The 141086-nt window shown below is 57.7% G+C and overlaps 4 protein-coding genes across 9 annotated transcripts; 1 reads left to right on the forward strand and 3 right to left on the reverse strand.

Moving 5' to 3' along the window:
* Positions 1–339: 339 nt before the first annotated feature.
* On the reverse strand, positions 340–74997 carry ASMTL (acetylserotonin O-methyltransferase like). Of its 4 annotated transcripts, XM_023248899.2 has the most exons (14): positions 24842–25039; positions 23494–23669; positions 23172–23303; positions 21717–21764; positions 21512–21576; positions 20685–20746; positions 19774–19882; positions 18659–19034; positions 13846–14008; positions 9322–9497; positions 6289–6406; positions 5305–5448; positions 4335–4457; positions 340–624 (listed from the first exon to the last, which is right to left on the reverse strand). In XM_023248899.2, exons 3-14 carry the CDS (start codon positions 23178–23180, stop codon positions 398–400), a joined length of 1620 nt encoding a protein of 539 aa, XP_023104667.2. In that variant the 5' UTR covers positions 23181–23303; positions 23494–23669; positions 24842–25039; the 3' UTR covers positions 340–397. The 4 variants fall into 4 exon arrangements, with proteins under 4 accessions (XP_023104667.2, XP_044906247.1, XP_023104665.2 ...); XM_045050312.1 differs by lacking the exons at positions 23494–23669; positions 24842–25039 and adding an exon at positions 74868–74997; XM_023248897.2 differs by lacking the exon at positions 23494–23669 and having other exon boundaries at positions 24842–25034.
* P2RY8 (P2Y receptor family member 8) lies at positions 32409–74999 on the reverse strand. 2 transcript variants are annotated; one of them, XM_023249097.2, is made up of 2 exons: positions 74868–74999; positions 32409–34703 (listed from the first exon to the last, which is right to left on the reverse strand). In XM_023249097.2, the coding sequence occupies exon 2, from the start codon at positions 34681–34683 to the stop codon at positions 33610–33612; it is 1074 nt and encodes a 357-aa protein (XP_023104865.2). In that variant the 5' UTR covers positions 34684–34703; positions 74868–74999; the 3' UTR covers positions 32409–33609. The 2 variants fall into 2 exon arrangements, with proteins under 2 accessions (XP_023104865.2, XP_023104864.2); XM_023249096.2 differs by lacking the exon at positions 74868–74999 and adding an exon at positions 50964–51517.
* A 19080-nt stretch (positions 75000–94079) lies between these two features.
* Positions 94080–97044, reverse strand: LOC123383478 (basic proline-rich protein-like). Its single transcript, XM_045051085.1, has 4 exons — positions 96942–97044; positions 96345–96557; positions 95013–96226; positions 94080–94856 (listed from the first exon to the last, which is right to left on the reverse strand). The coding sequence occupies exons 1-4, from the start codon at positions 97042–97044 to the stop codon at positions 94080–94082; spliced, it is 2307 nt and encodes a 768-aa protein (XP_044907020.1).
* Positions 94205–107652, forward strand: AKAP17A (A-kinase anchoring protein 17A). Of its 2 annotated transcripts, none has more exons than XM_045050818.1 (5): positions 94205–94362; positions 97626–98403; positions 99192–99340; positions 103374–103614; positions 105774–107652. In XM_045050818.1, the coding sequence occupies exons 2-5, from the start codon at positions 97642–97644 to the stop codon at positions 106728–106730; spliced, it is 2109 nt and encodes a 702-aa protein (XP_044906753.1). In that variant the 5' UTR covers positions 94205–94362; positions 97626–97641; the 3' UTR covers positions 106731–107652. The 2 variants fall into 2 exon arrangements, with proteins under 2 accessions (XP_044906753.1, XP_023104696.2); XM_023248928.2 differs by having other exon boundaries at positions 94209–94362; positions 97443–98403.
* Positions 107653–141086: the final 33434 nt, after the last annotated feature.

Raw genomic sequence — 141086 nt, forward strand, 5'->3', positions numbered from 1 at the left:
CACCCAGGGTCGACCTGCTGTAAGTCACGCGCAGAAACACATGTAGAACAGGCATGAACGAGGAACACGCACAGTCCCGGAGCGGGAGCCGGAGGGGCCCTTCCACCGCGCCCCTGGGGGACTCCAGGCCTTTCCAGAGGCCAGGAAGTGGGGGGGGTGGGAGGGAGTCTCCAGCCAAGTGGCCGGGGCCTCAGATGAGCGCCTGAGGGCACGGCCCTCCTGCCCACGCGACCGGGACCCACAAAGGAGCTCAGAGCAAGTATGTTTTGCTGGTTTAATCCGTCTGGTTACACAAGCCGAGCCGAGTAACTGTTGCACCCGACGCCCAACTTCCAGCCCCCTCCCCCCACCCCCACCCCCCATCAGCCTCCCGGGAGAGCGTCACGCGCTGGCAGCCTCAGGGCGCCGACGACGACGCTCTGGTGCCCAGAACCACGTCCAGCCTGTCCCCCGCCTGCGCCACCTGCACGTCCCGGAACCCATGCTGCCCCAGCAGGCTGCGATACTCGGCCAGGCTGCGCTCCCTGCCCTGGGCCCGCACCAGCGCGTTCAAGGCCGCCGGCAGGCTGGCCCGGGCCGCTCGCCGTTCGTCCAGGGCTGTTTCTACCACCAGGAGGCCACCGCCTGCGGACAACAGAGCCAGAGGGAGTCATGGGCAAGATTCAGCGCACGGCCAGTCAGCGACGATGGGCGCTCGGAACTACTTTGGGGGAGGCCGAGGGCAGCGGAGGCCAAGGACGGCGCGCGCCAGGCCGCGGGGAGGGCGAGGCGAGCGCGCGCGCGCGCCAGGCCCGTGGGGAGGCCGAGGCCGGCGCGCACCCGTGGAACCAGAGAAGGGCAGAGAGAGACAGAGACACGGAGGGAGAGCGGGGAACACAGGCAGACGGACAGGGGAGCAGCCGGCAGTCTCAGGGCCCAGCCTGGGGGTGTGGGGGAGGGTGCCCGTGCACAGGGACACGGATTCAGTGCGTGGGGGTAACAAGTCCGGGGCTGGGGGTGCAGCACGCCGGATCCCATCAGGCAGCGCGCATTCACTCTGGGAATGCCCCAAGCAGGCTGCCTGGCTCCGGGAACTCTGGGTGATGGGTGCACGAGAGCGGGAGCTTCAAGCACAAAGTGGCTGCGTGTGCACGTCCGTGTACGCACGCGTCTGTCTGGGCGTCTACTTGTTTTCAAAAGCGTTCATGACGGAGAAACCAGGCCAAGCAAACAGCACTCTCGATCAAAAGAGGCCGGGAGGAAACTAGTGTATGTTTGCTCCTTTTCTGTGTGTGTGTGTGTGTGTGTGTGTGTGTGTGTGTGTGTGTTTAATTTTAAGAAGTTTATTTATTTTAGGGGGACGGGCAGAGGCGGAGGGAGACGAGGAATCCCAAGCAGGCCCCCCAGAGTCAGCAGACCCCACCCGGGGCTCGATCTCATGAACCTGAGCCGAAACCAGGAGTCGGACGCTAAGCTGCCTGAGCCACCAGAGGCCCCTGCCGATTTTGTCAAAGGGGGATCCGCAGAAAAGGGACAGAGGAGACAGGGACACAGCAGTGACACAAGTGGCTGGCTTCCGCTGCGTCTCCTGCTGTTGGTTGTACGCACTTGACGGACGTGGGATCCGGGCCTTTGCTCCCTCCCTATTGTAACATTCTGGGTTTTTCAAAGTAACATATGCATGCGGTTCAATGGCCCGGCTCCGAAAGACTGAATGTTCACACTGGGCGCTTGGAGGGGCGCCTGGGTGGCTCCGTGTAGCGTCTGACTTGGGCTCAGGTCATGATCTTACCGTCTGTGAGTTCGAGCCCCGCGTCGGGCTCTGTGCTGACGGCTCGGAGCCTGGAGCCTGCTTCGGATTGTGTCTCCCTCTCTCTCTGCCCCTAACCCACTCACATTGTGTTTCTGTGCCTCTCAAAATTAGATACACATTAAAAACACACACACAAAACCAGGCACTGTGAGCTCTTTCCTGCAGCCCCTATGTTTCAAAGACCTGAATATTCACAGAGCGGCTCCAGCCAGCAGGGGAGAGGGTCGGTGAACCCCTGCACCCTCCCCCCCGCCAACCCTGCACAGAATAAACACGGGCAGCTCAACTGCCTCCAGGCTGTCTCCTGAGGGAGGTGACGATTCAGGGCTAGTTCCCCAACCCCACCTCCTCTCCAGCGGATGATACAGTGTTGCTGCTTTGTGAGCGCTTATTCCGGGTGGGCTCTGTTCCAGGCCTTGGGAATGCAGCGGGGACTAAACAGGCACAGACGTGCCCTCCAGGGACACATCCTCCTGCTCAGCAGCCTGACTGTCCGTGTGACCTGTAAAAATCTGCCTCTCCATGCCAGTGAGCCTGTCCTGAGGCTGCGGTAACAAATGACCACAGACCATTTACTCTCAGCCATGCAAGTCACAACTCTGAGACCCAGGAGGGACAGGACCACTTAGATCCAGGCAGGGCAGGGCCACTGAGACCCCGGGGGGGCAGGACCACGGAGATCCAGGCAGGGCTGTGCTCCCTCCTGAGGCTCCAAGGGAGGGTCCTTCCAGCCTCTTCCAGCTTGTGGGGCTCCAGGCGCCCCTGGGCTCTTGGCCGCGTCCCTCCTGTCTCTGCCCCCGCCTTCACGTGGCTTCTCCTCTGTGTCTGTGTCTCCCCTTCCGTCTCTTACAAGGCCACCTGTGATTGGATTCAGGGCCACCCTCCTCCAGGAAGGGCTCATCTGAGATCCTTCACTTACTCCCATCTGCAGACGCCCTATTTCCGAATGACTTCCTGTTCGCGTGTTCCCGGTGGATGTGAATTCGGGGTGGGAAGGGACTCCGATCCTGCTGCTACAGGGACCGACCAGGATGCCTTAGCTCTGTTGTCTTCTTTGGCACAGACATTTCCTCATTTCATAAGAAGTTGGTTCATTTTCTCTGCAGCTCTCCTAATACGTTCCCAAACGCTTGGGTAGATTTGCCAACACGTTGCGATACTGTTTCCAAACCCTGGGACGCGTGACATAACTCATCTGGGCCCCCGTCTCTCAGTGTCCGGCCCCCCGGGGCCTGTCCCCACCCCTCCCCCGTCCCCGCCTGGGCCGCCACCTGGGGCCCCCACCTTGTCCCGCGCCCGAGCAGCTCTGGTGACCGATTCCGGGCCGTCTGTCTCTCCTTCCCCCCAGATCGTCTCCAGGAGCCTCCTCGGAATGGCAGGGGTGGGCGTCAGGCACATCGAGTCCACAAACGTCTGTGGGACTTTTCTGCGTCCACACGTGTGACCCAGGAATGTGGGCGTCTGTGCAAATAGGTTTCCGGCGAACTTATCACACAGCCATGCTGCTCTTGAGGGACCCTGGGTGCTTCCGGTGCCAGTTCCTGGTGTGTGACTGCATTTCCACACATGCTCGTCCCTGGGTCCCCAGCATCCTGAAACACCGGCTTGTGCCCCATACGGGATGGGTGGTTTCCCAACTTCCTGCTCACGGGGCCTGGTGCTGAGCCAGGAGCCACAGATAAGCAGAGACGGGCTTCCGGGTCTGCAGGGCATCAGCGCCCTCCAGGGGAGGGGCTGGGTACGGGGGCAGTGGGGCCATGGCTCATGTTACCACTCGTTGGGGCGGGGCCACAGGGCCCAGATCATCGTTGAGCATCATTCTGCGTGGTCCTGTGAAGGTGCCTTTTGGATGAGATTATCATCTAAATGTGTGACCTGGGGCAAAACAGCTGGCCCTCTGTGGCGTGGGTGGGCCTCGTCTAATCAGTTGAAGGCCTCAAGAGAAAACACACCGCCGTCCCACCCCCGGAGGATGGTATTCTGCCTCCAGCCAGTGTTGGGACTAGTCCCACGTCTCCGGCTGCCTGCAGATTTGGGGAGTCCCAACCTACACGATTGCACTTGACCCTTGCTTCGCTCTTTGTGCAAAATACGAGACCAAAAATGACGGTTGTTTCCGGCAAACTGGAAAGTGAACTGCTGTTTCGTGTTCCCTAACCGCACGGGGAGGTAACAGAAGTGTCTCGCACGTCACCAGGCGCTCGGGGCACGGGGATACGAGCTGCGCTTTGCGCCACTGGGACCTCGGAGGCCTGGGAAGGGGCCCCCGGGCCGGGGTTGGATATGCCCTGCTCCAGGCCCCCTGGGACACAGGCTGGGGCATCCGGCAAACCGGACACAGATGCCGGCACTTCCTGGGGCCAGGACGGGGAGACTCGGGTGAGACGGTCCCAAAGCTGCGGCCGCCCTCCTGGCGCCTCCTGCACGTCCGCAGGGGCCGGCAGAGCGCGCGCGGGGGCGCAGGGGGCGCCTGGCTGTCGGTAAAACCCTCCCTTTCCCTCTCTGCAAGCAGAGGGAGGCCGCGCAGCGGCAGGGGTCTCACCTGGCTTGCAGCTGCGGGACACCCGGCTCAGTAACTCGTGCACTCTGTCGTCCGCCCAGTCGTGGAGAATTCTGGAAAGGACGTACAGCTGTGCGTCCGGGAGGTCGTCCTTGAAAAAGTCACCTGGTTGGAACAGCAGACGTCGGGAGTCAGGACACCAGGGCTGGCGCTCCACGGCGCGGACACGGGGCCGCGCCGCTCTCCGCCCGCTCCGAGAAATGCCGTGTCCCCAACCCCAACACGTTCCAGTCCTAACCCCGGGTCCCATGGCGCGTCGGCCCCCGGGCCGGGCCACTGCGGTCGCGAGTGCCGGGTCGACTCGCGCCCTCACAGCTGCCCCTGGAAGTTCTCCACCGCGTCTGACTCCAGGCTTTCCCGCGCCAGCTCTCGGGTAACGTCCCTTCGTGCCCTTGGTTGGTTGTGGAACCTGTGGACGCCCACCTGCGCCCTCGCACGCCCCCGCCTGTGCCCTCGCACCCCCCTCCTGCCCCCTTGCACCCCCCCCACTTGTGCCCTCACGCCCCGCCCTGCCCCCTTGCACGCCCCCCCCCCCCATCGTGCCCCCTCGGACACCCCCGCCTGTGCCCTCACGACCCTCGCACTCCCTGCCTGCCCCCTTGCGCCCTCACGCCCCCCGCGCCTGACCCCTCACACCACCCCCTCCTGCCCCCTTGCACACACCCCCCTTGCGCCCCCCCGCCTGCGCCCTCGCATGCCCCCGCCTGTGCCCTCGCGCCCCCCCACCTGTGCCCTCGCGTCCCCCCGCCTAAACCCTCGCGCCCCCACCTGGACCTGCGCCCTGCATGCTGCCTGCCCCATTGCACGTCCCCCAACTTGCGCCCTCGCGCCCCCCCCACCTGCACCCTGACTGCTTCCACACACACACACACACACACACACACACACACACACACACACAGATATCACACGGCCCAACGCCGACCCAGAGCGCAGAGAAAGCAGCGTTTACCTGGCACAAAGTGGAGGCGCTCTGGCTGCCATCCCTCGGGGTGAAAACTCGACACGTGCTCGATGACCTCCGGGAGGTCAAACACGGTCACCTTCAGACGCGGGTACTCCCGGGCCAGCTCTCGGGCCAGCGCACCTGTGCAGCCTGCAGGGATGCAAACACACACACACACACACACACACACACACACACACACACACAGGGTCACCTGACCCGCCCAGCGCACCACACCCCTGGCGGGTCTCCAAGATGGCCGCTTGGCAAAACCAGAATGAGGTCTGAGAACACGGCTGGAGGCCCGGTCTGCGAAAGGAAGCCAGCGGCGGGCAGAGATCTCTGATGTCTCACGCAGATCTTGGGACCTTGCTGGCCCAGCGCATATCAGTGGGGGCGGGGTGGGGGGGAGGCACAGACGCACAGAGGGAGCATCAGAGCCCAGCTGGGAAGGGAGGAAGCCACACTCTTATCATCTCCTTTCCGCTGCCGGAATGTGGACGACATGGCTGGCGCCACAGCAGCTACTCTGGGCCACCAGGAGGACCGGTGTGCAGGTGGCAGGGAAATGAAAGCCAGCAGCTCAGGGCTCCCCCTGGGACCCCTAATCCCACTGTACCCCTTGGGCAGGCATCAGCTCACGTCTGCTGCCCTGGGGTAAGGAGCGAGTTGGAATAGGGTGGCAGGTATATGGCATAATTAGACCCGACAAGACGGGGTCAGATGGCTCTGTGATCCTCTCCCCCAAATCGGTAGCCAGCAGAAAGGGCCCCATAACCTCTAGGACCCACCCCTAAGGCCTCCTTGGACTTGGGGATGTCCATCCAAGTCCCGGCACCCGCCACAGCCAAATTCCTGGCCTTATGCTTGTAAAGCCGTAAACCCGCTTTGGACGTCTTCTCAGCAGATGAGGTGGCCACGACCTAACGCAAGAAATGCACTGAGCCCTGCGCACCCGTTGCCTGGCGGGGGGCGGGGCGTGGTACTCACCTCCCAGGTCACAGGCAGAGGTGAATCGGGACAGGTCGAAGGCCGTGGCCACCTGGCGAGCTGTCAGCTGGGTGAGGCCGTGCATGGCTCGCATGAAACGCAGCCTCCGGTCCCTGCTCTGAAACAGAACAGGGTTTGAGGAGACCCACACCGGGGCCCAGGGGAGCCTGCGCACTGGCTGTGGTCCCACCCGGGGGTTCTGAGGGTAGGGAGCTCCACAGGAAAGGGCGTGGAGGGGGGGGGGGATAGGGCCTGCAGGGCTGCAGGGGAGGGGGGAGGACGTCAGAGCCTGCAGGGCAGGGGGTTGTGGGGGCAGGGCCTGCAGGGGAGGGGGTCGGGGGTCAGAGCCTGCAGGGGGAGGGGGCAGGGCCTACAGGGGAGGGGGGAGAGGGTCAGAGCCTGTCGGGCAGGGAGTTGGGGGTGCAGGGCCTGTGGGGGAGAAGTGGGATCAGAGCCTGCGAGGCAGGGGGTTCAGGCAGGGGGCCTGCATGAGAAGGGGTTTAGGGGTCAGAGCCTGTGGGGGAGGGGGTTGGGGGGGCAGGGCCTGCAGGGAGGACATGGTGGGGAGGGCCTGCAAGGGAGGGGGTCAGAGCCTGTGGGGGGGGGGGAGGGGGGCAGGGCCTGCAGGGGAGGGGGAGAGGGTCAGAGCCTGTCGGGCAGAGGGTTGGGGGTGCAGGGCCTGTGGGGGAGAGGGGGGATCAGAGCCTGCAAGGGAGAGGGTTCAGGCGGCAGGGCCTGCGAGAGAGGGGGTTTAGGGGTCAGAGCCTGCGATGGAGGGGATTCGGGGGTCAGAGCCTGCAGAGGAGGTGGGTCTGGGGGGCCAGAGCCGGAGGGGGAGGGGGTTCAGGGTATAGGGCCTGGCTGTTGGGTGGGGGGGTTGGGGCACAAGGCCTGTGTGGGAGGGGCTTGGGGGGGGCAGGGCCTGCAGGGGAGGGGGTCAGACCCTGCGGGGGGGGGGGGGGGGGGGCCAGAGCCTGCGGGGGAGGGAGCGGGAGGGGGGCAGGGCCTGCAGGGGAGAGTCAGAGCCTGCAAGGGAGGGGGTTCAGGCGACAGGGCCTGCGGAAGAGGGGGTTTAGGGGTCAGAGCCTGCGATGGAGGGGATTCAGGGGTCAGAGCCTGCGGAGGAGGTGGGTCTGGGGGGGGTCAGAGCCGGGCGGGGAGGGGGTTCCGGGTATAAGGCCCGGCTGTTGGGTGGGGGGGTTGGGGCACAAGGCCTGTGTGGGAGGGGCTTGGGGGGGTAGGGCCTTCGGGGGACGGGGGTTCTGAACCTGGCTGGCAGGGGTCCGGGGTGCAGAGCTGGGCGGGGAGGGCGTTCAGGATGGAGGGCCCAGCTAGGAGGGGGTTTGGGGGACAGAGTCCGGCGGGGAAGGGGTTTGATGGGGGGGGGGGTGCAGGGCCTGGCAGGTAGGGGGTTGCGGGCGAAGCCAGAGGGGAGTGATGGGGAGGGGATCTCATAGGGCAGAGCTGACCCAGGAAGGGGCCTGGGGGGATGGGCGGGGCGGGGCGGGGTGGGGAGGGGGGGGCAGGGCCTGGCGTGGAGGGTGTTTGGTGGGGGGTTGCAGGGCGGGGCGGGGCTGGGCTGCGGGCGGGGGGGGGGGGGGGGGGATCTTGTGGGGCAGAAGGAATCAGAGTGGGGCGGAGCCCGGTGGGCAGAGCTGAGCAGGGGGTGCAGGGGAGGGGCGGGGCCGAGCTGAGTTGGGGGGGGGGGGGTCTGGGGTGGCAGGGCTGAGTATAGCCCAGAGAAGGGGTTGGTCCTTCAAGATGTCAGCTGCCCTGGGATGTGCGGGACCTAACAGACGCCTGCATCTCCACATCTGAAGCCAGTGAGTGGGGACCGTCACCCCGGAGGCCCCCACCAGCCCCGCGCAAGGTCTGGATGGACACAAAGCAGGAGAAGGGAAGGGGTCGGGTCCCCCGCCGGCCCCTGCAGCCGTCACCGCACTCGCTGGTGACAGGCTGATTGTTTACAGAGACCCTGGCCCCGCTCCAGCCCCCCCGTGGGGCCCCGTGGGGCTTCTCTGTCCCTCCCGCCGGTCTCTGTCTGTCTCCATGAGCGCGGGTCTCTCTGGGTCTCCGTCTTTGCGTGTCTCAGTCTTCGTCAGAGACACAACGTTTGTGTCCTCCCCCCCAGTGGCCCCAGTTTAGTATGTGAAACCCCAACCCCCAAGGGGATGGTCTCGGGGGGGGGCGGGTCACCGGGTCATGACGGTGGACCCCCGTGGGGATTCGTGTCCTTCTAGACTAGGCTGCAGAGACCCCCGGCCCCTCCCACCCCGAGACGACAGCCGGACGGGAGGCGGGAAGCAGGGGTGTCCGGACCCCGAATCTGCAGGTGCCTTGACTTGCATGGATTTCACCTCGGGAACCGCGAGAAGTAACTGCGCGCTGTGTGTAGGCCTCCAGCCTTATGAGCCCAACCGACGGGGACAGCCCGTCTGGGTCCCTGTCGCCTGGCCCTGATGCAGGCCCCGTGCTCTGGCGGACCCGCTCCTGCATCGTGCGGGGAGCGCGACCCGGAGCCCTGCCTGCGCTCTGCCCTCAGCAGAGGCTGCCAGGGAGGCAGGGGGCGGATGGCCGCGCCCACCCCAAAGCACCCACCGGGTCCTGCCCTGCAGACACAGCACAGCTTTAACGTCAACTCCCAAAGGTTCCCCAAAGGGCAAGGGGAACGAGGGAGGGGCAGCAGGAAGCCTCTGCAGACCGAGCTCGCGCGACAGGGTCGGTGCGATGTAACCCCACGCGGGGGTAAACGCGGTGCCTTCATTCCGTGCCACGTGCTGGGCCCTTCCTGCGCGAATCCCCTCGGCACCCCGCAGGCCCACGGCACCTGGCCGGCCCCGCCCCCGCCAGGCCTCCCACCCACGCCGGCTGCCCGTGCCCCCCACCCCCCGTGATCCTGATGTCGCGAGGGTCAACGGTCAGCGGTTTTGCAACACGGCCCGGTCAACCCGCCGGCCAGAGCGCGGATCCGTGCCCGTGGGTGCTTCTGTGGGGCACGCGGGGTCTGCACACAAGCGTCCTGACGTTCGCTACCTGAGACGGGTCCTCCTCCGGCCTCCCCGCAGCCGCTTGGGGTCCCTGTCGTACCGCAGACTCCAGGTCTGTGAACACGGTCCACGCGTGCTCATCATGGTACGCGACGAAGCCGTGGAGAGAACACGCGCCCTCCGACGCCAGGTGCCGGCTTGCCAGCCGCGTGTTACCGTAACCTGACACGAGAGGGGCGTCATGCGGGCTCCAGCGGGGCGCCCCGGCGCACCTCACGTGTGGGCAGCCACGGCCTGGCGTCCTGGGGGCTGGCGCCAACCTCACCCACCTGACCGGGGCACGAAGCACGCTCAGGGGGCGGCCCCGCGGGGACACAGCCCAGACCCGGTGCCGATACCGACTCACGGGTAAACCAAAGAGACGGGGTTTCGAAGGTGTGGTTTGATGTCTAGAAGCAGCTGACTTGAAGTGAGGGAGGTGACCTTCAGCAATGTGGTGGGCCCCATCTAATCAGTGGACGGTGTTAAAAGCAGTGATGAGATTTTGCCGAGAAGAAGCAATTCTGCCTCAAGACTTGAGGGCCAGCACGTACTGACTTCCTAGCCGGCCGGCCGGCCTGCCCTACACATTTCAGGTGCCACAGCCCCGCTACTGAATGACCCACTGCCCTGCGATACACCGCCACCTATAGATCACCTGGGTTCTAGTTCTCTGGAGAGCCGGCACTGGTGGGGGGCCCCTCCTCTCTCACCTGAGCCATCTGTCTGCAGGATGTGGCCCCCCATCCTGCATCTAGAGAACAGAGGCTGGGGGTGCAGGCAGGTGATGGTGGGTGAGACCCCTATCTGTGAACGGAAGGCCCCAGGGATCCTCCCAGATAACGGCACATCCCACCCTTTAACACTTAAACGTTCTTAGTTCTTCGCCTTTGGAAGAGGACACACGTCCCACGCGCACACGGGAGAACTGTTCCCCGGGTTCTCCCGCAGAACCGTGCGAGGCGTGGGCCAAAATGTGGGAGAAGCTCCTAAGTGATTAAAAGTCTGGACGCTGGAGCTTTCCGGACGCCCGGTCATCACAGACGAGAAGATCATTACAGTGGTCTGGCTGGGGGAGAGTTCGGTTTCCCAGGCTCCAAATCTTAACCACGGATTTCTACGCCTTCGGTACAGAGGGCAGCTTCTGGGGCCTGGGCCAGCACCCCACTTTCCTCCTGGTCACAGAAGCAGAGCGGCCTCTCCTGCCCTGGGGTCCTTGACCCCCTGCCACTCCCAAGCTGCTCAGGGACCACCCATAGGACCCTCTGCTCTGAGACCAAGTGCCACAACGCTGTTTCAGGAAACACATTGTCATCCATCCATCATCCGTCCATCTATCTACTTACCCACCCATCCATCCATCCATCCATCCACCTACCTGCCCATCCATCCATCCATCCATCCACCTACCTGCCCATCCATCCATCCATCCATCCATCCATCCATCCATCCATCTATCCATCCACCTACCTACCCATCTATCCATCCACCTATCCATCCATCCATCCAACCATCCACCCACCTACACACCATCCATCTATCCACCCACCCACCTTTTCATTCATCCTTCACCCATCAATCTTTCCATCCACCCTTCCATCCATCCACCTACCTACATACCACCCATCCATCCACATACCTGCCTATCCATCCATCATCCATCCATCCATCCATCCATCCATCCACCTACCTGCCCATCCATCCATCCATCCATCCATCCATCCATCCATCCATCCGTCCATCTATCCATCCACCTATCCATCCACCTATCCATCCATCCATCCATCCATCCATCCATCCATCCATCCATCCATCTGTCCATCTATCCATCCACCTACCTACCCATCTATCCATCCACCTATCCATCCATCCATCCATCCATCCATCCATCCAACCATCCACCCACCTAGACACCATCCATCTATCCACCCACCCACCTTTTCATTCATCCTTCACCCATCAATCTTTCCATCCATCCTTCCATCCATCCACCTACCTACATACCACCCATCCATCCACATACCTGCCTATCCATCCATCAACCATCCATCCATCCATCCATCCATCCATCCATCCATCCACCTACCTGCCCATCCATCCATCCATCCATCCATCCATCCATCCATCCGTCCATCTATCCATCCACCTACCTACCCATCTATCCATCCACCTATCCATCCATCCATCCAACCATCCACCCACCTACACACCATCCATCTATCCACCCACCCACTTTTTCATTCATCCTTCACCCATCAATCTTTCCATCCATCCTTCCATCCATCCACCTACCTACATACCACCCATCCATCCACATACCTGCCTATCCATCCATCATCCATCCATCCATCCATCCATCCATCCACCTACCTGCCCATCCATCCATCCATCCATCCATCCATCCATCCGTCCATCTATCCATCCACCTACCTACCCATCTATCCATCCACCTATCCATCCATCCATCCATCCATCCATCCATCCATCCATCCAACCATCCACCCACCTACACACCATCCATCTATCCACCCACCCACCTTTTCATTCATCCTTCACCCATCAATCTTTCCATCCATCCTTCCATCCATCCACCTACCTACCTATCTGTCCATCCATCCATCCATCGATCCATCCACCCACCCACTTACCCACCTTTTCATTCATCCAACCTTCCACCCATCAATCTTTCCATCCATCCATGCATCCACCCACCCACCCATCCATCCATCCACCCACCCACCCATCCATCCATCCACCCACCTACCCACCTTTTCATTCATCCATCCTTCACCCATCAATCTTTCCATCCATCCTTCCATCCATCCACCTACCTACCATCCATCTATCCATGCATCCACGCACCTACCCATCCATCTACCCATCCATCCATCTATCCATGCACCCACCCACCTACCCACCTTTTCATTCATCCAACCTTCCACCCATCAATCTTTCCATCCTTCCATCCATCCACCTTTTCATTCATCTATGCTTCCATCCATCAATCTTTCCATCTACCCACCTACATACCCATCCATACACCCAACACCCACCATCCATCCATCCACCCACCCACCTTTTCATTCATCCATCCTTCACCCATCAATCTTTCCATCCATCCTTCCATCCATCTACCTACCTACCATCCATCCATCCATCCACCCACCCACCTACCCACCTTTTCATTCATCCAACCTTCCACCCATCCATCTACCCATCTACCCATCCATCCATCCATCATCCATCCATCCATCCATCCATCTTTTCATCTATGCTTCCATCCATCAATCTTTCCATCTACCCACCTACATACCCATCCATCCACCCAACACCCACCATCCATCTGTGCATCCATCCATCCCTTCCTTCCATCCTTTATATCCTTTCATCCATCTACTCACTTATGTATCCATCCATTTTTCCTTTTTTCCTTCCATCCATCCATGCATCCGTCTGTCGATGCAAATCTCCTATCATCTGTCTACCTAGCTATTTATCACATCTATTACCAATCTGTATCTATGTACCCACATATTTGTCTAAACAAGTAAAAACAAACATGTATCCATGCTGTACACACATATAATCCACTGGCTCTGCTTCTCTGGTGAACCCTGACTGATACAGCTTCTTTGAGACTAGAGCCCAAGAAAATGTCACTCTCCCATGGGCACCTGGGTGGGTCAGTGGCTTAAGCGTCTGACTTCAGCTCAGTCACGATCTCATGATCTCTTGGTCCGTGGGTTCGAGCCCCGCATCAGACTCTGTGCTGACAGCTCAGAGTCTGGAGCCTGCTTCCGATTGTGTGTCCCCCTCTGTCTCTGTCCCTCCCCTGCTCTCACTCTCTCTCTTCCCAAAAATAAACACTAAAAAAAAAAAAAAAAAAAAAAAAAAAAAAAAAAAAAAAAAAAAGAGGGATGCCTGGGTGGCTCAGTCAGTTAAGTGTCCGACTTGGGCTCAGGTCATGATCTCCTAGTTCATGAGTTTAACCCCTGCATCAGGCTCTGTGCTGACAGCTCGGAGCCTGGAGCCTGCTTCGGATTCTGTGTCTCCCTCTCTCTGCCCCTCCCTTGCTCTCACTCTGTCTCTCTGTGTCTCAAAAATAAATAAACATTAAAAACCGCAAACAAGAGCCCGACTCTTGATTTCAGCTTAGGTCGTGATCCCACGGTTCATGAGATCGAACCCTGTGTCGGCTCTGTGCGCACAGTGCGGAACCTGTTTGGGATTCTGTCGCTCCCTCTGTCTCTGTCCCTCCCCTGCTTGTGCGCTCTCTCTCTCTCTCTCTCTCTGTCAAATAAATACAGATTTGTTTTAAAAACCACTCTTCTGAAAGACACATAGCCACACACACAGTTGTGTGTTTCCTTTCCCTCATCCTGTACTCCTTACCGTCGGTGAAAAGCCATGATCTGAGGGCAGAAGGATAGATGGTCGGGCCTTCCCTGCCATGGCCCAGAAGCCACCTTCACTGGATGACTTCCTTCCAGCTGCAAAGATTCTCATCAGGACACCTCGCACGTCCCCTTACCTGTGTCTGTCTTCTCCAGTAATCCCAGGGCCACGCAGACATCCAGGAGCCGTCCAGTTCCACACACAGAGGCGTTAATTTTGCGTGCAACATCCACCGCCTTCAGGGGGCCTTCCTCTTTCAGTACATCAAACACCTTCAGTTTGCAAGCCGTGAACAGAGCCTGTCCGTTAAAAACAAGAACAGCGAGACTTACGACGTGACTTGTGCAGTGCCTTTCGCTCCCACAGACCCAAAAGTTGGAAGCCACAGCTATGAAAACTATTTAACTTGTGCGTGGAAGCTTCTTCTCCAGAGAACACTGCCTGCAGGCTCCAGCGGGTACAGGGCTCGCACAAGACAAAAGCACATCAGTGAATATCAAGGAGAAAAACTGTCCCATGGGAGAAAATCCAATGTGTTCGTATCTGGGGCTGAACTGTGTTCCCCCCAAGATCGAGCGGTTGAAGCCCTAAGTCCCAGGACCTCAGGATGTGGCTGGATTTGGAGACAAACATGCCTGTCCTCAGGAGCAGAGGGTCTATGCAGCTCAGGACCCATGCTCACGCGGGTAATGCAAAAACCTTCTTCGCGTGCGGGGCGTGTCTGCTCTTCCAAAGGCCTCAGAACTAAGAACATTTAAGTGTGAAACCAAAGCCACTGCTGTTCTTTGTCTCGATCAGGCGTGTGGGGCCTTCTGTGGACAGACAGGGGTCTCACCCACCATCACCTGTACCCCCACCCGGTCACGCAGAAACCTTGTTTGACAAGTGACGCCATTGCATGAAGGGCCCGACGATGCTGGCTTGTTTCTAGAACTCTCACGATGCACTGGCAACGTGACATGTGCTCCCTGAGTCCCTACGGCCCCGTGGCTGGGTCAGCTGACCGCCGGGAGACCTTTCTGCGAGAGCAATGGAACAGGTACGCGGAAGGAAACACGGGTAGGTGGGTAGACGGACAAAGGGGTGGATGTTAGATCAGGCAGACAGGTGGACAGTTTGAAGGCAGCTACACAGGTGGACAGGTAATCGGTGAGGGACGCTGCGAGGCTACGTGCGGAGGTAGGTGGCCGGGTGGACAGACCACAGAGGGACACAGGTAGGTGCCGGGACCTCGGCACAGCTGCACCACGTGGGGACACCGTGCGCATGCTTATTCCCGGGGGACTTAGGTATTTTGGGCACAGCACAGCAGAACCACCTCTCCCTCCTGACCCCAGAACTTCTCTCCTGGCGAGGCCGTCACAGGCGCGTGGCCGGGGCTGGAGCGGGAAGGGGCGGTCCCCAGTCCCACACCCACACCCCCACCTCTCCTCCAGCCGCTGACGTGGAGCCCCGCCCAGCCCATGCAGGGCTGTCGCTTGGAAGCCGCTAGAAGGGCCGGCCACGTGGGGCAGCGAGGTGGGGGCGGAGACGAGAGGACACAGCCGGGCGGGTGTGCGCGGGCGCCCACGGGAGTGCAGGGACGGCCGTGGCCAGCCCCGTCCTCGGCAGATACGGTGCAGGGTGGCCGGGCAGGCTACTGCCCCCTGCGCTGGCCCGGCGGGCACGGGCAGCCGGCTGTTTCTCGGGCGGCGTGTGACCACGCACGCAGGAAGGAAACAGAGGCCACGGCTAAGGGCACCTGCTGGCCGTGGGCACCTAGCCGGCCCGCGGGTTCCCACCCTGTCTGGGACACTCTCCGGCTGGGCCAGCTGCCTCGGATCCCAAGGCCAGAGCGGGAGGAACCCACAGATCCCTCCGGGCAGGGGGTGACCTCCCACCCGGCCTGGGGGGTGGCCCAGCACCTGGGCTCGTCTCCCGGGCCGGGAGAGGTCGGTCAGGGGTGCACCGCCGGCCCCACGTGGGGTCCTGTGAAGCTCACCTTCAAACACCCCAGACACCGCGTCCCAGAGGGACACAGGCCTTCGCCCTCACAGCCCCCGAGCACAAGTCCCACATTCCAGGCAGGACTAGCAGACCAGCAGGTCAGGTCACACGCTCGCAGACCCAGAAGTCACCAGCTCTGTGTCAAGCCATTGACTGAAGACCGAAAACCAGCTGGGGACACTGCAATGGGCTGAAGAGGGGCCCCAAAACACATGCTGAAGCCTGAACCCTAGAACCTGGGAACGGGACCGAATTTGGATACAAGGTCTCTGGCACCGTGAGTAAGAATGTGAAGAATGTGAGATGAGCCCATCCTGGATCAGGGTGGCCCTAGGACAACGGCAGGTGTCCTTGGAAGAGACAGAAGAGGACACACAGACCAACAGGAGACGCCACGGGAAGGCGGAGACGATAAGGACGGGACCACCAGTCCAGGAACATCAGGAGCCCAGAAGCTGCAGTAGTCAGGAAGGACCGTCCCCTGGAGCCTCTGGAGGCAGCACAGCCCCGCCTGGATCCCAGTGGCCCTGCCCCCCCTGGATCCCAGTGGCCCTGCCCCCCCGGATCTCAGGGGCCCTGCCCTGCCTGGATCTCAGTGGCCCTGCCCTGCCTGGATCTCAGTGCTCCTGCCCCTCCTGGATCTCAGTGGCCCTGACCCTCCTGGATCTCAGTGGCCCTGCCCCTCCTGGATCTCAATGCTCCTGCCCTGCCTGGATCCCAGTGGCCCTGCCCCTCCTGGATGTCAGTGGCCCTGCCCTGCCTGGATGTCAGTGGCCCTGCCCTGCCCTGCCTGGATCTCAGCGGCCCTGCCCCGCCTGGATCTCAGCGGCCCTGCCCCTCCTGGATCTCAGTGGCCCTGCCCTGCCTGGATCTGAGGGGTCCTGCCCCTCCTGGATCTCAGTGGTCCTGCCCCTCCTGGATCTCAGTGGCCCTGCCCTGCCTGGATCTCAGCGGCCCTGCCCTGCCTGGACCTCAGTGGCCCTGCCCTGCCTGGATCCCAGTGGCCCTGCCCTGCCTGGATCCCAGTGGCCCTGCCCCTCCTGGATCCCAGTGGCCCTGCCCCTCCTGGATCCCAGTGGCCCTGACCCTCCTGGATCTCAGTGGCCCTGCCCCTCCTGGATCTCAGTGGTCCTGCCCCTCCTGGATCTCAGTGGCCCTGCCCTGCCTGGATCTCAGTGGCCCTGCTCCTCCTGGATCTCAGTGGCCCTGCCCTGCCTGGGTCCCAGCGGCCCTGCCCTGCCTGGGTCCCAACGGCCCTGCCCTGCCTGGATCTCAGTGGCCCTGCCCTGCCTGGATCTCAGTGGTCCCGCCTTGCCTGGATCTCAGTGGTCCTGGATCTCAGTGGTCCTGCCCCTCCTGAATCTCAGTGGCCCTGCCCTGCCTGGATCTCAGTGGCCCTGCCCACTTGGATCTCAGTGGCCCTGCCCCTCCTGGATCTCAGGGGCCCTGCCCCTCCTGGATCTCAGTGGCCCGGCCCTGCCTAGACTCAGTGGCCCTGCCCCTCCTGGATCTCAGTGCTCCTGCCCTGCCTGGATCTCAGGGGTCCTGACCCTCTTGGATCTCAGTGGCCCTACCCTGCCTGGATCTCAGGGGTCCTGCCCTGCCTGGATCTCAGTGGCCCTGACCCTCCTGGATCTCGGTGGCCCTGCCCTGCCTGGATCTCAGTGGCCCTGACCCTCCTGGATCTCAGTGGCCCTGCCCCTCCTGGTCTCAGGGGTCCTGCACTGCCTGGGTCTCAGCAGCCCTGCCCTGCCTGGATCTCAGTGGCCCTGCTCTGCCTGGATCTCAGGGGTCCTGCCTCGCCTGGATCTCAGGGGTCCTGCCCTGCCTGGATCTCAGTGGCCCTGCCCCTCCTGGATCTCAGCGGCCCTGCCCTGCCTGGATCTCAGCGGCCCTGCCCTGCCTGGATCTCAGCGGCCCTGCCCTGCCTGGATCTCAGTGGCCCTGCCCTGCCTGGATCTCAGTGGTCCTGCCCCTCCTGGTCTCATGGGTCCTGCACTGCCTGGGTCTCAGCGGCCCTGCCCTGCCTGGATCTCAGTGGCCCTGCTCTGCCTGGATCTCAGCGGCCCTGCCCCCCCTGGATCTCAGAGGTCTTGCCCCCCCTGGATCTCAGCAGCCCTACCCTTCCTGGATCTCAGCGGTCCTATCCCCTCCTGGATCTGAGTGGCCCTGCCCTGCCTGGATCTCAGTGGTCCTGCCCTGCCTGGATCTCAGGGGTCCTGCCCTGCCTGGATCTCAGTGTCCCTGCCTTGCCTGGATCTCAGTGGCCCTGCCCTGCCTGGATCTCAGTGGTCCTGCCCCTCCTGGTCTCATGGGTCCTGCACTGCCTGGGTCTCAGCGGCCCTGCCCTGCCTGGATCTCAGTGGCCCTGCTCTGCCTGGATCTCAGCGGCCCTGCCCCCCCTGGATCTCAGAGGTCTTGCCCCCCCTGGATCTCAGCAGCCCTACCCTTCCTGGATCTCAGCGGTCCTATCCCCTCCTGGATCTGAGTGGCCCTGCCCTGCCTGGATCTCAGGGGTCCTGCCCTGCCTGGATCTCAGGGGTCCTGCCCTGCCTGGATCTCAGCGGCCCTGCCCCTCCTGGATCTCAGCGGCCCTGCCCTTCCTGGATCTCAGCGGCCCTGCCCTGCCTGGATCTCACTGGTCCTGCCCTTTGTGGATCTCACTGATCCTGCCCTGCCTGGATCTCAGGGGTCCTGCCCTGCCTGGATCTCAGTGGTCCTGCCCTGCCTGGATCTCAGTGGCCCTTACCTGCCTGGATCTCAGTGGCCCTGCCCTGCCTCCATCTCAGCGCCCCTGTCCTGCCAGGATCTCAGTGGTCCTGCCCTGCCTGGATCTCAGCGGTCCTGCCCCTCCTGGATCTCAGACTGGTGTCTCCAGAGCTGGGAGAGGACACACCCAGGGGTTTTAAGCAGTCAGGGTGGCGTCCTTCAGCACTGCCTGCCCAGGACACTCAGACCAGTACCTTGGATGCTTTAAAGCCGTCTATGAGGTCTAGAAGGTCCGACGGGAAGGGGGGCGGGTTCTCCACCAGCCCATTCGTGTCTGGGCCCTGGGGGCCAGCAGGAGCCTGTCCACTGTGACCGTCAACCCCTGCCCTGCTGGGGCCGCAGCCCTCGTCACCCTGAGCAGCGTCGCTCGCGATCTCGAAGGTGTCCACAGCAGGGATAGACTCGTGCTTGACCCGCTGCACGTCCTCGCGGCGGGGCGGGCAATACAGCTCCACCAGCTTCTTGCAGAAGTGGTTCAGCGGGAAGCCCACGACATTGAGGAAGTCCCCACGGACGCACTCCACCAGCATGCCGCCCAGGGCCTGGATCCCGTAGCCGCCGGCCTTGTCCCTGCGCGGGGAGGAAGGAGGCAGACCGGGGCGGGAGGGAGACACGGAGAAGTCGGAATGCGAGGGCTGCTCGGTAGTCCCGGGGGGGGGGAGCGCAGGGAGTACCCCGACCCCGGCCGTGCTCTTGTCCACATCTGCACAGCTGGCCCAGGAGCCTCTGTGGACCCCTCCTTGGTGACAGAGGACGGGCCTTCAAAGACCCTTTCCTGGACCCCGACTTGGCACATCGTGGTGTCCATCCGACCCTCCCTCCTCTGCCTCCCGGGCCCCAGGCTCCCAAAAGGACACAAGGTTTTGGTTCTGGGCGCCCCCAGCGATGAGACCGCCCCCCCCCCCCCACCTGCATGCATGCACCTGTCCCTGGCCCGGCCCCGTTCCGGGGTGACGGGGGAGCAGAAGGGGGAGCAGGAGTGTTAACACGTGTGGCCTCCCAGTCCCGTGACAGCAGCACAGGGTGAAGGGCCTGACTGTTTCTCCCACTTTGAGTTGTTTCCTCATCCACTGTCCTGGAACCGGGCAGGTCACCTCCTCAGCCAGCCCTGCTCGCACTCCTGGGCCCAGCCCCCACGGTAAATTAGGACGATAAGTGCACCACCGTGGACTGGATGTCTGTGTCCCCCCAGAATTCGTAGGGTGGGCTCTAACCCCCAAGGGGACGGTGTTAGGAGCTGGGGCCTCCGGGAGGGGCTGCAGCCGCCGTGCCGAGATCAGCATCCCGGTGAGACCCCGTGTGCACTCACATGGGCTCCCCGCTGTCGATGTACTCCCACAGAAGGTCCTCGGACAGCTCCGAGAACTTCACCATGGTCTCCTCGTGGAACTCGCACACGTCCATGTCCAGCTGGCCATCTGCAACACAGAAGGGTGGGGCAGGTCAGGGCACGGGGCGGGCACACGGCCGGGCGCCCGCGGGAAATCCGCCACGGGCCTGGGGATAGACAACTCGGGCAGGAACAGCTAGTGGAGAGGCGGGAACGGTGAACAGCGGGGAAAAGAAAGCTACAAGATCAGGGGAGGAGACCCAGGCCGGTGGGGGGCTCAGGTGTCCCTGTAGGGAACTGAACTTCGGGGTGGCCTCCGGACCTCGGTGGGAGGTGAGAAACGCGCCAGGCACAGCCCAGCGGGCACCTTCTGCCAAGTGGGTTACACAGCGAGTCCTCAGCATTTTGGTGCTTAAAACAGATTTGTTCTGATGTTTATTTATTTGCGAGAGAGAGGCAGAACACGAGCAGGTGGAGGGGCAGAGAGAGGGAGACCTAGAATCCGAAGCGGGATCCAGGCCCTGAGCCGTCCGCACAGAGCCCGACGTGGGGCTGGAACGCATAGACCGCGAGATCATGACCTGAGCCGGAGTCGGACGCTGAACCGACTGAGCCCCCCAGGCGCCCCCGTGTTCCTAGGATTTCAGGTTGAACAGCCAAGCCCCTGCCCCTTCTGGACTAAAGGCGGCACCTGTGCGGGTCGTGCTGGTCGGGGCACCCCGCCTCTCACAGGTGCTCAGCGGGAAGCGAACCGAGGCCTGAGGCAGCCCAGACTTTGGCAGGCAGGAGGCGGGGGAGGGCCCTCACGGCGGGACACAGAGGGCCCCCCGGGGCGGCAGGACGCCCGGCTCCTCCCGCGGCGGCCCCGGGCCTGGGGAGGCAGCAGGTACCTTCGCTGCAGCAGTGGATGATGGCGACGCCCGTGAACACGCTGTGCTCCTTCCCGTTCAACCTGCAACGGACGACGCACATGCAGTGTGTCCACGGGGAGCGTGTGGGACAGCATGTTCCCTGCCACCCGCTCTTCGGAGGGTCTGTGCGCGTCCCTGCGGCACGGGGATGCCAGCCCACGGACACGGCAGGGCCCAGGCGCGGAGACACCCTCAGACGCGTGGCGGGCGGTGCTCGGCACGGAGGGACGCTGCCTGCCGGCCCGCTGTGCGCCTGCGCGCCCGCCCGCCTTCCTGTCTGCGCGCCTCCCGGCCTGCGCGCCTGCGCACCTTCCCGCCTCTCCGCCTGTGCGCCTGCGCGCCTGTCTCCCTGCGCGCCTGTCCACCTGCCTCGACTATCAACCAGCCTGCCTGCCCGCCTGCCAGTCTGTGCGCCTCCCTGCCTGTGCCCCTGCCCACCTGCGCACCTGCGCGGACTATCAACCTGCCCGCCTGTCCCCCTGCGCGCCTGTCCACCTACCGTCTGCCCCGAGACCCTGTCCCCCTAGGGGGCGTGAGCACAGCGTTAAATGCGAGGCTGCGTCTTCTGATCTCACCCAAAAGAGTGGCCGGGAAGGCCCAGGACGGACCCCACTCAGGGCGCGACCCAGGTACCTGGTTGGGACGTAACCCTGCCCCAGGCGGAGAAGGCAGACCCCACCCTGGACCCTAACCCTCCCCTGGGACCCACAACAGAAGAGCTGACCCCACCCCACCCCAGGCCCTGACCCCGCCCCAGGCTGTATCTGAGGCAAGGCTGCTTCCGAGGAGGACAGTCCGGTACCCACCTGGAGAGCATCCTGTACGCGTCTTGCTTGTCCGCTGGCTTCTCCAGAATCAGCCCCCCGATCGTCTGCAAGAGAACCAGGGTGGGGGGCGCTCACTGTCCCCAAGCCGGATCTGTGGAAGCCGCGATGTCCACACCTTGATTTCAGTCACCGAGGGCACACAAACCAAACTGGAGGCCAGAAAAGGGCCCCGAGGGGGACTCACCACGATGGTGTCCGCTCCGATGACGACGTCGGGGGCCCGGAGGTCTTTCTGGAAGAAATGCAAACTCAGCTTCGGAAATCACCCCCGTGTGTGTCTTAGGCAAATGCGCTGGCGGTGAGACGGGTGGTACTTCGGAAAGGAAGATGTGGGTGTCCTCGGTGTCCCCAGCAAGGACACGAGGGTGACCCCAGGAGGCCTGCCCTGCAGGGCTCAGGACGTGTGGGGGCTGTAGCCTGGAGGTGCTCTGTGGTCACGTGATGGGGACAGCACCTGCCGGCTCCCTCCCGGACACCTGAGGGACAGCACTGGAAACCTCAGTGTCCAGTCCCATGGGCTCCGCCTCCCTCAGAGCAAGGGACCATTGCAGGAGAGGTGGGTTAGGGCCCCAGTCCTCCCCAAGCTATGCTGAATTAAAGACAAAGCTGGTTTTGGGGCACCTGGGTGGCTCAGTCAGTTAAGTATCCGACTTCGGCTGAGGTCATGATCTCACAGTACGTGAGTTCAAGCCCCGCATCAGGCTCTGTGCTGACAGCTCAGAGCCTGGAGCCTCGTTCAGATCCTCTGTCTCCCTCTCTCTCTGTCCCTTACCGCTCGTGCTCTCTCTCAAAAATAAATAAACAATAAAAAAATTTAAAAAAAAAAAGGACAAAAACTGGTTTTTCGAACTGCTCAATGTGATTTGAGAAAAAAAGTTCTCCGGACAATAAAATAAATCCAAGTGGAAAATTCAGGCTTGGGGCTGAACGCACGCATCTGAACTCTGTATAGAACGTTGAACTTAGGTTAAACTTAACATATTAATCTTTCCACTGCTGAAAACCAATCGGCCAATACTGCTTTATTTATACCAATGGTTGTTATACGGCACTGGGCACAAAGCACTTCCTATAGGACATTAGTTGCAACAGTATATTATTTTAAAACCAAGCAATGGATAATGTACATTAGTTCTGTATCATAAGTGATACTGTTGCAAAATAGGAGTTAATGATGCTATTATTTTAATTACAACAGTATCTGCATATAACGTAGAATCTACGCTCCATAGACAAGCTCTGTTAAATAGTGTGTCATAAATGATGCTGTTACGTTCATTACAATAGCATATTACACAGTAAGACACAGAAACAGACAAAGTGTGTTCATTCTTTGTTGTAAATGATATCACCACACTAATTGAAATTCTGGGCTACATGCTAGCATATGATAATAAGCAACCTGTATTGATTCTTTACCGTCAGTGACGCTCCTCTGTTAACGACAATTATGGAGGCTCATAGCAAGGACACGGCCACAGTGATTGTAACAGCATGCGACACAGTAACCCCGAGCCATGGGTAGGCTGTGGGGGTTGCATACGGTAGATGGCACTGATCCGTGACATGTACGTTTAAAGCTGGAAAGTCCCGTCCTCCCAAGAGAACAGGGAAGAAAGCAGAAACAGGGGCTCCTTGCCTGGTGCATCCTGGAGGCCACCTCCAAGGCCTTCTGCTTCGCTGTTTCGATGGCGTAAGCATAAGGGGTGGGGAAGGCGGCTTTATCGAGCTTCTCTTTGAACCTGGACGGAACCACCTCGAACCTGAGACCCTGGAACAGGAGGAAGAGGGGGTCTGGAGGGTTTGCGGGAAGAGGGAAGGCCTCTGAGCAGAATGAGCTGGTTTCCCAGGAAACATGGCCTTCCCCCATGTGCCCTGTGTCTCCCTCACACCTCGTCACTGACCGCTGATGCGCAGCCAAGGCCTGGAGCGGAGGCTGGCGGGGGCCCCGGCGGACCGACCTGAAGGCACAGGTACCCGCGGCGGCCACACAGAGCCCGGCAGGAGAGTTGGGTGGGGTCTCCGGCTCTGAGGGGTCAAAGGGCTCCCAGAGTGTCACGGGGCCAGGACATCACGCCCACGGGTGCACGAACAGCTGAAACCATACCGCCCGCGCACAGGGCCACAAAGGGCGGACCTGTGAGGGAAGACGGCTGCTTTACCGTTGTCCCCAAACCCGTGTGCACGGGCAAGGCAGGCCCCAGTGGGGAGCCACTTGGGTAGAGAGTGACTCCCCCCAGAGTCGTGTGGGGACAGGAATGTGGGCCTGGAACACAGAGGGTGTTTCCAACCCCACAGGCACCTTCCTGCACAGCTCCAGAGTGGCTCTCCTCATCCTGACCCTAACTCTCTAAAGGCCCCCCTTGCAGCTGACTTCCTACACCCCCATGTCCCCTGGACCGCCCTGTGAGGCTTCCTTTGGTCTGTACCCCCCACAACCCTCCTCGGGAGGTACAGTGAGCACCCCTCACTCTGTACCTTCCCCGACCCAGGCCTCTGTCTGCCTCTGGGCTGTGTGCCTGCCCCTATCTCCGTACCCCCTTGGCCAGCACGCCACTAGGCCACTAGACCTGGCCTGAAGACTCTGGTCCCAGATCACACAGACCCCCACTATCCTGAGTCACTAGGACCCTGAGTCATTATGCCGTGGCCCAAAGACCTCCAGTCTGCAGACCCCAGCTCCCAGCCCAGAGTCACTGGTCACTGCACCCCTGTCACCAGGACCTCTGTCACTAGGGCTCCAGAGTCACCAGGCCCCTCACTACCTGGCCCTTGGTCACCAGGCCCTGGTCACCAGACACCCCCGGGGTCACCAAACCACACCCTCAGGTCATCAGGTCCCTGGTCACCAGACCACCTGGCACCAGGCCCTCGGTCACCAGACTCCTGGGAAAACCAGGTCCCCAGCGCCAGGCCCCTCCCTGCCATGACCGCCCCCATCCCAGACCCTGAGGTCACTAGGTCCCTGGTCACACAGGTCCCCAGCACCAGCACCAGAAGCCCCGGTCACCAGACCCCCCCCCCCCCGGTCCCGGCACCCCAGGTCACCAGAACCCCGGCCCCAGGCCCCTATCAGGCCCCCCCAATACCCAGCCCCCATTGCCAGGCCCCGTTACCAGTACCCCAGGCACCAGGCCTCCAGGTCTCTAGACCTCCGGCCGCAGGCCCACCTGCCCCAGGTCTCCCGGCCGCATGCCCTAGGTCACTAGGTCCCCGGCCCCAGGCCTCCGCTCCAGGCCTCCCCGCCCCAGGAGACCCGGTCACCTGCCCGGCGCAGACCCCAGCCACAGGCCCGGCGCGGCCGCTCACCGCTTGGCTGAGGATCTCCCGGCGGCGCGGGGAGGCGCTGGCCAACACCACGCGCTTGTGCAGCAGCTTCCCGATCACCGGGCTCAGAACCATGGTACCGCGAACCCCGCCACCCCCGCGCACGGCCCCAGGCCGCGAGCACAGATCCGGATCCGGATGCCCAAGCCGCACGCTCCGGGACTAATGGAACCCCGCCCCCCAAGGCCCCGCCCAGTCCCGCCAGATCCCCGCCCCTTCACCCAGATCCCACCCTATCCGACCAGGCCCACCGGAGCCCCGCCCCGTCCGCCCAGGCCCTCCGGAGCCCCGCCCCACCCCCCAGATCCCGCCCCGTCCGCCCAGGCCCTCCGGAGCCCTGCCCCACACCCCAGATCCCGCCCCATCCGCCCAGATCCCGCCCCATCCGCCTAGGCCCGCCGGAGCCACGCCCCGCCCCCCAGATCCCGCCCCATCCGCCCAGTCCCGCCGGAGCCACGCCCCCCCACCCAGATCCCGCCCCGTCCGCCTAGGCCCGCCGGAGCCGCCCCCCCCAGATCCCGCCCCATCCGCCAGGCCTGCCGGAGCCACGCCCCTCCACCCAGATCCCACCCCGTCCGCCCAGGCCCGCCAGAGCCCGCTCTTTCCACCCAGATCCCGCCGCATCCGCCCAGACCCGCCGGAGCCCCGCCCCGCCCCCCAGATCCCGCCCCATCCGCCCAGACCCGCCGGAGCCCCGCCCCACCCCCAGATCCCTCCCCTTCCGCCCAGGCATGCCGGAACCCCGCCCCTCCCTCCCAAGTCCAGTCCCCTGGCGGCGTGTGCCCTGCGCGCCAACACACGCAAGCAGGTGCGCCCGCGGGGATGTGGTTGCGGGCGGGCTCCGGGAGCGCGAAGTCGCGGGGCCCCTGTGGAGCCGGGGATTTGGGGGCCGGGGAGGCGGAGATGGGGGTCCCTGAGGAGGTGATGGAGGGGCGCGGAGATGGGGGGGTCTCCCTCGAGTGCCCCTGGGGCGCGGAAACGGGGGCTTCCTGGGAAGTGGCCGAGGGGCGCGGAGTCGGGGTCCTGGGAGGCGGTGGAGGGGCGCGGAGAGGGGGTCCCGGGAGGCGGTGGAGGGGCAGAGATAAAGGTTCTCCTGGAGGGGGGCAGAATAGCCCTCGGTTGAGAACCACTGCCGCCTACAGATACACAGGTAAGCAGACAGACAGACAGACAGACAGACACGGTCTCTCCTGAGGTGAGGCTTCCCAGCCGCAGCACTACTGACTTCTGGGGCTGGGTGATTCGTTGCACGATCCTCAGAAGCATCCCCAGTTTCCGCCACTAGATGGCGGGATCTTCCTCCCGAGTTGTGACAACCCAAATTCTCCCCTGAACGTGGCCGGGGTTTCCCCGGGCACCGAATAGCCCCTTGGTTGAGAATCCTGACCACAGCGAAGATCGATAGATGACCGATCGATAGGTAGATAGAGTCCCTCTTGTGAGGTCCGGGGTTCTCAGCCTCAGCACTACTGACACGTGGGGCTGGGTGACCCTGTGGGGTGGGGCGTTCTGTGCGCGGTAGGGTGTGGAGCAGCGTGTCTGGTCTCCACCCCGCACACGCCAGGAGTGCCCCCCTCACTGTCGTGACCTCCAGAAGTGTCCCCAGACGAATATACCCAGGTGCATCTAAGCCAATACCCCCTGTCCCGTCGTCCCTGACCCCCTGTGCCTGTCCATCCCAGGCCCACCCCGGACCCTTCCACGGAGCCTCTCTTGGTTAAGGTCACCAGAGGACTGGCCCCCACCAGCCAGCCCCTCGATGGCCATTCTGATTGCCTGCTAGCCTCGCCCGGGACAGCCGACCCCGAACATCCCAAGCACTTTTTAAAAATTTTTTAATGTTGATTTATTTATTTTTAGGAGAGAGAGAGGGAGACAGAATCCCAAGCAGGCTCCGTGCGGTGAGCACAGAGCCCGATGTGGGGCTTGAACCGACGAGCCGTGAGATCATGACCTGAGCCAAAGCCGGGAGTTGGATGCTTAGCCGACTGAGCCGCCCAGGCGCCCGGTCACGTTCTTTGGAAGTCAGCTCCTGATAGGTTCACCTTTCTGTTCCGCTCAACACGCCGTCATTTCTACGCACAAGTGCCAGCAAAGGCACACGTGCACGGAAGTGTGCGCTGCTGGGTGGGCCCGGCCACACGTGACGTCAGGGGGTGGGCCGTGGGTTGTAGGCAGCAGTGGGCAGGCCCGGCTGGTCTCCCGCGGGTGCGGGATCGGGCTCCGGGGGCAGGTTCACTTGCAAACTCAGGGTCTCCCACGCACCAGCGCTGGGACCCGGGGCCAGTCCCTCCACCTCTCTGGACCTCAGTGTCGTCCTCTGCAAAATGGGTGCAGCACCTACCTTGTTGTAGTCAGATGAGGGACTCATGCAGGGGACAGACGGGGGATGCCCTGGTGTGGGGTTTATCCTATGACCGTTCCTGGCTGTTTGGGCCTTATCTGTGAGCCCCAGAAACTAGCATGCTCATTACACGGCCTACCGTCATCAGGGGCCCCTCTCCCTGTGTTTTCACTGGTGTTTACGCCCACACTGGCGGTATGGTCAGGGCACTAAACAGCCCCACCTTTAGTGAGGACGCCTGGGTGGCTCAGTCGGTTAAGCATCTGACCCTTGATCTCAGCTCAGGTCATGAGCTCGCGGCTGTGGGTTCGAGCCCTGTGTCCGGGCTCTGGGCTGACAGCATGGAACCTGCTTCGGATTCTCTCTCTCTCTCTCTCTCTCTCTCTCTCTCTCTCTCTCCTCCGCTCACTCTCTGTGTCTCTCAAAAATAAATAAACTTAAAAAAAAATGAATCTCACTGGCTTTACGGAATCACACGGATTTCCAAAGACAGCTCAGACATGAAAAGAGAAAAAACCAATAATAATAAAATAAAAGCCGAGGTCAAACGTTCAAGCTTTGCAGCGAACAGCCAGTCTGAACCTTTCTTGGGGCTTGAGGTCAAAATCTGCCACAACTCACGTGATGGGCACGGGGTGGTCACCCTGTCCGTGGAACGAGGAGGGAAGAGTAGTGATAGTCCCCCGCGCGTGAGCCCCCCAAGAACACTGTGGTGAGAAAGTCAGCACTGCAGCCCCCCACGTGCCCTGTGACCCCACTGATGTGGCGATAGCCGAAAAACAAGTCCACGGAGGCAGAAAGCGTATCCAGCTGGCCGTAGGGATGGACGGGGAACAAAGGGCATCGGGCGTCTGGGGCCGTGCAAACGTCCTGTGGCTGCGCTGCCGTGTTTGGGGACACCTTTAGTGCATGCATACTAAACACCGGGCGAATTCCGTGGCCTCAATGATGCCTTGATACATGCTTAAACATAGTGCAGGTGGTACATGTTATGTTGCCTGTTTCATTTTATCGCAATTTAAAAAATCGGAAGGAAAAGAAAAACAAAAAGAGAGCCGGGGTGGGAACGTTTGTCTCTTCCATAGCATGCAATTCCAGTGGACATGGTTTCCAGGGTTCAGTGATATACTGGGCAGAAATCAAGGTCTTTGTGTGACATTTGCCAATATACCTCATTTTTTGTACAGATATTTTTAAATGTGCTCAAAGGAAAGAGAATTCTAGAATGGGGCCCCATATTCTGTTCACCCAGCTTCAACCATTGTGAGCGACCAGCATTTTCCTGTTTTTCTTCGAGGCCCCCAAATTTGTATGATGCCCATGTGCACACATGTGCGTTATGTGTGTGTGCACGTGTGTGCATGCACGCATGTGTGTGTACATGGGTGGGTGCCTGCACACGTGTGTACATGTTCGTGCATGTGTGCGTCTATGTGTACATGTATGTGCATGTATGCGTGCATACATGGGTGGGTGTCTGTACACGTGTGTGCATGTATGTGCGTGTGTGCATGTGCGCGTGCGTGCATTATGTGAGCATACATGGGTGGGTGCCTGCACGCGTGTGTACATGTGCGTGCATGTGTATGCCTGCACATGCATGTGCGTGTATGTACGTGTGTGGGTGCATGTGCATGGGTGGGTGTCTGCACGTGTGTGTGCATGTGTATGTATACATGTATGTGTGTACGTGTGCACATATGGGTACATTGCGTGCGTGCATGTACATGTGCGTGTGTGCACATGTGGGTACATGTGCGTGCGTGTACGTGTGTGCATGTGGGTAAGTGTGCGTGCGTGTGTGCACATGGGTAACTGCATACATGTGTGCATGCACGTGTGCGTGTGTGCATGTGGGTACGTGTGCGTGTGTGCATGTGGGTACATGTGCATGAGTACGTGCATGTATGTGTGCATGTGGATACCTGTGCGTGCATGTACATGTGTGCATGTGGGTGCGCGTGCGTGCATCTACGTGTGCGTGTTTACGTGTGCATGTGTGCATATGGGTACCTGTGCGTGCGTGCATGTGGGTACACGTGCATGTGTGTATGTGTGCGTGTGTACATGTACGTGTGCGTGTGTGCATTTGGGTATGTGTGCATGCGTGCGTGCATGTACATGTACCTCCTCTGGTATTTTACGTCCAACAGCAAACATTGTATCATCACACACACGGATATTTGCGCACACACCTCTTACACAAAAATATTTCTTTTAAAATCCCCATCTTCGGCGCCAAAAACCCTGACTTCACACCACCCGCCCTCCGTGTCGCGCTGCCCGGATTCAGCCTCGGGCTCCCAAGTAACCTGACTCTGCCATGGGAGGAGGATCCTGGGGTCTGGCCGGAGGGGAACGTGCGGTTCAGAGAGAGGGCGCATGTCTGGAAAGCAGGGGTCTCAGGGGCCAGAGAGAGAAACGTACTCACCTTCTGCACGGGGTGGGGGGTGGGGTGGGATTTGGGTCGGTGTCCAGGGTCTCACATCTCAGCGCACCGGTGCCCCCCCACCCCCCCGTGCGCCAGGACCTCATTGTTGGGGTCTCAGCTTTACAGACATTTCTCATCCGCGCGTGCGCACAGGTGTGTGATATTTTTATTCGATACTTAATGGGAACAGGGTGCGTGTCTGGGACGCACACAGACACAGCACACGTGGTCCGAGGTGCATTTGTTCCTTGAACCCCCGGAGTCACCGGAGGGCTACAGGGCCCGACATCCTGTGGACGAGGATATGATGCAGACGGGCTTCCTCCGCGTTCAAGGTGTGCAGCTGTCACAGGCCCCCGTGGTTTGAGGTTTTCACAGCTTTTCCGCATGAGACTCACCGAGGCCCACGCCCAGCACGTGGGTGGGGGCGTCTCTTTGGCTCAGGATTTCCGACCCTGGATGCTGCTGCCTCGACGTTGCTTTCTAGCCTTCGGGTTTGGGACAGTCGGGAAGGGCGGGGGTCGTGGCTCCTTCTCTGGAGAATCCGGGTCTCTAACGCCCGCCTTCTTGGACTCACCTTAGCCCCCTGCTCCCCCCCCCAAGTGAACCTTTAGCCAGATAAGTCTACAGGGGTCGCTCTGAAGGCTCCCTGTGGGGGCTCTGAGCCCCCTGCACACAGCTGGGCAGCGAGGCCCGATTGGCTCAGGCACTGTCCCCCGGCAGGGACGTCCCAGCTGCAAGACGGTGGACGAGGACTGTGCCCGATGCCGGCCTGGGCTGGAGGGTGTCGACGGGACCCCAGGGCTGCCTCTCGGGTCCCAAGGAGGAGGGTCACGGGCTCACCCGGCTCTCCACCTGCAGGTGCCTGTGCCCCCCAGCACATCCCCAAGTTGGGAACGTGGGTTTGAGTCGAGGACCACGCACAGGGGGCGGGGCCTGGAGGCTTTGGAGGCGGGAATCAGTGCCCACAGTTTACCAGCTAAGCTCCGGGGCCACAGCCCCTCACAGGGAGCCAGGATTCTGATTCCACGTGGGATCCAGGCCTTCTGGGCCAGGCCTCCGGGATCACAGTGCTCTCACCTTGTCCGCGCAGGAGGCCTATTCCAGAATTAAAATCGGGGCACAGTGTGCAGAAAGGCATTGGTGGCGTGGGAAATCTCTGCTGCTGTGGCATTGGGGACTGTCCATGCGGCTCTGTGAGCACCATTCGCACTGGGAATCGCCAGGGCTGACCCTGGGGGAGCCCAGAGCCCTGCGTGCCACGGGACTGGGACCCAAACAGCAAGTTCCCTGCAATTACCCACCTGGAGGACGAGGTTTAGATGGGCCTCCAATTTCAGAGTGACACCAATGGTGTGTGTCATGGGGACAGTTGTCACACACTGGGGACTTAAAACCACAGGGATTGATCCCTCCTAGCTCTGGACACCCGAGTCTGAGGTCCAGGTGGGGCAGGACCACTGAGATCAGGCAGGGCAGGGCTGCTGAGATCCAGGAGGGGCAGGACCACTGAGATCCAGGCAGGGCTGCTGAGATCCAGGCAGGGCAGGGCCGCTGAGATCCAGGCAGGGAAGGGCCACTGAGATCCAGGCAGGGAAGGGCCACTGAGATCCAGGAGGGGCAGGGCCACTGAGATCCAGGCAGGGCAGGGCCGCTGAGATCCAGGCACGGCAGGGCCAATGAGATCCAGGCAGGGCAAGATCACTGAGATCCAGGCAGGGCAGGGCCAATGAGATCCAGGCAGGGCAGGACCTCTGAGATCCAGGCGGGCAGGGCCACTGAGACCCAAGATGGGCAGGACCATTGGATCCAGGAAGGGCAGGACCGCTGACATCCAGGCAGGGCAAGATCACTGAGATCCAGGCAGGACAGGGCTGCTGAGATCCAGGAGGGGCAGGACCACTGGGATCCAGTAGGGACAGGATCATGGAGATCCAGGCAGGGCAGAACCACTGAGATCCAGGAGGGGCAGGACCTCTGAGATCCAGGAGGGTCAGGGCTTCTGAGACCCAGGAGGAGCAGGGCCTCTGAGATCCAGGCAGGTCTGGGCCTCTGAGATCCAGGAGGAACAGGACCGCTGAGATCCAGGAGGGACAAGACAACTTAGATCCAGGCAGGGCAGGACCACTGAGATCCAGGAGGGGCAGGGCCACTGAGATCCAGGCAGGGCAGGGTTGCTGAGATCTAGGAGGGGCAGGACCACTGAGATCCAGGAGGGGCCGTGTTCGTTCCAGAGGCTCCAGGGGAGGGTCCTTCCTGCCTCTCCCAGCCTCCGGGGCTCCAGGCGTCCCTGGGCTTGTGTCTGCATCCCTCCCGTCTCTGCCTCTATCTTCACGGGGCTTCTCCTCTGTGTCTCTGTCTCTCTTTTGTCTGTTACAAAGACACGTGCCATTGGATTGATGGCCATCCCGATCTGAGAGGTCACATTGTGCGCTTGCGTGGATGTGGCTTTGGGGGGACATTACTCCCTCCAGGACAGCTGTGTCTGCTTTTCTCCCAAAGCAGTGACGGCAGGAGCAGGTGCTCCCAGAGGCCCTCGGATGGCAGCTGCCAGTTTCCGTCTGTGCCAAACCTACAGTGGGGACGCTGCCTGCCCCCCAGCCATCCCAGCCTGAGGGTCCCTGAGCCCAACGCCGTGCATCCCAGTGTGATGAACAAAATAGCAGGCGGTGCTGTTCCAGACGGATCCCCGGCTCCAGGAAACCCACTGTTTTGGCATCCCGGACTCCCCAGGGACAGGGGTCCTCGTCTTCCCGGAGCGGCACATATTGTGGGGCTGGTACTGCTGCGTCCTGGGCTCAGGAAGGGACAGGCACAGAGGGGGCTTGGGTGTGATCCTGCTGCAGGCTTGTGTGCTCGGTGGTCTTGTCCGGAGCCCGGGCACCACAGGGCGCCAGGGCTCAGGTCAGGTGCACGAGGCCACCTCACAGCCTGGGAGGGCTTGCACGTGGCTCAGGGGCTCTAGGCTGGCACCAGGAGGCAGAGGACCGGCAGGAGGGCACCTGGGGGGAAGCTGCACCCCGGAACCCGTCAGGGAGCCCCACGGTAGCTGCGGACCCACATCGTCCTTCCCAAAACTCGGCCTCCACAGCTTCTCATGGAGCTGGAGACCCTCAAGCCTTGTGTGGGGGGGGGGTGGGGGGGCTGAGCCACACCTCCTGGATGGATGTCCTTCCCGTCTGGACATTGCGACTTGTAGGATGTGAGCCTCGAGGAAACAGAGTGACCAAATCACTTGTAAGCTGTCGTGGTGGCTCCTGGGGGCAGCAGATCAAATGGGGGGGGGGGTCCTGTGAGCTCCCGGGGCACCGAGCCCAAAGGGGCCTGTGCCTGGTGGTCTGGGTGAATCCCAGAACGCACGGTGACCCAGGGTGGGCTGGACAAAAAGCACCAGGCTGTGCCAGGCTGGGGAATAGCAGGTGCCATGGGCGACCCCAGCACAAGGCACAGAGAACACGGCAGGTGGATGTTGGGGCTCCAGAGGGACTCAGGTGGGCTGGCTGAGCTCGTGGTCAGCTTGGGTCCCCGTCCTGAGGAGCGGAGCCCAGTGCGTCCTGCACGCTGAGTCCTGTGTCATTAAGCCGTGGGGTGTTCCATGCCGGTGCCCCGTTTTAGGACGTGCGCTCCTGGGGACCCTCTCCATGCGCCACGGCGGCGGAGGCGCAGCGGTTCGCACGGGGGAAGGCCGGTGCGCGCCGTCCCCCAGCCGTTCTGTCCCGGTGCCCCGTTTTAGGAAGTGTGCTCCTGGGGACCCTCTCCATGCGCCATGGCCGCGGACGCGCAGCGGTTCGCCGGGGGAAGGCCGGTGCGCGCCGTCCCCCAGCCGTTGTATCCCGGTGGCCCGTTTTAGGACGTGCGCTCCTGGGAACCCTGTCCATGCGCCATGGTCGCGGACGCGCAGCGGTTCCCATGCGTGAAGGCCCGTGCGAGCCGTCCCACCAGCCGTCCCCGGGGGGGGGGGGCGGGGTGCCCGGCTCAGAACACGCTCTCCTGCCTCCTGAGCGAGGGCCTCCCTGCCTCCTCCAGCCCCTCGTGGCCGCTGGACATGGAGCGCGCCGACAGCGTCCGGGCGGAGAACACGCTGTCCGAGCGCGCGTGGCGGCAGCCGGCGGGGAGGCGCCCGTAGCCCAAGTAGAGCCGCAGGCGCAGCTGGAACTCGCGGGACGCGAAGTAGTACACGAAGGGGTCTAGGCAGTTGTTGAGGCAGCTGAGGCACAGGGTCAGCTTGTACACGTGGTAGTAGGTCCTGCCCAGGAACAGGCGGTTGACCACGTGCACCAGCAGCACGAAGTTGTTGGGCGCGAAGCAGGTGACGAAGGCCAGCAGCACCACGGCGGCCAGCGCCACGGCGCGGCGCCGCTGCCCCCGGCTGTGCGGCTCGCTGGTGCGCAGCAGCGTGAGGATGGTGGCCGTGTAGCAGGCCACGGTGACCAGGAAGGGGATGAGGAACAGCACGATGAACAGCGTGAAGAGGAACATGGCCCACATGGCCACGCTGGGCAGCATGGTGGACTTGAGCACGTCGAAGCAGGTGACGATGCCCAGCGCCTCGACGGTGTAGGTGAGGTCGGTGCGCGCCAGCGGGGACAGGGCGGCCAGCAGCAGCAGCCACAGCCCGGCGCACGCGGCCACGGCGTAGCGGCGCCGGCGCCAGCGCGCGGACGCCAGCGGGTACACCACGCCCAGGAAGCGCTCCACGCTGATGCACGTCATGGTCAGGATGGACGAGTACATGTTGGCGTAGAAGGCCACGGTGACGGCGTTGCACAGCAGCTCACCGAACACCCAGTGGTTGCCGTTGCAGTGATAGTAAATCTGGAAGGGCAGCACGCTGGCCAGCATCAGGTCCGTGACGCTCAGGTTGATCATGAAGATGACGGACGGGGACGTGGGCCCGATGTGGCAGCACAGCACCCAGAGCGAGAACAGGTTTCCGGGGATGCTGACCAGCGCCACCAGCGAGTAGACCACGGGCAGGACCACGGCGATGGTCGGGTCCCGCAGCATGAGGATCGTGGCGTTGTCCGGGCCGCTCACGTTCATGTCCATTCTGGCGGGCGCGGGCGGGGCTGGAAGGCAAGACGCAGGGGGGGGGGAGGGTGGGTGAGGGGTGCACCACGGGGCCCAGCCCTGCCTGTCCCCGCCTCCCCTTCCTGCCCCGCACCCTTCCTGCCGCCCGCCCCTGTCCCCGCATCTCAGGTCTTCAAGCCTGCCCTCGTGCCCAGTGTAGACTAACTCTTGCAAAGCTGCATCACACGCAGAAGCGCGCCCCTCCCCCGCCCCCGCCAGGTTCGCCAGGTCCCCGCACACCCGGCCCTTACAAAGGTACCAAGTGGCTAACCTGGTTTCCAGCGGCAAAAGAGTCTCTCCGGGGTGGGGGCGGGGCCTGGAAAGGGAGCTCTCCCTTCCCCCTCTCCTGGAGAGGCCCTGTGTGTCCCTGGCTGCCCTGCCCGGCCACACGGGGTCGCTGTGCCGCCAACATTGATGTGTCCCAGCTGGCGCGTTACCGTCGCCCTGTGCCTGGTCCCCTGCCGTCTTCTGCCCACAATGCCTTGTCCCTGGGCACCCCAGCTGTTCTCAGTCTGGTCTGTCTGTCACGTATCTATGCATCTATGTATCTGCTGACCTACCTACAGTCTAATCTATCTATACGTCTACGTATCTATCTGTCGTCTACCTATCTGTCTGTCTGTCCATGTCTGGCCCCTTGTGTGTGTTTCTCCGGAGAGGCCCTGACTTACCCAGGGATGATGGCCTCCTGCCCAGGTGTCTCACGGGGGCTGGGGGACAGTTCCTAGCTGCTCATCATGTTTGTGCTGACTCTCATGTGAAGAGACTATGGGACGGGCACGTGTGGTCCTCATAGGCCGCCCCCCCCCCAGGGCAGCGTGGTTGGCTAGGCCGCACGTCCAGCCTCCGACCTCTGTCCCCACATGTGTGCAGAGGCCGGGCCAGGAGGCTGGTCCTCGTCAGGAGAGAGGGGCTGTTCCTGTGGGAGGAGGACAGGGTCTCCTCTGATGCCGCGTTTGGCCCCAGGACCCCACGTGCTGTGCGTACCCCTCCTGCCCCTCCGGGGCCTCTGCAATCAGGACAGGACCCCACGTGCTGTGTGTACCCCCCTCCCCCCCGCCCCCCGGGGCCTCTGCAATCAGGGCGCCTGCCCCCTGCCTCGGGACCTCCTTCCTCCACTCACATCAAGGTCACACAGCTCCCGCCTTCCCCCAACGGCTTCCTGTTTGCTCTCACACAGACATTTTCTCTGATAAAGTGGTTACCGAGTCCCCTTTTAATCCCCGCTGCTCTGGGCGTCTGCACGGCCCGTCCCCACATACTAGTTTCCATCGCAGCACGTTTGCAACGGGGAGCCAGCACGTTGGTGCCTGGCACAGACAATGGGTGCACAGCCCAGGGGTTCAGAGACAGGCTTCAGGTCGAGGCCCTGCTGCCGGGCTCACCGGGACTTGGGCAGGTCCCCCATGCCGCCCGCGCGGTGCTCCCCGAGGTCTGACGGACAGGCTTGGAGCTCCTCACGGAGGAGAACCGGGGATCTGAGTCACAGACTCAGTGCACGGGCACTGGGACCCTGGAAACCCAGCCCCCCCCCCCCCCCGTCAGCTGCTTTGGCCGTGAGGTTTCACCGCCTGACGGAGAGCAGCGTGAGGACGGGGCACTGTGCTGCCCTCCCCGGGACAGCCGCGAGTGTGGAAAGCCGGCGGACGAGGCGGGTCTGAGCAAACCTTCCCCCGCTCATGGAACTCCAGTCGTGAGCATGTGTTTCTTCCGCTGACTTCTGATCCCGACCTCTTCCGCCCCCACGGAGGGATGGATGCTCAACGTCACACGGAATCTTCCCGCAAAGCATTCTGAAGATGCGTCCTGGAACCCCCAAGTTTCCTCGGAGGTGTGGGGCCGTGTGCAAGCCGAAGGCAGAGGCCTCCCCAGAACCCGTCTAGGCTGGTGCCTGGATCTCGGGCGTCCAGCCTCCGGAACCGTGAGAAATGGATGTCTGTTGCCAAAGCCGCCCGGTCTCTGGGATTCGGTGCTAGCAGCCCGAGCTAAGCCAGACATTATACTGATGGCCTCAGGCCATTGCAACAGGCACCGCTCCCACTATGATTGCAGTGAGGTCCTGTGATCCCGGAGTCACCATGACCCACCCTCACTGTGGGCACCGCACATCACAGAGTCCCTAGGCCATTCCCTGGTCCCTGCTGCAAGGCCGGGAAGTGGTGAGGCTGGTGTCACGTTCACATTTTACAGACGGGACTCAGAGGTTCCAGGAGGGGCAAGCGTAGAGCTGGGGTTTGCACGGACCCAGGGCGGTTAACAGTGGGGCTGTAGTGTCTCCTGATGTCTTTTTGTGAACTGGGAGCCTCATTATACTGATGGCCTCAGGCTGTCATCTGATGTCTTGCTGTTCTGGTGAACCTGAGCCTCACTACCGTTATACCGATGGCCGCAGGCCGTCGCCTGATGTCTTGCTGTCCTGGTGAACTGTCAGCCTCACTACCATTATACTGATGCCCTCACACTGTCGCCTGGTATCTGGGCCTTCTTATGGACCAGGAGCCTCACTACCATTACACTGATGGTCTCAGGGCATCACCTGCTGTGCTGGCCTTCTTATGGACTGGGAGCCCCATTACTATTATAGTGATGGCCTCAGGCCGTTGCCTGAGGTCTTGCTGTTCCTCTGAACTGTCAGCCTCACTACCATTATAATGATGCCCTCACGTTGTCACCTGGTGTCTTGGCCTTCTTATGGACCAGGAGCCTCACTACCATTATACTGATGGCCTCAGGCTGTCATCTGATGTCTTGCTGTTCTGGTGAACCTGGGCCTCACTACCGTTATACCGATGGCCTCAGGCCGTCACCTGATGTCTTGCTGTCCTGGTGAACTGTCAGCCTCACTACCCTTATACTGATGCCTTCACACCATCGCCTGGTATCTTGGCCTTCTTACAGACCAGGAGCCTCACTACCATTGCACTGATGGCCTCAGGGCATCACCTGCTGTGTTGGCCTTCTTATGGACCGGGAGCCCCACTACCATTATAGTGATGGCCTCAGGCCATCACAGCCATGGGCACAGGTGTCTGTTCCCCGCACCGCAGATCCCAGAGCCCGTATTCTGGTTCTTTGCCCCGTTTGACCAGTTGTGTGCTGTTTTCCCAACCCCCGTTGGTTCTGGCTGCCTTCACGCAGAAACCGGGGGCCCCGGCTCGAGCGCAGAGCATGTCAGGTCAACGTGAGCAGGTCTTTTCCCGGGAGCCCGGCGAACGGCCCGCGGGAGGAGGGTCTGGGACTCGGGCGGGGGCTGCTGAGGTCTGTCCTCCTCCCTTCGGGCGCTTGGGGTCTGACAGAGGGTTCCTGCTTGCTGTTCCGCAGGCGGCTGTGACTGTTGGCTCCCAGTCTGACCCTGGGACGGAAAGCCCAGCGGCGTCCCCGCTGCTCCCAGCGACCTGCGTCTCCCCGAGCGCGGCTGGCTTGGGCGCGGGCCGCGTGGTCACAGGGGCGCCCGCCCGCCATAGCAGGGGCGCCCGCCAGCAGGACGCGCAGGGTTCACGTGCTGGGGAGGCCAGCGCACGGCCTTCGGAGCGCGTCTAGATCCTCAGCTGCCCTGTCGAGCCCGCGTGCCCTGAGCTGGCGTTTCTTCCTGCGTAGAAGGCCTGCCATCTGCCACCGGCATCCGCGGAAAGAGGTTCCTCAAAACGAGTTTAAAAATGGCCCCGAGTTTCACTTTGACTGTGACGCTTTCTGCTCCGCTGAGGCACGCTCAGGTGCGGATCCCCCAGCAACCGGGGGCGGGGGGAGGGCCCGTTTCCCGGGCCACCTCGGTCCGGCCTAGGCGCCAGGACGCAAAGGGACATGGGGTCCCGGGGTCCCCGCGGGAGCCGCGGAGGGACACGCGTGGGGAGCGGACAGACAGGCATACCTTGCAGGGCGCGGACGGTGAGGGAGGAGGACGCGGCTGTGAGCTCTAGCGGACGTGCGTGTCCGCGTGTCTACTGCAGGCGTCTGAGCACGGGTCCCGGGCACAGGACCGCAGGCTGGAAGGCGACCCTTCTGAGCCGGACGGGGCCCTGGGCTTGCGAGCAGAGGGCGGCCTTTGGGGGGCCATCGTCTCCGTTTGTGCTCACGGAGCGGGGGACGTGGGGATCTATTGTTGTCATCCCCCAGGTGGCGGCCGGTTAGGTGCACACATTTGCATGGTGCGCAACGGCACCGAAAGCAGAGGTGCTGGCGGCCGCTGGCTTGTCAGCGCGTCACCAAGAAGCCACCCTGCCTGCCGGACCCCATCCCCCACCCCCGGTGTTTCTTCTGTCATCTCGGGAGGCCACGCGGCCCCCTGCGTGCTCCAGAGCCCCAGCTGTGGCCTCGGGGCGTCTGGGTCCCCGCGGGGTGGCCGCCCCCTGAGCGCCACGGGTGATTAATAAAGAAATCAACCCCGGCGGACCCGGCGCCTGTAACGCGCACACTTGTGGTTTGGACCCGGCAGCCGCGGACGGCGGGATGGAAATTGCAGGAACTGAGCAACGACCCCCACGGTCGAGCGCACAGGGGACCCTTGCAGGGAGACCGCGGGCCGGGCGCTCGGAGGCGGCGGGAGGGGCAGCCTGTCACGGTGTGCGCGGCGGCCTGAGCGCCTGAAGGCCGAGCGCCGTCCTGGGTGGGGCTACGGCCTCCCCGCCGCTTTTGCTGTTGGTCTTAATGGCGTCATGGGTGTGGTTCACGTGCCGAAAGCGTCCGAGGCAGACTGCCACCCCGCAACGTCCTGGTCGCCCCTGAAGGAAACCCCGCAGACCCGAGCTGTCGCCCCGCGGTCCCCCTCCCCGGCCCCCCAGGCCGTCGCCCCGCGGCCCCTCTCCCAGCCCCCTCCCCGGCCCCAGGCCGTCGCCCCGCGGCCCCCCTCCCCGGCCCCCCCAGGCCGTCGTCCCGAGGCCCCCCTCCCCGACACCCCAGGCCGTCGCTCCGAGGCCCCCCTCCCCGACACCCCAGGCCGTCGCCCCGCGGCCCCCCTCTCCGACACCCCAGGCCGTCGCTCCGAGGTCCCCCTCCCCGACACCCCAGGCCGTCGCCCCGCGGCCCCCCTCCCCGACACCCCAGGCCGTCGCTCCGAGGCCCCCCACCCCGGCCCCCCTCCCCAACCCCCCCAGGCCGTCGCCCCGAGGCCCCCTCCCTGAACCCCCCAGGCCGTCGCCCCGCGACCCCCTCCCTGGCCCCCCTCCCGGACCCCCCAGGCCGTCGCCCGAGGCCCCCCTCCGACCCCCCCAGGCCGTCGCCCCGCGGCCCCCTTCCCGGCCCCAGGCGACCGCGAACCCAATTCCCGTCTCTGTCGCAGGACCCTCTCTGCACGTTTTACGGAAAAGGGATGACCCGCGGCGTGGCCCACGTATGTCTGGCTCCCGTCACTGAGTGTCACAGTTTCAGGCGCCAGGTGCCATCGTGGGGGTGGCAGTGGGCACAGCCCGGTTCCTTCTCATGGCTGAGTCCCATTCCCCTGCAGGGACGACCGCTGATGGATGGACACTCGGGATGGAGGTCTCGGTTGGGCTCCCCGTGTGTGGGCGTTTCCGGAGTGCTGGGAGCTGTCCCAGGTGCTGAGCCCACTGTGGGCACCAGAGGGTCCCCACCCCAGGAAGCCACGAGCCAGCCGCCGCCCCCCGCCCCCCACACTGTGGGCTGGTCTCTCCTCCTCCGTGTCTTGGGTTTTCAGCTGGCCCGGTTTCTGGGGCTCTGTTGTGGCAGCCGTGGGAGACTCAGCCCCACAAAGTGCCACCACCTTGCAGGCCTGGTGAGGTTGGAAAAGCCCCAGTGGGTGTTCAGTCACTCGGCAGTGGCCCAATGACGGCGGGACACTTTGTAGCAGGTCCTAACAAGTGACCACGAACCGGGGACTTAAAACCACAGGCAGTCATGTTCTCCTGACTCTGGAGACCGGAAGTCGGAGATCCAGGGCGGGCAGGGTCGTGCTCCCTCCAGAGGCTCCAGGGGACGGTCCTTCCTGCCTCTTGCGGCTTCTGCAGGCTCCAGGCGTCCCTGGGCTCATGGCCATTGGAGTCAGGGCCCCCCTGATGCAGGATGAGCTCATCTCAGACCCCTCATGACATCCGCAAAGACTCTGTTTCCAAACACATCACATTCGTAGGTTCTGGGGGCCATGTCTTTCGCATGCAACCCACCGCAAGGTGTCCAGGAGGAGGATTTTCCTAAGAGCTGTTTGCAGTATTTTCTGGGCCCCGCGCCTTTAACCAATGGGCAGAACCGCGTGGAGCATAAGCATCCGTGACGAGTGGCTTCTCCAGGGGCCTCACCAGCAGGAGAGCCTCCCCCCTGAGGCCTTCCCTCCACCCAGCTTCTGCTAATCCTCGGTGAATCCCAGGGTGCTGCTTCCGGCTACGGTGATCTCCCCACCACTGCCGAGGGACGTTCTTGGAGAGATTCCCCGGGATGCCCAGTGTGCATCAGCGGAGGCAGGAAGACCGTGCTTTGGGGTCTGACCATGACACCCACAAGGTCTGGCCATTTGCACACGGACGGCAGGAAGCGGTGTGCCTTTATCAGCAGTCTTTTCTGGGAGACCGCCTTTCGCCCACAGCCCCAGGACGTGGCCGATATTATGATGTGACCCTGGGGAGGAAGCTGCGTTGGTTTTCTGGTCAACCATGGGCAACTTAGTAAAGACACAAGAAAGCCTGTGGTTGTCATGGGCTCAAACACGATGCCACCAGATTCATATGTAGAAGCCCTAATTGCCCACATCTCAGAATGCGACTTTGGTTAGGAATAGGGTCTTTGGCCATTGTCAAACGAAGATGAGAGTATACTGGGCAGGGTGGGACCTGACTCCAATATGGCTGGGGTCCTTATAGAAAGGGGAAATCTGGACACAGACAGGCACATGGAGAGGAGGTCATGTGGGATTGGAAGCAGAGAAGATGGACTGAGGAACGGAACAGAGTAGACGCTCCAGGGGGAGTCGGTCCTGTGGACACCTTGACCTCAGACTTCTGGTCCCCAGAGATGAGACAGAGAATACATTTGTGCCGTTTCAACCATGTTTCATGTGCCGTTTCAACCCCCGTGTGGGGGTAATTTGTCACAGCACGTTTCCGGGAAACGAAGGCACGAAAAAAAAGAGGGAAGGGGTTTCCTTAGCAGACTCCAGCAAGCTAAAGAAATGCTACGAACCACGATCGTCCTTCATTAAAGAAAGGGAAGGGCTTCCAAGAAACGATCAAGCATGAGAAAAAATAGGATTTCCAGGTAACACAGATGACGAGCCGGCCATGGGAGAGGACAGACAGAAACCGTTTTGATTATTGATGCAGGAAAAGGACAGGTCACCTAGGTGGATAAAAGGTACTGGTGGGGTGACAGTCCGCATAGCCCAGGGGTTCTCACCTGGGATACTTTGCCAGACTCATCAGGGGACACCGGGATGCTGCTCAACACCTGTAGAGGACACAATGCTCCACCCAGACTCATCTGTGTATCATTTATCTATGTATGTATCTATCCATGCATGCATCCATCCATCATATCTACCTACCTATCCATCCATCCATCCATCCATCATATCTATCATCTCTCTATATATGTACCTATCCATCCATCCATCCATTCATCATATCCATCCATCCATCCATTCATCATATCCATCCATCCATCCATCCATCCATCCCTGTATCTATCTATCTATCTATCTATCTATCTATCTATCTACCTACCTATCCATCCATCCATCATATCTGTCATCTATCTATATATGTACCCATCCATCCATCCATCCATCCATCCATCCATCCCTGTATCTATCTATCTATCTATCCATCCATCCATCATATCTGTCATCTATCTATATATGTATCCATCCATCCATCCATCCATCCATCCATCCATCCATCCATTCATCATATCCATCCATTCATCCATCCCTGTATCTATCTCATCTATCTATCTATCTATCTATCTATCTATCTATCTACCTATCTATCTATCATCTATCCATCCATCCACCCATCCATCCATCCATCATCTCTATCCATGTACCTATTCATCCACCCATCCACCCATCTTCTAATTTTGTTGGCAGTGTTTCAAGTCACGTTAACGTTTCATATCTTTATGTCACAAAATGTTCCTGTGATATCTTCTGTATTTTATACGTAAGCAAGGTATCTTTTCCACCCTGTGACTATCAAGTCTCCTCCCTCTTTTCTCTTTGCTGTCAGAAATTTTATTTTTATTTTCCAGTTGTCATCCTGGGGCCGTTGGCAAGCTGTATTATAACCGTTCCTCACATGCTGTCACACACAGGGATTGTCATCGTGTGTGCTCTTAACCCAGGTTTGGTGTCTGCTGAGAGAACGTATGAGAGGGGGGTCTAAGAAAACACGACATAAAATCACAAACTCTCAGAAAATGACGGTACCTGAGAGATCCCCAGGCTCACTCATCCAGCCATCTGTACTTGACTGCCCCCCAGCTGGGGTTGCAAGCCCTCGCCTTAACGTGCAAAGGCCTGTGTGGGGTAGAGGAGAGATAACTTGCAATCGCAATGTCCCCTTACAAGATGTGGATATGGACCAACTGATCCTAGGCTCTGTCCGGAGAAGCGAGGGACATATAATGACCAAGAGTTGGGGGATTCATGCTTCCCGACTTCATGACTTAACTATAAAGCAGCAGAAATGAAGGCAGGCTGGTGTTGGCAAAATCATAGACAAACAGATCGATGGAACAGAATGAGACCCCCGAAACAGAGCCCCATAAATACAGCCAACTGGTCTTTGACAAAAATCAAGGGCAAAACACTGGAGCACAGGTAGTCTGTTTCACAGATCTGGCTGGAGCGACGGGACATCCACACACAAAACCCAAAAACCAACCCCTCCCCGCCCCCTCCCCACCAAAACCCCGAGGATGTAGACACCCTTCACAAAAAACATAACTCAAAACGGGTCACAGACCTCAGCGTAAAGTGCAAAAGTCTAATACTCCTCCGAACTAACACGGGAGAAAATCTCCATAATCTTAAGCCGCGGTGATGACTTTTTAGACGGGACGCCGAAGGGACGATCCGTGGAACGAATAGCGGATAAACCGGCTTCATCAAAATGAAACAGTCCTCCAAAAGAATGTCAAGAGAGCGTTGTGAACACAAGCCACAGACTGACAGAAAATATCTGCAAGAGACCTCGATGTGTCTAAACCAAAAACAGGTGTGTGAAATATATAAGGAGCTTTTAAGGCTCAACGGTAGGAGAGAACAAACAGACCCCCGTCTGAAACTTGGGCAATAGACCTGAGCAGACACGTCCCCAGAGGAGACGTTCGGCTGGCACAGAAGCACCGGCCACAATGTGTCACCAGGGACGGTCACATCAGCCCCACAATGAGATGCCACCAGACAGGTATCGGAATGACTGGGGTCTGAAACCAGTGGCAACGACAAACCCCGCTGAGGATGTGCAACGGTCGTCAGTCAGCGAGGGGCATTCTGAGGGGGCCTTTGCATCACCAGTGGCCTCGTGGCCACCCTGGAGGCGGTAACGGCGTCCTCTTGAAGTCTGACAGGATACCGCCCATGCCTGCAGAGGCCCCCATCTCTGTAGACCTGAGACGCTCATGACCGCTGCACCGCCTCCGAGTGAACCCTGTGTTCTAAGACTTCAAAGAGGTGCCAGAACGCAGTTTACGGGGACAGCTGGGGGCTGAGGCTGGGGCTGAGGGGCAGAGGACCTGGCCGAGTGCTCAGATCACAGTACAAGAACCGTCTGTGCTCAACGCACAGGCACGCGTGTGGTGGTGTCGCCTCCTCTCTGCTGTTTCGCTCTGCATTGCGCAACCCGAGTGCACCGTAAATTACGGGTGATTTGCATGCCGTTGTCTGTCCAAACGAGTGTGGAGCGTGCAGATTTTAATCTCCGTCTCCTGCAAGACAGCAGGGTCCTTTGGCTTCTGTGTCTTTTTCTTCCCCGCCACCCCCCCCCCGACTCGGGGCACAGCCAAAGGGCTAGCTGACCAGCCAGAGACCGGATTCTCTGAAATGCAAGACGCCCCTTGCTTTCTGTCTGCCTTACGCTGTTTTCTGTCTCTCTTGCTTTTTTTTTTTTCCATTTTCGAGGCTCACCCCCTACGCATGAGTTTCTCAGCTGTGCTGTCTGAGTGGCACCTGCCACTCCAGCCTCCGTCTGTAGGGCAGGAAGCAACTGCGTGCAGGCATCGATTAATGTGAAGCACTATTCTGTGAAACTAAAGCCAACGGGCCTGGGCGCTGGGGACCTGCCGGGAAGTGGTAGGTTGGAAATAGCACATAACAGGAATTTCAGGCGCGCTCGACCCCGACGGAGCCAGAAGGGCAAACGCAGTGAATATGTTGGAGACACGGTGTTGAGCCGGTTGATAGAGTTTCGGAGGTTGGGGGGGGGGGTAATGTGGTCAACTCGCTAATGTTGTCCTCTATTCAGAGATGCTCATTCAAATCTCTTCTGTAGGTTGACATGCTAACTTGCCAAAGAATAGTTTAACCATAAGTAGGGTGATTTGTCCCCCTCCGGTTTCTAGCAACGTGCCCAGCAAAGCTACCAAGGAGAAAGCCCGGGCAAGGAACGTTTGAGGACAGGCCAAGGCGTCCTCGTGGTCTCGCATTGGCCTGAACCCGAGGATGAATCCCCTCCCTTGTTTGCTGTATTCAAACCCCTGGGGACCGGAGCCCTTCAGTATGACGTGCCCTGGGTATACACATTTCCCTGATTTCCAGACAGTGTTTAAACCTCTCTGTTGTGGACGTGAAGACCTCCCCAACATGACGATGAAGGCAGATACAGGTGCACCTCCAGGTGATGTCAGGAAGCGTTCGGGTTCTAGAGAAGACCCTTCTCTAGAAGGGCACCATAGTAAACCCTCTTGGGCACCGTGCAGATGTATCCATATATATGCAGATCAACAAATACACGATAGGGACACATAGATGAGTAATGGGCAATAGTGTTAGGCAGATAGGTAAATAGATGACAATACTGTTAGATGGATGGGTGCGTTCATAGATGATTGATAGGTAGAGAGATGGCTAGATAGATAGACACATAAAAGATGGAATGACAGATGGATAGATGGATACATGGATACATGATAGATAGATAGTAGATAGATAGATAGATAGATAGATAGATAGATAGATAGATATAATGGACAGGTGGATGGATAGATAGATAGATAGATACATAGATAGATAGATATAATGGATGGGTGAATGGATGGATAGATAGATAGATAGATAGATAGATAGATAATAGATATGATGGGTGGATGGAAGGATAGATAGATAGATAGATAGATAGATAGATAGATATAATGCATGGGTGAATGGATGGATGGATAGATAGATAGATAGATAGATAGATAGATAGATAGATATAATGCACGGGTGGATGGATAGATAGATAGATAGATAGATAGATAGATAGATAGATATAATGGATGGGTGAATGGATAGATAGATAGATAGATAGATAGATAGATAGATATAATGGATGGGTGGATGGATCGATAGATAGATAGATAGATAGATAATAGATATGATGGGTGGATGGAAGGATAGATAGATAGATAGATAGATAGATAGATATAATGCATGGGTGAATGGATAGATAGATAGATAGATAGATAGATAGATAGATAGATATAATGGACGGGTGGATGGATAGATAGATAGATAGGTAGATAGATAGATAGATAGATAGATAATAGATATGATGGGTGGATGGAAGGATAGATAGGTAGATAGATAGATAGATAGATAGATAGATATAATGCATGGGTGAATGGATGGATAGATAGATAGATAGATAGATAGATAGATAGATAGATAGATAGATATAATGGATGGGTGGATGGATAGATAGATAGATAGATAGATAGATAGATAGATATAATGGACGGGTGAATGGATAGATAGATAGATAGATAGATAGATAGATAGATAGATAGATGATAGATATAATGGATGGGTGAATGGATAGATAGATAGATAGATAGATACATAGATACATAGATACATAGATACATAGATACATAGATATAATGGATGGGTGAATGGATGGATGGATAGATAGATAGATAGATAGATAGATAGATAGATAGACAGATAGATATAATGCACGGGTGGATGGATAGATAGATAGATAGATAGATAGATAGATAGATAGATAGATATAATGGACGGGTGAATGGATAGATAGATAGATAGATACATAGATACATAGATACATAGATACATAGATATAATGGATGGGTGAATGGATGGATAGATAGATAGATAGATAGATAGATAGATAGATAGATAGATATAATGGATGGGTGAATGGATGGATGGATAGATAGATAGATAGATACGATGGATGGATGGGTAGATGGATGGATAGGTAGATGGATGGATAGATAGGTAGATAGATAGATGGATATAATGGATGGGTGAATGGATGGATGGATAGATAGATAATAGATGGATAGATGATATGTATAGCTAGAAGATAGATAGATATGGATGGATAGGTGGATGGATAGTCTAGGTAAATGGGTAGGAAGCTGGAACGTATTTAGCTCACATATTTGACCTTTGATCGCCTGATTTCAATGCATGATTCATCATCCTACTTAACAAAGACTAACTGAAACTAATCTTCTGCAAGCCCCCCATCCACAGTTAAAATTTATATGAAATTAGATGTTTACTTTATTGTTTCATCAGAGAAGCAGTGTCATGAAATGAGTCGAAGGAAAATGGCTGACTGGGGGTGGGGGAGGGGAAAATCCCCTAAATGGACCCATTTACATTTGTTTCCGTGTGAAATCTATAGCCTGCCCTGCTTGAGTCCGTGAGGGCAGGATGGCGGTGATGAGTGGCCCAGACTCAGGGCGGGGGTGGGCTTCATTAGCAAGACTGGGTTCAAATGCCAGCTCTGTCCGTGGGAGGTGCATGGCCTCCGGGCAGCGACCTCCTTCTGCGAGCCCAGTTGCCACCTTGGAAGACGGGACAGTATTGCTTTCCTGTGGCTACGGCAACACATGACCACACATGGGGGGCACTACAAACCACAGAGACTTTCTCTCTCACGACTCTGGAGGCCAGAAGGCCAAAGCCAAGGTGTTAGGAGGGCTGGTTCCTTCTGAAGGACGGTTCAGTTAACAAGTGACGTCTTTCTCAAGTAAGCTGGTGAACTGGGCATTGAAAGGAGGCAACTGAGGGGGAAATAGTTCACGTGAATGTGTGAAGTCCTGAATCTCTCTAGATTATCCAGGCATCCATTTGTCCATCTACATTTGTTATCTAGGTATGTATGTACGTATGTATGTGTATCTGTCTCTGTGTCCATCCATCTGTCCATCCATCTATATATCCATCTGTTCATTTATGTCTGTCTGCTATCTATCTATCTATCTATCATTCCATCTATCTATCCACCCATCCATCATATCTATCTATCCATCCATCCATCCATCCATGGGATGAGAATGTTCTGGAAGCAGATACAGGTGGTAAATTGAGAATGTGCTAAATGCCCCCAATTTCTTAAAATTTTCTAATGTTTGTTTTTGAGAGACAGAGACGGAGTGTGGGCCAGGGAGGGACAGAGAGAGAGGGAGACACAGGATTCCCAGCAGGCTCCAGGCTCCGAGCTGTCGGCACAGAGCCCGACGCGGGCTCGAACCCATGAATCGCGAGATCATGAGCTGAGCCGAAGTCTGACGCCTAACCAACTGAACCACCCAGGCGCCCCCCGAACTGTCTACTTTTAAAGGGTGAGTTGTGTGTGGTGTGAATGACATCTCAATAAAAACACACGCCTCGTGGGTCACGGGGTGGGGGGGAAGCCTGAAGACATTTCTGTTTTAGTTCCCTGTGTCTCAGCTGGCTGTTGCTCCTGTGTCCTCCCTGCCGTCCCCCCGTTCGCCCCACCTCCTGAGACATCCTCACCCCTCGGGTCACCGCTGGGGTGTCTGGAGCGGGCCGCCCACGTCTCCTGGTCTGTGGTTGCCGTGGCCGGTTGAACCCCAGGCGGGGCCCGAGTCAAGAGGAAGCGTTGAGAGTGGCCACCTTCACTGATTAAGTAACACTTTCCCTCAGGAAGCCAGCGTGGACTGGTTCAGGGTCCCAGGGGCTGAAATTGTGCTCATTTCCTTCTTTTCCGAGGCCGCAGACAGCTTTCTTCCTGGCCCGTGTCCCGGGGGTGACGGGGGAGGCATGAGCCGAGTGCCAGGGAGCCCGAAGAGGGCGTCTGCCCACCCTGAGCATGCGTCACACTACACGTCTGCAAACGCTTTCTCTGAGAGAGACCACGTCCCAAGGTGGGGAAACCGAGGCACGGAGTCCCTCCAGACGCGCCCCGGACACACGTCCCGCAAGTGGGGAAACCGAGGCACAGAGTCCCTCCAGACGCGCCCCGGACACATGCCCCGCAGGTGGGGAAACTGAGGCACAGAGTCCCTGTGGACCCGCCCTGGACACAGGTCCCACAGGTGGGGAAACCGAGGCACAGAGACCCTCCAGACACGCCCTGGACACACGTCCCACACGTGGGGAAACCGAGGCACAGAGTCCCTCCAGACGCGCCCCGGACACACGTCCCACACGTGGGGAAACCGAGGCACAGAGACCCTCCAGACACGCCCCGGACACACGTCCCACACGTGGGGAAACTGAGGCACAGAGTCCCTCTGGACGCTCCCTGGACACAGGTCCCACAGGTGGGGAAACTGAGGCACAGAGTCCCTCCAGATGCGCCCTGGACACACGCCCCGCAGGTGGGGAAACCGAGGCACAGAGTCCCTCCAGACGTGCCCCGGACACACGTCCCACACGTGGGGAAACCGAGGCACAGAGTCCCTCCAGACGCTCCCTGGACACAGGACCCACACGTGGGGAAACTGAGGCACAGAGTCCCTCCAGATGCGCCCTGGACACACGCCCCGCAGGTGGGGAAACCGAGGCACAGTCCCTCCAGACGTGCCCCGGACACACGCCCTGCAGGTGGGGAAACCGAGGCACAGAGTCCCTCCAGACGCGCCCCGGACACACGTCCCGCAGGTGGGGAAACCGAGGCACAGAGTCCCTCCAGACGTGCCCCGGACACACGCGCTGCAGGTGGGGAAACCGAGGCACAGAGTCCCTCCAGACGCGCCCCGGACACACGTCCCACACGTGGGGAAACCGAGGCACAGAGTCCCTGTAGACCCGCCCTGGAGACACGTCCCAAGGTGGGGAAACTGAGGCACAGAGTCCCTAGAGACACACCCCGGACACACGTCGCGCAGGTGGGGAAACCGAGGCACCGAGTCCCTCCAGATGCGCCCTGGACACACGTCCCACAGGTGGGAAAACCGAGGCACAGAGGGCCGAAGGAAGCTGAGCGGCCAGTGAGAGGTGTCATCAGAGCCCAGGCCCACGTTTTCTGACCACGAGTAGAAAGCACCCGGGTCCTATGCAGTGGTTTGAGCCGGGTCCTACGCAGTTGTTTGAGCCAAGCACTGTCTGAGCCCTCCTCCCACACCGCATCCAGCAGCCTGTCTCTCTGTCTGCACTCGGTGGGTATTTTTGGGGCCACACTGGGTGCCGAGCATTCCCTGAGGGCAGAAGGGACCGCCCCGAGACCCTCGCCTGTGCCCCCCCTTTATTGAGCCCTGGTTTTCCCAAATGCAGGGAACTGTGTCCACAGGGTGTGAGCATCGGGGTGTGGGGACGAGTGACAACACAGGGACAGAAGAGGCAGAGGGTGTCCGCAGGGTCCCCACGTCCAGGCCTGGACAGCCGAGGCCCCCTGGATCCAGCCATGCCTGAAGCTGACATAGGCGTCTAAGTACCCATTTGCCAACTTCCACATTGACCTAAGATCGATCGCATGAGTCAAGTTTCTGTTGTTTGGCATCCGAAGCGTTACTTAACTCAGGGCCTCGGTTTCCCCAACAGGAATACTAGAATGAGAGCACCCGCCTGGATTAGGTGTCAGAACTAAGTCCCGGGACAAAGCCCTCGTAAACGTGGCCGGAGTAATGTCGGTGCTCCCTCCGTGTTAACTATTATTCCTAAAAGCCAGAAGCAACATCCCTCTGCCCCCATTAAACCAAAACTAAAACAACAAAAAAAGGAGCAAACGGCGGGTGTTCAGACAATTCTGGAATAAAAATCTTTGAAGAAGGCGACCTTGCGTCTTTGGGGACACAGAGCAGCCCGTGCAGGTGGGTCCCTGGGGTCTGCCCTGCCTCAGCGTCCCGCCCCCCGCCCCCCACGGCTGGCACGCGTCTCCTTGGGTCCCATGACTTACAGGTGACCGACCGTCCTGGGCGAGCCGGCCCCGTGGAGTTTCAGAGCCGAGCGGCGGGGACCCTCCCCCTGGTGCAGACGTGGCTGTCCGTGTGGAGAAGGAACGGAGGCCGCGGGACCCCACCGCCGGTCCCCCAGCACACTCGACCCGGTCCCCAACCCCCGGGGACCCAGCTGGCCGCTTGTCACGAAAACCTGTCATGTGCAGATTTAATTAAACGCACTGAGGTTACGAAAGGCGGAGCCCCAGGGCACAGCCACAGCGCTTGGGGGTTCCTCTTTTTCACAGCCGGCGCCCCGGTCGCTGCTGGGATTTACATATTTTTTAATACATTTTTTTTTTAAAAAACATGTCATCAAAAAAAAAGGTTCCCCTGAATACATATTCAGGGCAGCACTTGATGGGGGCTCGTGCATGATGAGAACAGGTGGGAGATTGATGCTTGGCTTTCTTTCAATACTTGTCATATCGTTTTTCATGGGATGACCGCTCACTGTTCCCGAGGAAGCAGCTCAAAAGCGTACAATGGCCTATTTGCTGAGGGTTCCCCCTGCGACGGGCTGAATTGTGTCCCCACACCCCCGCCCCAGCCACCCCCTGAAATTCACGTACTGGAGTCCTGTGCCCAGGACCTCAGAATGTGCAGGATTTGGACACAGGGTCTTTAAACAGGGAATTAAATCAAATGACATCAGCAGGGTGGCCCGGATCCCTAGGTCTCTCATGTCCTTAGAAGAAGAGGAGGTGAGACCACAGACACACACACAGGAGCCACCACATGAGGACGTGGGGACATGGGGAGAACACGGCATCTACACGCCCAGGACAGAGGCCTCGGCAGGAAGCAGACTCAGCCCTGCCTGGATCTCAGACTTTCCTTTGGCCCTGCCTGGATCTGAGACTCCAGGCCTCAGCCCTACCTGGATCTCAGGTTCTAGGGTTCAGCCCTGCCTGGACCTCAGACTCCCAGCCTCAGCCCTGCCTGGATCTCAGCCTCCCAGCCTCAGCCCTGCCTGGATCTCAGGTTCTAGGCCTCAGCCCTGCCTGGACCTCAGACTCCCAGCCTTGGCCCTGCCTGGACCTCAGCCTGTCAGCCTCAGCCCTGGCTGGATCTCAGACTCTTGGCCTTGGCCCTGCCTGAATCTCAGACCCCGAGCCTCAGCCCTGCCTGTATCTCAGACCCCCAACCTCAGCCCTGCCTGGATCTCAGACCCCCAACCTCAGCCCTGACTGGACCTCAGACCCCCACCCTCGGCCCTGCCTGGGTCTTAGACTCCCAATGTCAGGCACGCCTGGATCTCAGACTCCTGGCTTCGGCCACAGCTGGGTCAGACCCCCAGCCTCGGCCCCGCATAGACCTCAGACCCCCAGATTCGGGCCTGCCTGGATATCAGACTCCCAGCCTCAGCCCTGCCTGGATGTCAGACCCCCAGGCTCAGATATGCATGGACCTCAAAACCCCAGGCTCAACCCCGCCTGGATCTCAGACCCCCAGGCTCAGACCTGCCTGGACCTTAGACCCCCAGCCTCGGCCCTGCCTAAATCTCAGATCCCCAGCCACAGCCCTGCCTGGACCTGAGAACCCCAGCCTCAGCCCTGCCTGGATCTCAGATCCCCAGCTTCGGCCTTGCCTGGATCTCAGACCCCCAGGCTCAGCCCTGCCTGGACCTCAGACTCCTAACCTCCAGCCCTGCCTGGATCTGAGACTCCCGGCCTCGACCCTGCCTGGATCACAGACCCTCAAATTCAGCCCTGCCTGGATCTCAGCATCCCGGACTCAGCCCTGCTTGGATCACAGATTCTTGGCCTCGGCCCTGCCTGGATCTCAGACCCCAAACCTCAGCCCTGCCTGGATCTCAGATCCCCAACCTCAGCCCTGCCTGGATCTCAGACCCCCAACCTCAGCCCTGCCTGGATCTCAGACTCCCAGCCTTGGCCCTGCCTGGATCTCAGACCCCGAGACTCAGCCCCTCCTGGATCTCAGATCCCCATCCTCGGCCCCAACTGGCGCTCAGACCCCTAGCCTCAGTCCTGCCTGGATCTCAGACTCCCAGCCTCAGCCCTGCCTGGATCTCAGACGCCCAGCCTTCAGCCCTGAGTGGATCTCAGACTCTTGGCCTCGGCCCTGCCTGGACTCAGACTCTGAGCCTCAGCCCTGCCTAGATCTCGGACCGCCAACCTCGGTCCCGCCTGCACCTCAGACCTCCAGCCTCCACCCTGCCTGGATCTCAGACTTCAGCCTCAGTCCCACCTGGATCTAAGCCTCCCATGCTCAGCCCCACCGGGATCTCAGACCCCCAGGCTCAGACCTGCCTGGATCTCAGACCCCCAGCCTCAGCCCTGCCTGGATCTCAGACCCCCAGCCTTGGCCCTGCCTTGGTCTCAGACCCGTAGCCTCAGCCCTGCCTGGATCTCAGACTTTCCTTTGGCCCTGCCTGGATCTGAGACTCCCATCCTCAGCCCTGCCTGGATCTCAGACTCCAGGCCTCAGCCCTGTCTGGACCTCAGACTCCCAGCCTCAGCCCTGCCTGGATCTCAGCCTCCCAACCTCAGCCCTGCCTGGATCTCAGGTTCTAGGCCTCAGCCCTGCCTGGACCTCAGACTCCCAGCCTCAGCCCTGCCTGGACCTCAGACTCCCAGCCTCAGCCCTGCCTGGAACTCAGACCCCCAGCCTCAGCCCTGCCTGAATCTCAGACCCCCAGCCTCCACCCTACCTGGACCTCAGAACCCCAGCCTTGGCCCTGCCTGGATCTCAGCCTCCCAGCCTCAGCCCTGCCTGGATCTCAGGTTCTAGGCCTCAGCCCTGCCTGGACCTCAGACTCCCAGCCTTGGCCCTGCCTGGACCTCAGCCTGTCAGCCTCAGCCCTGGCTGGATCTCAGACTCTTGGCCTTGGCCCTGCCTGAATCTCAGACGCCGAGCCTCAGCCCTGCCTGTATCTCAGACCCCCAACCTCAGCCCTGCCTGGATCTCAGACCCCCAACCTCAGCCCTGCCTGGATGTCAGAGTCCCAGCCTCAGCCCTGCCTGGATCTCAGACCCCCAGCCTCAGCCTGCCTGGAACTCAGACTCCCAGCCTTGGCCCTGCCTTGGTCTCAGACCCGTAGCCTCAGCCCTGCCTGGATCTCAGACTTTCCTTTGGCCCTGCCTGGATCTGAGACTCCAGGCCTCAGCCCTACCTGGATCTCAGGTTCTAGGCTTCAGCCCTGCCTGGACCTCAGACTCCCAGCCTCAGCCCTGCCTGGATCTCAGCCTCCCAGCCTCAGCCCTGCCTGGATCTCAGGTTCTAGGCCTCAGCCCTGCCTGGACCTCAGACTGCCAGCCTCGGCCTTGCATGGACCTCAGCCTGTCAGCCTCAGCCCTGGCTGGATCTCAGACTCTTGGCCTCGGCCCTGCTTGAATCTCAGACCCCGAGCCTCAGCCCTGCCTGTATCTCAGACCCCCAACCTCAGCCCTGCCTGGATCTCAGACCCCCAACCTCAGCTCTGCCTGGATGTCAGCCTCCCAGCCTCAGCCCTGTCTGGACCTCAGACTCCCAGCCTCAGCCCTGCCTGGATCTCAGCCTCCCAGCCTCAGCCCTGCCTGGATCTCAGGTTCTAGGCCTCAGCCCTGCCTGGACCTCAGACCCCCAGCCTCAGCCCTGCCTGGACCTCAGACTCCCAGCCTCAGCCCTGCCTGGAACTCAGACCTCCAGCCTTGGCCCTGCCTGGATCTCAGCCTCCCAGCCTCAGCCCTGCCTGGATCTCAGGTTCTAGGCCTCAGCCCTGCCTGGACCTCAGACTCCCAGCCTTGGCCCTGCCTGGACCTCAGCCTGTCAGCCTCAGCCCTGGCTGGATCTCAGACTCTTGGCCTCGGCCCTGCCTGAATCTCAGACCCCGAGCCTCAGCCCTGCCTGTATCTCAGAGCCCCAACCTCAGCCCTGCCTGGATCTCAGACCCCCAACCTCAGCCCTGCCTGGATGTCAGAGTCCCAGCCTCAGCCCTGCCTGGATCTCAGACCCCCAGCCTCAGCCTGCCTGGAACTCAGACTCCCAGCCTTGGCCCTGCCTTGGTCTCAGACCCGTAGCCTCAGCCCTGCCTGGATCTCAGACTTTCCTTTGGCCCTGCCTGGATCTGAGACTCCAGGCCTCAGCCCTACCTGGATCTCAGGTTCTAGGCTTCAGCCCTGCCTGGACCTCAGACTCCCAGCCTCAGCCCTGCCTGGATCTCAGCCTCCCAGCCTCAGCCCTGCCTGGATCTCAGGTTCTAGGCCTCAGCCCTGCCTGGACCTCAGACTGCCAGCCTCGGCCTTGCATGGACCTCAGCCTGTCAGCCTCAGCCCTGGCTGGATCTCAGACTCTTGGCCTCGGCCCTGCCTGAATCTCAGACCCCGAGCCTCAGCCCTGCCTGTATCTCAGACCCCCAGCCTCCACCCTACCTGGACCTCAGAACCCCAGCCTTGGCCCTGCCTGGATCTCAGCCTCCCAGCCTCAGCCCTGCCTGGATCTCAGGTTCTAGGCCTCAGACCTGCCTGGACCTCAGACTCCCAGCCTTGGCCCTGCCTGGACCTCAGCCTGTCAGCCTCAGCCCTGGCTGGATCTCAGACTCTTGGCCTCGGCCCTGCCTGAATCTCAGACCCCGAGCCTCAGCCCTGCCTGTATCTCAGACCCCCAACCTCAGCCCTGCCTGGATCTCAGACCCCCAACCTCAGCCCTGCCTGGATGTCAGAGTCCCAGCCTCAGCCCTGCCTGGATCTCAGACCCCCAGCCTCAGCCCTGCCTGGATATCAGACCCCTAAACTCAGCCCTGTCTGAACCTCAGAACCCCAGCGTCAGCCCTGCCTGGATCTCAGACTCCCAGCCTCAGCCCTGCCTGGATCTCAGACCCCCAGTCTCGGTCCCACCTGGATCTCAGACTCCCAGCCTCCGCCCTGCCTGGATCTCACACTCCCAGCCTCAGCTTTGCCTGGATTTCAGACCCCCAGCCTCACCTCTGCCTGGACCTCAGAGTCCCAGCCTCAACCCTGCCTGGATGTCACCCTCCCAGTCTCAGTCCCGTTGCTTCATGGACGAATCTAGAAGATGCATCTTACGGAATGCAGGGCAAGCCTTTGAAGGTTTGTAACATTAGCGTGTTAGGAACGACGCCCCTGCAGACTGCTGCCTCACGGAGGGCACGCGGGATTTGTTGTTTCCTGTTGAAAAAGTGTGACGTTCCCATTGCACAATGCGGGGGGCGGTCCAGCTAGGGGACAGGTCAGTGTGGGCCCGCGGCCTGGCCCTGTTCCAGCGCCTGGAGGCCTGTGTCCCTTGGCTTGGGGCCCTTCTTCCACGTGCAAAGCATCCTGGGCACCGTCCCTCCTGTCCTGCGTTCTCTCCATCCAGGTCAGCCGGTGAACCACCTTCACGGCATCTGCAAACCCAGTGCCCTGTTTGAAAACCAACAGAAGCCACGTACAGGATGTGGGACCAGGTCGTGGATGTATTTGGGGGCACACAGGAGTCTCCCTTCCACGGCCTGGGGTGGAGCAGCATGCATTTGTGCAATCCCACTAAGTACGATGCCTCCTGCAATGTGTGCACGCAGGGGTATATGGAGAGTAGGGGGAGAGTGCACGGCTGGGGTCCGAGACTCCCCCCGACCCGGGGCTGACCGCCCACCTCTCCTGGGTCTGTTCAGGCTTCTGAGAGGCCGAGTGTAGGCACTGAGGCAAAAACACCCGGGCAGGACCCAGGGGACCAGCAGTGGGGACCAGAGGTGATGCACAGGGTGGGCGTCTTGGGGTCATAGCGGGGAGCAGGAAGGGGACAGAGCTCTGGAAAGCCTGGGGCCACAGAGGGGAGCCCGAGACCCATCCCCACGGCCTCGGGATCGGGGTTGAGCGTGTCTGCATCCCCTACGGTTTGTAGGGCCCGAGATGGGGCTCCCGGTCCTCTGCAAAGAGCCCAGGACCAGCCAGGGTGGGGCGGTCAAGCTTAGCTCCCCCGACCTCACTCCCACCACGGAGAATTTGCACGTCGGCCCATCCTCGGTGGACACGTGGGATGTTCTCACGTCTCGGCCGCCGGGACTAAGGCTGTCGGGAACACGCAGGCGTGGCCGCTGTCCGAGGTCTCGGCTTCGGTGCTCTGGGGTCCCGACTGGGATTGCTGCATCAGAGGGAAGCTGCGACTTCGGTCGTGTGAGCATGTGACCTACACCCCGTGGTCCACACCCACCGGGGACTGGCAGTCCGCCTCGAGCAAGAGACACGGAAAGGCAAGGGGGTGCTTGATGGGGTCGGGGCTCCAGGTTCGCGGGACGAAATGGTCCTCGAGATCGGCTGTGCGGCCTCGTGCTTACAGAAGGCGGGACATGATCGTGCCCGTACGAATGTGCTTGGAAGGCAGGTCTCGTGGGAACCGTCCTCACCACAAAAAATAAAAGCCACATGGCACAGTAAGGCTGCCGCGCGCCGCCCTGGGGAAGCAAGTTGGAGTCCCCGAGACCACCAGACTCCGAGGGGGTACGGGGGCCACTGTGCCATCGGCAGAAGGGGTCAGGGAACCCCCGGGCGCCAAGGGCACCCTCGGCCTGGGTGCCCCGTTGCTCCACACGCCCCCCGCACCAAGTGGGGCCGTCTGGGCGGCCAGCAGCCTGCCCAGGGAGCAGGCCCCCAGGGGCTTCCCGGGAGAAGGGAATCTCAGGGCCAACCCAGGCGGGGCCCGGAGCCGAGCCCAGCCGGTCGCCCGTGGGGGTGGGGTGTCGGAGGACACGACACCCAGCAGGAGGGAAGTGAAGCCTGCCCAGCATGGCGGTGAGAAAGCATCTCAGTTCTGTCCTGAGGGACGTGGGGAATTTCAACCCTGGCCTTTTAAGCGGCCGCAGGGGCTGGGGTGATTCCCGGGACCGGACTGCAGGAGGAAATGTCAGACCGGGGACACATTTGCAGGGTCCCCGGGACGGACCCCGCGGACCCTCGCAGGCCCCCGTGTGTCTGTCGGGCTCGGACTTCTATCTTTGGACCCACAGCCATTGACAGGCTTGCTGTGGGTGGAGGGAAGTCAGCGAGTGTAGACTGCCGAGAGAACAGACTTATCACCCTTGTTCTGGGCTGCTCTGCCTCCCGCCCTCCCCCACTGCTAACGTGGTGCTGCTGTGGGTGACAATCAGACAGGGACTGGCCCCTGCGGGGACTGGTTCCTCTTTCTCCGCACCTTCGGGGGCCCGGCCTGTTTCCCCCACACGCGCCCTCTCCCCACCTGGCCCTACGGGAATGGGGCCACGCTCACCACCGCCATCGGCTGAGCCCTGATTCGTGGCCTCCAATGGGGTTGGGGGTGGAAACGTGACCCCAAAAGGATCGGTCCACATCGTCACCCCCGGCACCTGAGAAGGACGCTTTATTTGGGAATTGGGTCTTTGCAGATGTGGGTAAGGGAAGGATCTGAGGTGAGCTCATCCTGGAGGAGGGGGGCCCTGAATCCGATGACAGGGGTCCTTGTAGCAGACACAAGAGGAGACACAGACACAGGGGAGAAGCCACGTGAAGGCGGAGGAAGAGACGGGAGGGACACGGCCACGAGCCCAGGGGCGCGTGGAGCCCCAAAAGCTGGAAGAGGCAGGAAGGAGCCTCCCCTGGAGCCTCTGAGGGAGCATGACCCTCCCCTGCCTGGATCTCAGTGGCCCTGCCCCTCCTGGATCTCAGCAGTCCTGCCCTGCCTGGATCTCAGTGGCCCTGCCCCTCCTGGATCTCAATGGTCCTGTCCTGCCTGGATCTCAGTGGCCCTGCCCTGCCTGGATCTCAGTGGTCTTGCCCCTCATAGATGTCAATGGCCCTGCCCCTCCTGGATCTCAGTGGCCCTGCCCTGCCTGGATCTCAGTGGCTCTGTCCTGCCTGGATCTCAGCGGCCCTGCCCTGCCTGGATCTCACTGGTCCTGCCCTGCCTGGATCTCAGTGGCCCTGCCCCTCCTGGATCTCAGCAGTCCTGCCCTGCCTGGATCTCACTGGTCCTGCCCTGCCTGGATCTCAGTGGCCCTGCCCTGCCTGGATCTCAGAGGCCTTGCCCTGCCTGGATCTCAGCGGCCCTGCCCCTCCTGGATCTCAGCGGCCCTGCCCTGCCTGGATCTCACTGGTCCTGCCCTGCCTGGATCTCAGTGGCCCTGCCCCTCCTGGATCTCAGTGGCCCTGACCCTCCTGGATGTCAGTGGCCCTGCCCTGCCTGGAAGTCAGGGGTCCTGCCCCTCCTGGATCTCAGTGGTCCTGCCCTGCCTGGATCTCAGCAACCCTGCCCCTCCTGGATCTCAGTGGCCCTGCCCCTCCTGGATCTCAGTGGCCCTGACCCTCCTGGATGTCAGTGGCCCTGCCCTGCCTGGAAGTCAGGGGTTCTGCCCCTCCTGGATCTCAGTGGTCCTGCCCTGCCTGGATCTCAGTGGCCCTGCCCTGCCTGGATCTCAGTGGCCCTTCCCCTCCTGGATCTCAGTGGCCCTTCCCTGCCTGGATCTCAGTGGTCCTGCCCACCCTGGATCTCAGTGGTCCTGCCCTGCCTGGATCTCAGCGGCCCTGCCCAACTGGATCTCAGTGGTCCTGCCCACCCTGGATCTCAGTGGTCCTTCCCTGCCTGGATCTCAGTGGTCCTGCCCACCCTGGATCTCAGTGGTCCTGCCCTGCCTGGATCTCAGTGGTCCTGCCCACCCTGGATCTCAGTGGCCCTGCCCTGCCTGGATCTCAGTGGCCCTTCCCCTCCTGGATCTCAGTGGCCCTTCCCTGCCTGGATCTCAGTGGTCCTGCCCACCCTGGATCTCAGTGGTCCTGCCCTGCCTGGATCTCAGCGGCCCTGCCCTGCCTGGATCTCAGTGGTCCTGCCCACCCTGGATCTCAGTGGTCCTGCCCTGCCTGGATCTCAGTGGTCCTGGCCCTCCTGGATCTCAGTGGCCCTCCCCTGCCTGGATCTCAATGGTCCTGCCCTGCCTGGATCTCAAAGTTCTGGTCTCCAGAGCTGGCAGAGCATGAATTTCTGTTGTTTTAAGCCACCTATGTGTCGTTTCTTTGTTACAGACCCCTCCCCCAATGCTATCACACATGACTTTCTCTGTGGACTCTAGAAGAATTTACTACTGTAGCTAATATCTTACATTTGAAAGATGCAAACAATGTCGGACACACCGTGGACATTGCTGTTTAGAAATGCAAATGCCAGGTGACCCCTTCGAAGGCACACGAATGGTGTCCCTTTCATGTACCGTGTCATGCATTTAACCAACCCACGAAGGAACTCTTGTTAAAGATCGTGCAATGTTACATTGTTTTGTTTTCCCCTCTCTCCTCAAACTGCCACTCTGTTATCAGTGCTTTTGCAGACTCAGCCTAGAGTCTTATAGAGCCGGGTTTGAAAGTCTTTGCTCTATGACCCCATCCCAGTCAGGACGACAAAGATAGGTACGCGCGTTGAAATGGAAACATGTTTCACTTCCTGTCCGCCGGACCCTCTGCGCTAAAAAGCTTCTTCTGAGTCTGTGGTCAGTGCGGTCAAATTGATGCAAGTGACATAAATATATCACAGGCTTCGATACAGTTATTAAACATGACGGTAAAGAAATGTATCGGGCGCGACTTCCCGAATGGGGTGAACTCTGGTGGAGACCTTCCCACGTGTTGAATAAAAGGGAATATCCGTAAAGCGACAGATGCGTCCACCGTGCTATTTTTGCTTTCGACAGGCATTGACTCGACCAGGCATCTTACAAGGTCACACAGGAGGAGTCAAGGTCACTGGAGCACGATTGGTTCCAATAAGGGGTTGCTCACTCACGGAGTAACACGGACCAGAGCAGGAGGAAACCGTGCACAAGTGTCACCCATGGGAATCCCCACTGTGTATCTTGAACATAGTGAGAAAGGATCCCGCCATGTTGGAAAGGAGCGATGTGTCCCTCTGACTTCTCTTCCTTCTTTAGGGATGGAAGAGGGAAGGGGGAGAAACTGAAAAGGTCAGTAGTGCATCTGCCCTGGTGAACGTGGGGCTTCCCCTGCTTTCTGAGTCACTTCCCCAGCCATGAACATCGGTGCCTCCAGGAGGCAGCTTGGGACCCTCCAGGTTTGGGATACGTGGGCTGAATATTAAGAGGGTGGGCATCTCCTTTGGACCTGCTGGGGTCTATTTGCACCATGGTAGGATTTATCCTGGAGGAGGACCTGCTTTTCTCTTAGGTCTAGAATTCTAGAACTTTCTCGAGCTTGTATTTGAACTTGCATTGGAGCTGAATGTTGATTAGAAAAGGAGCAACTTTATGTCTTTTGTCATGAGTTGGTTGTTGTTGTTTTTAATTTTTTAATGATTCTATTTATTTTTGAGAGAGAGAGAGAGAGAGAGAGAGAGCAAGCTGTGGACGGGCAGAGAGAGAGAGAGAGGGAGACATAGAATGTGAAGCAGGCTCCAGGCTCTGAGCTGTCAGCAAAGAGCCCAACGCGGGACTCGAACTCACGAACCGTGAGATCATGACCTGAGCTGAAGTCAGACGCTCAACCATCTGAATCACCCAGGTGCCCCACGAGTTGGCTGTTTAAAAACTAAGTGTGTACAGGGACCCGCAGGTGGTCTCTGGTGCCCTGGGCATCTCAGTTTAGAGACCCCTGGTGCCCTAAATCTTCATGCACAGAGAGGGAGGGGATCACGTAGGACTTGAGGCGAAGGGGGCGGTGTGCAAAAGCAGTTCTCGGGGAAACTGCTTTGTTTTGGGGCGATTGGAAATACATGTCGAAATGTTAGCTTTGTGTGGGAGCGTGGTGTTTCTGCATTTTTCAGAAGGGGATTTGGGTGACAGGAGGTGGAACGCTCAGAGGTTCTGAGTCTCTGCACGTAGCTGGAGAAGCCAACATTCACATCCATCCTGGAGAAACAGTATGTGCTGGGGAAACGGGAAAGCATCTTACAGGGGACGTGCCCAGTCTCCCTCCTTTCACAGTGATGTGAAATGTAACACAGAGGGTGTTACACGAAACAGAAATAAGGTGTCACTTGCTTTGGAAAGCCTGATTGTAATTAGTGGGTGTTTATCAGGCATTTCCTGTCAGCCAACCTTAAACACCTGTAATCGCATTCAACCTGTGAAACAACCCCACGGTGTAGACACTAGTCATATCTAAACGCTGGACCTCTCAAGCATAAGGATAACCTGTCCACATTTTTTTCTTCCTTTCCTGTACATTTCCCCCCCGTTCTATCAAACTCTTGCTTTCATAATTGTATTCTTTCCACCTTATTTTGGTTTGTGCTAGCTCTTTCTAAATACTGAAGAAGGAATCATGGGCCTTGGACATACAGCATTTCTCCTTGTCTAAGGAATGCATTCAAGGCTATGAATCTGCCTGTGTTTACTGCTTTGGTTCCATCTCAGGTGTTTTGATACATTGTGTCTTCATTATTGTTTGTGTGAGCCTCCCGAGGCTGCTGTAACAAAGCACCACAAGGTTTAGACAGCAGACATCTGCTTTCTCGCTGTTCTAGCGGCCAGAAGTCCGAAATCCGTTTCTCCGGCTAAATGCCAAAGTATTGGGGCACCTGCTTGGCTCAGCCTGTTAAGCGTCTGACTTCAGCTCAGGTCACGATCTTGTGGTTTGCTGGTTCGAGCCCCACATCGGGCTCTGTGCATTCTGCCTATCTCACGGGGATTAGGACATCATGGGCCTCTGTGGGGCTATGTCTGCGGATGACATCATTCCTTCAAAATCTTTTCTGTTTTCGTCACAATTCCTTCTTTGGCCCATGGGTTATGTGGAAGGGTGCAGCCGTGGAAGAAAATCTGGTTGGCTGTTCGGTACTTGTTTCCAGCTCAATTCCCTTGAGGTCAGAGAGTGGCATCGGGAATGCATTCCATCCTTGGAAACGTGTGAGGTTGGCTGCAGACCCAGAGGATGTTGTGTTTGGTCACTATGTAGAGCTAATCCTTACGCCCATGGGGTCTGGAATTTAGATAAGGAAATCCGGGGTGGCCTGAGGGAGTCCTGTCCATATTTTCTTCCTCGTGGCCTCTGACCCGTGGAGTGCCCCCTTCGATACTTGATGGGAGAGAGAACTCTACGGAGCAGTGCGTGTCCGTCCATCTGTTCCAGGCAGGTCTTGAGCTGGAGTGGTCGTGGACACAATCAGTCCCTCTGAAAGCCATCTGCAAATCACACTGAAGTGTGGAGGCCAGTAAGACTTGCAGGGAGAGACAAGGAATCCTTCACAGGCCATGGTGTTGCTCTCGGTGCGACTGGTTTCCATTTCTGAGAAACAACAGATCAGGGCAGGAAGCAGAAAAGAAAACCACAGTGGTTGGAGTCCTAATGCTGTGTAGGAAGTCGTCCCGACCGTATGGGTTTCCTACGGTTGTTGTAACAGAGTACCTGAGTCTGTAATTTATTTTGTCACAGAATAATAAACAGATATTTACGCCTCCTGGTCCTGGAGGCTGCTTGTCTGAGATCCAGGTGGGGTAGAGGCTGGTTCCTTTTGAGGCCTCTCTCCTGGGTGTGTAGATAGCATCTACTCCCTGTGTCCTCCTGTGGTCCTCCTTCGGTGTGTGTGTCTGTATCCAAATTTCTCCCTTTTAGAAGGATACCGGTCACATTGCAGTGGGGACCCAGCCTCCTCCAGTGTGACTTTGTCTTACCAAATTACATCTGCAAAAGCCCCATTTCCAAGTGGGGTCACATTCTGAGGTCTTGGGGTGAGGACTTTGACAGCTGAATTTTCGACGCAGTTCAGCCCGTAATGACACAGTCCCATACCTAAATGGGTGACGTTTCTGCATTCACATGCCACTCTGGTACCTCTCTAAGTAGGCACCTCATTTTTCTGTTGGCTTCCTTCTTATGAGTTACATATAACTTCCCGATGCACACACACCCTTTATCTGTGTTCTAGGCTGGTAGCCAGCCGGGGAGGGAGGGCGGGCGTGCTGTTGCAGACACAGAATCCTACGCCCTGCCCCCCACTGTGAACTGCAGGGCCCCTGGGAGGCAGGAGCTGGGTTTCCTGGGTGGTGTGGAGGCCAGTGGGCTCACTGTTGCAAAACTGATTAAGATCACGAGAAGCAGATCTGTATCTTGCCGTGAACACAAGGACCCCACAGCAGGTGTCTCATTTTTGGGGTGTTGCGTTCTCATATCCCGTCCACTTGCTGGATTTCACAAGGTGTGCACCAGAGGAGGCGAATGAAAGACCTAGCCACCCCGTCCTGATACATGTGACGTATCTCTGTGGACGAGAGATATCACTTTGGTTTCTGGTGACGAAACTCAGAGGACGACCAGTTAGATTAAGAAAACACAAGAGGACCAGTTTGCCAGGAAAGTGGTTTTCATTCTTTGGTTCCCAGGGTCAAAGGTCTCGAGTGTTCTTTCTTATCCCTTCCGAAACTTAAGAGTAAAAACCCGTTGGCACATTTCACATGGCGCATTATTATGTTGTCCCCCTGGGGCTCGTACAAAGTTATACATCAGGTATATCTCAATAAAACGGGGGCGAAAAGAAATGAGAATGTACGTCCACACAAAGACTTCTGCAAAAAACAAAATATAACAAACCGTGTGCCCTCGTGCCCTGTAAGACGAGCCTCATCCCAGGAAAGAGAGCCATGGGATGAATGTGGCCATGCCACCTGCCCCAGATCCCAGAGCACCCTTGAGAGAGCCCTTCTTCATTCTGCCAGGTGATGTGGAGTTTTATGTGTCCCCTTGGCTGCGCCCCAGTGTGAAGATCTGCGGTCAAGCACGAGCCTACATGTTCCTGTGCAGGCATTTCTTTTAGATGGGATTAACGTTTAAATTGGTGGACTTTGAGTAAAGCGGGCGGCCCTCCGTGAGGTGGTGGGCCTTGTCCCATCAGTTGAAGGCTCTGAGGGAAACAGACTGATCTCCTCCTGCGAGGAAGTGGGAATTCTGCCTTCAGATGGTGTTCACGCTCAAGATACAGCATCATTGCTTCCCTGGGCCCCAGCCTGCTGGTCGACCCTGCAGAGTTCAGACTTGCCAGTCTCCACAGTTGTAGCCGTCAGTTCCTTAAAATAAATCTCTCTCTCAAAATAAATAAGTAAAAAAGATCTCTGTCTCCTTATCCGTCTTTGTCTCTCCTATAGATAGATGTAGATCTGTCCATCTATCTGTCTATCCATCTACTATCCATCTATCCATCACTCTTATCTATCTATCCAACCACTATCCTCTATCTATTTATCTATCTATCCATCCATTCATCATCTATATATCTATTTATCATTCTTTCCATCATGTCTATCTATCCATTCTATCCATCACCTATCTTTGTATTACCTATTTATCATGTATGTATCAATCACCTCCCTTCCTTTCTTTCTTTCTTTCTTTCTTTCTTTCTTTCTTTCTTTCTTTCTTTCTTTCTTTCTCTCTGTCTCTCTCTGTCTATCCCTCCCTTCCTTCCTTCCTTCCTTTCTTCCTTCCTTCCTTCCTTCCTCCCCTCCTCCCCTCCTTTCTCTATATCCATCAATCCTTGTGTTTCTTATATGAATGATCCTTGTCATTCATATAAGAGAAGGAGAAGGAGAACCAGTATGATATCTACACACATATATAAAGAAGTTCATTAAAGGAATTGGCTCACATGATGGCGGAGGCTCACGTGGTCTCCTGTCTGCAGACTGGAGGCCCAGGAAAGCGGACTCTGTATGTTCCAGTCTGGGGACAGGGGAAGACAGATGTCTCAGCTTGGAGACGGTGAGGCACAGGGAGCTGGGTCTGCTGTTAGCCACCTTGTGTTGTCTTCTGGCCGTGAAAGGATCGCCGGACTGCACAAGCCCTACCCACCCTGGGGAAGGCCGTCTCTTTTAGTCAGTCCACCGATACAATGCTTATCTCTCCCAGACACACCCTGAGTCCCGTTGGCCCCAATATCCAGGCCACCTGAGGCCCAGCCAACTTCACACATAAAGTCAACCACCACAGTCTGCTTCTATTGAGAACCTCGATCAACACAGAAACCCTCAGAGAAGGAAGACCCCGGGGGCCGTTGCTAATTTTTCCCAGTGCAGAAAGTGAATGCATCTCTCTCTCTGACCTCTGAGACCTCCGCTTTCCAAAGACACATGTCATCTTGCGTTGGAACTGGCACATTCCCCTCCAGACGGGCCCAGGGATATTTAATGACAAGATTCCCGCGGATGGTGGAATCACGTTATTTGAAAGCACACAGCATGAATCAGGGCAGCTCCACTTGAATTGGATGTGGGTCGACCTTGAGATGCAATCTTGTCAGAAGCGTCGGAGACTCGGGGTCCCAGGTGCCGGACAAGGCTGAGGAGAGGGGCAACTCGGTCCTGGGAAAGGTTTCCTCGGTGGTTCAGTCAGAAGGCGTGTGGCCCCAGGACGTCTTGTCCCCCCACTGGAGGCCCCTCTCCAGGTGCAACCCACTGCCTGCCTCCAAGCAGAAGAAGCATGGTGGGGAGATGGGCTCAGTTGTCCTGCAGGGGGCCCTGGGCATGTGTTGGAGCCCATGACGGACTCTCCTGAGTGCCACAGAAGATCAACCCCCACCGCTCATGGACCAGGTGGTTGTGTGAAAACGTTGGGTCCCCACGCAGCATTGACACCAGAAAACTGTCGCGGAGCTCGTAATGCATCACGCTTCCTAATTTACCGCGTGTCCTATGATGGAGGCACAGAACTGATCTGACTGTCAAGGCCCCTCGGAATGACGATATCACGTCCTGGGCCTCACATGAGATCGGAGGCTGTGTCTGATCTATCCACATCATGGAGCCCCAGACAGACTCCCTGGGGCTTGGGGAAAGAACCCCCTGGGCTAGCCTCGGTGTTAATACATGGGATTCACTGCAGCGTACATGGATTTTTGTAGTCAATATGGTTGGGTGTTCCCTGAGACCCCAAGGAGAGCCCCAGCGTGTCTCAACACTGTGGACCGCGACAATGAGATGTGGTACGAATTCTCCCGCTCAACCAGGCTCAGTGTTGGCCAAGGGCCTTCTGCTGGAGGTGACTGGGCCCCCAGGTGACACTCTGCAATGTATAGGGCTCTTTTTCCTGGTCACACTCATCACCCTCGGTGCACAGGATGCCCAGCTTCATAAAGCCATCTAGCTGCACGTCAGCAGTGCCCAGGACCTAGCATGAAAAACAACTGATGTATCATCTCTCTGTCTATCTATCTATCTCTGTCATCTATCTATCATCTATGTATATCTATCTGTCTATATACCTACTTCATCTATCCATCCACTGTATCTATCTATCTATCTATCTATCTATCTATCTATCCATCCATCTACCCATCCATCCATCATGTCTGTCTATCTGTGTATCCATCCATCCATCCATCCATCCATCCATCCATTCACCCATTATATCTATCTATCTATCTATCTATCTATCTATCTATCTATCTTTCCATCCATCCATCCACCCATCCACCCATCCACTCACCCATCATATCTATCTATCTATCTATCTATCTATCTATCTATCCATCATATGTATCTATCTATCTATCTATCTATCTATGCATCCATCTACCCATCCATCCATCATGTCTGTCTATCTATGTATCTATGTATCTATCCATCCATCTACCCATCCATCCATCATGTCTATCTATCTATCTATCTATCTATCTATCCATCCATCCATCTACCCATCCATCCATCATGTCTGTCTATCTATGTATCTATCTATCCATCCATCCATTTTTCCATCCATCCATCCATCCATCCATCCATTCACCCATCATATCTATCTATCTATCTATCTATCTATCTATCTATCTATATCTACCTACCTACCTAATCCATCCATCCATCCATCCACTATATCTATCATCTATCTACCTACCTACCTACCTACCTACCTACCTAATTCATCCATCCATCCATCTACCCACCCACTGTATCTATCTATCCATCATCTATCTATCTATCTATCCATCCATCTACCCACCTAATCCATACATCCATCATCCATCCATCCACTATGTATATGTATATGTATATCATCTATATCTATATCTATATCTATATCTATATCTATATCTATATATCTATATCTATCTACCTACCTATGTAATCCACCCATCCATCCATCCATCCATCCATCCACTATATCTATCCTCTATCTATCCATCTATCTATCCATCTGTCTATTCATCTATCTATCCATCTATCTACCCACCTAACCCATACATCCATCATCCATCCATCCATCCATCCTATGTATGTATGTATGTATGTACGTATGTATGTATGTATCTATTTATGTATCCATCCATCCATCCATCCATCCATCTACATCTATCTATTATCTAGCTATCTATCCAACCTTATCCTGTACTAGACCTCCCATCTCTGCCTCCATTTTCCCGTGGGTTCTCCTCTGTGTCTCCTCTTCTGTCTCTTACAAGGACACCTGTCATTGGATTTAAGGCCCAACCTCATCCAAGATGACCTCATCTTAGATCCTTCAGTTAACCACATCTGCAAAGACGTGGACTTCCAAATAAGGTCCACAGGTTCTGGGGGGATTATTGCATGGACATATATTTGGGGGGAAGGGGCCCACCATTCAACTGACTACACCCATTTTGCCAGGATTGTCCCCATTTTAGACCCCCAGGTCCTGCCTGTCAGGACCTCCTGCTTCCCAGGCAAATCAAGATGGCTGGTCACTCTACACTGTGTACCCAACACCTGGACAGTAAGGTCTGGCCATGTCAGGCCACCGGCAGCTGCTTTCTGTGGACACTTATTGTCTTTACTCCTTTCCTCATCATGGAGCACGGTGGTCATTGTGGACTAGGAAGCACACTCCCACCAGATACAGAATCAGCCACACCCCGACCTCAGCTTCTAGTTCCTGTAAATAGAATCCCACACGATGTGTCCTTGTGCATCTGGCTTCTCTCCCTGAGTATCATCTTTTCAAGGTCCATCCATGGGGTAGCAGGGGTCAGAATGTCGTTCCTTTTCATGGTGGAGTCATATTCCATCGTGTGGATGAAACTCCCATGCTGTTTATCCATGTTTCCATTGATAGGTATTTGGGTTTTCCCCACTTCTTGGTGTTGTGAGTAATGCCACTATGAAGAAGTATTGGTCTGAGCGTGTTTTGAATGGTCTGGGCTACACGCTTGGGGGAGAAGAGCTGTGTCCTGAAGTTACTCTGTTCATATGAGGACCTGTCATCGGGCGTCCCACCCAGGTGCGTGAGGTATCACAGCAGAAGTGGTCAGAGAGCCGGGGGATGGCATGGGGTCCCTGGCCTCCTGCTGGGTGAGTGCACAGAAGATGGGGTGGGGTGTGGGGTGCTCACCTTGTGGACAGGTGAGAATGGCAGCCTTAGGCAGGGGCTGGGTTGTGCTTGGAGGGTGTTGAAGCCTGACCTTCAGGGAGGCGGGACCTACAAGGACAACCCTGACCACGCCATGCCGACATCACTCGTCAAGTGGAGGGCGGCACCAGGCAGGGGGCTGAGGAGCCACCCAGCCCCTGCCCCCAAGTGCCCTATGGGAAGCCCCAGGGCACGTGACCTGGGCTTGCTGTTACGCCTCCCGGAGCCTCGGGATGAGTAGAAAGCTCTAAGGAAGTTGTGTGATGTGCTGAGCGAAATGGAAACCAGTGTCAGTAGGAAAGAGGATCTGAGGAGAATTCTTGTGTTGGGCTGGGACACAGGTCAGATGCTGTGAGTTGGGTCATTCTGCCGGAGCACACGTGGCCTGTTGACATTCTTGGGAAAGTGCACTCAGCGGGTCCCTGGGACCCCAGTGAGATCCCTGAATGTGGATGACGGGGCCACGATCCTCGGCATGTGTCTCCAATAAGCCCTCTGTTCCCAAAATGTCCTTGTCCCTAAACATTTCTCTGGTCCCTGGATACTCCCTCTGGTCCCCCGTCTCCTCGCCCCAGCATCCGTTTTCACCAACCGCGCTGTGCACGGAGCCTGACATCAGCACTGGGGAGCCAGCGTGGAATGCACGGCGTCGAATGTCACCGTGGTGCCAGCATGAGCTGGGAATCAAGGCCATAGCTCAGAGGACGTTCTGCACACCGCCCCAGGTGCAGACGCTCGGCGTTTCCATTGTGTGCATGCCTGTTTACAAATGGCGGCCAAGGTGTTTATTTAGAAGGGAGCCTTGCTCGGGGGGAAGGAAACCAGCCAGCTGTGGCCTAGGATGGGCATCTTGTGCTGGGGTTTTCAGGAACGCCCCTTCATGGCTTCCTGTGAGCGTGACTCAGAACCTATGCCACCCAGGGCACTGGCAGTGTGTCCTGTAGGCACTGTTTATAGCCCAGGATGAGGAAGTAAGAGCACCAGCATCTGACGGCTATTTTCTTCCACTCGGTCTTTTTTTATACTGACACACAAGGCACCATGTTAAAGTCAACACTGCAGTGGCTTCGACTGCATTCACCATGTTGCATAACCACCACCTCAGTGTCGCTACAGAGCGTTTCCAACATCCCTCACACCAGTTTCTGCTCATGTGTTACAGCTGCCCTAAGAGACAGGTGCTGAGAGAGGTACTGGGATTGCTTCATCGGTCCACACATACATCACTGATCCAGCTACCTATTCCTACGTCCATACACCCATCCATGCATCCATCCATCCACCTGTCTACACATCCACCCATCCATCCATCCACCTGTCTACATATCCATCCATCCATCCATCCATCCATCCATCCATCCATCCACCTGTCTACACATCCATCCATCCATCCATCCACCTGTCTACACATCCATCCATCCATCCATCCATCCATCCACCTATCTACACATCCATCCATCCATCCATCCATCCATCCATCCATCCACCTCTTCACCCAGCTATCAGTCCATCTGTCCATCCATCCATCCACCTGTCTACACATCCACCCATCCATCCATCCATCCATCCATCCATCCATCCACCTGCCTACACACCCACTCATCCATCCATCCATCCATCCACCTGTCTACACATCCATCCATCCATCCATCCATCCATCCATCCACCCATCCATCCACCTGTCTACACATCCATCCATCCATCCATCCATCCATCCATCCATCCACCTGTCTACACATCCATCCATCCATCCATCCATCCATCCACCTGTCTACACATCCATCCATCCATCCATCCATCCATCCATCCATCCACCTATCTACACATCCATCCATCCATCCATCTCTTCACCCAGCTATCAGTCCATCTGTCCATCCATCCATCCATCTTTCCATGCACCCATCCATCCATCTGTTCACCTATCCATCAGTCCATCTGTCCATCCACCCATCCACGCATCCATCTGTCTGTCCACCCACCCACCCATCTGTCCATCCATCCATCCATCCATCCATCCATCCATCCACCTGTTCACCCATCTATCAGTCCATCTGTCCATCCACCCATCCACACATCTGTCTGTCCATCCACCCATCCACACATCCATCTGTCCGTCCATCCACACATCCATCTGTCCATCCATCCATCCATCCATCCACCCATCCATCCACCTGTCTACACATCCATCCATCCATGCATCCATCCATCCACTTGTCTACACATCCATCCATCCATCCATCCATCCATCCATCCATCCACCTGTTCACCCAGCTATCAGTCTATCTGTCCATGCATCCATCCATCCTTCCATGCACCCATCCATCCATCTGTTCACCTATCCATCAGCCCATCTGTCCATCTACCCATCCACCCATCCATCTGTCCATCCATCCATCCATCCATCATCCATCCATCCACCTGTTCACCCATCTATCAGTCCATCTGTCCATCCACCCATCTGTCCATCCATCCACCCATCGACACATCCATCTGTCCGTCCATCCACACATCCATCTGTCCATCCATCCATCCATCCATACATCCATCCATCCATCCATCCTTCCATCCACCCATCCATCCATTTGTTCACCCATCCATCAGTCCATCTGTCCATCCATGCACCCATTCACCCATCCATCTACCCATCTATCCATCCATCTTTCCATCCATCCATGTATCTATCTAACTGTCCACTCACCCATGCACACATCATTCCATCCAACTATTGCTCCATCCATGCATCCATCTATCCACTCACCCTTTTTTCCTTCCTTCCTTCCTTCCATCCACCCATTCAGCCATCAACACATTCTTTCTTCCATCCATCCATCCATCCATCCATCCACCCACCCATTCATTCATCTATGTATTCATCCATGCATCCATGCACCCATCCATCCACCTTCCAACCATCTATCCATCTGTCCATCAATATCTATCTATCTATCTATCTATCTATCTATCTATCATCTGTGTCATATGTATCATCTCTCTATCACAGTAGTTCATGACCAGCAGTGAATTTGCCCCTCTTCCAGGGGACTTTGGACACTTCTGGTTGCCCCAACTTGGGGGAGGAAATGTACTGGCATCTGATGGGTGCAGACGAGTGATACCACCCAATGCCCCATAGAACATGACAGAATAACCCAGCCCGAATGTGAGCAGTGCCACACCAGAGAGACCATGCCCTGGCCCTGCGTATCTGACACTTGATTCTGTCCTCAACCCCACCCCCCTTTGCCACTAGCTTCCCCTGGCCCCTCCCCCTGTCTGGGGTCCCCCATAAACAACACCAAGGTCACCCGGGGTCCCTAATATCAGCCCCACACCTGTTTGTAAGTCTCTCTGGGGTCCAGCCGGCACCAGCTGGTGGACAAGGGCACCACGTTCAACAGACATCACTGCCCTGCCTTGGTCCATGCCTCCCTGCCTCCCAGCCATCAGGAGTCACGGGGCACCCTTCCCCTCTGTTCCAGCCCCTGTCATCTGCTGGCAACCCAGGGACTCCACCTGTGTGGTGTTCCCCACTCAGGCACCGCCCACCCCACTCACATCCCGAGCCCGGACCACGGCCCCAACCTGCTCTCTTTCCAAAGCTCAGCTCCAAAATTGCCAACAGTGTTGTAAGCTTCCACGGCTTTTGTGGGCTTGGTGCTAAAATGTCACCGTCCTGCTGGGGTCGTCCCCAGCTTCGCCCAGAACACACACACACACACACACACACACACACACACCGCATCCCTGCCCTGATCCCACTCAGGACATCCCTGGTGCCACCTCGACCTGGCCAGTCCCACCTCTTCCTGGAAGCCATTCTGGATTTCTTCCCACCTCAAATCCTTGCAGCCTGAAGCCCAGGTCTGCATCTCAATATTTTGAGTCCCCCTCCCCCCAGAAACGCTCAGCACGGAGCCCAGCACGTGACGAGGTGTTCCGGGGCCAGGCACCTGGCGAAGCAGAAAGGCCTTGGAGGCCAGAAACCTGGTGCAGTGTGCTTGGGCCACCTCCCGCGCCCCTTCCAGCCTCAGTTTCCCCACACGAAGCACAAGGATGATGTTGGCGCAGCCCCCGACCCCCCAGCACATCTCAGAAGCGCAGGCAGCTGGCAGATCTGTTCGTCTCTGCCGAGAGAAGCCAGAGCCCGCGTCCCTCCGCGTGGCGGACGAGGCTCCGGACGCACACAGGTGGGGATGCCCGGCGCGGTCCCCAGGGACGTCCCCGCAGCTGCTGCCTGAACTTGGTCACAGGGTCACGATTCCCCACGGCGTTGCTGGTCCCGGGTAAGGGTGCAGAGGCTCAGTTGGCAGGCCTGGGTCACCTCCGGGGGGGCGGGGAGGGGCCCTGGCAAATGTCCTCGCTGGAGGACACAGAGCGAGGTAGCAGGTGTGTGTTCGCTTCCTCATATCCTGCCCGCCCTCCCGGCTGCCTCCAGGGACACCGAAAGGGATGTGAAAGGGAGGCCCCCAACCGCGGTGTCGCTGGGCGGGTGGTCACACGGAGAAAAAGGAGACCGGCCCCCCAGGGTGGGGGTCGATGGGAGGGCTCACCGGCCCAGCCAAGGGGCATCTCCAGGCGGCCCGTTGGTTTCCCAGGCGCCGCCTTATCACCAGCCGGACCTTCTTCCCCGCCCCCTTGTCCCGGGCGCGCCTCTGGCGCCGTTGGGGAGGGGGTCCCAGGTGCGCCTCGCACGGGGTCCAGCTGTCTGTCCTGCCTCCCTCGGTCAGCGCGGCTGAGCGGGGGACATTGCGGGAGGCAGACACAACCACACGTGCACCGGCTGGAGGCCGACGCGCGACCTCCTGACTCCTCCGGAGGTCTGGGTCTCCGGGATTTGGGGGCCGACGTCCGCGGGGGACACACCCCCCGTCTCCCTGCACCAATGGCAATGCGGGCATGGAATGCCCCTGTTCCAGCAGCGAAGGGCCGGCCCGTCGCGCCCGACGCACATTCCCGGCAGGGCCGTGCGTGGGACCGTGCCTGGGGGGCCGACGGGGGTGCGGCTTCCTCAGCGCCCTTGCGCCGGGCCCTGCTTCTGAACGTACAACACGACAAGGACGCCAGGAAACCTTGTTTGCTTTGGGCACCGAAACGCGCGCTCCGGAGTTCCGCCTCCTCCCCAGCGAGTGTGAACCGAGCCCTGCAGGTGGGTGTTTGTGTCCAAACCGCGGTCCAGCCCGGGCCACCGGGTCGCTTCTCCCCAGACGCTGCAGGGGCGGCTGTGCTCACGCTCAGAGACCCAGTTTTTTTTTTTTTTTTTTTGTGAGTGACCCGCACCAGCGAGCTCATGTCGGGGGGCCTCAGGGTCCCCGCGGGGGCCCTTTATGGGGGCGGGGGGCATCCGCAGGGGCACCGTGGGGCTCACCTCTGCACCGCTGCCTGTGACCGAGGGAGGGTGTGCAGGGGGTGGGGGGTTCGATGCTCGGGAGGCGTGCGCACCCTCTCTGGGGGGTTCTCTGCTTCCGCGTGCACCCCCATGGGGCGGTCACGTGCACCTGCCCCTTGCACCCGCGTCTGTCTGCGCCCGTGAGACCCCGCCGGTCCCGACCTCCCCCATTCCAGACCGTGCAGGGGCGCAGGAACGGACGCAGCGCTCACCTGGGGACGAGGTCTCAGAGGGCCGCCCTCAGCTGTGGCTCAGCGTCTGGGGTCAGGAAGCCGGCCAACCTCCTGCTGCAGCCCCGCCGGGTGACGGGCCTGGGACTGATCCGCCGGCCCGGGTGGCCGGTGTGTGGCTGCCGCAGGGCGCACGGGGCGCATGACGCGGTCTGCCTGCCGTTGTCCAAATGCAAATGCCTCGGGGTCCACCTCCGGGCACGCAGCCCCTGGAGGCAGGCAGGGTGGGTAGAGAGGAAACCCGTTTTGAAATTTCCTGTGTTACTAACCGCCTGAGCGCTGTGTGGACGGCCAAGCCCGTCGGGGGCCCCCGCCTCCTATGAGGCGCGCGCGCGCGCGCGCAGCCCGGCCCCGCGGAGGGGAAGGAAGGGGTGACCTCTGCAGCCTGTGACTTCAGGGGTGCTGGCGGAGGGCCTCAGGGAGACCCCTCAGGGCCCGCCGGGGGCGTGCGCACGGAGCAATCGCGCGCAACCCCGGCCCGCAGCAGGGACCCCCCGCAACATCCCCGCACGCGGGTAAGGAAAGGCGCATCCCCAGACGGGGCGAACTCCTGTTTTCCGTTGAACTTATGTACTTTCTTTCCGTTTTTAAATTAAAAAAGAACTTTTCAAAATTGCTGGCGGAACATATTTCCGTTCGCGTTGGAAAGCTGGGTGCATTGCGACATCTTTTGGCGAGCAGCCAGAAGGCCCAGGCCTCGGCTGCGCAGGGATGGCCTCGGGGGAGGGTTGGGGGGGGGTCGGGGCTCGCTGGCTGCACGACCACCGACCCCCCGGGGGCGGGGGCCGAGCTCTGAGCTCAGGCACCTGTGTCCCGTGGGAGACCCAGGCGTTGGGACTGAGGGATGATATTCTGGAAGGTCTCCCTGAGCGCTGAACTCGCAGGCACAGAACCACTCACTCCTGCAGGGGGAAACGCGGGGTCTGTCTATCGCTTATCTACATCTACCTATCCATCCATCCATCATGTCTGCTTATCTATGTATCTATGTATCTATCCATCCATCCATCCATCCATTCATCCATCATATCTATCTATCTATCTATCTATTATCTATCTATCTATCTCTCTATTATCTATCTCTCTAGGTATCTATCCATTGGGTGCATAGGATCTCCAGGAAGCATACTGACTCCCTGTGTCTTCATTTTCTTTAAACAGTCCAGAGGGACTCACCTGTGCCCACTGTCCTGTCCCATGGGCAGGTTCCAGCCGCCAAGGATAAAGCAACCCCTTGGCCCGAGTCAAGGCTTGTAGACGATCTGGTGCATACCTCTCTTCCAGATCAGCCTTCATTGGATGAATGTATCCAAGGCCGTGGAGTGCCTTCGACACCTTTTTGTGAATATTCATCTCTGAGCTCGGGGTTGAAACATTTCGGCTGAAAGGAAGAAGATGGTAAACAGTTAAGCTCCGAGGTCCACGCGGCGTCTGTTGAGATCCCTCGACTCTGCGGTGGTCGTGAACGCGGCCGGAGGCGACGTGTAACCAAATGGGTACAGCGGTGTGCCAATAAAACTTTATTGACAAAAGCAAGCTGGGGGCCGGATCAGGCCTGACGGCTGAGTTTTCGTCCCCTGCTCTGTGGCCCCTGTGCATGTGGTTGACTTCGGGGTGGAACAGTGAGGTCCCTGCCCACGGGCTGCACCACCAGGTGGATATGCTGGGGCTGGCCGTGAGCTGGCCATATGAGGGAGAAGTTGCACTCATATCCCTCCTGGGGTCCAGAATTTGTCCCAGACCCCAGAAACGTCAAACGGGGAGGAGAAGTGGGCACAGGCCAACTGGGTCCCTGCGGCTAGGTTGTTCGGGGCTGGCTGTGAGGAGGCCAGAGGGACCGGATGTCCCTGTGCCCTTGGGGAGCTGGGGGCCGATCCTGAGTGAGTGGGGAGGAATCTGGAGGTCCCGCAGGGAGAACAGGATGGAAATAACCACTCTGGCCCTGGGAAACTGGGCTGTGTTTTCTCCTGCACCCTTTAAGGGCTGGCATGGACATCAGCTTCCTGGCATGTGGACGGCCACCCTCCCAAGGCCCCCAGAGAAGGACGGAGAGGCCAGGGTGACACTTGAGGGACCCCAGCGGCGTTCCCTTCTTGTGGGGGCACCGCGAGCCCCAGCAGGGCACTTGGACCTCCTAAGGGGGCGATCACCTTGGTCATATGGCTCAATCACTAGCACCCAGAAAAAAAAAGGCAGGAACGCGTTGTCCTGACGCGTCCCCAGGACAAGCAGACACCCCAAAGTGCTTTCTGAAAGGCGAGATTGTCCCAGATGCGTAATGTGTCTCAGATGCTAACTGGAGGCGAGGGACCCCACCTCCTGGGCCATTGAGACGGGGTCTTTGCATCCAGAGGGAGGACTCAGTGAGAGGCTGGAGAAGCGTGCCTGTCTCTTCACATAACTGACTCGTGACGAAGGCTTCTAACAGCAAGTCATGAAAAAGAATGGCCTAAATCCGGGGACTATTATGGTTATTTTTTCTTTACTTAGGAAGAACTCTAGAGACAAGCCCTCCAGGGCGGGGTTGACAGCTTCAGCTTCATGACGTCAGCAAGGGCACCTGGGTTTTTAATGATTTCCCAGCACCTGTCTTAGTAAATCAGCATTCTCGCCTCTGTTGCCTCATGGTGCACAGCGGCTGCCACCACACCAGGCATCAGGTCTGTGTCCAGGCTTTTGTGGCAACCTCCAGTGGCCATGGATGGCAGACCACGGCGGGACAGTGGGGCTGGGTGCAGGCCGCTGAGGTCAGGCCTGGCTTCTGTCACAACACAGGGGCTGAGGCTGGGGCACAAGGGGACCCAGAGGATGTGCTGGGGACAAACACTAGGCAGAATTGCTGTGTGTCCCCTTAGAATTGTGTGCCTTCCGGAATGCTTTGGCTTCTTATGTGCATTTGATTCACCGGGAGGCACATGAATCAATGAGGCTGTTCCCCCCCCCCCCCGGGGTCACCCTGAGAGTCAGCCTCAGGGTGGGGTGTGTTGGGGCAAGAAGAGGGGGAGCGATCTCCATAATAACAGCGATTGCTGTGCTCACAGCTCTGGGCACTTGCTGTGCGTCTGTGGTTAATCGGTGGGAAGGTCATTTGTCAAAGGCAGGTCCGCAGGTCTCAGTGGGGAGGGATGTGGCCACAAGCCCAGGGGTGCCTGGAGCCCCAGAAGCTGGGAGAGGCAGGAAGGACCCTCCCTTGGAGCCTCAGGAGGGGGCACAACCCTGCCCTGCCTGGATCTCAGCAGCCCTAACCCCCTGGGTCTCAGTGGCCCTGCCCTGCCTGGATCTCAGTGGCCCTGCCCCTCTTGGATCTCAGGGGTCCTGCCCCTCCTGGATCTCAGTGGCCCTGCCCTGCCTGGATCTGAGAGTCTGGTCTCCAGAAGGACTCTCCCCTGAGCGTGGGATGAGAGCAGAGGGAGCAGGTGGAAGATGGGAGGGAGTCACCTCAGAGCCCAGGGAACCCGCGGTGGTGAGTTCATGACCTGAACTGAAGTCGGATGCTTAAGTGACTGAGCTACCGAGGTGCCCCCACTGGAAAGGCATTTCTTTTTTATTTTAATATTTATTTATTTTTGAGAGACAGAAGAGAGAGAGTGTGAGTGGGGGAGGGGCAGAGAGAGAGGGGGAGACACAGAATCCGAAGGAGGATCCAGTCTCCCAGCTGTCGGCACAGAGCCCGACGCGGGGCTCGAACCCACGAACCGCGAGATCAATGTCTGAATGGAGATCAAGAGTCAGACACACCCAGGAGCCCCCCAAGCTCCCCCATTGTAAATCCCTGGGTGTGTGACTCTTCCCGTGTGGTGGTCACAAATCACCACAATATCGTCAGGTGCCATCGCCGATCTAGAAGATACCCCAGAACCGACTCGTCGTAGAGCAGAAAACTCGTGCTCCTGGACCAACGTCTCTGCGTCTCCCGACCTCCAGCCCCTGGAAGCCGCGTCTGCCCTCTGCTTCCATGATCTGAGCACTTGAGATCCACGTGCAAGTGTGAGTGTGCAGAACGTGACTTCCTCTGTGTGACGTGTTGCACACGGCATCACCCCCTCGAGGTCCAGCTGTGTTCCTGCACACGGCGGGATGGCCCCGGTCTTCCAGGCCGAACGATGGTCCGTTATGTATACACATGATACAAAGAGACAAGATCATTTTTTAAATACAGAAAAAAATGATATGATTTTTGTATAAATAACATATTAAAACATACAAAATAATATATAATATATTAAACTAATTATAATTGTTTATATATTTAAAAGCAGAAGATATACAACATTACATAACGTACAATGTTGCATATAATAATATAATATGTTATATGCAACATTATGTATAATTATTATATGACATCATCACATAATCATTATATATGTTATATATAATTATGATGTATATATTTATATAAAATTATATATAATCTATAATATTATTACATACAATGTTATATTGTATATAACCTCTTGTATACCTATCGTATATTGTATATTGTATTACATATAATTACTATATGTAATAATTACGTTATTACCTTATGTTATATTACATTACATTACAATGTTATATATGATTATATAATATATAATGTTTATTATACAATCATATCATATAACTATTATATATTTACTTATCATCATACATTTTATGTTGTACACATAAATATATATGTAAGTATATGTGATATATGCGATATATTGTTGTATACAGCATTAGATGATATACAACCTATATACAACACTTATGTATATATACATATGATGTGTATCGTATAAGGTTGTATATCTGATATTTTAACTACATATACAGATAGGAATATTAATTTGCTAGGAGACTTGTACCATGACATTTTATTTATATATTTGTGCTGTCCTGTCGGGATATCAAACTCAAAACCGGGCCTCTGTTCCCCAAGGCAAACACGTGAAGGTCACACCCATAGGTGCACAGGCACACAACGTGCACACATACGCCAGGCAAACACCAGGGCTCGGAGGTGCAACTCAATGATAACCTGGTGGGTGGCCGGCCGTTGTGACCCGCCCCGGGCACGCCTGGCTCGCTCCCCAGACCTGGCTCGCTCCCCAGAGCTGGAGACAATCAGACGCACGTGTCCTACAGTGGTGGCCGTCCAGAAGAGGGAGGCCGGGGACCTGGTCGTGCTCTAAAAGACAAGGCAGTGGGGAGAAAGGCAGAAGGGAGCCTCGCCGAGATTGCTGGGGGGAAAACGTCAACATGTGTAACATGCTTCACAGACGGGACGCCTCGAGGGTCCGCCCCATCGCCATTCCTGCGGACCCACCTGGTCTGGGGAATGCACACGTTCTGGACGGGAGGATAGACAGGGGCCTGGGGAGGGCCAGAGTCACCCCAAGACTGCAAGAGGGACAAGACTAGGTAGGGCATCCTGGGCCAGAAACGCCTGGGTGCATCATCAGCTCAGTGAACCCACCAAGAAGTGAAGGGAGGACCCAAGTACTCAGGTCAACCCTTGGCCTTTCATCTTGGGTCTATTCTTACCTTGGATGGACATAGTGTTCATAAGATTACCTCTTGTTAATATGGTCATTAATTAAGGCTTTCGGAAGTACGTCATCAACGCCAAAGGAATGAATCTCTAATGTGAAATTCCAGGCAATATGGGACATAGGAGGACACGGCTGGGCATGGAGGGCTCTCCCCTCCCACCACACCTGTCCCGACCTAGCCCTTATGCTTGGACTATTGCTATAGCTGATAAGCAAAGGCCTTTCTTGGTGGGCCAGGTGGACAGCAGAATACAGACAGAACTGGGGTGCAGTGGGCCTGGGTGGGGTGATGATATACTAAGATAAACGTTTCTGCTCACGTAACTGCCCCCCTCCCCGAGTCTGGGCTGCTTCCAAGAGCAGAGAATCCAAAGGGGGGGATGTTATAACTTTACAGGGCAGGTGGCCAAGGTCGGCGTGCACAGGGGTGAGTCAGGCTGAGCGCAGGCACCCTGGATATGACATGACTACAGTGTCACATCTGTGCTCTTTCTCCCCCAAACCCACAACTCCTCTCTAACCATGAGATTGGCGATTAGAGATTAGCACAAACAAACTGTGAACCCAGTCACATCCCACAAGCTCCCTGACCAACACGCCTCACAACTGCCCAAAAGTCACCAGAAACAAGATGGGTCTGAGAAAGTGTCCCGAGGCACAGAAGCACTAACATGTTAGGGGTACTGGGAATGGGGACACCTGTCCCCCCACCCCACTCCTTCCCTGTGACTTCCAGAAGCTCTCAGCTCTCAAAGTGGGGCTCACCTGCAGCGGAGGGGGCCGTGGGGCCTCCCCAGAGTCCCCCCCCCACCGTCCGATCTCTGCTAGCTTTTGCAGTGGTGAACGGGTTGATCCTGAGGTAGCTGACGGTTGTGGGTCCACCCACAGAAAGAAACAACGCCCATGCGGTTTGGGGTTTTCCTCTGGGGTCGGTGTGAGGCCGCCCCTTGTCTGATGTCCTGTTGTCACAGTAAAGATAGACCTGCTCAGGGTGAGGGGCCCTTCTCCCCTGCTCCTCAGGCTCCCCTATTTTCCAGAGCTTGGAAACTGCGCAGAGCCTCATCTGTCTATGTTTGGGTGTGGGTACGTTATGTCTATCTATTAATCATCTACTTGTCCATGTTTCTTTTCTTTCTTTCTTCTTTCTTTCTTTCTTTCTTTCCTTTCTTTCCTTTCTTTCCTTTCTTTCCTTTCGTATCTGTGTGTGTAGAAATCAGTCTATTCATCTGTCTATGCACCTATCATCCATCCGTCCATCCATCATCCATCCATCCTGAGCTTCAGGCTCAGACTTCAGGCTCAGATTCCGGACTTGCATCTCATTGGCACAGCTTGAGTCACATGTCTGAGTACAGTATGTGCCCTGATGCCATCAGCAGGTCTGCCAGAGATCAGACTCCCATTTGGGGTGGTTCTTAGAGAAAAGTCATCAGGGGAAAATCAGGAGTGTGAAGGATGGCACAAAGCATTCTTTAAAAACAAACAAATTAAAAGCGAAATAGTATTTGTGTTCCTCCGACTGCCTTCCCGAGCGATGCTGAAGGTGGTAAGAGAAAAAGTGAGATGTCATCCAATACTAAATCCACCAGGGAAAGGCAAAGTCTGGAGGCATATAGGGGTAAAAGGATAAACAGAGAAATGATAATGTAGAAATGTCAGGTGAATATACAATGCACACATATGTTATCATCAACGTACACAAGGACCACATAACGTCCCCAAAAGAGTGCGGTCAAGGGGGTCAGCCAGAGATGGAATCAAGAGGGACATTGTGGACAGACTCCTTCTTCTAGGGCAGAGTTTCTCAGCCTCGGCCCTAGTGACATGTGGGTGGGTCATTCTCCAATGTGGGGCGTCCTCTGCAATACAGGGTGTGGGGCAGCGTCTCTAGTCTCCACCCACCAGATGCTAGTAGGATCTCCTCCTCAGTGTGACCACCAGAAATGTCTCCCAGGAGACAAGGAAAGATGTCCCCTGGGGGCAGAACTGGTCTTGGTTGTGAACTACTGGCATAGATTGGTAAGTGGATGGAAGGATGCACAGATGCATGGATGGATGGATGGATGGATGGATGATAGACAGATAGATAAAAAGATATGATGGATGGATGGATGGATGGATAGATGATGGATGGATGGATGGATGGTTGGATGGTTGGATGGGTATGATGAATGGATGGATAGACGATGGATGGATGGATGGATGGATGGATGGATGGATGGATGGTTGGATGGATGGATATGATGAATGGATGGATAGATGATGGATGGATGGATGGATGGATGGATGGGTGGATAGGTGGGTGGATGGATGGATGGATGGATGGTTGGATGGATGGATGGATATGATGAATGGATGGATAGATGATGGATGGATGGATGGATGGATGGATGGATGGATGGATAGGTGGGTGGATGGATGGATGGATGGATGGTTGGATGGATGGATATGATGAATGGATGGATAGATGATGGATGGATGGATGGATGGATGGATGGATGGTTGGATGGTTGGATGGATATGATGAATGGATGGATAGATGATGGATGGATGGATGGATATGATGAGCCTTAAGCCTGTTCCACAGGCTGAATGCCCTTTTGCTTGGGGGGGGAGGTGCGGAGGGAGAGTTCAAGTTCTATACTCTTAAGTCCTTCACCTGAATGGAGGGGGCTCACCAACATGAAGCCTGACAATATCCTCCACTCCAAAACCCACTGATTCTACTGTGTATGTCACTCAGAAAATACTTTCACAGAAACATCCAGAAAGGTATTTGGCCACATACCTGGGCACCGCGGCCGTGGCCAACTGGACACACACAGTGAACCATCACAGACGGATGGCCTCATGAGCTGACAGGTCGAGGGCTCGCGTCTTTGCTCGTATGATTCACGGAGAGCAGAGAAAGTCTGTCTGCAGGGAACAGACCACAACAGGACCCGAGGGAAAGAACATACACTACGTGGATCCCCACCCCCACCCCCATAAACCTTCCACTGCCCATGGCTAAGGTGACACTGTTTCCTTTCTTACAGGCAGCGAATCATCCCTGAATCCTGACGACAGTGGCATAGCCCAAGCTGGGTCCCACAGGTTTCTACATCTTGAGAGATGGGGCCTCTGTCCCCCAGGCACTCGGACACGTGCTAGCTAGACGTATGCAGGTGGAAGCTGTCCGTTCACACCTGCTCCCAGTACGTTTTCTGGAAACAAACCCAGTTCACAAATCGGGAGAAAGCCCCCTTGCTCTCTTGCTAAGTGAAAATAGCACGTCATCTTTCCTTGGGGTGGCTGACGGGGGAATACGACACAGCTGTGAAAAAGGAGTTGAGGTCAGACACCCGCTAACACGTGGGTGGACCTTGAAAACACGACGCTCAGGGAGGAGGCAGACCCCCAGGGCTGTGGAGGGTGTGACTTCATTTGTATCCCTTGCCCGCTCAAGGACAAGTCCATGGAATAAAATTGTCAGGTGCTGGGGATGGGGAGTGCAGAAGCATTGCTAATGGGGATGGGGTCTCCTTCGGGGAGTTGAGAATGTTCTGGAACTGAACACAGGTGGTGGTCTAAATGTGCACGTGCTGGGCACCTGGGGGGCTCAGTCAGTTGAGCGTCTGACTTTGGCTCAGGTCATGATCTCACGGTTCATGGGTTTGACCCCCGCATTGGGCTCTGTGCTCACAGCTCTGAGCCTGGAGCCTGCTTCGGATTCTGTGTCTCCCTCTGTCTCTGTCCCTCCCCGACTTGTGCTCTGCGTCTGTCTCTCAAAAATAAATAAAAATATCAAAAAAAAATCAAAAAGAAATGTGCATGTGCTAACTGCCATTGAATTGTGCAGTTTAAAGTGGTGAATTTTATGTGGATTTCGCCTCAGTGAAGAAAAACACCCGTTTAAAAACATTTTTTTAATGTTTATTTATTTTTGAGAGAGAGAGAGAGAGAGAGAGAGAGAGAGAGAGAGACTGACCTTGAGCGGGGGTGGGGCAGTGAGAGTGAGAGAGACACAGAATTCAAAGCAGGCTACAGGTTCTGAGCTGTCAGCACAGAGCCCGATGCGGGGCTCGAACTTTGAGATCGTGACCTGAGCCGAAGTAGGAGGCTTAACCAACTGAGCCACTCAGGCGCCCCCCGAAATACGCATTTTTACATAAGCGAGCTGACTTTTTTTGGGGGGGGGGGAACCAGGGTCAGGTGAGGCGGTCTCCTGTTTCCACTGTTAATGTATCTTGGACATCAAGGGTTCCCCAAAATGGGCAATGCATCAGTGACGATCTCACAGAACATTTACGAAACCCCGATGCATCACATGAACAGTTTCTGTGGAGTTTCGTGCACTGAGTCACTGTCTATGACTTTTGTTGTACTATTTCAGTGACGCCCTCTGAACACAGTCCCGGAGATGACAGTCATTTGGCTGACCATCTGCGGGCAGGTACTCAGCGTTTATGGGTTGGAGTCTCGCCCGCGTTCGCCCTTGGGGGTCTGTTCCTGGACCCAGCCGTGGGCTTGGGGGACGAAGCAGGGCGGGGTCCACGTCGGGTCAGACGGGAAAGATCCGTCCTGCAGGCAGGCTGTTGTTTGGCTTGTCAACTGTGCACGGTGCTGTGGGTGCAGACACATTTCCCCGGTAAACGTAGACCTTTTCAGCCTGAGGAGGGTCCCACGCTGCCGTGCACAAGTGCTCCAGGGAGACGATGGTGCTCCTGGGTGCCTTCGCTCAGCAGCACATCTACTGCCCTTGTCCCTTGGGGCACGAGCGCCTTGCCCAGGATGGCAGGGTCGTGCAGTGACTTCTGAGACTGGCCGGTTCATGGAGAGACCTGGCCGCAGCGGCTGCTGAGCCCCTCTGGGTGGAAGGAGGGAAGGGGGACAGGGTGGCCAACACCCCTTCCGGCCCTGCATGTTCCTGGAATCCTGAAGTTAGTCTTGTCACGGAGGCCATGCTATGCCTCCTGACTGATACGCTGATATGCAGCCGGAGAAAAGCAGGAAGTGAACCACCCCCACCTTCCCTCCCCACGCTGGGGAGCCACACGCCCTGCGGAAGCCCCACCTGAATGTGGGGCGTCTCGAGTCCCACAAGGCTGGGCCACTGACGTGTGATGGCAACGGAGCTGCTGTGCCAAACACAACGGACGTTCCCTAATGTGTCCTGACTGCATCTCCGGGGGGAGGCGATACAAACGTGCCCCCGCGCAGTGGCCAATCGAATGTGGACCCTGCCACGCGATATTGTAAAACAGTAAACGACAAAACACTGCTGTGTGCCATAGGGATGGGACCACTGAGGTGACGTTAATTAAACCTCAAGAGAGGGTGATGGTCATCAGGTCAAGAGAAGTTGTCCGACGTGGCAATTCTGTCGGTCGAAATGCGAGATGAGTGAAGAAAAATGTTTGAGAATATTGGTGATGAGTATGCTTCTATTAAAGTCGGGAGGGTAGAAATATAAAAACAATAGGTAAGTGGCTGGAAAGACAGACAGATGGATGGATGGAAGGAAGGAAGCAAACAAGGAAGGAAGGGTACATGCAAGGATGTATGTATGTATGCATGCATGGATGGATGGAAGGAAGGAAGGAAGGATAGATAGAAGGATATGATGGAAGGAAGGCAGGAAGGAAGGATAGATGGACGGATGGATGGATGGATGGATGCATGGAGGGATGGATAGATGGATGGATTGATGGATGGAAGGAAGGAAGGAAGGAAAGAAGGAAGGAAAGAAGGATACATGGAGGGAGGGAGGGATGGATGGATGGATAGATGGATGGATGGATAGATGGTTAGATGCATGGAAGGAAGGAAGGAAGGAAGGAAGGAAGGAAGGAAGGAAATAAGGGTACATGCAAGGATGTATGTATGTATGCATGGAGGGATGGGTGGATGGATGGATGGATGGATGGATGGAAGGAAGGAAGGATAGAAGGATATGATGGAAGGAAGGGAGGAAGGAAGGAAGGAAGGATACATGGAGGGAGGGATGGATAGATGGATGGATAGATGGATGGATAGATGCTTGGATGCATGGAAGGAAGGAAGGGCACATGGAGGGATGGTTGGATGGATGGATGGATGGAAGGAAGGAATGGTACACGGTAGGATGTATGTATGTATGTATGCATGGAGGGATGTGTGGATGGATGGAAGAAAGGAAGGAAGCAAGGAAGGAAGGAAGGAAGGATAGAAGGATATGATGGAAGGAAGGGAGGAAGGAAGGAAGGAAGGATACATGGAGGGAGGGAGGGAGGGATGGATGGATGGATGGATAGATGGATGGATAGATGCTTGGATGCATGGAAGGAAGGGAAGGAAGGAAGGGCACATGGAGGGATGGTTGGATAGAAGGATGGATGGATGGATGGATGGATGGATGGATGGAAGGAAGGAATGGTACACGGTAGGATGTATGTATGTATGTATGCATGGAGGGATGTGTGGATGGATGGAAGAAAGGAAGGAAGCAAGGAAGGAAGGAAGGATAGATAGAAGGATATGATTGAAGGAAGGGAGGAAGGAAGGAAGGATACATGGAGGGATGGATGGATGGATGGTTGGATGCATGGAAGGAAGGGAAGGAAGGAAGGATACATGGAGGGATGGATGGATGGATGGTTGGATGCATGGAAGGAAGGGAAGGAAGGAAGGACACATGGAGGGATGGATAGATGGATGGATGGATGGACGGATGGATGGAAGGATGGGTAGAGGGTGGATGGAAGGATGGATAGGTAGATGGGAAGAAGAAAGGAAGGGAGGAAGGGAGGGAGGAAGGAAGGAACGATGGATGGGCGGATGGAGAGGACAAGGAGTGGCAGTGCTCTGACACTGGATCCTGGTTGAGGCGACTGGTCACTCGCATTCCCACTGGTGTCTCAGGACTGGGCCCTGCCTTACTTGTTGGAGACCTCATGATGAGGCCAGCACCCTGAGCCTCCCCCAACTGTCTCTTGCCACTGGACCTTTCCGGATGGCCTATCCCCGCACAGTTTGCTCTGCAGGCCATGCTCCCTCCTGGTTTAGCTCCTTGTAGCCTGGTACCTTACCCTCTGTCCTGAACGACACCACAACTACCCTAAAGAGAAACGGGAAGCCCAGCACACTGGTGAGAAGTACAGGGACGTCATGTCTCTCAAAGGGAGGGACACTTCTGTATCTCGCTTCTGGATCTTTGTTTCCAGTTCTCAAGCCTTTGATCTGATCTCTACAACATCCGATTTCTTACTCTTCTTGTTGAGAAAGCAAAGAGAAGTCACCAAGGCAGGAAGACACTTCTGCAATGTCTCCCAAGCGGGACAAGCCATGCAGGGGGCCACTCTATGAAAAAACATCCAGCTCCAGGAAACACCGTGTTTTCTTTGTACATTCCAGACAGGACACTCAGGTGAGGGGACGCAGGAGATTAAACTGATCTCGACGGAGTGAGACGCAAGGACGGCCTCCTGCTGGATGCCGAAAGCTGGGTGTGGGGCTCAGCTTTGCCCCTAGGCCCACGAGAGTTCCGTTCTACTTGGGACCCCACAGGAGCTTCATGTGATCTCTCCCAAGGAAAGTCCTATAACCACATTTGACCACTCGCCACCCCCACAATGTGGCTGGATGTGGGGGAGACAGCTCTGCACCCGGAGGCCAGTATCCCCTCAATTTCCTTCAAAAAGCCCTGGGCATAGCTCTTAGGGCTACCAAGGTGATCTCCTGAGAGAACCCTGTCCTTGTCCTGGCCGTGCTTTTTATAACCCATTCACATCTCCTTCCAAGCCACTTCCCATAAAGTGTATCACCTTTCCACTTTGTTTTTGTGTGGTGAACACTTAACCTGATTTTTAAAAGAGGTCTGGTCTTTGCTCCTGGCTCCTGGGAGGTGACTTTCAGGCCATACCATGTCCTGTCCTGTCTTTGTTTGCCTGGGGGCTTTGGTCATTTGACCATTTAGTGATGTGGTTTATGACAGGGGCTTTGGGACATGCCTGATTACTTCCAACCTCCAAGCTGGGGTGAAAGCTAAAGATATTATCATGAGCCTCCAGAAAGAGCTGGAGACTAAAGGTTAGCCACAAGGAGAGTGTGTCACCAAGGGCCAATAGCAACTGCATGCCAAGGCTCCAGTGAGCCTCCTTGGTTGGCAATATTCCATGCATATTGTTGCACAGTGATGCTGGCATGGTTGGATGGGTGGAGGGGTGGATGGGTGGGTGGGTGGGTGGATGGGTGGAGGGATGGCTGAATGGTTGGATGGGTGGATGGGTGGGTGGGTGGAGGGGTGGAGGGGTGGATGGGTGGATGGGTGGAGGGATGGCTGAATGGATGGATGGATGGATGGGTGGATGGGTGGCTGGGTGGGTGGATGGGTGGAGGGATGGCTGAATGGTTGGATGGGTGGATGGGTGGGTGGGTGGAGGGGTGGATGGGTGGAGGGATGGCTGAATGGTTGGATGGGTGGATGGGTGGGTGGGTGGAGGGGTGGATGGGTGGATGGGTGGATGGGTGGAGGGATGGCTGAATGGATGGATGGATGGATGGGTGGATGGGTGGCTGGGTGGGTGGATGGGTGGAGGGATGGCTGAATGGTTGGATGGGTGGATGGGTGGGTGGGTGGAGGGGTGGGTGGGTGGAGGGGTGGGCGGATGGGTGGGCGGGTGGGTGGTTGGGTGGGTGGGTTGGGTGGGTGGGTGGGTGGATGGGCGGAAGGATGGCTGAATGGATGGATGGATGGGTGGATGGGTGGGTGGATGGGTGGATGGGCGGAGGGAAGGATGGATGGATGGATGGATGGATGGATGGATGGATGGATGGGTGGATGGGTGGGTGGATGGATGGGTGAATGGGTGGGTGGATGGGTGGATGGGCAGAGGGATGGATGGATGGATGGATGGATGGATGGATGGATGGATGAAAGGGTAAGTGGATGGATGGAAGGAAGGAAGGAAGGAGAGATGGATGAATGTATGGATGGATAGATGAATGCATGGATGGAAGGATAGATGAGTTGGTGGAAGGATGCATGGACTGATGTATTATTCAGTTTCTTTTCCTTCTATCCCAGGGCTATGGCTCCCGTGTCATGGTTTTTCCTGCTCTTGGACTAGTTCAGAGCCCCTGATCTTACTGGACACCTCACATGAAGGCTGCAGCTCTGTCCAAACCAGCGTCAACCCAACTGGACTCACCTGCCTTCTTCCTTCCCCAAACTGAGCCTCTCTTAGTTGGTTTTCCCCATGCATTTTGTGTCATGGATCTCACCCGGTGGGCAGAGCCTGGGTCCTCAGGGTCACTCTTACCTCCGTTATCCCCTGCCTCTGCAATCAGGCAGACACCCTTGATTTAGTTAGAAGTCCTTTGTCCCTCCTCATCCCGCTTTCTCCATTTCTTCCAGTGCCTCACCTCCCACTCCCCATTCCCCAAGTGCTGCTCCCACACTCTGAAGCCAGCATTGAATACCATGCCATGGGTACGCCTGGGCGGCTCAGTCGGTGAGGCAGCCAACTTCAGCTCAGGTCAGGATCTCGAAGTCTGCGAATTCAAGCCCCACATCCGGGTCTGTGCTGACAGCTCAGACTGTGTGTGTGTGTCTCTCTCTCAAAAAATAAATAAACATTAATAACATTTGAATGCCATGCCATCACATCAGTGAGAGCATGGAGCCTGTGTGCAGCACGCCGTGTTCATGTAATGTTTCATCGTGTCGAGTGAGTACCTCTGCCTGACTCAGCGTAGGGGGTGTACTATCTGTCTTACACAGCACCTTAAAAACGTGCACTGGGCTGCTTCCAATTCTCATAATTAATGCTGCCAGAAGCATTCATTGCACACGTAACTTATATACATGCAGGGAATATATGTGTGAGCTTCACACACATACATACACATACATGTGTGTGCATACATGTGTGCAATATAACTTGTAAATACGCCTTTGTGTATCTGTGGGGAATAATTTGTTTTTCAGACTTTTTATTATTTAAAATTAAAAAAAATGTTTTTGAGACAGAGAGAGAGAGAAAGCGTGAGCGGGGCCGGGGGAGGGGCAGAGAGAGAGGGAGACACAGAATCTGAGCTGTCAGCACGGAGCCCGATGGGTTTCAAACTGAGGAACTGTGAGATCACGACCCGAGCCAAAGTCGGACGTTTAACCGACCGAGCCACCCAGGCACCCCGGCTGTGGGGGATAATTCCATCGGATGAGCTACCAGGACAAGAATCGGTGAAGTGATGAGAAGGTGGGCACATGAAAAATGGTAATGAATAGACCTTGTTGAATTGCGCTTCAAAAGTCAGCCGAATCAACACACCCAATGCCAGCAGAGGAGTGAAGTTCCCGCCCCGTCTCTAACTCACGGTGTGGCTACTCTAAACATAACAGAATACCCCTTTTATCTTGCTGCTTAGAAGGCAGCAGCTGAGTTAAAATTTCTGGGATAAATAAACTTTCTAATAAGACAATGAGCTGCACAGGGTGGATTTCGTAAATAGGGTAACGTTCATGGGAAACCACGCAGCACGTCTTTGCTGAGGACGGATGAGGGATTAACTACGTGACCCTCGAGACCTTTGGCTTCAGACCAGACCAGAGGATTAACATGGCAGTGTTCATTCTAGCGAACTCTAGTGTTAACTCTAGTGTTCATTCAGGTCGTGGTGCGCCACCCGGTGGAAAGGAGTTGTTTTGAATAAAGGTTTCAGAGGCATGAATTTATGAGGTGGATGGATGGAGACAGAGGTGGCTTGGACGTAGAGTCCGTTCGATGGCGGGATGTTCGATGGCTGAGTGGATGGATGGTGGATGAGTGGATAGGTGGGTAGATGGATGGAGAGACGGGTTGACTGGTGGATGGTGGGCAGGTGGAGGGTGCATGGAGGCATGGAGTGGGCAGGGAGTACATGAATGCACATACCGATGGACGGATGGGTGGGTCAGAGGATGAACAGGTGGAAAAATGGATGGATGCATAGATGGATAGATAACGGATAGATGGTTACACTTATGGACATCTACACACTTACATCGTCAGGCATTTTTCTTGTAGAGATACCTTAATGGCATCTCTGAATCGGGGTCAAAGTGAAAGATATCAATCCAGAGTGGAGGAGGTGTCTAACCGGGAGGGAAGTGTCTAATCTAGAGGGCAGCCAGAATTGGGTGGGTTCTGCATTTAGAACCAAGCCTCCAGTTTGCTGGTCTCATTGAATGCCTACATCTAGCAGGGACCTGGGTCCCTCTGTGCCAGCCCTAGTCAGTTAGATAATGAGGTCCCGGTGGAGATCGGTGAGCTCTGACCCAACGTGCCTGCTGTCCTCATGACCAGAGGAGGCATAGAGACAGACACACACAGAGGGAAGATGTTCATGTGGTGACGGATGGGGCCACAAGCAAGGAATGTGGACCACCTCCAGGAGCCGGGAGAGAGGCCTGGAACAGCCTCGTCCTTAGAGCTTCCGATGGCAGGAACAGTCCTGCCATCTTGATTTCAGATTCTGCTCTTGAGAACTAGAGAGGATACACTTCTGTGGTTCAAGTCTCCCCTGCCCACATGTGATAAATGTGTGATAGACACATTTTATTTATTTATTCATACTTGTAAACTGTTTTCTTTTTTTAGGGAGAGAGAGCAAGAGTGAGCACGAACAGGGGAAGGTCAGAGAGAGGGAGAGAGAGAATCCCAAGCAGGTTCTGTGCTGTCAGTGCAGAGCCTGATGCAGGGATCAAACCCACGAACCGTGAGTTCATGACCTGAGCCGAAACCAAGAGTCAGACGCTTAACCGACTCAGCCACCCAGGTGCCCTGGGATAGACACATTATAAAACATCTCAGTTTCTGTAGCTCAGTAGTCCAGGCACAAGCTGACTGAATATCCGCTTAGGGACTCAAAAAGCTGAAATCAAGGTGGCAGCTAGGATGTGGGGTTCTCATTTGAGACTCGGGGCTGTGTTACAAGCTCACTGGTGGTTAGAAGAGTTCAGTTCTTTGTGGTTGGAGCATTAACGCCTTCATCTCCTAGAGGCCAGCCACCAAATCCTGCCAAATGCTCTTCTCCATAAGGCAGATTGCTTCTTTTTCAAGGTAATGAGGCTGTGTCTCGCTGCTTCAAATCTCGAGCCCTTCTTAATTCTAACTTCTACACCTGATTAAGCCAGGCCCACCCACAGCAATTTTTCTTTCGATTTGCTTGAATAAACTGATTGTGGACTTTAATTACAGCTGCAAAATTCCTCCACCTTTGCCATAGAGTCCTGGGAGTAAATCCCATCATGTTCCCAACCCCCATTCACACTTGGTGAGAGTGATGTATATCACTAAACACACACCATAACAGGACACAAGATTACGGCCGCAGATATTAGGGGTCTTGTTTTTCTATTTGTGAGGTGCATCCAGAGGAGGGAAGTCTTGCCCCAAAATGTAAAAGGATTTTCCTTGAACGTTTTTGAAATTAGTATAACCGTTTCTTTGGTGTGCACGCTCAGAAGGAGTATCTCATTTCTTAATTTGCTTTGCAAATGCTTCAGAGAGCAGAGGAGAAAAACAGTTTCCAAATTTAACAGTTCCCGAGGGAAACACGCCACCATTGAGTTGTGGGCAGCCTCGGGGAGAAGGTTTTAACGAGAACCCCAAACATCTCTCTATTCCCAAGAGGAAGGAGAAGCTAAAGACAGATGCACAGCCCCACTGAGAAGCTTGCCTGGGTTCAAACAGTGTTCCCATTTCTGAGGGACCCCAGACCGTCTGTTTCCTCCTCATGAGGAGGACCTCGTGATCATATTAGTTTGCATGGTCAGCTCATTAACAGGACAACATGACTCACACAGAACACCCCCACACACATCCAGGAGCCCACTTGACCTCAGGGTCCCCTCACCCCTCTCCCTTCCCCCTCGGAAGCAAATGCTTCAGTGTTGGCGCTCCGTGTTGAACAATGGAGGGTCTGTGTACTTGGTGTCCACCCTGGATTTTCACTATGCAGACTTGTGACATGGTGGAGGCATCAGCGGGGGAGTTTAATGGATTGCAACTTTTAATCTGTAATGACATTACGTCATTACGCATAGGTATATTGTTATTGAAAAACCGTATATTACATGTGAAATGCATCGCGTCTTGAGATATTATATTTGAGGCATGAGAAGGACGTGCCTCCGGCAGCACCTGGCATAACGTGGGCGCTCACTGAATTCTAAGTTATTAGCTTATGGTATGCCATTATACGTTGGCATATTATTGTTTAAAAAACGTATATTACCTGTAAAAGGCATCATATGTTGGTATTTAAATTTTATGTATTTTAAAACCAGTTATACCAAAGTAAGAAACATGAAATGGCTCAAGTATGAAAATATTATGCACATGTTACATACTCCTATGTAATTGTATACTATAGTATACTGATATTTCAGTATGGACATAAATGGCGAGTAAAAATAACTGAAGAGTAAATAGGAGACTTAGAGGCCGATCTTACTGCTGTGTTCCGTACGATGGACGATTATACTGGAAATTCAGACAGAAGCACGGGCCCCTCCCCTGTTCGGCTCCAGGCAGAGGACGGAGCTGCGCCGCCCCAGGTGAGGCCTCCGGCCGGACTCGGGGACAGGTGGCGGCGGGGGAGGGGGAGAGGGGGGGCGGAGCGTACTGGCTCAGCCGCGCACGCGCAGTGCCAAGCCAGGGCCGGCCCGCCCTCACCCGGGGCCTCCCGGAAGTCCCGCCCCAAGGGGCGGGGCCAGGGCCGGCCGGCGTAACGGGGAGCTGCCGCGCGGCCGCTTCCGCGGGCACGAGCGCCGGAAGCGGAAATGCGTCACAGGGGCGGGCGGGCGGCGGCGACGGCGGGTGGCGTCTGGGGCGCCTCCGGCGGACGGTGGCGGCGCCGGGCAGAGAGGCCGCGGCTGCCTGGGTCGTCGGGGGACGGCGGTGAGCTCGGGCCTGGGCGGCGGCGGCCGGGGGCGCAAGCGGAGCCCCGCGCCGGTAAGCGACGACCTGCGACCACCCTCTTCCGCGAGCCGGGCCGGGGGGTCCGGCGGGCCGTGGTCTTCGGGGTCCGGGGGTCCGGGGTCTGCGAGGGCCGGGGGCTCCAGGGGTCCGGGGTCTGCGAGGGCCGGGGGCTCCGGGGGGACAGGATCTGTAGGAGCCGGGAGCTCTGGGGGGACGGGGACTCCGGGGGTCCGGGGTCTGAGAGGGCCGGGGTCTCTGGGGTCCGTGAGGGCTGGGGGCTCCGGGGGTCCAGGGTCTGCGAGAGCCGGGGGCTCTGGGGGGACGGGGTCTGCGAGGGTCGGGGGCTCCGGGGTACGGGGACTCCGGGGGTCCGGGGTCTGCGAGGGTTGGGGGCTCCGGGGGTCCAGGGTCTGTGAGAGCCGGGGGCTCTGGGGGGACGGGGTCTGTGAGGGCCGGGGGCTCCGGGGATCCGGGGTCTGCGAGGGTTGGGGGCTCCGGGGGTCCAGGGTCTGCGAGAGCCGGGGGCTCTGGGGGGACGGGGTCTATGAGGGTTGGGGGTTCCGGGATTCCGGGGTCTGTGAGGGCCGGGTGCTTTGGGGGGACGGGGGGTCCGGGGTCTCCGAGGGCCAGGGGCTCTGGGGGGACGGGGTCTTTTGGGGTCCCTGTCTGTGAGGGCTGGTGACTTTAGGGGCTCGGGGACTCTGGGGTCTGGGGTCTCTGAGGGTCTCAGCCTCTGGGTGGATTGAGGTCTGTGAGGGCTGGGTGCTTTGTGGGGACGGGGGCTTGGGGGGGTCCAGGGTCTGTGAGGGCTGGGGGCCCCGGGGGGCCGGGGTCTGTGAGGGCTGGGGGCTTTGGGGGGAGGGGGCTCCGGGTCTGCGAAGGCCAGGGTCACGGGGTCTTTGGTGTCTGGGGTCTGCGAGGGTCGGGTAGACTGGGGTCTGCGAGGGCTGGGGGGACGGGTGCTCCGGGGTCTGCGAGTGCCAGCGGCTTTGGGGGGACGGAGTCTTTGGGAGTCCGGGTCTGTGAGGGCTGGGGACTTTAGGGGCTCGGGGACTCTGGTGGTCCGGGGTCTCTGAGGGTCTCAGTCTGGGTGGATTGAGGTCTGTGAGGGCCGGGTGCTTTGGGGGGACGGGGTCTGTAAGGGCCGGGGGCTCTGGGGGACCGGGGCTCCGGGGTCTGCGAGGGCCAGGGTCACGGGGTCTTTGGGGTTCGGGGTCTGCGAGGGTTGGGGGACCGGGGTCTCTGAGGGCTGCGGGGACGGGTGCTCCGGGGTTGCCAGGGCCAGGGGCTCTGGGGGGACGGGGTCTCTGGGGGTCCAGGGTCTGCGAGGTCGGGGGCCCCGGGGTTATGGGTGTGACGGCTGGGGGCTCTGAGGGGTTGGGGATCCGGGGTCTGCCAAGGTCGGGGTGTCCGGGGGACGGGGTCTTGTAGGGCCAGGGGCTCTGGGGGATGGGGGCTCCGGGGTCTGCAAGGGCCAGGGGCACGGGGTCTTTGGGGGTCCCGGTCTGTGAGGACTGGGGGCTTAGGGGCTCTGGGACTGTAGGGGTTCGGGGTCTCTGAGGGTCGCAGCCTCTGGGTGTATTGAGGTCTGTGAGGGCCGGTGGTCGGGGTCTGCGGGGGTCCCCGGAACTGGGGACGGGGATGAAGGCTGTGGAGTCCAGGGTTTGAGAGAGGGCGAGGGATGCCCTGGGGCTAGAGGCCCCGGGTGGGGTGGGGGCCGAAGTCTGGGAAGCCCTGGGTCTCGGGAGGGGGCTGGAGGGGTGGTGATGCAGGCGTCTGTGAAGCTGGGGACTCCGGGTCTCAGGGGCTCCTGGAGCCGGGGTCCGAGGGGGCTGAGGTCTGCTGGGGACCCAGGTCTGCAGGGTCCGGGGCAGCGGTGGTCTGGGTGTGGGGGTCTCTGGGGCCAGTGGCAGGGGAGGGGGACAGAGTGTGCAAGGGATGGGGGCGGGGAGCTCCAATGGGTGGGGGTCTCAGGGCTGTGGGGGCTGGGGGCAGCAGAGATAATTGGGGGGCACTGGGGGCAGGGGCCTGTGAAGGTGAAGGACTGGGCAGTGCTGGAGAGACTGAGGGCAGTGGAGAGGCCAAGGGTCCTGGGGCAGCCGGTGTGGCCTGGAGGCCATGGCCCAGGGGTGGGGGGATGGGCTTGTCCTGGGGCGCTGCGGAGCCGGGGTCCCCAGGGTAATGGGTGACAGGCGGTTCGGTGGACACCAGAGCTTGGGGTCGGGCAGCTGGGGGTGGGGGGGTGACGTCACAGGGGGTGGCGTTGTGGGGGGGGGTGTCGCGGGGCCCCAGGGGAGGTGGGGAGCAGGCGACCCGGGCAGGGGTGCTGCCCTGCGTGGCCCTTGGTGTCCTGGGGCAGGTGTTGGGTCGCAGCCAAGGCCAGAGCCTGTCACCCGTGCCCTCCCTGGACTGTGCCTTGTCCCAGCACCCGCCCGCCCCTGTGGGGGCCGCTCCCCAGGCCGTGCCTCAGGGCCTGGCCCCAAGCCTCGGAGGGAGCCGCCCGTGGGTGGGGGCGTGGGTGGGGGCGGGAGCAGTCACCTGTATTGTTTGGGTTCCTGTGGCGGAGCCTGGCTTTCCGGTGGGGGAAGAATCCCCCTCCCCCACCCCCCCACCCCGGTCAGCCGAGTGGGGAAGTGTTGCCCGGAGAAGGCGGGGGAGGACAGGTGCGCCCTGGGAGCCGCTGGCTCGGGAAGGCCCCGGGCAAGCAGGACACATCGCCGGTCCCAGAGTCACTGAAGCTGACGTTTCCGATCTTGTCTCCTCTCGGCCAGAAACTTCCTTCCTGTTCCTGCGGGGCCCCATCCTCCATCCACGCTGCCGCTGCCGGAGGGAGCCGGGAGCCCTGCCCCGCCCCGCCCTGCGCTGTCCCGTCCTGCCTGCAGCCGCAGGGGCGCGCGCGGGTCGGTTCCGGCCGTGCGTGCGTGCGTGCGTGCACGTGCGTGCACCCGCTGCGGTGGGGGTGGCAGCTGTCCCCGCCCACTCGACGCCCTGCGGCCCTGGGTGGGAGACCTGCTAGTGCAGGCCGGCTGCGGCTGGGCGCCCACCGCCGCCGCTTGGCCGCTAGGCTCTTCCGATGGATTCTCACCCCAGTTTTCTGTTCCCTTCGGTTCAAGGACACAGAACCTCGTCTCAGGCGGCCGCGGCTTTTGATGAGCTACAGGCCGGCGGAGACGCAGACTCGCTCGTCCCCTGGCGGCCCGCGGACGCTGACGCTCTCCGCGCGGACCCTCGCCCCGGCCCCGGCCCCGGCCCCGACCCCAACCCCGGCCCTGACCGCCGCCGCGTGTGTGTTTCAGGCCCCAGCGCCCGGCTATGGCCGCGGCCACCATAGTCCACGACACGTCTGAGGCGGTGGAGCTGTGCCCCCCGTACGGCCTGTACCTGAAGCCCATCACCAAGATGACCATCAGCGTGGCTCTCCCGCAGCTGAAGCAGCCGGGCAAGTCCATCTCCAACTGGGAGGTGATGGAGAGGCTCAAGGCCATGGTGCAGCACCACCAGTTCTCCACGCTGCGCATCTCCAAGAGCACCATGGACTTCATCCGCTTCGAGGGCGAGGTGGAGAACCGCAGCCTGGTCAAGGCCTTCCTGGCTTGCTTGGACGGCAAGACCATCAAGCTCAGCGGCTTCTCCGACATCCTCAAGGTGCGCGCGGCCGAGTTCAGGATCGACTTCCCCACGCGCCACGACTGGGACTCCTTCTTCCGCGACGCCAAGGACATGAACGAGACGCTGCCGGGCGAGCGGCCCGACACCATCCACCTGGAGGGCCTGCCCTGCAAGTGGTTCGCGCTCAAGGACTCGGGCTCCGAGAAGCCCAGCGAGGAGGTGCTGGTGAAGGTGTTCGAGAAGTTCGGGGCGATCCGCAACGTGGACATCCCCATGCTGGACCCCTACCGCGAGGAGATGACCGGCCGCAACTTCCACACCTTCAGTTTCGGGGGCCACCTGAACTTCGAGGCGTACGTGCAGTACCGCGAGTACGTGGGCTTCATCCAGGCCATGAGCGCCCTGCGCGGCATGAAGCTCATGTACAAGGGCGAGGACGGCAAGGCGGTGGCCTGCAACATCAAGGTGAGCGCCCGCCCCGCCCTGTCCCGTGTGCGGCCCCCCCCCCCCCCCCCCCCCCGGGGCCTGTCTCGTGGCCGTGCGCGCGCACGCATGCACGCAGGTGGCTCTCCGGCTGGGCGGCCGCAGGCCCGGCTAGCGCAGGTGCGTTGAAACCAGCGGCCAGACGCACACTCGGCCCTGGACACACCCGCGTCCGGACGCGGATGTGAGAGCATTTCCGTGTGGGGGATGGGGTGCCAGGCGGAGACCCTCGCCATAGAAAGAAGCACCCCGAAACCGCGCCCCAGCGGGGCCACGGGCCTCCCCAGCGTCCCCGTCACCCGGGGCCGAGGGTCCCCTGTGCCGCCGCCAACTCGCACTGGGGTCGGCCTCCTCCTGGACGACCCGGGGGCCGCGTGCCCCTGCGAGCGCCGGCCGTCCTCGTTAGCGGAGGCAGACGCGCCGTGGCGGCCTCGGTCAGAGTGCGCGGTGGGATCCCGCCGGCACGATGCGAGATCCCCCCGTCGTCACAGGGCGACTTTGTGTTTTCACGTAATCGCTGAGGCCGGGTCGCGTCCGGGTCAGGTTGCGGCTTCGCCGGGAAGCTCAGTCCCCGGCCGCGAAGGGAGCGTGTGCCGTCGGGGGCGTCCGCGGGCGCCCGGGCCCACACGCCGGCCGAGACCCGCGCTCGCTCCCCGGCAGGGCTCCGCGGAGCGAGCGCGCTGCGTGCGGCGCGGCCCGGCCGCCGTCCGGTCCGGCCCGCTCCCGCGCGTGGCGAACCGTGCTGTGTGCCGCCCCCCGCCCGCCCGCAGGTTTCCTTCGACTCCACCAAGCACCTGAGCGACGCCTCCATTAAGAAACGGCAGCTCGAGAGGCAAAAGCTGCAGGAGCTGGAGCAGCAGAGGGAGGAGCAGAAGCGCCGGGAGAAGGAGGCCGAGGAGAGGCAGAGGGCGGAGGAAAGGTACGTGCGCGCCCGGCCGGCCCGCGGGGCCCGCCCGCTCGCGACCGCCGAGCAGCGCGCTTCCGGGTGCGGGCTCGAGCGCGCGCGTGCCTGTGCCTGGCCGTTCACGCGCGTGTGGCCGCGTGTGTGCACGTGTGCGGGAGTCTGTGTGCAAGTGTGCGCGTGCACGTGTGCAGCTGGGCGTGCGCGCACGTCCTCCGCGTGCCCGGGACCGCGTCCTCCGCGCACAGCCGCTGTGCTCGCGGTCCCATGCGCGACATTCCGGCCAAGTCGGTCAGGATCCCCGCCTCCGCCCACTGTCCGCGTTTTGTGGTATAAAAGCCGAACCCTAACGAACGGGATCACTGACGTTTTGGGGAAACAGGAAGAAACTCTTCGTACACCAGCAGTCGCGCTGTACCTTTGGCCTGTTTCCCAGCTCTTTGGGTTTCGCAGGCGCGATTTCCGCGTTCGGCGAGTGTGCAGCTTAGATGTGTCGGGCCTGGTGGATTCGCCCGTTCCCCGCGGTGATCGTCTCTGCGTCGCAGGCGCTCGGTGTCTCCCCTGCGGCCGCGTGCGGGCTGTGTTCTGACCACAGGATCCTGACGGGGAGGAAGGCGTGTCCGGACCTCCTTTCGGCAGCAGACGCAAGTCCCGACCGGGCGCACGAGTCCTGGCCCAGCTCCGCGCCCGCCCCGAGGACAGTCGGCCTGCTGGCCCGGGGACGGCCTGACGGGCACCGGGAGACGCGGCGGGCGGGGCTGGGGTCTGGGGCCGCCTCGCGGTGCTGCAGGGCCCCACCTGCGGGATGCGGGATGCAGGGCGGGCAGTGGGGGGCTCCCAGAGAAACCGGCTCCCCAGGCAGCGGCTCTGGGGCGGCAGAGGCGGGGGGCTTCGTGAGGCGCACGGCGGCGTGCCGAGCAGCGGGGCCGTGTGCGCCCGGGCCCTGTCGCTACGCGCGAGCCTGTGACCGCTCGCTCCCCGAGCCCCCGGGCCGTCACTCGCACGCGCCTGCCTTTGTGCCCACGCGTCCCCTCCAGCGTGCCCTCACCTGCCCCCTCGTGTGCCTCCCGTCGCGCCCCCGCCTGCCCTCACCTACACACGTCGCACACGCGCTCCCCTCACCTGCCCTCTTGTGCTTCTCGTCGCACACACGCCTACCCCGGCCAGCGTGCCTCCTTTGCACACCTGCCCTCGCACACGCTCGCCTGTCGCGTCCCACGAAATACTGGGAAGTTTCAAGAGGCCGGGTCTTGGGCCATGTCCGTGGGAGGAAGTGGCCACTTGGCCCTCAGCACGAGTTGCTCCGTCTGCTGGGCCAGAGGCACGGGGAGGACCGAGGGATCCCAGGCCGTGGGCGGTGCCTCCTCTGTGGTCGCTGATGCTTGGACGCCGGGTGCTAGCTGGGGAGGGGGCCGCGCCGTTCCCACAGAGTGTGCTTCCCCGGCCTGCGTGTGCAGGCTGCCCCCTGGGGAGTCCGGTGGCTGCTCTCGGTCCTGGGTGCGCATGCACGTGGGTGGTTGGCTTTCACGCAGGACTGGAGCTTGGATGCTGCGTCCTGTTTTGGGAGGTGGGGAGCACGGGGCCTCGGACCTCGTGGGGCCAGACACGTGGTTTGGTGCAGTCTTGGGGGGGGGGGGGGCTAAGACAGGCCGTGTGGTGGGTTCTGACCTGTGGGGCCTGGACAGCGGTGTTGTGGATCCTGACTGGTGGGGCCTGGACGGATGGTGACCTAGGGCCTGACTTGTGGGGCCTGGACGGATGCTGAGCTGGGCCCCGACCTGTGGGGCCTGGACGGCCGATGTTGTGGATCCTGATCTCTGAGGCCTGGACGGATGCTGAGCTGGGCCCTGACCTGTGGGGCCTGGATGGCCCGTGTTGTGGATTCTGATCTCTGGGGCCTGGATGGCCGGTGTTGTGCATCCTGATCTCCGGGGCCTGGACGGATGGTGAGCTGGGCCCTGACCTGTGGGGCCTAGATGGCCCGTGTTGTGGATTCTGATCTCTGGGGCCTGGACGGCCGGTGTTGTGCCTCCTGACCTGTGGGGCCTGGATGGATGGTGAGCTGGGGCCTGATATCTGGGGCCTGGACGGATGCTGAGCTGGGCCCCGACCTGTGGGGCCCGGATGGCCAGTGTTGTGGATCCTGACCTGTGGGGCCTGGACGGATGGTGAGCTGGGCCCCGACCTGTGGGGCCTGGACGGCCAGTGTTGTGGATCCTGATCTCCGGGGCCTGGACGGATGGTGAGCTGGGCCCCGACCTGTGGGGCCTGGACGGCCAGTGTTGTGGATCCTGATCTCCGGGGCCTGGATGGATGCTGAGCTGGGCCCCGACCTGTGGGGCCTGGACGGCCGGTGTTGTGCATCCTGACCTGTGGGGCCTGGACAGATGGTGAGCTGGGGCCTGACCTGTGTGGCCTGGACGGATGCTGAGCTGGGCCCCGACCTGTGGGGCCTGGTACACGTCCCTCTGTGGGAGCTGTGGCCCTGGGTCTGTTCCCACCTCCCAGTGTGAGGCCCCAGCTTCCTTCTGGGTCGTGAGGGGGTTGGGGACCTACGTGCGTCCTGATCCCCGGGCCCTGTTCGCTGGGTTGCACGTCTGCACGTCTGGAGTGCCCAGGACTGGCCTTGCCCTTCCGCGGCCTGGGCGTGTCCCACCTGGGCTCCTGGCGGCCTCACGCTCTGCGTCTCGTCCTGCCCAGGGCAGCTGGGACTTTTCCTACCGCGTTCCTTGGGGTTGGACTCACGTTACCATCAAGGTGCACGTGAGGGTGGTTCACCCGGGGCTCTTTCCGACCTAGCCCTCGGTTTCCTGCTTACATTTGGGGTCTCTTCGTGGGGACCCCCCCCCCCCCCCGCCCCTGGCTGAGCACAGACGACCTAAGCTGCTGGGCGGCCCGTGGGCTTGCTAGAAAGGGAAGCAGTCGTCTCCAGGTGCTTTTTCTCTGGTGACGTCACAGGAGTTTCTTAAGCTCTGTCAGCAGGTCCGCTCCCTCAGGGACCCCCTGATCCTGGGGGTCACAGCCCAGGGCTCACCGGATCCCCAGGGGGGGTCACAGCCCAGGGTTCACCCGATCCCCGCGGGTCACAGCCCAGGGCTCACCGGATCCCCGTGGGTCACAGCCCAGGGCTCACCACATTCCCGGGGGGGGGGGGGGGGTCACAGCCCAGGACTCACCGGATCCTGGGGGTCACAGCCTGGTATTCCCCGTGCTGGGTTTTTTGTCATGGCGACTTTGCCTTTTCCAGATTCTGGAGCAAATGGGTTCATAGGTGCATCGTCTGTTGAGTGTGGTCTTTCCTGTAGCTTGGTGCTTCCAGAACCTTCCGTGTGGCTTTGCTCACGGGTCCTCCGTTCAGTGTAGGGACTCCCACAGCCTCTCTGGAGCCCCAGTGATGGGGTTTGTGCACCCTGCCAGCACCTTTGAGTATCAGTCGTGCGCTGAGCAGTTGTTGCTGGGTGGAAGGCGCTGTGCAGTGAGCGAGCATGTTGTCTGTGCGCCGCGGTGTCCTCTGGGCCAGGACGCGGGTGTGGCGCGCGGCGGGTCCCACTCACCAGCACGGGGCTGTGCGCGCGGCGGGCCCTCCGGGCAGCACGCGGACGCACGTGAGGCTCCCGTCTGCCCTCTGTTCGTCCGTGGCGTGGGCGGCCGTTCTCCCTGCGGTATGTGCCCGTTTGTGTGTGTGTGTGTGAGCACTGCCGCGTGCCAGCGGTTCCGGGGGTATGGCCCTGCCTGCCGCTGCGGCAGGGGGGTCCTCGGCGCGCCGGCCTCTCCCCCAGCTGCTGTGTGTCGTTGAGAAGCAGTTTCCGTGTCGCGAGGCCCGCCCATCGGTCGCGTCCTTCACGGCGTCCGGTTCCCCAGCGAGACCTTCCCTCCGGAGGCTCTGGGGGCCTCCTGCGCGGATCCTCGGGTCCCGCCGCGGCCCGCGCGTTGGAACAGCGCGTGTCGCGCCCGCCCCCGCCCCCGCCCCCTCCCCGCCGGCGCCCCCGCGCGCAGAGCCGGGGCGCGCGGTCCGTCGTGCTGAGTGGCGCCGCGCGCGCTTGTCGTGCAGGAAGCAGAAGGAGCTGGAGGAGCTGGAGCGGGAGCGGAAGCGGGAGGAGAAGGTGCGGCGCCGGGAGCAGAAGCAGCGGGACCGCGAGCTGCGCCGCCAGCAGAAGAAGCTGGAGAAGCAGCAGGCGGAGGAGCAGCGGAAGCTGCACGAGAAGATCCGGCTGGAGGAGCGCAAGCTGCTGCTGGCGCAGCGCAACCTGCAGTCCATCCGCCTGGTGGCCGAGCTGCTGAGCAGGGCCAAGGTAGGCGGGGCGCGCGGGGGCGCGCGGGGGTGGGCGGGCGCGCGCGCGTCCTGGTCCTGAAGCCCCCGGGGGGTGGGGGGGGCCGCGCCAGGGCGCCTTCCCGCGGCTGCTCGCCGCCCCGCGCCACCTCGGCTCTTAATACCCCGGCCTCGTCGCAGGCGCCAGAACGCGCCCTCCAGGCTCACGGGGCGCGGAGCACTTCGGGCGGGCGCAACCGCGGTCACACCGCCCGGGCGCTGGGGCGCAGCCTCGCCGTGTCCCCCAGAGGGAGGGCGCCACCGAGCTCGAGGAGGGTCCCCCAGCCCCCCGTGGCCCCCCTCCTGCTGCACGTAGTCTTCCCCGGGGCCCCTCGGGACAGGGGGCTCTGCTGTGACCCCACAGGCAACGTCCAGAGCGACGGAACAGCCGGCTCTGCTGTGACCTCATGGGCCAGCAGCTGGGGCGACGGGACAAGGGTCCTTGCTGTGACCCCACGGGCCAGCGGCCAGGTCGATGGGACAGGTGGCTCTGCTGTGACCCCATGGGCCAGCAGCCGGGACCTTGGGGACAGGGGGCTCTGTTGTGACCCCACAGGCAACGTCCAGGGCAACAGGACAGGGGCCTCTGCTGTGACCCCACGGGCCAGCAGCCGGGACCTTGGGGACAGGGGGCTCTGCTGTGACCCCAAGGGCCAGCGGCCAGGGCGCCGGGACAAGGGGCCTTGCTGTGACCCCACGGGCCAGCGACCAGGGCGCCGGGACAGGGGGACTTGCTGTGACCCCACAGGCAGCGGCCAGGGCGATGGGACAATGGGCCTTGCCCTGACCCCAAGGGCCAGCGGCCAGGGCCCTTGGGACAGGGGGCTCTGCTGTGACCCCACAGGCCAGTGGCTGGGGCGACAGGATGGGGCTCTGCTGTGATCCCCAAAGGCCAGCGGCCGGGGTGCCGGGACAAGGGGCCTTGCTGTGACCCCACGGGCCAGCGACCAGGGCGCCGGGACAGGGGGACTTGCTGTGACCCCACAGGCAGCGGCCAGGGCGATGGGACAATGGGCCTTGCCCTGACCCCAAGGGCCAGCGGCCAGGGCCCTTGGGACAGGGGGCTCTGCTGTGACCCCACAGGCCAGTGGCTGGGGCGACAGGATGGGGCTCTGCTGTGATCCCCAAAGGCCAGCGGCCGGGGTGCCGGGACAAGGGGCCTTGCTGTGACCCCATAGGCAATGGCCAGGGCGACGGGACAAGTGGCCTTGCTGTGACCCCACGGGCCAGCAGCCAGGGCGCCGGGACAAAGGGACTTGTTGTGACCCCAAAGGCAGTGGCTACGGAGATGCGACAGGGGTGCTCTGCTGTGACCACACAGGCAGCTGCCAGGGCGATGGGACAAGGGGTGTTGCCCTGACCCCATGGGCCAGCGGCCAGGGCCCTTGGGACAGGAGGCGCTCTGCTGTGACCCCAAAGGCCAGTGGGCGGGGCGACAGGACCGGGCGGGGCGACAGGACCGGGCGGTGCAGCCTGACCGTGGCGATGGAGAGCAGCGCCGCGGCGTCCCCGGGGAGCTCAGGGAGGACCGCAGAGCCGGGCTGGGCCACGTCCCTCCTCGCAGCCGCGGATCTGACAGCCGGTGCAGCACAAGACGAGCGCCTTCGCGCCGCCTCGCTCCTCCCGCTCCTCCCGCTCCTCCCGGAGGCCGGGCCGGAAGCCCCCGCGAGAGGCGGGGCGGGGGACACGTGCGGACCTCGCCGGGCCGTCCTTGTGCTCGGCCAGGCTGCGTGTCCCCGCGGAGTCGGGCGCGGGGCGACCCCGTAACCTGTTGTCTAATTACAGTTGGGATAAGTCCCCGGGAAGGAGACTGGCAGGCGCACTGAGACGGGCCAGCTCCGCTCTTGTTTCATGGTGAATATTGAAGACGGTCGCCCAGGTGGCCGCGGCGGCGGACGTGCGCTCCGTCATCTCCGCTCCCCGTCGCGGGTGACCGAACGCGGGCGACCTCCGGGCGGGCCGGGGCCACGCCCCGCCCGCCAGCCCGCCCCGGGCCGCGTGCTGGTCGCCCGGGGTGGGGGGCAGGGGGTGCACCGCGGCCGGATCGCGCGCCCGGTCCCCCCCCCCATCCACCCACCCCGGGCCTCGGCGCCAGCAGGCGGGTGCGGGGCCCCCACGCGCGCCTTCCCCTTTGTGCCGCAGGCCGTGAAGCTGCAGGAGCAGGAGCACCGCGAGGAGGCGCTGCGGCTGCAGCGGCTGGAGGAGCGGCGGCGGCTGCAGGAGGCCGAGCTGCGGCGCGTGGAGGAGGAGAAGGAGCGCGCGCTGGGGCTGCAGCGCCGGGAGAGGGAGCTGCGCGAGCGGCTGCTCACCATCCTGCTGAGCAGGAAGCCGGACGAGCCGCCGGCGCGCGACGAGCTGGGGGTGGCGCACGCGGACCTGCTGCAGCCCGTGCTGGACATCCTGCACACGGTGTCGGCCGGCTGCGCGGGCGCCGCCGCCGCCCTGCACCCCCTGGGGGCCCCGCCGGCCCCCGGCGCCCCGAAGCAGACGCCGCCGCGCCCGGACGCCGACAGCGCGCCCCGCGGCGTCAACGGCAGCCTGGCCGAGGGCGCGCCCTGCCGCGAAGGCGTGGGCGCGCGGCGCGGCGCGGCGGACGACGGCTCCCCGGACAAGCGCTGCCCCGGCGTCCTCGCCTGCATCCCCGACAACAACCAGCAGCCCAAGGCCGCGCCCGCCGCCGCCGCCTGTGAGCAGAGCGCGCCCAGGAAGGACGCGCGCTCCGAGCAAGACAAGTGCAACCGCGAGCCGAGCGGGGGCCGCGGCCGGGCCAGCGGGGGCCGCGGGGACGACGACAGGCACCAGCGGGAGCGCAGCCGGCCGCGGCGGGCGGGCAGCCGCGACGACGCGCGGACCCCGCGGAAGGAGCGGCGGCGCCACCGCAAGCACGCGCGCCCGGACGACAGCCCCCCGCGGCGCAGCGCCAGCCCCGAGCGCGCGCGCGCACGCCGGTCCCACAGCAGAGAGCGCTCCAGCCGCCGGGAGCGCAGCCGGGACCGCAGGGGCGGCTCGGGGCGCAAGCGCAGCCGCCACCGCCGCGGGGACCGCGACCGCTCGCGCTCAGGGTCGCCCGGCCGGCACCGCAGCACCTGGAACAGGTAATGCAGGCCGTCCCGCCCCCCTCTCCTCCCCCCGCTCCCACCCACCCCCATCCCGCGAAGACCGGGACCGGGGAGCCGCCGCGGAGCGCACGGCCCCGGGGCCTCCCGGGCGGCTGGACCCCGCGCTTCCGGTGTCCTGCGGGCGGTGGCCGCGGCGGCGGTGGCGGCCTGGGCCTCGCTCGCCAGCTTTGGTTTCCCCCGAAACTGTTCATCTGATAGCTTTAACTTCACCACGTCCCTCGCAATCACGGAGAGTGCGCCGGCCGGCGGCGGCGGCGACCAGTGTGCAGCCACCGCGCCATTTCTGTCCCGCTTGTGACTCCCGCGCGGGTAGCGACGGCACGCGAGGCCCGTGGCCCGTCGCTGGGGACAAACTGCGGAGGACGCACGGCCAGGCCCTCCCCCCCTCCCAAAACCAGGGCCCCGAGAACTTGAGAGCGCCTTGCCCCGGTGGTGGTTTCGCGGGTTTTCCTTCGCAATTTCAGCTGCTCGGGAGGCGCGCTTGGGGGGTGCGCCGGCAGAACCCAGAGGTCCGGCCGGTGCCTGGCGGCCGCGTGCAGGCGGGCGGGTCCTGAAGGGGGCAAGTTGCCACGTGCCGTCCCGCGCTCTTCCTCGCCTCACACACTTGCGCGTCGCAAACTGGTGACGAAGCCGAAAGGAAAAAAAAGAAGATGGGTCAAAAGCTTTGGTTCCTCCTCAAGAATTAGCGTGTGTGGTTTTTTTAAGAAGCTGTTTTGCTAAATTATTTTTACTTGGAACGTTTCAAACAGATTTAAGGCTACACACTTGTTAAATTTTATAATCATTTGCTTCCCCAGGTGAAGCACGAGAGATACTTAAAAGCAGCTGTAATGTTTGCGTGAGGGAAGATGGTGTTTATTCCAGTTTGCATTTTTTGTGAAATAAAATTTTTTTCCAATGAACTCGTATTTTGCATCCTTGTTTTGTTCCGTTGGAGCCTTTTGGTCTGTGGTACCGAACGGGGAGCCCAGTGGAGCAGATTCGTAAAGGATAGAAATCACTCTGGCCGAGGTCAACGACGCATCTCGCCGGGCGGCTGTTATCGTAAAATAACCGTGTGGACGGAGAATCCGGAGCCCTAGGCAGCATTCGATCTTTTCACGGGGTACAAGCTTAGCAAATTTGCTCAAGCACTCAGGTCACAGCTACCAGCCCATTTTACAAATGACGAAAGTAAAAGGGGTTCTTTCCTCACCTCGAGTTGTAACAGGTGGGAAGGGGTCCATGCCCCTGCTGGGACTCCAGACCCCAGAAGGCCCTCCACCCGTCCGTTCGTCCGTCCATCCGTCTTTAATTCACAGGCAGCGCTTGTCAGCATGTGTGTGGCTGGTGGTGTTCCTCTTCCGCCCCAGCTCGCTGCACCGTCCCTGACCCCGACGGACATAGTCGACCCGCACATCTCCTCGTCTGCAACGCTTTTTGTCCCTCACCTGCTGGGGCGAGGGGTGCGAGATGTGCTCAGATGCCCAGTGATTGGAAATGCCCCTCAGGGATCCTGTCGGGGTCCCTGTAGCCCAGCACTCAGCTTGTGTCCGGTCTGTGCTCTTGGCAATGTCCTGGGACCGGGTGTGGGGAAGTCTCTGAGGTCACGGGGAGGTCTCTGCGTGAGGTCAGTGAGGTGGGTCTCCCTGAGCGATGTGCTCCGGGCAGAGGTCTGTGTGATGGGAACAGAGGCGGTGTGTTCAGCAACAGGAAGTGGAGGTGGGAAAGGAGAGGGAGGCAGGCTTTAATTTGGGGGCACGGTGACACAGTGGTGCAGAGAGCAGGGGTGAGGAGGGGACTTGTGGCAACAGGTGTCAACGTCGTGTAGGCAAGGGGTTCAGGGGAGAGGCCAGGGTAGGTGCAACGGGTGTGTGTGGCCATCAGAGAGCATGGGATATGTACGTGGGGTCCGGGGAGGGCCCTAGGAAGCTGGAGAATGCCAGCACCAGACCTACAGCAAAGGGCGTATCGCTGGGGAAGACACTGAGGAATCTGAGTTTTGAATACCCCACCCACTGATGCTATCCCGAGCTACGAGGAAGGTGGAGCGCTCACAGTGCAGTCCAGACCAGCTTCACTGTTCCTGTGCCTGCTGGATCCATCTGTTCCTGAAAGCGGCAGTGTTGACGTCTCCAGCCATAATAGTATATGCAGCGGTTTCTCCTTGGTGTCCTGTTAGTTTTTGCCTTTTGTGTTTTGACTCTGTGTTATTGGTTGCGTATGAGTTAAGGATGGGCCTTTCTGGGAAGGACTGACTCCTCGGTCATGGGGCATACCCTTTAATATCAAAGGGTGTTAGAAAAAGGGTTGTGGCTCGACACACGAGTGTGTCCTTTCGGCCACGTTGTGCACTTGACAGGGATGAAGGCCAGGGAGTTTTGTTGTCATGCAGCAGATTCTTCTGGAGACCCCAGAGCAACACGATGATGAATGTGGATCCGGAACCAGAGTGCCTGGCTTTGAACCGCTTTCCCTAACGTGTGTTCCACGGGGAGAGTGGGGTGGCCAGTGATAAGTGGAGATGATGTGAAGGACACCGTCTGGGTTCACTTTGGACTTGGCGCTCGTGTTCTCTTCAGGAGTGAGGGTGGGATTTTCTCACGTACTGCCAGTTACATCGTAAGAACTGTTTCCTGCGGGTATTTTAGCAGCCGACAAGGGGTCATCGGCGGGAGTGCAGATCAGTTGAAACATGCTTGTCACTGATGAGGTTTTACCCTTGCGCCGGAACCTGGGTTTCTCCCTTCATGCCGAGGCGACTGTTTTGCAGACAGTGGGGGCTGTGAATAGACAATGTGTCCTGAATCACCGGGATATTTCAGCCCCGCAAGCATTTTCCCACACACTTGGGAGGCGAGGTTGGGGCTCCACTTGTCCCTCTGTCTCTGTGTCTGTCTGTCCTTTATAGCATTTTGCCCCGAGCCTTTTTCTAGGTGAGCGGCATCATGATCTCATTGTGGGGAACTCAAAACCGCCCCCTGATCTGTTGTGGTTCTACCTGGCTGAACTTTGACACAAGTGCATTGGGCCGACTCTCCACCCGGGGGGCGGGGGCGACAAAGGGAGATCCTAGTTCGTTCCCGGTTTCTGACGCTGAGGTTCTCCCTGAGCACTGGGCCGCCGATGTCCCCATGTCTGCAATTGGGACCTCGGCATGTGTCCACCCTTTTGCCGAGAAAGTCCCCTGTACCTCACGTGCCCTGTGTCACCTGATCTAAAGCAGTTGGAACAACTCTTCCCCCCCTCCCCGGATTTATACTCTGAGGCGACTGTTGGGGGCCCTGTTTCTCCTTGGCTGCACCCTGACGGAGGAACAGAGCAGACATGTTCTCTAGACCCAAGGGCACTGGGTCACAGGGGCGTCTGGGGCCCATCCTGAACACCAAAGGCAAAGTTTGTTAGAAATGTCCAGTGTCTGCCCAGAAGCGCACCGTCTTCATTTTGGGGGACACGTCAGAGAACATAAGTGTGGGAAGGTGTGGACGCCTGCGTGTCTCAGTGGCTTGGGCGTCAGACTCTTGCTGTCGGCTCAGGTCATGATCTCTCCAGGATCCAGACCCACATCAGGCCGTGTGCTGACCGCACGGAGGCCTGCTTGGGGTTCTCTTTCTCCTCCTCCCCTGCTTACACTCTCAAAATAAATGAACTTCGGTGGGGGAATGTGTGCAACGGTGTCTAGGATGGGGGCCTGGTTTCAGCCCTGCAGGTGCACGGGGACAGCGTGGGGGTGAGGTCACGGGGTCAGCTCCCGCCGGCGGGTCTGGGGGCGCAGAGAGGCCCTCGGTCAGGAGGGTCCCTGGAGGCCCGGATGCCGGCACCCCAGGGTGCACCGTGTTCCCGCCCTAGGTGTGCGGCTTCACCCCCCGCCCCTCCGCCCCCTCGCTCACCTCTCCTTGCTCCCCACGGGGCTGGGGAAGTACGGTGGATGCCTGGGTGCCCCCCTCCCCACTGCGCATGCGTACACTTCCTGCTCCAGGACCCGTGCCGGCAGCCCCTCCCTCCGGCTGGCGGTGCAAACAGGCGGCCACCCGCATCCTGCGCAGTGTAGACGCCTCCCCGCAGCCCCCTCCCTGTCCAGCTGGAACATCTTCGCTCCTGCGCACACCCCCTCCCTCCAGCACGGGCTGGCACGGCCCCCAGGCTCGCATCACCCCCCGCTCCCCCCACCAGGGCGCCGGTGCCCGACTGTGTGTCTACGTCCCCCCCGAGATTCGTACGTGGATCCTGACCCTGAAGCTGGTGGTGTTAGGAGGTGGGGCCTTGGGTAGGGGGTTAGCGCACGAGGGCGCAGCCCCCATGAACAGGATTGGCGTCCCTGGGAGACCCCAGACAACCCCCTGGCCCCTCCACGGCGCCAGGGAGCGGGTTGGACGGTCATTCGCGAATCAGGAAGCAGGTCCTCACCAGACCCCGGGGTCCGCGAGCCTCTGGATGTGGGACGCGCAGGCCCCAGGACCACGACAAGCACGCGTCCGTCGTTCGCAAGCGTCTGGCCTCGCCTGTGCCATTACTGTTCCCGCCGCCGCAGCCCAGACACCGGCTGATGCCAAGATGTTGAGGCCGGCGCACGCCTGGGGTGACCTCCCCGCGCCCCGCGCGCCTGGCCTCGCCCCTTGTCCGCCACTCGGCCCCTCGCTCCGCACATGGCAGGGCCGCGGGCGCCGTCTTTCCCCGCAGGAGCCCCGCCCGTGACGCCCGCAGCCAGGCTCCGTGTGCGCCACGCGGACCCTTGAGGACGCGGACCCTTCCGGACCCGGGTGTGCGCGCGAACGTGCGCGCGCAGCGCTCCACACGTGGTCCACGCCGGCTGGCACCCGCTCAGCACCTGTGCCGTCGCATCCCGTCGGGGGGAGGGGGGCGCGGCGGGTAAGGAGGGGACCCAGAGCACCATCCCGGGAGGGGGCGTGGCAAGGAGGTCTCCGCTGGCAACAGTACACCTGGCGTCTCAGCCCTGCAGGCCTGGGGCCTCTCCACCCGCCACCCCCTCTCCCTCCTCTGCTCACTCCCCCCTGCACTCCTGCTGGTTCTTTGCCCTTCTCTCAACAGACCACACACGCTGCTGCCACAGGGCTTTGGCGCCTGTCCATGCTCTTTTGGTCTTGCCCGAACAGCTCACACACTCGCTGCGGCCCCAGGGCCTTTGCACCTACCCATGTTCTTTTGCTCTTCTCTGACGAGGTCACACACGGCACTGCCCCAGGGCCTTTGCACCTGCTCATGCTTCTTTGTTGTTCTCTGAGCATGTCACACACGCTTCTGTCCCAGGGCCTTTGCACCTGCCCCTGTCCCTTGACTCTTCTCTGAATGGGTCGGTCACACATGCACTGCCCCAGGACCTTTGCACCTATCTGTGTTCTTTGCTCTCTCTGAACAGGTCACACATACGGCTGCCCCAGTGGCTTTGCAACTGCCTCTGTTCTTTTGCTTTTCTCTGAACACCTCACACATGCTGCTGCTCCGGGGCCTTAGCACCTGCCCCTGCCTCTTTGCTGTTCTCTGACCAAGTTGCACATGTTCTCGTCCCAGGGCCTTGGCACCTGCCCCTGCCCCTTTGCTGTTCTCTGAATGGGTCACACACAATGTGACCCCAGGGCCTTTGCACCTACCTCTGTTTAGCTCTTCTCTGAACAGGTCACACATGCACTGCCCCAGGACCTTTGTACCTGCCTCCGTTCTTCTTCTCTGAACAGGTCACACACGCTGCGACCCCAGGGCCTTTGCAACTACCTCTGTTCTTTAGCTCTTCTCTGAACAGGTCACACATGCTCTGCCCCAGGGCCTTGGCACCCGTACCTGCGTCTTTGAATTGTACAATCCAGCGTCTTGGGCTATAGTCGTGTGTGAGTGTCACCCCCAGTGAACTTGAGAACATTTTTGTCCCTCCCCCAAAAGAAACCATTACCTGGGTCTGTTTTTTGTTTTTTTTTTTAAACGTTCATTTATTTTTGAGAGAGAGACAGAGCGCGAATAGGGGAGGGGCAGAGGGAGAGGGAGACACAGAATCCGAAACAGGCCCCAGGTTCTGAGCCGTCAGCACAGAGCCCGACACGGGGCTTGAACCTTGGTCCGTTTTTAAAGAACTCCTGTCCACGCACATGCCGTTCTGTTTCCAGCTTGCGCGGTGGGAATTCTCTTGTCCGTATGGCATGTCTTTCTGGCCAGAAGCACGGACCGTTGGTGTTAGTTGCCCAACATGGACTCTGTACTGATGACCGGCCATGTGCGAACGGCGTTTCCAGCAGCTCTGTGGTTCGAGTCTTTTGCTTAGTCGTGTCCGAGACTCTGCTTCCGAAGGGGCCGACTTTGAGCACCGACCTTGAGTTTTTCTCATTAGGATCCGGTGCCTTCTCAGCCCTCAATCTCATTAGTAAAGTAATCATCTTAACGGGAGATCCGGGGGAGATTGTACCTGCTGGGGATGGGGCGTCCCCTCCGAGGGGCTTAGCCTGCACTTTAATCAAGCAAATGTGAGCCGTGGCTGCTCCTTGTGTCCGTCCTGAGTGGCCCCCACCCTGCAGAGGGCCCTTCACTGTCTCACCTGCAGGTTCTATGCACAAAGAGGCAGGCCAGACAAAAGCTAAAAATGAGTTCACGAGAATGAATGCACATATGTGATCTTTTTTAACTTCTCTTTTTAATGTGTATTCGTTTTTGAGAGAGAGAGAGACAGAGCGAGGGCGTGGGAGGGGCAGAGAAAGGGGGAGACACAGAATCCGAAGCAGGCTCCACAGTCTGAGCCATCAGCACAGAGCCCAATGCAGGGCTTGAACTCATGAACCATGAGATCATGACCTGAGCTGAAGTTGAGGCTTAAGCGACTGAGCCCCCCAGGCGCCCCTAGATATGTGATCTTTTTTATTTTTTTTTTAACGTTTATTTATTTTTTTCCAACTTTTTTTTTTTTTTTTTTTTTTTTTTTTTTAAATTTTTGGGACAGAGAGAGACAGAACATGAACAGGGGAGGGGCAGAGAGAGAGGGAGACACAGAATCAGAAACAGGCTCCAGGCTCTGAGCCATCAGCCCAGAGCCTGATGCAGGGCTCGAACTCCCGGAACCGCGAGATCGTGACCTGGCTCAAGTCGGACGCTTAACCGACTGCGCCACCCAGGCGCCCCTTTTTAATTTTTTTTTTCAACGTTTTTTTTTTTTTTTTTTTTTTTTTTAATTTATTTTTGGGACAGAGAGAGACAGAGCATGAACAGGGGAGGGGCAGAGAGAGAGGGAGACACAGAATCAGAAACAGAACGTTTATTTATTTTTGAGACCAAGAGAGACAGAGCATGAACAGGGGTGGGGCAGAGAGAGAGGGAGACACAGAATCCCAAGCAGGCTCCAGGCTCTGAGCCGTCAGCACAGAGCCCGACGCGGGGCTCGAACCCACAAACCGTGAGATCATGACCTGAGCCCAAGTCAGACACTGAAGCGACCAATGAATAGGAACGTGTGATGTCAGCTCGGTCTGCTCAGGGTCGTCTGCATCAGAATAGCGGGGCGTTTCTTGGGAGACCTTGAAGGCCTGACTCACAGCCAGCGAGGAGAAGCCCAGCAGCGGGGACCCCACCGGACGGGGGCGCAGCAGGGCGGCTGTGCGCAGAGCAGTAGAGACGACACCACATTACCTCCCAGGATGCCGTGTGGACGCAGGAGACAGGATGGTGTTCATGGGCCCCTGCACCTGCCGGGAGCCAGCGCACGGATGCAGTTCGGCCCCCGGGGGACGTGGGGACACACGGTGGACACTCAGGTCAGACGGGGAACGGGGAACGGGGAACGGGGGGCGGTGTCCGGACGCTGGGAACAGTGGCATCGCGTCCCGCGGAGATTGCGTTCAGTGAAAGCAACAGAATAAAATACGCTGAGAGGACGTCAAGGAAGATACATCGGTGAAGCTGTAAAATAAAAGGAAGGAAGACGTCATAAAACCAGTGCGGTAGGAAACTTAAAATGATACAATGCAAGAAAGTTTAAAAATAAAGAAGACGATGGAGTAAAAAATTAAGTGACAATGATCATAAAATGAAATAATAATAAGAAATAATAAAATAATAAGATAATAAAATAAAAGTAAATAAAAGAAAAACTTAAAAATAAAATAATAAGTAAACCTAAGTGATAAAACAATTCACTATATGAAATAATAAAACAAGTAAAAATAAAATAAATAAAATAGTGAAGGAGCATAAATTAAAAACAAATAAAAATAAAGTAAGTAAAAATAAAGTAAAATAGGGGCGCCTGGGTGGCTCAGTCGGACGCTGTATCATTTTAAGCGTCTGACTTCGGCTCAGGTCACGATCTCACAGTTCGTGACCTCAACCCCTGCATCAGGCTCTGCACTGGCAGCTCGCAGCCTGGAGCCTGCTTCGGATTCCGTGTCTCCCTCTCTCTCTGCCCCTCCCCCGCTCGTTCTCTCTCTCTCTCTCTCTCTCTCTCTCTCTCTCAAAAATAAGCAAACATTAAAAAAAACTTTAAATAAAGTAAAATTAACAAAATAAGATAAAAATAAAAAAATAATAAAATAAATAAAAGTAAAATAGCAAGTAAAAGTAATATAAGACATAAAACAAAATAAAATAAAATAAAATGAAATAACAATAAAATAAAATAAAATAAAATAAAACAAAACAAAATAAAATGAAATGAAATAAAACAAAACAAAATAAAATAAAATAAAATAAAATGAAATAAAACAAAAAATAAAATAAAACAAAACAAAATAAAATGAAATAAAATAAAACAAAACAAAATAAAATGAAATAAAATAAAACAAAACAAAACAGGGGCGCCTGCGTGGCGCAGTTGGTTAAGCGTCCGACTTCAGCCAGGTCACGATCTCGCAGTCCGTGAGTTCGAGCCCCACGTCGGGCTCTGGGCTGATGGCTCAGAGCCTGGAGCCTGTTTCCGATTCTGTGTCTCCCTCTCTCTCTCTGCCCCTCCCCCGTTCATGCTCTGTCTCTCTCTGTCCCAAAAATAAATAAACGTTGAAAAAAAAATTAAAAAAAAAAAACAAAATGAAATGAAATGAAATGAAATGAAATGAAATGAAATGAAATGAAATAATTAAAACAAACTAGCACTACCACGGTGGGTGCAGCTACACGAAGTGTGGTCCGGCTGCTGTGTGTCTGCGCCGTCTCTGTTCCTTGGCCCTCAGCTGGGTGCACATTCCTTGCCCCCGTCCTTACTCACGTGAACTTTGCGCACAACCGTCTTGCGCGCAGCCTGGACCCCGCCTCCCGCCCGCCGGCCTGGTAGGTGCTGACGACCGCAGTGCTGGGCACCGGGGCGCGTCCTGCCCCAGCGTTAACTTGTCCCAGGAGGACCCAGCTCCCAAGGGGGGGAGGGGGAGAGAGGGAGAGAGCGAGAGGGATCCCAGCGTGCCCCCCCCCCCCCACTTGGAAGCGCCCTCCCGGTGTCACCCTGCGGTGCTGGGGCCCGGCCTGTGCTGCGGAGACGCCCCAGGACACACAGACCTGTCTGCACACCAGGCCCCCCCCCGCCCCACACACGGAGCCTCTGGCCTGCAGATCTTGCTTCTTGCACAAAACCGCGTGGTTAGTGCACAGCAGCCAAGCGTGGCCGCGGGCAGCGCGGGGGCTCCGGGACCCACAGACCGGGCAGAGGGAAGGGGGCCCGGGGGTGGGGGGTCTGGCCTGACGCTCCCGGAGGCGGGCGGCCGCGGGCACCCGCCCTGGTCGAGCGCGCTTCCCACGTGTGCCCTCCGCCCGCCGTCGTCTGAGCCCTTGTGCCGCCGCCGGAAGGAGGCGCAGGGGAAAGGAGCCACGTGCGCACGCGCCGGAGGAACTTGGGACCCACAGTCCCCGCTGAAGTCTCTGCCTTTTGTTAGTGACGACCTGGTGACGTGGTCACATGTTCAGCTGCACAAACACGTGGGATGGAAAACCCTTCCGGGTCCAAAACCACAGACTGGTCTGCAGCCTTTGGCTGGCTGTGTGCAGCGACAGAGGTCATGGCTTCGGACAGGGTCTTAAAGGAGCTGAGCCCACCCCCTGTCCACGGTGCGTTAGATGGTGCCCCCCTCCCCGGAAGATATGCCCTAACATCTGGAATCGCAGAACGGGGGCTCGTTTGGAAACAGGGCGTTTGCAGATGTGAGCAAGTGAAGGATCTGAGGTGGGCTCATCCTGCATGAAGGGGGCCCTGAATCCGACGGCAGGTGTCCTTGTAAGAGACAGAAGAGGGACGGACACGCAGAGGAGAAGGCCCGCGACGCCGGAGGCGGAGACAGGAGGGACGCGGCCAGAGCCCAGGGGCGCCTGGAGCCCGAGAAGCTGGAAGAGGCAGGAAGGAGCCTCCTTGGAGCCTCCGGAGGGAGCACAGCTCTGTCCCATCTGGATCCCAGCAGCCCTGCCCTGCCTGGATCCCAGTGGCCCTGCCCTGCCTGGATCTCAGGGGTCCTGCCCCTCCTGGATCTCAGCGGCCCTCTCCTTCCTGGATCTCAGTGGGCCTGCCCCTCTTGGATCTCAGTGGTCCTGCCCTGCCTGGATCTCAGCGGCCCTGCCCTGCCTGGATCTCAGTGGCCTTGACCCTCCTGGATCTCAGTGGCCCTGCCCTGCCTGGATCTCAGTGGCCCTGACCCTCCTGGATCTCAGTGGCCCTGCCCTGCCTGGATCCCAGTGGCCCTGCCCTGCCTGGATCTCAGAGGTCCTGCCCCTCCTGGATCTCAGCGGCCCTGCCCTGCCTGGATCTCAGTGGCCCTGACCCTCCTGGATCTCAGTGGCCCTGCCCCCCTAGATCTCAGTGGTCCTCCCCTCCTGGATCCTAACAGCCCTGCCCTGCCTGGATCTCAGCAGCCCTGCCCTCCTGGATCTCAGCGGCCCTGCCCTGCCTGGATCTCAGTGGCCCTGACCCTCCTGGATCTCAGTGGCCCTGCCCTGCCTGGATCTCAGTGGCCCTGCCCTGCCTGGATCTCAGGGGTCCTGCCCCTCCTGGATCTCAGCGGCCCTGCCCTGCCTGGATCCCAGTGGCCCTGCCCTGCCTGGATCTCAGCGGCCCTGCCCTGCCTGGATCTCAGTGGCCCTGACCCTCCTGGATCTCAGTGGCCCTGCCCTGCCTGGATCTCAGTGGCCCTGACCCTCCTGGATCTCAGTGGCCCTGCCCTGCCTGGATCCCAGTGGCCCTGCCCTGCCTGGATCTCAGGGGTCCTGCCCCTCCTGGATCTCAGCGGCCCTGCCCTGCCTGGATCTCAGTGGCCCTGACCCTCCTGGATCTCAGTGGCCCTGCCCTGCCTGGATCTCAGTGGCCCTGCCCTGCCTGGATCTCAGGGGTCCTGCCCCTCCTGGATCTCAGGGGTCCTGCCCCTCCTGGATCTCAGCGGCCCTGTCCTTCCTGGATCCCAGTGGCCCTGCCCTGCCTGGATCTCAGCGGCCCTGCCCTGCCTGGATCTCAGTGGCCCTGACCCTCCTGGATCTCAGTGGCCCTGCCCTGCCTGGATCTCAGTGGCCCTGACCCTCCTGGATCTCAGTGGCCCTGCCCTGCCTGGATCTCAGTGGCCCTGCCCCTCCTGGATCTCAGTGGCTCTGCCCTGCCTGGATCTCAGTGGCCCTGACCCTCCTGGATCTCAGGGGTCCTGCCCCTCCTGGATCTCAGCGGCCCTGTCCTTCCTGGATCTCAGTGGCCCTGCCCTGCCTGGATCTCAGTGCCCTGCCCTGCCTGGATCCCAGTGGCCCTGACCCTCCTGGATCTCAGGGGTCCTGCCCCTCCTGGATCTCAGCGGCCCTGTCCTTCCTGGATCTCAGTGGCCCTGCCCTGCCTGGATCTCAGTGGCCCTGCCCTGCCTGGATCTCAGTGGCCCTGCCCTGCCTGGATCTCAGCGGCCCTGCCCTGCCTGGATCTCAGTGGCCCTGCCCTGCCTGGATCTCAGTGGCCCTGCCCCTCCTGGATCTCAGTGGCCCTGCCCCTCCTGGATTTCAGTGGCCCTGCCCTGCCTGGATCTCAGTGGCCCTGCCCTGCCTGGATCTCAGCGGCCCTGCCCCTCCTGGATCTCAATGGTCCTGTCCTGCCTGGATCTCAGCGGCCCTGCCCTGCCTGGATCTCAGTGGCTCTGCCCTGCCTGGATGTCAGTGGCCCTGACCCTCCTGGATCTCAGTGGCTCTGCCCTGCCTGGATCTCAGTGGCCCTGCCCCTCCTGGATCTCAGTGGCCCTGCCCTGCCTGGATCTCAGTGGCCCTGACCCTCCTGGATCTCAGTGGCTCTGCCCTGCCTGGATCTCAGTGGCCCTGCCCCTCCTGGATCTCAGTGGCCCTGCCCTGCCTGGATCTCAGTGGCTCTGCCCTGCCTGGATCTCAGTGGCCCTGCCCCTCCTGGATCTCAGTGGCCCTGATCCTCCTGGATCTCAGTGGCCCTGCCCCTCCTGGATCTCAGTGGCTCTGCCCTGCCTGGATCTCAGTGGCCCTGACCCTCCTGGATCTCAGGGGTCCTGCCCCTCCTGGATCTCAGCGGCCCTGCCCTGCCTGGATCTCAGTGGCCCTGCCCTGCCTGGATCTCAGTGGCCCTGCCCCTCCTGGATCTCAGTGGCTCTGCCCTGCCTGGATCTCAGTGGCCCTGACCCTCCTGGATCTCAGGGGTCCTGCCCCTCCTGGATCTCAGCGGCCCTGTCCTTCCTGGATCTCAGTGGCCCTGCCCTGCCTGGATCTCAGTGCCCTGCCCTGCCTGGATCCCAGTGGCCCTGACCCTCCTGGATCTCAGGGGTCCTGCCCCTCCTGGATCTCAGCGGCCCTGTCCTTCCTGGATCTCAGTGGCCCTGCCCTGCCTGGATCTCAGTGGCCCTGCCCTGCCTGGATCTCAGTGGCCCTGCCCCCCTGGATCTCAGTGTCCTGCCCTGCCTGGATCTCAGTGGCCCTGCCCCTCCTGGATCTCAGTGGCCCTGCCCCTCCTGGATTTCAGTGGCCCTGCCCTGCCTGGATCTCAGTGGCCCTGCCCTGCCTGGATCTCAGCGGCCCTGCCCCTCTTGGATCTCAGTGGTCCTGCCCTGCCTGGATCTCAGCGGCCCTGCCCTGCCTGGATCTCAGTGGCCTTGACCCTCCTGGATCTCAGTGGCCCTGCCCTGCCTGGATCTCAGTGGCCCTGACCCTCCTGGATCTCAGTGGCCCTGCCCTGCCTGGATCCCAGTGGCCCTGCCCTGCCTGGATCTCAGGGGTCCTGCCCCTCCTGGATCTCAGCGGCCCTGCCCTGCCTGGATCTCAGTGGCCCTGACCCTCCTGGATCTCAGTGGCCCTGCCCTGCCTGGATCTCAGTGGCCCTGCCCTGCCTGGATCTCAGGGGTCCTGCCCCTCCTGGATCTCAGCGGCCCTGCCCTGCCTGGATCCCAGTGGCCCTGCCCTGCCTGGATCTCAGCGGCCCTGCCCTGCCTGGATCTCAGTGGCCCTGACCCTCCTGGATCTCAGTGGCCCTGCCCTGCCTGGATCTCAGTGGCCCTGACCCTCCTGGATCTCAGTGGCCCTGCCCTGCCTGGATCCCAGTGGCCCTGCCCTGCCTGGATCTCAGGGGTCCTGCCCCTCCTGGATCTCAGCGGCCCTGCCCTGCCTGGATCTCAGTGGCCCTGACCCTCCTGGATCTCAGTGGCCCTGCCCTGCCTGGATCTCAGTGGCCCTGCCCTGCCTGGATCTCAGGGGTCCTGCCCCTCCTGGATCTCAGGGGTCCTGCCCCTCCTGGATCTCAGCGGCCCTGTCCTTCCTGGATCCCAGTGGCCCTGCCCTGCCTGGATCTCAGCGGCCCTGCCCTGCCTGGATCTCAGTGGCCCTGACCCTCCTGGATCTCAGTGGCCCTGCCCTGCCTGGATCTCAGTGGCCCTGACCCTCCTGGATCTCAGTGGCCCTGCCCTGCCTGGATCTCAGTGGCCCTGCCCCTCCTGGATCTCAGTGGCTCTGCCCTGCCTGGATCTCAGTGGCCCTGACCCTCCTGGATCTCAGGGGTCCTGCCCCTCCTGGATCTCAGCGGCCCTGTCCTTCCTGGATCTCAGTGGCCCTGCCCTGCCTGGATCTCAGTGCCCTGCCCTGCCTGGATCCCAGTGGCCCTGACCCTCCTGGATCTCAGGGGTCCTGCCCCTCCTGGATCTCAGCGGCCCTGTCCTTCCTGGATCTCAGTGGCCCTGCCCTGCCTGGATCTCAGTGGCCCTGCCCTGCCTGGATCTCAGTGGCCCTGCCCTGCCTGGATCTCAGCGGCCCTGCCCTGCCTGGATCTCAGTGGCCCTGCCCTGCCTGGATCTCAGTGGCCCTGCCCCTCCTGGATCTCAGTGGCCCTGCCCCTCCTGGATTTCAGTGGCCCTGCCCTGCCTGGATCTCAGTGGCCCTGACCCTCCTGGATCTCAGGGGTCCTGCCCCTCCTGGATCTCAGCGGCCCTGTCCTTCCTGGATCTCAGTGGCCCTGCCCTGCCTGGATCTCAGTGCCCTGCCCTGCCTGGATCCCAGTGGCCCTGACCCTCCTGGATCTCAGGGGTCCTGCCCCTCCTGGATCTCAGCGGCCCTGTCCTTCCTGGATCTCAGTGGCCCTGCCCTGCCTGGATCTCAGTGGCCCTGCCCTGCCTGGATCTCAGCGGCCCTGCCCTGCCTGGATCTCAGTGGCCCTGCCCTGCCTGGATCTCAGTGGCCCTGCCCCTCCTGGATCTCAGTGGCCCTGCCCCTCCTGGATTTCAGTGGCCCTGCCCTGCCTGGATCTCAGTGGCCCTGCCCTGCCTGGATCTCAGCGGCCCTGCCCCTCCTGGATCTCAATGGTCCTGTCCTGCCTGGATCTCAGCGGCCCTGCCCTGCCTGGATCTCAGTGGCTCTGCCCTGCCTGGATGTCAGTGGCCCTGACCCTCCTGGATCTCAGTGGCTCTGCCCTGCCTGGATCTCAGTGGCCCTGCCCCTCCTGGATCTCAGTGGCCCTGCCCTGCCTGGATCTCAGTGGCCCTGACCCTCCTGGATCTCAGTGGCTCTGCCCTGCCTGGATCTCAGTGGCCCTGCCCCTCCTGGATCTCAGTGGCCCTGCCCTGCCTGGATCTCAGTGGCTCTGCCCTGCCTGGATCTCAGTGGCCCTGCCCCTCCTGGATCTCAGTGGCCCTGATCCTCCTGGATCTCAGTGGCCCTGCCCCTCCTGGATCTCAGTGGCTCTGCCCTGCCTGGATCTCAGTGGCCCTGACCCTCCTGGATCTCAGGGGTCCTGCCCCTCCTGGATCTCAGCGGCCCTGCCCTGCCTGGATCTCAGTGGCCCTGCCCTGCCTGGATCTCAGTGGCCCTGCCCCTCCTGGATCTCAGTGGCTCTGCCCTGCCTGGATCTCAGTGGCCCTGACCCTCCTGGATCTCAGGGGTCCTGCCCCTCCTGGATCTCAGCGGCCCTGTCCTTCCTGGATCTCAGTGGCCCTGCCCTGCCTGGATCTCAGTGCCCTGCCCTGCCTGGATCCCAGTGGCCCTGACCCTCCTGGATCTCAGGGGTCCTGCCCCTCCTGGATCTCAGCGGCCCTGTCCTTCCTGGATCTCAGTGGCCCTGCCCTGCCTGGATCTCAGTGGCCCTGCCCTGCCTGGATCTCAGTGGCCCTGCCCCCCTGGATCTCAGTGTCCTGCCCTGCCTGGATCTCAGTGGCCCTGCCCCTCCTGGATCTCAGTGGCCCTGCCCCTCCTGGATTTCAGTGGCCCTGCCCTGCCTGGATCTCAGTGGCCCTGCCCTGCCTGGATCTCAGCGGCCCTGCCCCTCTTGGATCTCAGTGGTCCTGCCCTGCCTGGATCTCAGCGGCCCTGCCCTGCCTGGATCTCAGTGGCCTTGACCCTCCTGGATCTCAGTGGCCCTGCCCTGCCTGGATCTCAGTGGCCCTGACCCTCCTGGATCTCAGTGGCCCTGCCCTGCCTGGATCCCAGTGGCCCTGCCCTGCCTGGATCTCAGGGGTCCTGCCCCTCCTGGATCTCAGCGGCCCTGCCCTGCCTGGATCTCAGTGGCCCTGACCCTCCTGGATCTCAGTGGCCCTGCCCTGCCTGGATCTCAGTGGCCCTGCCCTGCCTGGATCTCAGGGGTCCTGCCCCTCCTGGATCTCAGCGGCCCTGCCCTGCCTGGATCCCAGTGGCCCTGCCCTGCCTGGATCTCAGCGGCCCTGCCCTGCCTGGATCTCAGTGGCCCTGACCCTCCTGGATCTCAGTGGCCCTGCCCTGCCTGGATCTCAGTGGCCCTGACCCTCCTGGATCTCAGTGGCCCTGCCCTGCCTGGATCCCAGTGGCCCTGCCCTGCCTGGATCTCAGGGGTCCTGCCCCTCCTGGATCTCAGCGGCCCTGCCCTGCCTGGATCTCAGTGGCCCTGACCCTCCTGGATCTCAGTGGCCCTGCCCTGCCTGGATCTCAGTGGCCCTGCCCTGCCTGGATCTCAGGGGTCCTGCCCCTCCTGGATCTCAGGGGTCCTGCCCCTCCTGGATCTCAGCGGCCCTGTCCTTCCTGGATCCCAGTGGCCCTGCCCTGCCTGGATCTCAGCGGCCCTGCCCTGCCTGGATCTCAGTGGCCCTGACCCTCCTGGATCTCAGTGGCCCTGCCCTGCCTGGATCTCAGTGGCCCTGACCCTCCTGGATCTCAGTGGCCCTGCCCTGCCTGGATCTCAGTGGCCCTGCCCCTCCTGGATCTCAGTGGCTCTGCCCTGCCTGGATCTCAGTGGCCCTGACCCTCCTGGATCTCAGGGGTCCTGCCCCTCCTGGATCTCAGCGGCCCTGTCCTTCCTGGATCTCAGTGGCCCTGCCCTGCCTGGATCTCAGTGCCCTGCCCTGCCTGGATCCCAGTGGCCCTGACCCTCCTGGATCTCAGGGGTCCTGCCCCTCCTGGATCTCAGCGGCCCTGTCCTTCCTGGATCTCAGTGGCCCTGCCCTGCCTGGATCTCAGTGGCCCTGCCCTGCCTGGATCTCAGTGGCCCTGCCCTGCCTGGATCTCAGCGGCCCTGCCCTGCCTGGATCTCAGTGGCCCTGCCCTGCCTGGATCTCAGTGGCCCTGCCCCTCCTGGATCTCAGTGGCCCTGCCCCTCCTGGATTTCAGTGGCCCTGCCCTGCCTGGATCTCAGTGGCCCTGCCCTGCCTGGATCTCAGCGGCCCTGCCCCTCCTGGATCTCAATGGTCCTGTCCTGCCTGGATCTCAGCGGCCCTGCCCTGCCTGGATCTCAGTGGCTCTGCCCTGCCTGGATGTCAGTGGCCCTGACCCTCCTGGATCTCAGTGGCTCTGCCCTGCCTGGATCTCAGTGGCCCTGCCCCTCCTGGATCTCAGTGGCCCTGCCCTGCCTGGATCTCAGTGGCCCTGACCCTCCTGGATCTCAGTGGCTCTGCCCTGCCTGGATCTCAGTGGCCCTGCCCCTCCTGGATCTCAGTGGCCCTGCCCTGCCTGGATCTCAGTGGCTCTGCCCTGCCTGGATCTCAGTGGCCCTGCCCCTCCTGGATCTCAGTGGCCCTGATCCTCCTGGATCTCAGTGGCCCTGCCCCTCCTGGATCTCAGTGGCTCTGCCCTGCCTGGATCTCAGTGGCCCTGACCCTCCTGGATCTCAGGGGTCCTGCCCCTCCTGGATCTCAGCGGCCCTGCCCTGCCTGGATCTCAGTGGCCCTGCCCTGCCTGGATCTCAGTGGCCCTGCCCCTCCTGGATCTCAGTGGCTCTGCCCTGCCTGGATCTCAGTGGCCCTGACCCTCCTGGATCTCAGGGGTCCTGCCCCTCCTGGATCTCAGCGGCCCTGTCCTTCCTGGATCTCAGTGGCCCTGCCCTGCCTGGATCTCAGTGCCCTGCCCTGCCTGGATCCCAGTGGCCCTGACCCTCCTGGATCTCAGGGGTCCTGCCCCTCCTGGATCTCAGCGGCCCTGTCCTTCCTGGATCTCAGTGGCCCTGCCCTGCCTGGATCTCAGTGGCCCTGCCCTGCCTGGATCTCAGTGGCCCTGCCCCCCTGGATCTCAGTGTCCTGCCCTGCCTGGATCTCAGTGGCCCTGCCCCTCCTGGATCTCAGTGGCCCTGCCCCTCCTGGATTTCAGTGGCCCTGCCCTGCCTGGATCTCAGTGGCCCTGCCCTGCCTGGATCTCAGCGGCCCTGCCCCTCCTGGATCTCAATGGTCCTGTCCTGCCTGGATCTCAGCGGCCCTGCCCTGCCTGGATCTCAGTGGCTCTGCCCTGCCTGGATGTCAGTGGCCCTGACCCTCCTGGATCTCAGTGGCTCTGCCCTGCCTGGATCTCAGTGGCCCTGCCCCTCCTGGATCTCAGTGGCCCTGCCCTGCCTGGATCTCAGTGGCCCTGACCCTCCTGGATCTCAGTGGCTCTGCCCTGCCTGGATCTCAGTGGCCCTGCCCCTCCTGGATCTCAGTGGCCCTGCCCTGCCTGGATCTCAGTGGCTCTGCCCTGCCTGGATCTCAGTGGCCCTGCCCCTCCTGGATCTCAGTGGCCCTGATCCTCCTGGATCTCAGTGGCCCTGCCCCTCCTGGATCTCAGTGGCTCTGCCCTGCCTGGATCTCAGTGGCCCTGACCCTCCTGGATCTCAGGGGTCCTGCCCCTCCTGGATCTCAGCGGCCCTGCCCTGCCTGGATCTCAGTGGCCCTGCCCTGCCTGGATCTCAGTGGCCCTGCCCCTCCTGGATCTCAGTGGCTCTGCCCTGCCTGGATCTCAGTGGCCCTGACCCTCCTGGATCTCAGGGGTCCTGCCCCTCCTGGATCTCAGTGGCCCTGACCCTCCTGGATCTCAGTGGCCCTGCCCTGCCTGGATCTCAGTGGTCCTGCCCCTCCTGGATCTCAGTGGCTCTGCCCTGCCTGGATCTCAGTGGCCCTGCCCCTCCTGGATCTCAGTGGCCCTGACCTCCTGGATCTCAGTGGCCCTGCCCCTCCTGGATCTCAATGGTCCTGTCCTGCCTGGATCTCAGCGGCCCTGACCCTCCTGGATCTCAGTGGCTCTGCCCTGCCTGGATCTCAGTGGCCCTGCCCTGCCTGGATCTCAGTGGCCCTGCCCTGCCTGGATCTCAGTGGCCCTGACCCTCCTGGATCTCACTGGCTCTGCCCTGCCTGGATCTCAGTGGTCCTACCCTGCCTGGATCTCAGTGGTCCTGGTCCTCCTGGATCTCAGTGGCCCTGCCCCTCCTGGATCTCAGTGGCCCTGTCCCTCCTGGATCTCAGTGGCCCTGCCCTGCCTGGATCTCAGTGGCCCTGCCCCTCCTGGATCTCAGTGGCCCTGCCCCTCCTGGATTTCAGTGGCCCTGCCCTGCCTGGATCTCAGTGGCCCTGCCCTGCCTGGATCTCAGTGGCCCTGACCCTCCTGGATCTCAGTGGCTCTGCCCTGCCTGGATCTCAGCAACCCTGCCCCTCCTGGATCTCAGTGGCCCTGACCCTCCTGGATCTCAGTGGCCCTGCCCTGCCTGGATCTCAGGGGTCCTCCACTGCCTGGATCTCAGGGGTCCTACCCTGCCTGGATCCCAGGGGCGCTGCCCCATCTGATCTCAGTGATTCTGCCCTGCCTCCATCTGACTTCTTGCGTGCAGAGCTGGGGAAGGACAGCTTCTTTGGTTTTAGGCTGATGAGCCTGGGGTCATTTGTTCAGGCGGCCGTAGAAGGTTGAGTAGAGCCCTTGCCTCCCCGTGTAAAGGACAGTGGAGCCTCGTCAGTGCATAACATGCGTCATCAAGGCTACTGATTATGCAGCATACTGGTTTTGGGTCAGTTCCGCAGCTGGTGGTGTGGGGGAGGGAGGTGAGAGGTGCAGGCTGGTTTAGGGCTGTGTGCACAGCAGGGACAGAAGGACTGAGCACCAGTGCCGCGAGCACCCTGAAGCCTGGTCGTCCCCTTAATAAGGCTAATGGGATTTTCTGTGGTGATCTGCCTGGGCTCCCCCTGGGCCTCCCGCAGGGAGCTCCTGGGAGCGGCAGGGTCGGCTGACCACCCTCAGCGTGCTGACAGAGCCACACTCCGCACAGCTGGGACGGCCGGGGGCCCGGTTTGGACGGAGGCCCAAAATGAGCTCCCCGCACGAACAGGGCTTCCGGCTCCTGACCGAGTACACGAATGGTTTCATGGTGTCCCAGGTAGGAATGGGGTGCGGAGAACATTCCAGCTGCCTGCTTGGCTCCCCGGGGGCGGGAGCTGCGCGTGGGCAGCGGGGACTGGGAGCTTGATGGGATGGGAAGGGGGACTTCCTGGGGGAGGGGGGGAGGTCGCGGAGGTACCGGCGGGTGTCTGGACACAGGCGAGGCCGGCGGGGCACCTGGGAGCCTTCCCTGAAGGGCGGTGATGAAATAGTTGAGACAGGCTGTGATGGGGTCATAGAGGGCTCCCCGTTAAGACGCTAGGGGCCCGGGGGACGCGGCTGAAACACGCGAGTCCGGGGGCCGTGCACAGCGCAGCGCGCGTCACTCTCATCCCCGCTGGGGGCTGAGGTCGGACCATCCCGTGGGAGATCAGGACACACAGACCCCCCCCACCCCCGTGGTGGGTGTGGTGCCATTTCTGCGAAACATCCAGAAGGAGCACATGCGTAGAAACGGGAAACAGGTGGCGCTTTGCCAGGCCCTGGGGCGGGGGCTGGGCAGCGACCGGTCAGGGGGAGGCGCTGTCCTTCCCGGGGGTGGGGGAGAATGTTCTGGACCCGGGCAGAGGTGGGTTGCGTCTTGAGACGGAGACCGAGAGAGAGCGCGCGCGCAGGTGGGGGAGGGGCAGAGAGAGAGGGAGACACCGAATCCCAAGCAGCTCCAGGCTCCGAGCTGTCAGCACAGAGCCCCTCGCGAGGCTGGAACCCGCGAACCGTGAGATCATGAGCTGAGCCCAAGTCGGCCGCTCAACCGACTGAGCGCCCCAGGGGCCCCTCGGTGCGATATTTCCAAGCCCCAGCGGTCTCAAGCCTGTGCCCCGAGGACCTCGGCCGAGGGGAGGGGTCTCTGGCAGGGCGCCCACAGGCTTCGCTGGAAACGTCTGGGGTCCGGGCGCTGAGCACCCGGGGGCGCGAGCAGGGGGGTGTGGGTGCAGAGGCAGGCAAGCCCTCCCCCCAAGTGGGCGCCTGTCCTGAGACGATGCGCTGGTCCCAGGGGTTTTGCAGACACTTGGCCAAGGATGCAGGGTCGGGGGGAGCACGACCGGGCAGGGGTGTGTGCACCCAGTGGGGTCCAAGCCAGGGGTGCCGTGTGCGTGACTTGGAGGGCCCTGCGGCGGGGGTCCTGACGCACGGGGATGTGTTCGTGGCCCTCCCGGGTCACAGACTCGCGGGGATCGCAACGCGGTCGTCGTTCCACGTGCTGGATGCCTGAAGCGCCTGCAACTCACCCCAAGTTGAAGCGGAACGCCGTCCCCTGCACCCCGAGCGAGCTCGAGGGCCCCCCGGATTCGGACTTCGGCCCCCAAGGGTTAAGGACGCCCCCGGGAGGGCCCCGGAGGTAGTGAAAAGGAGCATCCGGCCGGAAAACAGCCACGATGAGGGGCCGGTTTCCTGGGGCTTCAACGTGTGACTCGTGGTCCTCGTGAAATGCGTCCCGGCCGGCAGGGGTGGCGGGCGCGTCCCAAGTCTGGGGACCGACGTCTGTCCCCCACACGACCCGGTGGAGGGACCCTGAACGCGGCCGTGATGCGCTCATACGTAACACGACCTCGAGAGACCTTGACGGAGCCATACTTCCTATGACCCTGAAAGAACAACACTCAACACGACCTCGACCAAATGACGTAGTAGAACCTAAATTAACGCTAGTTCACACAGGCTCAGTACGCGATCTAATACAGTCCTAATAGGGTTAGTGCCACATTGTCAGAACATCAGTCAATACACCTCTCACCAAAGAGGAGCTCATACCGTGTGGACGGAGTAAAGATGGACGCAGCCACAGGGAAGGTTAATGGAAGAACAACTAATCCAAGCCGCATAGGATGCGTTGCCACAAACTTCATACAGGGAGAGTTAACACAAACACCTTAGCACAGGGAGAGTTAACACAACCTTAGTATAGGCAGAGTTAACACAATATTAGTACAGGGAGAGTTAAGACAACCTTAGTACAGGGAGAGTTAACACAATATTAGTACACAGACAGTTAAGACAACCTTAGTACAGGGAGGGTTAACACAACCTTAGTATAGGGAGAGTTAACACAATATTAGCACAGGGATTGTTAACACAACCTTAGTACAGGGAGAGTTAACACAATATTAATACACGGACAGTTAAGACAACCTTAGTACAGAGACAGCACAACACCCTTAGTACAGGGAGAGTTAAGACAACCTTAGTACAGGGAGAGTTAACACAATATTAGTACACAGACAGTTAAGACAACCTTAGTACAGGGAGGGTTAACACAACCTTAGTATAGGGAGAGTTAGCACAATATTAGTACAGGGAGAGTTAAGACAATATTAGTACAGGGAGACTTAAAACAACCTTAGTACAGGGAGAGTTAACACAACCTTAGTATAGGGAGAGTTAACACAACACCCTTAGTACAGGGAGGATTAACACAACCTTAGTACACGGACAGTTAACACAACCTTAGTACAGGGAGACTTAACACAATCTTAGTGTACAGAGAGGTAAAAAAACATTAGTACCGGGAGAGTTAACACAACCTTAGTACAGGGACAGTTAACACAATCTTACTACGGGGAGAGTTAAGACAACCTTAGCAAAGAGAGAGTTAACACAACCTTAGTACAGGGAGAGAAAACACAACCTTAGTACAGAGAGACTTAACATAACCTCACCACAGGGACAAATAACACAACAATGTTAGTACAGGGAGAGTTAACACAACCTTAGTACAGGGAGACTTAACACAACACCCTTAGTACAGGGAGGGTTAACACAACCTTAGTACAGGAAGAGGTAACACAACAACCATAGTACAGACAGAAGGATAATAACCTTAGCACATGAAGAGTTAACACAAATTTAGCACAGAGAGAGTTAACACAGCCTAAGCAATGGGAGAGTTAAAACAACATTTTTACAGGGAGACTTAACACAACAACCTTCATACAGGGAGCATTAGGCAAAGAGCTTCATACAGGGAGAGTTAACACAACCTTAGTACAGGGAGAGTATACACAACCTTACTACAGGAGAGTTAACACAACAACCTTAGTACATGGAGAGTTAACACAATGTTATCACAGAGAGAGGTAACACAACCTTAGTACAGGGAGGCTTAGCGCAACTTTTGAACAGTGAGACATAACACAACAACCTTCGTACAGGGAGACTTAACACAACAACCTTCATACAGGGAGAGTTAACACAACCTTTCTACAGGGAGAGTTAGCACAACCTTAGTGTAGGGAGAGTTAACACAACATTAGTACAGAGATATTTAACAAATTCTGGGTACAGGTAGAGTTAACACAAATTTAGTACAGGAAGAGTAAACACAACTGTAATACAGAGAGAGTTAACACAACAACATTTGTACGGGGAGAGTTAACACAACCTTAGTACATGGAGAGTTAACACAACAACCTTAGTACACAGAGAGTTACCACAACCTTAGTACAGGGAGAGCAACACAACATTAGTACAGGGAGAGTTAACACAACAACGTTCATACACAGAGAGTTAACACAACAACGTTCATACACAGAGAGTTAACACAACAACCTTAGTACAGGAAGAGTTAGCACAACCTTAGTACAGGGAGAGTCAACACAACCTTAGCAAAGAGAGAGTTGACACAACGTTAGCACAGGTAGACTTAACAATGTTCGTACAGGGAGAGTTAACACAAGCTTTGTACAGGAAGAGTTAACACAACAACCTTAGTACAGAGAGAGTTAACACAACCATAGTACAGGTAGAGTTAACACAACACCCTTTGTACAAGGAGACTTAACACAACCATAGCACAGAGACAGTTAACACAATATTAGTACAGAGAGAGTTAAGACAACCTTAGTACAGGGAAAGTTAACACAACCTTAGTACAGAGAGAGCTAACACAACAACCTTAGTACAGGGAGACTTAATACAACAACTTTAGTACAGGGAAAGTTAACACAACCATAGTACAGGGAGAGTTAACACAACCCTAGTACAAAGAGAGGGTTAACACAACCTATATACAGAGAGAGTTAATACAACATGTGTCCCAGGAGACTTAACACAACAACATTTGTACAGGGAGAGTTAACACAACATTAGTACAGGGAGACTTAACACAGTCTTGGAACAGGGAGGGGTAACACAACCTTAGTACAGGGAGAGTTACCACAGTCTTGGTACAGGGAGAGTTAACACCATCTTACTACAGGGAGAGATAACAAACTATCTTAGTACAGGGAGAGTTAAAACAACAACCTTCGTACAAGGAAAATGAAAACAACCTTAGCACAGGGAGAGTTAACACAACCTTAGTACAGGGAGAGCAACACAACATTAGTACAGGGAGAGTTAACACAACAATGTTTACACACGGAGAGTTAACACAACAACCTTAGTATAGGAAGAGTTAACACAACCTTAGTACAGGGAGACTTAACACAACAACCTTCATACAGGGAGAGTTAACACAACCTTTCTACAGGGAGAGTTAGCACAACCTTAGTGTAGGGAGAGTTAATGTAACCTTAGTACAGGGAGAGTTAACACAAACTTAGTACAGGGAGAGTTAACACAACCTTAGTACAGGGTGAGTTAACACAAACTTAGTACAGGGAGAGTTAACAAAACAACCTTAGTATAGGGAGAGTTAATGCAACCTTAGTACAGGGAGAGTTAACACAAACTTAGTACAGGGAGAGTTAACACAACCTTAGTACAGAGTGATTTAACACAACCTTAGTACAGGGAGAGTTAACACAACCTTAGTACAGGGTGATTTAACACAACCTTAGTACAGGGAGGGTTAACACAACCCTAGTACAAGGATACTTAACACAATTTTAGTATAGGGAGAGGTAAAACAACCGTAACACAGGGAGAGTTAACACAACCTTAGTACAGGGAAAGTTAACACAATCTTACCACAGGGACAGTTAACACAACACTCTTAGTACAGAGAGGGTTAACACAACCTTAGTACAGGGGGACTTAACAATCTTACTATAGGGAGAGTTAAGACAACCTTAGCAAAGAGAGTTAACACACCCGTAGTACAGGGAGAGTAAACACAACCTTAGTACAGGGAGAGTTAATATAACCTTAGCAAAGAGAGAGTTAAGACAACCTTAGTATGGGGACAGTTAACACAACAATGTTAATACAAGGAGAGTTAAGACAACCTTAGTACTGGGAGAGTTAACACAACACCCTTAGTACAGGGAGGGTTAACACAACCTTAGTACAAGGAGACTTAACACAACAACGTTAGTACTGGGAGAGTTAACACAACCTTTGTACAGGGAGAGTTAACACAACCACCTTAGTACAGAGAGAGTAATAATAACCTTAGCACATGAAGAGTTAACACAAATTTAGCACAGAGAGAGTTAACACAGCCTAAGCAATGAGAGAGTTAACACAATATTTTTACAGGGAGACTTAACACAACAACCTTTGTACAGGGAGCGTTAAGACAAAAAGCTTCATACAGGGAGAGTTAACACAACCTTAGTACAGGGAGAGTATATACAACCTTACTACAGGGAGAGTTAACACAACAACCTTAGTACATGGAGAGTTAACACAACGTTACCACAGGGAGAGGTAACACAACCTTAGTACAGGGAGGCTTAACACAACCTTTGAACAGTGAGACATAACACAACAACCTTCGTACAGGGAGAGTTAACACAATCTTTCTACAGGGAGAGTTAGCACAACCTTAGTATGGGGACAGTAACACAATATTAGTACAGGGAGATTTAACATATTCTTAGTACAGGTAGAGTTAACACAAATTTAGTACAGAAAGAGTTAACACAACCGTAATACAGAGAGAGTTAACACAACAACATTTGTATGGGGAGAGTTAACACAACCTTAGTACAGGGAGAGGTCACACAACCTTAGTACAGGGAGTGGTAACACAACACCCTTAGGACAGGGAGAGTTAATACATCCTTAGCCCAGTGATGGTTAACACAGGGTTAGCACACAGAGAGTTAACACAACCTTAGCAAAGAGAGAGTTAGCACAAAATTTGTGCAAGGAGACTTAACACAACCTTAGTACAGGGCGAGTTAACACAACCTTAGTACAGGGAGAGTTAACACAACAATCTTAGTACAGGGATAGCTAACACAACAACTTTAGTAAAGGAAGAGTTAACACTACCTGAGTACTGGGAGAGTTACCACAACCTTAGTACAGGGTGAGTTAACACAACCTTAGTACAGGGTGAGTTAACACAACCTTAGTACAGGGAGATATAACACAACCTTAGTACAGGGAGAGTTAACACAACCTGCGTACAGGGAGAGTTAACACAACATTAGCACAGGGAGAGTTAACACAACCTGCGTACAGGGAGAGTTAACACAACAACCTTAGCACAGGGAGAGTTAACACAAATTTAGCACAGAGAGTTAACACAACCTAAGCAATGAGAGAGTTAGCACATCATTTTTACAGGGAGGTTTAACACAACAACCTTCGTAAAGGGAGAGTTAACACAACATTTCTACAGGGAGCATTAAGACAAAAAGCTTCATACAGAGAGAGTTAACACAACCTTAGTACAGGGAGAGTTAACACAACCTTAGGCAGGGACAGTTAATACAAAAACTTTAGTGCAGGGAGATCTATAACAACTACTGTAGTAAAGGGAGAGTTAACACAACCTGAGTACTGGGAGAGTTAACAAAACCTTAGTACAGAGAGAGTTAACAACAAGTTTAGTACAGGGAGAGTTAAATAACCTTAGCACAGGGAGAGGTAACACAAATTTAACACAGAAAGAGTTAACACCACCTAAGCAATGAGAGAGTTAACACAGCATTTTTACAGTGAGCTGAACACAGCGACCTTCGTACAAGGAGAGTTAACACAATATCCGTACGGGGAGCATTAAAACAAAAAGCTTCATATAGAGAGAGTTAACACCACCTTAGTACAGGGAGAGCTAACACAACAACCTTAGTACAGGTAGAGTTAACTCTACCTCAGCACAGGGAGAGTTAATACAGCATTAGTACAGGGAGATTTAACACAATCGTAGTAGAGAGAGAATTACCACAACCATAGTACAGGGAGAGTTAACACCATCTTGGTACAGGGAGAGTTAACACAATATCAGTACACGAGATTTAATACAGTCTTAGTACAGGGAGAGTTAACACAACAACCTTAGTACAAGGAGAGTTAACACAACCATAGCACAGGGAGAGTTAACACAACATTAGTACAGGGAGATTTAACACAGTCATAGTAGAGAGAGAATTACCACAACCATAGTACAGGGAGAGTTAACACATCTGTCGTATAGGTAGAGTTAACACAACAACCGTAGTACGGGGAAAGTTAACACAACCTTAGTACAGGGAGAGTTAGCACAACAACCTTAGTACAAGGAGAGTTAACACACCTTTTGCACTGGGAGGGTTAACACCACCTTAGTACAGGGTGAGTTAACACCACCTTGGTACAGGGAGAGTTAACACAATATCAGTACACAGGGATTTAACACAGTCTTAGTACAGGGAGAGTTAACACAACAACCTTAGTACAGGGAGAGTTAACACAACCATAGCACAGGGAGAGTTAACACAACTATAATACATGCAGAGTGAACACAACAACCTTAGTACTGGGAGAGTTAAAACAACAACCTTAATACAGGGGTAGTTAACACAACCTTAATACAGGGCGTGTTAACATAACATCTTAGGACAGGGATAGTTAACACATCCTTAGCCCAGTGATGGTTAACACAGGGTTAGCACACAGAGAGTTAACACAACCTTAGCAAAGAGAGAGTTAGCACAAAATTTGTGCAAGGAGACTTAACGCAACAACGTTCATACAGGGAGAGTAACACAACAACCTAGTATACAGAGATATAACACAACCTATGTACAGGGAGACTTAACACAAAAACATTAGTACAGGGATAGCTAACACAACAATCTTAGTAAAGGGAGAGTAAACACAACCTTAGTACAAGGAGAGTTAACACAACCTTAGTACGGGGAGAGTTAACACAACTTTAGTACAGGGAGAGTTAACACAACCTTAGCACAGAGAGAGGTAACACAACTTTAGCACAGAGAGAGTTAGCACAACCTGTGTACAAGTAGACTTAACACAACAACCTTCGTACAGGAGAGTTAACATATCATTCGTATAGGGAGAGTTAAGACAACAAGCTTCATACAGAGAGAGTAAACACAACCTTAGTACAGGGATAGCTAAGACAACAACCTTAGTACAGGGAGAGTTAACACAAACTGAGTATAGGAAGAGGTATCACAACAGCCTTAGTACAGGAGAGTTAACACAATCTTAGTACAGGGACAGTTAACAAAACAACCTTAGTACAGGAGAGTTAACAAACCTTAGAACAGGGAGAGTTAACACAACCTTAGAGCAGAGAGAGTTAACACAACGTTTGTCCAGGGAGAGTTAAAACAACAACCTTCGTACAAGGAGAGTTAACACAACAACCTTCGTACAGGAAAAGTTAACACAAAAACCTTCATACGGGGAGAGTTAACACAACATTAGTACAGGGAGATTTAACACAGTCTTAGTACAGGCAGGGGTAACAGAAACTTAGTACAGGGAGAGTTAACACAACCTTAGTACAGGGGGAGCAAACAGAACTATCTTAGTACAAGGAAAGTAAACACAACAACCTTCGTACAGGAAGAGTTAACACAACATTAGTACAGGGAGAGTTAACACAATATTAATACAGGGAGATTTATCACAGTCTTAGCACAGGGAGAGTTGACACAATAACCTTAGTACAGGAAGAGTTAACACCACCTTAGTATAGGGAGAGTTAATACAAACTTAGTACAGGAAGAGTTAACACAACAACCTAGTACAGGGGTAGTTAACACAACCTGGGTACAGGGAGAGTTAACACAACCTTAGTACAGGAAGAGTTAACACAATAACCTCAGTCCAGGGAGAGTTAACACAACCTTAGTACAGGGAGAGTTAACACAACAACCTTAGTACATGGAGAGTTAAAACACCTTAGCACAAGGAGAGTTAACAGAAACTTAGCACAGAGGGAGTTAACACAAAGTAACAATGAGGGAGTGAAGGCAACATTTGTACATGGAGATCTAACACAACATGCTTTGCATAGGGAGAGGTAACATAACTTTCGTACAGGGAGAGTTAAGACAACAAGCTTCATACAGGAATGAGTTAACACAACCTTAGTACAGGGAGAGTTAACATAACTTTCGTACAGGGAGAGTTAAGACAACAAGCTTCATACAAGAATGAGTTAACACAACCTTAGTACAGGGAGAGTTAACATAACTTTCGTACAGGGAGAGTTAAGACAACAAGCTTCATACAAGAATGAGTTAACACAACCTTAGTACAGGGAGAGTTAACACAACCACCTTAGTACAGGGAGTGTTAACACAAACTTAGTAAAGAGATAGTTAACACAATCTTAGTACAGGGAGAGTTAACACAACAACCTTAGCACAGGGAGAGTTAACACAATAACCTTAGCACAGGGAGAGTTAACATAACAACCTTAGTACAAGGAGAGTTTAAACAGCCTTAGCACAGGGAGAGTTAACACAAATTTAGCACAGAGAGAGTTAACACAACCTAAGCAATGAGAGAGTTAGCACATAGTTTTTACAGGGAGGCTTAACACAACAACCTTCGTACAGGGAGAGTTAACACAACATTTGTACAGGGAGCATTAAGACAATAAGCTTCATACAGAGAGAGTTAACACGACCTTAGTACAGGGAGAGTTTACAGAACCTTAGTACAGGGACAGATAACACAACCTTATTACTGGGAGAGTTAACACAACCTTGGTATAGGGAGACTTAAGACAACAACCTTTGTACAGGGAGAGTTAACAAAACCTTCGTACAGGGAGAGATAAGACAACAAGCTTCATACACAGAGATTTAACACAACCTTAGTACAGGGAGAGTTATCACAACCTTAGCACAGGGAGAGTTAACACAACAACCTTAGTACAGGGATTGTTAACACAACCTTAGTACAGGGAGAGTTAACACAACCTTAGTATAGGGAGAGTTAACACAATATTAGTACAGGGACAGTTAAGGCAACCTTAGTACAGGGAGAGTTAACACAATCTTACTACAGGGAGAGTTGAGACAACCTTAGTACAGGGATTGTTAACACAACCTTAGTATAGGGAGAGTTAATACAATATTAGCACAGGGAGAGTTAACACAACCTTAGTACAGGGAGAGTTAACACAATATTAATACACGGACAGTTAAGACAACCTTATTACAGGGAGAGTTAACACAATATTAGTACAGGGAGAGTTAACACAAACACCTTAGTACAGGGGGAGTTAAGACAACCTTAGTACAGGGAGAGTTAACACAATCTTACTACAGGGAGAGTTAACACAATATTAGTACAGGGACAGTTAACACAATATTAGTACAGGGACAGTTAAGACAACCTTAGTACAGACACAGCACAACACCCTTAGTACAGGGAGAGTTAAGACAACCTTAGTACAGGGAGAGTTAACACAATATTAGTACACAGACAGTTAAGACAACCTTAGTACAGGGAGGGTTAACACAACCTTAGTATAGGGAGAGTTAGCACAATATTAGTACAGGGAGAGTTAAGACAATATTAGTACAGGGAGACTTAAAACAACCTTAGTACAGGGAGAGTTAACACAACCTTAGTATAGGGAGAGTTAACACAACACCCTTAGTACAGGGAGGATTAACACAACATTAGTACACGGACAGTTAACACAACCTAAGTACAGGGAGACTTAACACAATCTTAGTGTACAGAGAGGTAAAACAACATTAGTACCGGGAGAGTTAACACAACCTTAGTACAGGGACAGTTAACACAATCTTACTACGGGGAGAGTTAAGACAACCTTAGCAAAGAGAGAGTTAACACAACCTTAGTACAGGGAGAGAAAACACAACCTTAGTACAGAGAGACTTAACATAACCTCACCACAGGGACAAATAACACAACAATGTTAGTACAGGGAGGGTTAACACAACCTTAGTACAGGGAGACTTAACACAATCTTAGTATAGGGAGAGGTAAAACAACCTTAGTACCGGGACAGTTAACACAACCTTAGTACAGGGGCAGTTAATCTTACTACAGGGAGAGTTAAGACAACCTTAGCAAAGAGAGTTAACACATCCGTAGTACAGGGAGAGTAAATGCAACCTTAGTACAGGGAGAGTTAACATAACCTTAGCAAAGAGGTTAGTACAGGAGGAGCAACACAACATTAGTACAGGGAGAGTTAACACAGCAACATTCATACACAGAGAGTTAACACAACAACGTTCATACACAGAGAGTTAACACAACAACCTTAGTACAGGAAGAGTTAGCACATTCCTAGTACAGGGAGACTAAGGTACAACCTTAGTACGGGGACAGTTAACACAACAATGTTAGTACAAGGAGAGTTAAGACAACCTTAGTACAGGGAGGGTTAACACAACCTTAGTACAGGGAGACTTAACACAACAACGTTAGTACTGGGAGAGTTAACACAACCTTTGTACAGGGAGAGTTAACACAACCACCTTAGTACAGAGAGAGTAATAATAACCTTAGCACATGAAGAGTTAACACAAATTTAGCACAGAGAGAGTTAACACAGCCTAAGCAATGAGAGAGTTAACAACATTTTTACAGGGAGGCTTAACACAACAACCTTTGTACAGGGAGCGTTAAGACAAAAAGCTTCATACAGGGAGAGTTAACACAACCTTTGTACAGGGAGAGTTAACACAACAACCATAGTACAGAAAGAGGGATAATAACCTTAGCACATGAAGAGTTAACACAAATTTAGCACAGAGAGAGTTAACACAGCCTAAGCAAAGAGAGAGTTAACACAACATTTTTACAGGGAGACTTAACACAACAACCTTCATACAAGGAGCGTTAAGGCAAAGAGCTTCATACAGGGAGAGTTAACACAACAACCTTAGTACATGGAGAGTTAACACAATGTTACCACAGGGAGAGGTAACACAACCTTAGTACAGGGAGGCTTAACACAACCTTTGAACAGTGAGACATAACACAACAACCTTCGTACAGGGAGACTTAACACAACAACTTTTATACAGGGAGAGTTAACACAACCTTTCTACAGGGAGAGTTAGCACAACCTTAGTATAGGGACAGTAACACAACATTAGTACTGGGAGATTTAACACATTCTTAGTACAGGTAGAGTTAACACAAATTTAGTACAGGAAGAGTTAACACAACTGTAATACAGAGAGTTAACACAACAACATTTGTACGGGAAGAGTTAACACAACCTTAGTACATGGAGAGTTAACACAACAACCTTAGTACAGGGAGAGTTAACACATAATTAGTAAAGGGAGATTTAGCAAAGTCTTAGTACAGCGAGAGTTACCAAACAACCTTAGTACAGGGTGAGTTAACACGACCTTAGTACAGGTAGAGTTTACACAAAAACCGTAGTATGGGGTGAGTTAACACAACCTTAGTACAGGGAGAGGTCACACAACCTTAGGACAGGGAGTGGTAACACAACACCCTTAGGACAGGGAGAGTTAATACATCCTTAGCACAGTGAGGTTTAACACAAAGTTAGCACACAGAGAGTTAACCCAACATTAGCAAAGAGAGAGTTAGCACAAAATTTGTGCAAGGAGACTTAACACAACCTTCGTACAGGGAGAGGTAAGACAACCTTAGTACAGGGAGAGTTAACACAACAACCTTAGTACAGGGAGACATAACACAAACTATGTAGAGGGAGACTTAACACCACAACCTTCATACAGGGAGAGTTAACACAAAAACCTTAGTACAGGGATAGCTAACACAACAATTTTAGTAAAGGGAGAGTTAACACTACTTGAGTACTGGGAGAGTTACCACAACCTTAGTACAGGGAGAGTTAACACAAATTTAGCACAGAGAGTTAACACAACCTAAGTAGTGAGAGAGTTAGCACATCATTTTTACAGGGAGATTTAACACAACAACCTTCGTACAGGGAGAGTTAACACAACATTTCTACAGGGAGCATTAAGACAAAAAGCTTCATACAGAGAGAGTTAACACAACCTTAGTACAGGGAGAGTTAACACAACCTTAGGACAGGGACAGCTAATACAAAAACTTTAGTGCAGGGAGAGCTACCGCAACTACTGTAGTAAAGGGAGAGTTAACACAACCTGAGTACTGGGAGAGTTAACACAACCTTAATACAGGGAGAGTTAACACATTCCTAGTACAGGGAGACTTAACACAACCACCTTAGTACAGGGATAGTTAACATAACCTGTTACAGGGAGAGTAAGCACATTGTTAGTACTAGGAGAATTAACACAACCTTAGCACAGGGAGAGGTAACACAACCTTAGTACTGGGAGAGTTAACACAACATTAGTACAGGGAGATTTAACACAGTCTTAGTACAGGTACAGTTAACACAAACTTAGTATAGGGAGAGTCAACACAACCTTAGTACAGGGAGAGTTAGCACAACAACATTAGTGTAGGGAGACTTAACACAACCTTAGTATAGGGAGAGTTCATACAACAACTGTAGTATGGGGTGAGTAAACACAACCTGAGTACAGGGAGAGTTGACAAAACAACCTTCATACAGGTTGAACACAACTTTACAACAGGGAGAGTGAACACAACCTTACAACAGGAAGAGTTAACACAACAACGTTACAACAGGGAGAGTTAACAAAACCTTAGTACAGGGAGAGTTAACACAACAAGTTTAGTACAGAGAGAGTTAAATAACCTTAGCACAGGGAGAGTTAACACAAATTTAACACAGAAAGAGTTAACACCACCTAAGCAATGAGAGTGTTAACACAGCATTTTTACAGTGAGCTGAACACAGCGACCTTCGTACAGGGAGAGTTAACACAACATTCGTACAGGGAACATTAAGACAAAAAGCTTCATATAGAGAGAGTTAACACCACCTTAGTACAGGAAGAGCTAACACAACAACCTTAGTACAGGGAGAGTTAACACAACACAACATTAGTACAGGGAGATTTAGCACAGTCGTAGAAGAGAGAGAATTACCACAACCATAGTACAGGGAGAGTACAACACAACAACCTTAGTACTGGGAGAGTTAACACAACCTTAGTACTGGGAGAGTTAAAACGACAACCTTAATACAGGGGTAGTTAACACAACCTGAGTACAGGGAGAGTTAGCACAACCTTAATATGGGGCGTGTTAACACAACATCTTAGGACAGGGATAGTTAACACATCCTTAGCCCAGTGATGGTTAACACAGGGTTAGCACACAGAGAGTT

The sequence above is a fragment of the Felis catus genome, chromosome X, assembly GCF_018350175.1.
Source record: "Felis catus isolate Fca126 chromosome X, F.catus_Fca126_mat1.0, whole genome shotgun sequence".
Classification (NCBI taxonomy): domain Eukaryota; kingdom Metazoa; phylum Chordata; class Mammalia; order Carnivora; family Felidae; genus Felis; species Felis catus.

Excerpts from the sequence above, each read along its gene's own strand:
- ASMTL (XM_023248897.2), bottom strand. The coding sequence starts at position 24,934 with ATGGTTCTGAGCCCGGTGATCGGGAAGCTGCTGCACAAGCGCGTGGTG. Across the intron at positions 21,577-21,716 it reads TCGGAGCGGACACCATCGTG|ACGATCGGGGGGCTGATTCT; the intron begins GTGAGTCCCCCT and ends GTTCTCTTGCAG. Across the intron at positions 20,747-21,511 it reads GCGTACAGGATGCTCTCCAG|GTTGAACGGGAAGGAGCACA; the intron begins GTGGGTACCGGA and ends CGTCCGTTGCAG.
- P2RY8 (XM_023249097.2), bottom strand. The coding sequence starts at position 34,683 with ATGGACATGAACGTGAGCGGCCCGGACAACGCCACGATCCTCATGCTG.
- LOC123383478 (XM_045051085.1), bottom strand. The coding sequence starts at position 97,044 with ATGTGTCCTGCTTGCCCGGGGCCTTCCCGAGCCAGCGGCTCCCAGGGC. Across the intron at positions 96,227-96,344 it reads TTCACAGGCCCCTGCCCCCA|AGACCCCCACACCCAGACCA; the intron begins GTGCCCCCCAAT and ends CACTGGCCCCAG. Across the intron at positions 94,857-95,012 it reads AGAGTCCCCGAGCCCCTAAA|AGCCCCCGGCTCTCGCAGAC; the intron begins GTCACCAGCCCT and ends CCGTCCCCCCAG.
- AKAP17A (XM_045050818.1), top strand. The coding sequence starts at position 97,642 with ATGGCCGCGGCCACCATAGTCCACGACACGTCTGAGGCGGTGGAGCTG. Across the intron at positions 99,341-103,373 it reads AGGCAGAGGGCGGAGGAAAG|GAAGCAGAAGGAGCTGGAGG; the intron begins GTACGTGCGCGC and ends CTTGTCGTGCAG. Across the intron at positions 103,615-105,773 it reads AGCTGCTGAGCAGGGCCAAG|GCCGTGAAGCTGCAGGAGCA; the intron begins GTAGGCGGGGCG and ends TTTGTGCCGCAG.